A 144,179-nucleotide genomic window follows, 5' to 3' on the forward strand; every position below is an offset into this window, starting at 1 on the left:
CGGTTCTGTTGTACCTTTACAGTGGGTTACAGTTATTGGCAAATCATTCTGGGGGAAAAAAGTTGTTGGTACATTAAACTACTAGAGCACTTCAGTACTACAATGGGTACAGATTACAGTAAGTCAGTATTATAGTAGTAGTGGGTTCAGGCAGGAAAAACGGACTAATCACAGGAGAGATTTACTTGATTAGTTGATGGAAGAGAGAAGGCTTCACTTCTCTTCATGGAAGAAAATGTGTGAGTATATTTACAATCGCATTACTATTTGCAGCGTACACTGCCTGTCCAAAAAAAGAAAAAGGGTCACAAGCTCTAATATTCCATTGGACCGCCTTTAGCTTTAATTACAGTACACATTCGCTGTGGCATAGTTTCAATAAACTTCAGCAATATTGAAAGATTTATTTCCATCCAGTGTTGCAGTATTTTTCACAAGTTGATCTTGTATTGATGATGGAGAGAATGACCACTGCACAAAGCCTTCTCCAGCTCGTCTCCAGCACTGGGGTTCAGATTTTCAGATCTGGAGTAGATTCGTTTCTGCTTCTCTTTAGATGTTTTCTCTGCTTGATGCCAATGATTTGACCCTTTATCTTTTCCATGACCACAGGATTTGTCTTGTATTGTTGAACTTTATCCAAATGTTGAAAATAATGTTCAGTCCTGCTTCTATGTTAACAAGAAGAGCTAAATGTTTCACTGAACAAATAACCTTTATGGAGTTTGACTCAATTCTAACAGGCTCTGTTATTTGTTCTATAATATTCTTTGGTCTTTGTTGTAAAAAGTTAATTTAGGCATTGTTTAAAAATAACACTTTTGAGTTAATGTGTACATTTGTATGCCTCTTTTGTAATATTTGTCTTGTTTAGCAAATACTGCAACTGAGATATATTAATGATTTTAGCGTATTTATTTTTGTATTTTATTTTTACATACAGTTTGGCAATATTACATTGACATTTTGTAAAAGTAAACAGTACACATAATGCACTTCTTAGGGCTCAGTTCTTAAGGAACCAATATGATGTATGATTACTGAGCAGGTTAAAACGTTTATGAACAAATCTGAAACTGGTACATAACACAAGTGCAATGTTTTGCCCCATAAATATATTTTATACAAGGGAGGAGTTATAGTCAGTATGATGACAGTAACAACAAGAAAATACAAATGACAATAATTCAAATCAATAACTATTAGTGTAATGCATTCGGCTTTGTAGGTACATTTGTTTCATAACATAGAATCAATCTGTAAATTAACATTTAGGAACATTTTAAGTGTGACTTGATAGCAGCTCTTACATGAATGTCTTTGTTGACCAGGACAACGCTGAAGGAAAAAACCCACTGATACGGTGTAAAATGTACACCGTACACTGAACCTAAGAGTAAGGGGTGTTTCAAACAGCTTTGTCTTGTGAATGTTGCCAGAGTTCATTAAAGGGTAATAGGGCATTGATGATTAGTTTTATAGTCTCATGTGGACAGATGGGACACCGCTTTGACGTTTCCCAGATACGAAGGATGCTTCAACACTTCAGTTTAGGTTTCTGAATCTTCATGATTGTTTGAAAGTTTTACATGCTCATCATGCCAGACAACTTGGTGAATCTTCTGGTATTAAAAGAATACATCTGATACGTTTATAACCCTATGTCTTGAGATCACCCTGAGGCAGTAGCAGAGAGTGACATAAAATGTTGAAGCTATCTCTGGCGCTTGTCTGAAGTGCCAAAGGAAAATGGTAAACTTGTATCCAACTGGGCATTACGAGGTGGGAGGCTGCACATCACATTTTAAAAAGTGGAAAAATGAGTGTATGAATGTAAATTATTTGATTATTGGAAAGTACTTTGAGACTGTGGAATATGTAGTGCATTTCACTGTTGATTTACAAAAGTTTAGTGTTGTGTCTGGAGGGAAGTGTTGATATGTGTTGATACAGCTAGCATTTTTACTACCGTACTTACCGTACTTTTCGGACTTTAAACCGCTACTTTTCCTCCATGCTTTGAGCCCTGCGGCCGATACAATGGTGCACCTAACTTATAGAATATTACTGGCTAACGGCCACTCTAGCAGGAAGTGCAAGTGTTTGATACACTGTAGAAGAAGATGTCAGTGGAAGCACTGTTCAGGAGACATATTTCTGTGCAAAAATCTCACTCATGTTACAACGTTACACTCACTCGCTAAGTACGAGCTCAGGAGCAGATGAAGCAGATGTGATGACACAGACACAGGTAAATCAGTAATCAAGGACAGAGGGGACTATAGGGACAGCTCAAACCTGTTTTCTGAATGTTAAACTTCAAAATGCTGTGTTTTAATACAATCCAACTCATATTCAATGAGTAATTAGGCCCGCGGGTGGGCCGCGAGCCCCGCTGTTCAAAAGACAACCGGCGTGTCACTATTGTGTGTTATATTTATGTGTAAATATCTAATGTTACAATATGGGCACCTACGGCTTATTTTTCTTGGTAAATTTCGTTGGCGCAGCTTTTAGTCAGGAGCGCTGTAAAGCCCGAAAAGTACGGCAACTTTCTTACATTGCACCTTACTACTGGAAACATGGCAACAACGGTGGCAAAGGCGGTTAGCGCTCTTGCCTCCCAAGAAGGAGATCATGGGTTCGATTCCCGGACCAGACCTACATCATTCTACAACGTTCTCCCCGTGTTACCGTGGGTTCTCTCCGGGTCCTCCGGCTCCTCCCACCGTCCAAAGACATGCATGTGTTAGGTAAAAATTGGTAACTCTAAATTGGCCCGAATGAATGTGAGCGTGAACTGTCTGTAATGTCTATGTCTCTGTGTTGACCCTGCGACAAGTTGGCCACTGTCCAGGGTGTACCCCGCCTAAGGCCCGAAGTCACTGGGATAGGCTCCAGTCACCTGCGACCCCGAAAGGGAACAAGCGGTAGAAAATGGATGGATGGATGAAAAGTTTATTAAAAAGTTTGTCTTTTTGTCTACGGACAAATATCAAATGTTCTCTTTTGAATCTGAATGTAGATTGAAGAGAGAACAAATCTGCAAATATTGATATTGTTTTTTGCATTCACTTTTTACATGTAGTATTTTCAATTCAAATTAGAAACTTTGAAAATATGAAGTAAATTAACTTTGATATTTTGTTTTGAATGTTATAGAATATTTCCACATTTCTACTTCAACTTTAACTTTATTGTCCATTATAGTGGAGGTTTATCTTTGGTTCACCAACACATGACACAATCAATCCATCAAGCATTACAATACATGAATATTATAGAAAAGTAAAGTAAAATGTCTGATGCATTTAAAAGATAAAATGAGATAAATCAGTGCTTATTTAATAAACTGACTTGACTTGTTGTTGTTGTTACTTTTAATGGTGGTTGGCAGCCCATTGAAAAAAGGTGCATTTACCGCCACCTCCTGTAGTTGTACGTCTTCAAAGTATGTGTTTTACGCTATACCGTATTGTATTTTTAAGAGAAAGGAAATGGATGGATGGATGGTAGAGAGAAAGAGAGCGAAAGAGAGAGAAAGAGAGAGAAATTAAGAGAAAGAGAGAGACCAGCTTGCAACCGTTTCCCCTTATCTTTTCTTTCACTTTCCCTCTACACATTATACTACAATACTTTCACATACCCTGATCATTCATGCAGAAATACACAAGGCAAGGCCAGTTTATTTGTAGAGCACAATGCATACACAAAGTAATGGTTGTGTAAGTGCTGTACACAAAGGAAATAATTGCAGTAGAATCACAAAAGCAGAATCGATACATAAAAAAATAGACATTTAGATTTAGCCTTGATTTGAACATTGTCAGAGTCTCACATCTTCAGGAAGACTGTTCCAAATCCCCATGTTTAGCCCTGACTCCGGGCACCAGCAGTAGGTTTTAAAGTCTATGCTCCGAGCCACAGGGAGCCAGTGCAGAGAATACGGAACTAATGTGATCATACTACCTGGTTCTAGTCAGGACCCGAGCAGTAGCGCTCTGGAGGTACTACAGCTTTTTTACACACTCTGACCAACATTCCCGGCCCATCGAGACGCCTATGGAACCGTTTAGTTTGTTTTATGTTGTCTTGAGTTTGGTTATTGGGTTATTTTTCATTGCCTCAGAGCCAGGCAATGACAGGTGCTCCAAAGTCAATCACTCAATCTTGATTTACTGAAAATGGGTCAAACTGATCATCCCAACACTTCCAAATCAAATGGAGATTCAATCAGAGAAGCCAAAAGATTGTACCGTGAGAGAGAACCCACCAAGACAGGCCACCTTGCGTATCCTCGCACACAAAAAGAAACTAGGCTTACAAAAGAACAGCTTTTTACCAAAACCCACTGAACATAACAGACGAATTATCCCAAAATGCTTAAAACTTTGATGAGCCCCCAATTTGTCATGGCCACAATAGATAACTAACCCAACAACATAAAACAAAGATAGACGTAATGATGGGCCAGAACGTCAGCAGAGGTCAGGGTTTGTGTGTTTGCACTAACGCTCCGGGTATAAGACAATATTGTGGTATGATGCATAGTTAGAAACAGAAAAAAAGGAACAAGGGAAATGGTGCACACAGGGTGCCAGCTGGAAACAAACCGAGATAAACGCTTGTACCTCGTTCATGAGCTCTAAAAGGCGCTGGTCAATAAACTCCACCCACGCATAAAAACAATCAAAAGAACACACGGCAACAACATGGGGTTGAGATGGTCAATTTGATTTAATCATTTTGCTCCTGTCGCATTGTTGCATTCAACCAAAATATCAGTTCTGGCTAATGAGTATTGAATTCTTATAAGATGTGGATTTATTCTAAAATATTCAATGACCTGAAATCCACTTGGAACAATATAGTTGTGGTTAATTTAATTGTGTTTGGTGTGTCATTCTTTTTGTGTGAAAATGGGAGGGCTTGTGTTTACTGCAACAATGCACTGAACAGCCACCCTGGTCTCTTTTATAAAGATGAAAGTCAAAGGAAAATATAGTTTGATTGTACGATTCAACATACTATTTAAATGTTGCTTCTTTGAAAAGCGTTTACTGGAAGACTGATACCTTTTTTGTTGAAGATAAACTAAAAAAAACGTTTAGGGTATTTCCATAACTTGTGTAAAGTAAAAACCTAATTTCCTTCGCACACACATTCTTTTTTGTCAGATTAGCCATGGAAAACCAAACACACGTGATGTTGCAGCTCCACTGAACACCATTCTGACTTTTCCTGTTACACCAGTCACTCATTACCATCCCTCGAGACCACTGGATCTGCCGCTTCTGTACTAAACCGTCGAACTTTGACAGGTTTGAACTGCATTACATTGAATACACAACGGAACATACCCAATCTATAAAGCAAATAAAATGTATTTCACTGGACTATTATACTTTTTTTTTTTATTTAAATGGAATAGGTGCATTGTGTAGCACTGTTTGAGAGCAAGCTGCCTCTCTACCTCTTCCCACAAAACATCACTGCTGATAATTGGCCCAATATTTAAAATCAAAAATAGCAATGACGTTGTATTAAGTTGGATCTCTCACCCATTTAAAAAAATAAAACTACATCCTGTATCTGTACAAAATGTAACTATCAATCTCCAACACGTACTCTCATAGTTAATGCCACACAAGTTTGGCACCAGTTTTAGAGTGAATAACAAACGTGGCCAGAATATATTATGATGCACTCTCCCTTTCCAATCCAAACCATAAGCAAGAACTCACCTTTTAAAATTATTTGTGTCTGTTTTGTCTGTACACTCCCCACTTTTTTACTCCTCATTGTGGGGCGTTAGAATACTTAATATTTACTAAGACTACTTCTCTCACAACTGCAGAGGACCATGTGCGCCACAACTCCACCGCTCTCTTCAGTTCTTTTATGTGTGTATCCTCACAACCCTCCTTGAAGACGATAAGGGTTTTTCCTGACATGTGATGCTCCTTTTCAATAGGTACCACTGGACAAAAGTGTAAAGTGCTACCGGACCCATACACACGATGCCCTGTATACACATCAATAGAGGATTCAGCCTCCTGTGCATGTATTTTGTGATGTTTACTTAGCCCAATAGAACACGCAGATGAATCCTTGGGTTACAGAAATGTACCTCCTCATTAGTTATTGCAGAGGCCAGAGTATTTAGCAGAAAAGCTTTGCCTCAGCTCACCTCCTGGTTCCATACGGCTTCTTAACTGACAAATGTGCTTTTCTGGCACAGTCAGCTGTTCCATTACACTACTGTTATTGAGATTAATGTTGCTGTGTTTGTTATTACCTGTGTGATTATACAGAGCAGAGGAGGTTGACGCTGCTTGGCGGGGTTAAATCTGGAGCTGAGCGTCTGACTGGGGTCGTTAGACAAATTGAAGTAAACATCTGTGAAGGGACTGTTTAGTTGTTAACCCAGAGGCACGCCCTGATGCCTGTGCTTTGTGCTGTAACAAACACGTAAAAGTGGATTTCTACACCGCTGCCCAGTGAAAACTCAGCAGATTGGAGAGCGATCTGTTTGATTGGTCCTTTGTGCAGTATTGAGTTGGTAAGTAAAGTCCATTTGGTTTGCTCTGTAATGATTGTCTACCAAAGCCGTGGTATTCCACTTATAGCAAACCGCATCTAAAATTCAACTATTCTATACGTTTTACACAACTGGTATGTGGATGGAGATAAATTCAGGAAACAAGGACATTTAACCGACAGGAAGTTGTGATGCAAATATTCTGGTTACAGAAAGGGGTCTTTGAAAGAAATTATAGGGGACCTCATTATCATTAATAACTGTAACTACTTTCGAAGCGACAGATGTCTTTGCTTCAGCAACTTTAACTCGGAACTTTCTTGTTGAAGTTGCACATGCGGTTGCAAAGATGAGTGGATAAGCCAGAAAGCCAAAGGGTGGAAACGTGTGCCTTAATAGAAAGGTAATGCTATACATAATCCTTTCATTTTGACAGCAAATCTGTTCTTGCATTTCTGTGACATTCACTCAAATCCCTGCCAGAGCGCTATCAAATAGCATGGATGATTCTGTGCGTTGGCTGTCTCCAAAACCCTGACATAGTTCCTCTGGCGGTGGTTTTGCGGGGCGGCACTCTTTCCCTGGGAACAAAAGCCTTGAGTTGGCAGGTTCTCACTACAGAACAATAGGAACATCTTCATAGCCCCCATCTGTAATGCTTGACACAGGTATGAGCGAGAGAGCGAGCGAGACAGATGCTCTGCTTACAGCCAGGCCAGCTCAGAAGTGCACACACAGGGTGAACCAGGACGCAAAAACACAGCTGCTTTTTGTGCTCAATTGAATCACACCAATTAATGTCATTGCCGCCTTCCTTCCTCTGCATGAACGCTTGTCATCGAGGTTCTCCCGGAACAGCTCCACATCTCCAATACATCTGCAGAAGCTCGTTTCCTCTTATTGCCATTCATATGAATTCATTGCTTGAATCCAACAAAGTTTTCATTAATATTTCATTAGCTGTTGGTTTTTGACAAGGCATCGATTTCAATCTGCAAGCACACAAGCTCAAATTAATTGGTTGACAACAAGAAACAGTTTGCATACAGAAGTAGGATACATGAGCAGATAGTCAAAACATTCTACTGGTGGGGAACCTCATTTGTTATGCTTTTTCTGGGTCTATGGAAAAGACGATAATCATGAAAAAAAATATATGTATAATTACTATTCATATTATATATATATTAAAATGATATATCTGTCTGATAAATATGGCAAATAGTAAAAAATATTGTAAAAGACCAACTGGTTCTTCTCAACTTGGATTAACACCTAAATTGGCTCCCAGGGGTTGCCGGCCGGTGAGAGAATAGCATTTTCCTCACCACATGCTCCAATAAACACACTGGCTGTGTGTCCCAATCTGTTACTGAAGAAGTCCGCCAACATTACTCTCGTCTACTCATCAAGTGTATTCAAAACCAGCAGTCATAGCCCCAGTCTTTTAAAACAAAGGGAATAGATGAAATATCTAAATGTTGTGCTGCCCAGTGGTCGAGTGGTTATGGCACATATGCCAGGCTGTGTGTTCAAATCCCGATTCTGACAGTGTGTTGCATGTCCCCCCTGTCTCTCATCCCCCATTTCACACGGTCCTTTCCTGTCTAATAAAGCCTTTGGGCCCAAAAAAATATAAAAACATAAATTAAAAAAATTATCTATCAGTGATGCTAAGGGGTTGTCGCTTGCACGGATTTAATGAGATGTGTGAGAAAGAAAATCCGACCCATATGCTTCCCCTTTTCCTTTTTTTTATGGCGCAAGATCTGGTCCAGCCAGTCTCTGTACAGTAAAGATAGATGCTTCTCTTATAAAAGTATACATTGTTTTTAACTTTAGCGTTCTATTCTCATTCCAGTTCATTCCTTTGTGAGAGGGCAACTCTGGCAAATGTCACAATATCAGTATGTAAGTTTATGTAAAACAGTGTGCTCCACAGCCCACCCGGGTTGAATTAAAATTGCATGACCACGTTCTTGTCCACTGTGGACACATGTTGGCTGTAGTACCATACATAATTAATGACAATTAAGATGCTTGTGGTGTTATTTCACAGGTTTTTCTGACCTCATAATGGACTTTATAAAGCTCTTTCTTGAGATCAGTATTGGGGCTGTGTATTCTCAGTCCCAGTCTGATGGTCAGTGAACAGATGGGGGTTCTATATCCGAGCAGCTTCTCTGCACAGCTGTAGCACACACTATATACTTTTGGTGCTTCACCATTTAACTGGGCTTAGTCACCCAGACTCTCAGTACTGAAATGACAAAATCCACAAGGTATTGAACAACTTTTAATGAGATGTATTCATTCGGTTTCAGCAAAATAATTCCTTCCTGATTTTAAGTTGTATTTTTTTGTGTGAGGACCTTCCCTCATTCAAAAGTTATTATATTTTGAGTTAACGGTGCTTGTACCGTTTTTTTTTTTCGGGGGGTTTTCACGTAAAAAAAACAGAACAGGGTAACTTTCAAGTCTTCATATTGGGCCACAAGTATTGCTCACGTACTTAATGCCTTCAGAGCAAACCAAATATTCTCCACAATTTGTTTATAAGAACTCGTCTCCAAACTGGCACTCTTTGCTACTATTTAACCTCCTTGTGTGGAAGCGTCAGGTCTCGGGCAGATGGTAATTAAACTTCTCCTGCCTCAGACATCTAGATTTTCCTGCCTCTCCTTACAATTCTGGGACTCGTTAGGACAACACTTATAACACTTATCTTTCCCTATCTTTTCACAACAGTAAAGCTAACAACAACAAGCATGCTAACTGCACAGAGAATGAAACATTCTATAACCAGATGCAAAGAGCACACTATGGAATAATTTCTACCTGAACAGATGCGTTTACAATATATCTGTGCTGCGGCAAAACATAGATTACTCTAATAAATTTCAAAAATTGGGTACAGACCCTTTAAATTGCTTAATTGCTATGGTGATGGAGGGAGGACCATTGCCATTAATGCATTGCTATTAGTGTATTCTATTATGCATGCAAAGTTGTCAGTATTTATTACATCGTAGAGTGACAAATTTTGAAATTCAGCCACACAAGGCAAAAGGTTAAAAAAAAATTACTATTTCCAAAGCGATTTCATAATTATGGCCTGGCACTGAAAGCAGGAACAGTTCTGTCTACTAATTTCTACTTTAAAGCGAGACATTACAAGTGAATAGAAAAACGTCTTAAATTTAAAGATATCAATTTGAAACATCTCCTGTAGTTTGTATTCACATACATGTAATTTAAAAAAAAAAATATTACGGGTTTTCATATAGTAATTAGTATTTTATGAGTAAAATTAGCCAAAATTACCTCTATTTGATCCATTTTAATCTGGAGAATTGACAGAGCCAGGTTTCAATTTGTTAGTTTAATTTAGTTGAAATTTGAATAAATCAAGCTCGGAATTAGATATCAACCAATCCTTCTGTACATTACGTCAAAATCTTAAATATGGAAGTTTGGAAGGTTTGGTGTGTTACTTTAAGGGCTGATCTTTATGTCCTTTCAAGAAACAACCTTTGAAGTTACATTGTCCCATGTAAATGTATGGATGTGAGTGGACTAACTGAAATCAGTGTCTATCTGCAAATTGAAGCGCGTCAGTCCAGGACCATCTGAAGCCTCTGCCTTCACTGTGGTTCTTTCTCAGGTTTCTACTTCTTCCTTAAGGGGTTTGTAGTTTTTTCTCGCCAAGAAGAAGAGTCTAAGGATAAAGAACGCTGGGACATGTATCCATTTGCTAATTTCCTGTGACCATTGTTTAATCTGCTTCTCTATTTCACTGTCAATCTTCGAGGCAACAGATTTTGGGCAATACAAAATGAAACTGAAATGAAAGACATTAAGATGTTGCAGCAGATTGGACAATTTCGTTGTTTGCACGTGAAAGCCTATATGTTTTGAGAGCAAACTGACCAGAAAGACAAGAAATCATGATCAAAATCATATTGTCTGAAGCTTTCCCATCCTTTGACACTTCTCACATAATATTTTCCCAAATTGGTTCTCTCCCTGCAGTTCGGACCAAAGGGGCACCAATAAAAGAGAGAACTATTTTGGCCAGTGGATGTTGTTCTCCTGCAGCTGAACATCTGCACTGTACCTGGCAGTAACAACAATCGAAACAGTGCTGTGTAAACTGGTAAGCCTCAAGCCTCCACAGCACTCTGTCAAAGCTTACTGACAGACTGCACACCTTCAGCACAACTCTGAATTCCTGCTAAAACTTCACTGTCTTATGCAGTTAATTATCTCCTGAATACCTGGTTAGCCACTTCAAATCCATCCTTTTCACACATGTTTCTGTGAGATACAATTGATTTTTGTCAGGCGCGTGGCAGTGTACGGCAGACTGAGCAAAAAGACCTGTGTAGTTGTGACCAAAGTGGTAAATAATTCATGTGTATAAGGATAAGGAAAACCCGTCCAATTCCTGGTGTCATTAAGGCCGACCAAATTTTCCGTATGATTTCTAGTGTAAAACAGAATTGCAATTATCGTTATTGCAAAAGAAAGAGTTACACATTTCATAACTGCAATGTCTTATTTTCCCTGTAAGGAGATTGGTGGCGGTCATCTTTGGCTTTTGGGTTGCTTTTCTTTTCCATGTTTAAACTGACACATGCTGCATCTGATTCCACTCCCGACTGCAACACAATTTACATTCACCCAGTTCCATTATACTTATATTTTAGTGGATTGGGGTCATACTTGGATTCTGCTGCTTACAGTAACATCTGTGGCCCAATCTAGGCCAATGTTGGAGGAGGCAAATAAATAAACACAGTAATTTGCATTTGGCTGTGTTTTCTTTAGGTAATTGCTAATTGCGTACCAAATATTACTTGTTTCTTCTTAAAAGCTAAAGTGTTTCAAGGAAAGTAATCCGGCTTATGACTTTCATACCCAGCTGGCAAATAATGTTCAGTCATTCATTTTTGTGGGAAGCTTTTAATTGCAAGTGCATGAATTGAGCTTTGTGGGTCAATTGCTTCATGTTGCTTTTTGTATGTGTCATTAGGCCCGAGCCCCAGCAGGGCGGAGGGCCTATTGCTCCCGCAACGCTGCCGAAGGCAGCGTTGCAACTGTCTGACCAAACATGCGGGCGCAGCCCGCATGTTTGGTGCCCCGTCGCCCCTGGCAAGTACAGTGAACTAGCCCATGCCGAAGGCATGGATCATGCATACTTACTCCTGCTATGACAGAAATAGTCAACAATTAGTGAATGGGCGTAGCCCATTCACTAATTGTTGACAACAGCAGCGCGAAGCGCTGCATTCCTCCAAAAACACTCATGGCATCGTCCCGTACGCGAGAATCCATGCCGCAGGCATGGACCATGCTTGTATCTGCTCAAATCAATGGAAGTCTATGGGGAGTGGGCGGGGCATCCCGACGGAATAGGGAGTGACGAGCGCGTAAGCGCTCGTAATGATGATTCCACCCCATGGCGGCATGGGGAAGGCTTAGAGCTTTCAAACGATGTATAATTTGTTGTTATAGTGGAAACGGCTATATTGTTTTTGCTAAAAATATTATTATTTTTATTTTTATTATTTTTCTTGTTCTTCTGCTTTTTGATCTCTAATTTGACCCCCTGAACATGCTCAAAAACTCACCAAACTTTGCCCAAAATTCAGAATCGGCGAAAAATTAGATTTTTTCTGGGCCATTTTTTTTTTCGTTAAAAAATGGCGCGACAGCGCCACCGACAAAAGTCAAAATACATTGCGCCTATGGGAGACGCCCCGAGGTCAACTTTGGCGTAAAGCTACGAAATTCGGGACACGCATTCCTCTCGTGAGGACGAACAAAAAAAATCATTGTGGCCACGCCCCCAGACTTACCCTATGGCCGCCATCTTCCTTTGAAAATGAAAACACGCTGTGTTAGTCATTTTGTTCACGTCAAACTTTGACGAACTCCTCCTAGGGCGTTTTGCCCACCAACTTCAAAATCGGCGTACGTCCTCTGGACAAGTGGGGCATCTAAAGTTATTCAATTTTTTGAGATACCTTTTACGGTCTGTGTGCGGCGCAGCCGCAAAGTTGGACAACTTATTTTGGAATATTGCAGATCTAAAAATTGCTCCCATTTGATCAAAACCAGTCCGATTAGTACCAAATTTGAATCAGTTGTTAAACTTTCTAGTTTGGACCAGTTTAGGCTGACAAAATTGAAATGGCCGCGATAGCGCCCCCTACAGAGTGACCTTTAAATTAACATTGAAGGTCAAAAATTAGTTTTACCAAAATTTTCTAACCTTTACCCAAAATTCTATTTTGGCGTCCCGATCAAAAAAGCCAATCAGACAAATGCCTTAATTTTTACGGCGTAGTCGTAGCGATGACATAAACCTCCCATGTTATCCCTATGGGAAAACCGCTAAATCTCTTGAATATCCACATTTTTCTGTTTCACACTTTAACGAACTCCTCCTAGTGCGTTTGGCCCACCGATCTCAAAATCGGTGTATCTCCTCTAGACAAGTGGGGCATCTAAATTTATTCAAATTTTATGGATATCATTTACGGTCTCTGTGCAGCTGAGCCCCAAACTTTCCGCAGAATTTGGACTATTTGGCCTTAAGAGTGGCCTATAAACAAGAGTTTTTCCAAATGACATGACATTTTGCACACAATTCTCATTTGCCATCCCCAAAATAAAAGTATGGGAGCCAAAGTCATATTTTGTACAGCGTAGCCATAGCGATGACAGAAACATCCCATGTTATCCCTATGGGGAAACCGCAAAATCTCTAAAATGACCACATTTTTACACTTCACACTTTAACAAACTCCTCCTAGGGCGATTGTCCGATCGAGTTCATATTTGGGGAGACTCATCTACACAAGCGGGGCATCAAAAGTTATCCATATTTTTATTCCAAGTGTCACGGTCTCTGTGCGCTGGAGCTGCACATTTGACCGACATTTGTGTTCATTTGCACTGGTTAAGCACAGCATTGTACATGTCCAATGTGTCGCTGTCTTAGTTCTTAGACAATTGCGTTAGCGCCAACTCTGTAAAATGCAGAGAGCAGAGTCGGAAGGCCGGCGGCCCGCGAGGGCCGTTGGATGCCGCTTGCGGCTTTAATTTCAATTGTAGTTATAGCATGATACTTTCTTATGTTCTGGAGCTTTATGTGTGTGTTAAAAAGAAGCAAACTCTGGTCCGGTTAGAAAGGTCAGTCTCGGTCCGATTGAATCGAACTCTGGTGCGATTCGTCTGAATTGTGAATGCAAACAAACCAGAGAGTGGAACAAAACCTCGCTGTGAGGCACGTGAGGCTCACAATCAAAACAAACTCCTGTGTGAGATCGACAATGGGACAAACGACACGCAGAAAGACATGGAAATAACGTAATTACTGATGAGCTCACAAAATATATCATAGTTTCCAGTGACAATACTTACAAAAATAATAATGTTTTAAAGCTAACTGGAACCAAACATAATGCTTAATCTGGCATTAACATGGGAAAAGTAGCCTATATTCAGCCATTAATAAGATGTATAGGTGAATGTGATAATGTCATACCTTTCAGAGATTTTTTATCACATTTTCTTTACCCTGGTCATTCTGGGCGATCCAGAATATTCCACCCGTCCTGACATGAAAATACATGTCTCGGCATGTGCACATGGGACATGTTGTGCACATGGGGCATGTTGTGCACATGGGGCGCAGTTTGTTGGGTAAATCCACCAAAGCCAAAGAATAAATTCAAACACTGCTAAAGTCAAGTTAGTTGATATTGTTGATATGGATCAGGCAGAGCTCGGCGTCTCTTCCTCACATTTCCTCGTTTCTTTGCCTTATATTGAAAACAGCGCCTCTAGAGGTGAGAGGAAGCTGTGTCTTTCTGCACAGGTGGTTTGATTGACTAAAGTGTATTTTGAACGCGAACCTGACCAGCTCAGAGAAAGAGACAATGTTGCAACTTTGGTCCCTTCAAGTCCACTTCAAGTTGTTTTGTGGATGCAACCTTAAATATGAAAACACAGTGCACGTGTCATTTGTGCGGGGCAATGCAAACAAAAAGCCTGTTGGGGGTTCATGAGAAAATAAAAAGGAGATTTACAAAAAAAGAATGGTGTCAAGAATTATGTCATACAATGACTGACTATCAGGTACAATCATTTTATTAATGTTATTTATCTTCAACATTATTATTTACCATTCTACCATTTAGTTTGTCTTGTCACAGCAGCTCGAAGTTTGCATTGTAGTTTGTTATTTGCAGTTCCTTCTACATTTTGTCACGGCTTGTTTATAATAATTATCAAATAACTAAAAACGCCTAATTAGTCTTTGTTTTGCACAAAATGACCATCAGTCAAGTACTACTGTAGTACTTGCAGTAGGCCTATAAGTCGGTAAATAGTTTGTGAGTTTTCATTTTTATTTGTGTTTATTGTATTTCTAGTTCCAGCCAGCATTCTTATCTTCATGTGGGGGAAGAGTGACAGGCGCAGGTGCAGTGGAGGTGTGAACTCCTGGGACTGCCCTTACTGAGTGCCACACATGGACGTTTACATCCTAGATGCAGGAGTTTTGCTGCGTGGAACAACATCTTTGCAGTTGATGACGACCCAGGACCTGGAGAAGAACAGCCTGAAAACCGCCATAAGCTTACAGCCATTCCAAGCTGCTGTGTTTGGAGAAAAGCTTTAACTTACCCAGACCTGGTGTGACAGTTCACAGGTTTCTTTGATTATAATGAATGAAACATTTTGAATGTCCAAAGTCTTATTAGGCCCGAGCGCCACAAGCTGGCCTATTAATCTCGTAAGGCCGTGCGAAGCGCACGAAATCGAGCGCGAAGCGCTCGCCCACTTCTCACTAACGCACTCCTTCACTCACGCACGCCCCGTGCATACTAATTAGTAGTAGGAAAATGGAACTTTACCGTTGTAAACGGCGAAGCCCGTTCAAAAGTGCGCACTAAACGAGCACTTTACATTGGGATGGGCTTTGCGGTCGTCATCCCCATATAAAGCACTCATTTGCGCTAAGTAGCTCACGAATACGTTCTCCATATCTTGCATGTTCCGTGCCCACTCAAAATTAACGAAAGTACCCGTCAGTGACCAGGGACCCACACCATGAGGTAGGAAAGCGCGAGCGCTTTCCGAAAATGTATAGTTTATGATATTTGAAAAATGGGAAACATTGTTTTCGCATCGGAATATTCTTCTTCTTCTTCTTCTTCTTCTTCTTCTTCTTCTTCTTCTTCTTCTTCTTCTTCTTCTTCTTCTTCTTCTTCTTCTTCTTCTTCTTCTTCTTGGGACCAACCCCCCTATTTTTCACCCAGTGAACATTGACGAAAAGTCACAAAAATTTGCACACCTCTAAAAATCGTGCCTCTCTACATTCTGGCTATGTCCTTTTTCTAAAATAAAAAAAATTGGCGCGTCAGCGCCCCCAAATGTACCAAAAATGCAGTAAGAGATGGGAAATGACCCAAAAAAAATCTGATCGTAGAATCATGAAATTTGGCGCAGAGGTAGATGGTTACAAGAGAAGTAAAAAATATTATTACGGCAACGCCGTCCGCCCAACCAAATGTCGGCCATATTGCTTCAAAAATGGCTAAACATGACTTCGGAGTTTTTCCAAACGTCGTACTTTTACGAACTCCTCCCAGGGCGCTGGCCCTAAAAAGCTGAAATTTTGTGAAAAGGCTACTGAGGAGTGGGACATCAAAAGTTATTCAAATTACATTGATACCTCTCACGGTCTCTGTGCGGCGAAGCCGCAAACTGTAGCAAGAATTTCAGAAATCTCCCAAATTTTACATTTCTGCCGTTTGCGCAGATAAAGTCCGAATTGCGTCAATTTAGAATCAGTTGTTAAACTCTTTGCCCTAAACCTACTTAAAGTGAAATATATTAATTTGGAGCCACAGCGCCCCCTACAGATTTTATATGGAGGTTAAATGTTTAGTTTTGCGAAATAATATGAAATTTGACACACAACTCAATTTTAGCCCCATCAAAAAAGTCAATGAGACCCATGTCATAATTGTTATGGCTTTGCTGTAGCGATGACCGAAACCTCCCATGTTATTCCAATGGGGAAATCGCCAGAACATGTTTACACTTTAGACTTTCACAAACTCCTCCCCCTCAGGGCGTTAGCCCTATTAACCTGAAATTTGGTGAGACTCATCTTCAGGACCATCAAAAGTTATCCACATTTTTATTCAGAGTCACGGTGTCTGTGCGGCAAAGCCGCACATTTTGCCAAGAATTCAAAATAAAATTGCTTTTTGATGGTAAAACAAAGGGGAGAAGATGTGACAGCGTCACAGATTCAGCAGTAGGCGTAATAAAAGGACAATTGGGGCGCGTTAGCGCCCCCTCCTCTTGCGGCGTGGCGGCTGCGTGGCGAGGGCCGATCATTGCCGCTTGCGGCTATATTTTCTTATTACTTTCATAAATGTGTACCCTGTCACTGCAAATTGTATGGCTAAAAGTAATTTCCTGTATTATACACCTCAATAATTTACAAGGCATTGATACATTACAAATACAACAACATATTTTACGAGAACTAGAAAACATATACAATAATAAAAACCTCAAAATATGCATTTAGTCTTCTGTGAGGGGGCCCACTGCTCTCCTTGTCTCGTGCCGTGCCACAAACTCTGCTTTTGGTAGGGCCTCAGTCATTCTTATATTGAAGATAATAATAAACACATTTATTGTTATCCACATATTGTAAATTGTATTGCTCCTCAGTTTCAGCTTGTTGACAGTAATATCAGAATTGATTCACCACATCTTTGTGCCAAGGCATAAGTGGAGATTGACCCTTCACTTTTGCAGCCTGAATGAAAAAAGATTCACCTTTCATTGGGATTATTCTACATCAAATGAGAAGAAAGAACCAAAAGGACAAAAAAGATAGATGGAATAACTTACCTCTCTGAGCTTCCTCCCTAGGTTTTTAGAGACATGCCAAACATCCAACATTTTCCACACACAGGATCTAAAACAAACCCAGAAACACGTTTTCTCTCATTGTAATTTATCACATTGTAAATCCTTGTTCTTTGCCCGGTGTGGATGTTACGTGACATCTGCATTCACAGCTGGGCAGACAAACCGTAAAGGTTTATGAAAAGAAAAAAAAAAGTAAGCAAAGAAGTAACATCCAACAGTAACAATAGGACTATACAGTGCATTCACGTTTACTGTACAAACGACTGCAGCTAACCATTTGTGTAGCTTGTCATCAGATCAATATTGAATTTACCTGTGCAATAACAAAGGTGCTAAAAGATATTCCAATGTGCAGCCATCGCCATCTCTATCTCTTATGTGAAGCCAACTAGAAAAAGCCTGTCCGATGTTTACTCTCGTCTGGATCTAGTGCGATCCTTTCACCTTTTCTCTTCCTTTCCTCCTCCTACATAATCTTAGACTTATTGAATCCTTCGGCCATGACAAACTGCCAAAAATACTAACACTAATAGTAGTTTCACGTGTATAGCTGGTCTGAATGGGCCATTAGGAGGTCGGTTTTTGAGCAGGGACTCCCCGCTAGGAGCAACAGAACGCATCTGAGGTCTTATAATCGCTCCAAGAAACACAAAAACAACTCGATATAACCCACATATTAAGGTGAAAAGTTATGCGGTATAACTTTAACATCCTCAGTACCACACCCAGACTGAAGCCAGTGCACACCAGGCGTTAAACCAATGGATAGTTTACTCTTGCAGTTCCAAGGAGGGAAAGATTATCATAAAAAGTCTACTTTATAGAGCATGCTCCATCTGCTCCATATCTATCCGCCACCTGTCTTATTTTCCATCTGTGCACTACGTCTATATCACTTCATATTTGCATCAAAATCCACAGCTGGTAGTCACTAATGACTTGAGAGAATGATAACTATTTCATTCAGCACACATGCATCTACAAACAATAGTTTCAATGGTGGTAGGACATTGACTAACACGGTTCGTTTTGTTCTTAAGATGAAATAAGGTTTTGGTGATTCATAACCACTTCCCTGTGTTTTCCCCATAATCAGACACAGTGAGCAAACAAACCCTACACAGAGAAGCCTTACATTGATTGAGAATAAAATATGTGGTTACCTTCTGGTAAAGCAAGATATCTAATAATGATGGGTTTCATATATGACACAGCTCTTTAATCTAGGGCCAAAGTGAAGACTGTTTTTATGGATATGAGAAGTTTTATGTGCAGCCTAAATCACTGCAACACATTGGCCACAGAGGTGCTAAACCAGCAAAAACAGAATGATTCATAGATTTATTCACAAAAGGTTGAGTTCACCGTTCATGTTCTAGAATTGAATGATGTCCTATTACCTTATGAAACTCTACTGTTTAACCTTATTATTATCTGTTGGGGACTGGCTCCACAAACATACTAATCGTGGAGTAAATTCCTTTCATCTGACCACAATCACTTGTTTGATGTTGAATTTTGGCACCACTTTCTGAAGCTATTGTGAAAAAGAAATATTCACCTTAGTAGCTCATATTGTGCTGACAGAGTAGACATTATATTTGTCTCAGGTAAAATATATAAAAAAAAATAAACCAGGTCAACATACCTACATTTTTGACAATTAAAAAGCACATACTACATGTTACCTTTTCTGGAGCTCAGTTTTAGACAAAAGGGATTGTTGTGATGTTACATGAACACAACAATAACCATCAAGCACAAGGGGAGAGGCAAAATGTATTTAGAGATATTTTGCGATTACCGAATAACAGGATAATGCTAAATGAGCTGTCAAGCATAGCAATTGCTCGACCAGAACATTTTGTGGCGTGCTTGCTTTGCATTGCATTATTTGATTACTGGACTTTCTATGAGGCGTTTGCATGTTCTTTTTAGGCCCGAGCCCCAGCAGGGCGGAGGGCCTATTGCTCCCGCAACGCTGCCGAAGGCAGCGTTGCAACTGTTCGACCTGTTTGGTACCCCGTCGCCCCTGGCAAGTACAGTGAACTAGCCCATGCCGAAGGCATGGATCATGCATACTTACTCCTGCTATGACAGAAATAGTCAACAATTAGTGAATGGGCGTAGTTAAAAAATGGGCGTAGCCCATTCACTAATTGTTGACAACAGCAGCGCGAAGCGCTGCATTCCTCCAAAAACCCTCCTGGCATCGTCCCGTATGCGAGAATCCATGCCGCAGGCATGGGCCATGCTTGTATCTGCTCAAATCAATGGAAGTCTATGGGGAGTGGGCGGGGCATCCCGACGGAATAGGGAGTGACGAGCGCGTAAGCGCTCGTAATGATGATTCCACCCCATGGCGGCATCGGGAAGGCTTAGAGCTTTCAAACGATGTATCATTTGTTGTTATAGTAAAAACGGCTATATTGTTTTTGCTAAAAATATTATTATTATTAGGCCCGAGCCCCAGCAGGGGGAGGGCCTATTGCTCCCGCAACGCTGCCGAAGGCAGCGTTGCAACTGTCTGACCAAACATGCGGGCGCAGCCCGCATGTTTGGTACCCCGTCGCCCCTGGCAAGTACAGTGAACTAGCCCATGCCGAAGGCATGGATCATGCATACTTACTCCTGCTATGACAGAAATAGTCAACAATTAGTGAATGGGCGTAGCCCATTCACTAATTGTTGACAACAGCAGCGCGAAGCGCTGCATTCCTCCAAAAACCCTCCTGGCATCGTCCCGTATGCGAGAATCCATGCCGCAGGCATGGGCCATGCTTGTATCTGCTCAAATCAATGGAAGTCTATGGGGAGTGGGCGGGGCATCCCGACGGAATAGGGAGTGACGAGCGCGTAAGCGCTCGTAATGATAATTCCACCCCATGGCGGCATCGGGAAGGCTTAGAGCTTTCAAACGATGTATCATTTGTTGTTATAGTAAAAACGGCTATATTGTTTTTGCTAAAAATATTATTATTATTAGGCCCGAGCCCCAGCAGGGGGAGGGCCTATTGCTCCCGCAACGCTGCCGAAGGCAGCGTTGCAACTGTCTGACCAAACATGCGGGCGCAGCCCGCATGTTTGGTACCCCGTCGCCCCTGGCAAGTACAGTGAACTAGCCCATGCCGAAGGCATGGATCATGCATACTTACTCCTGCTATGACAGAAATAGTCAACAATTAGTGAATGGGCGTAGCCCATTCACTAATTGTTGACAACAGCAGCGCGAAGCGCTGCATTCCTCCAAAAACCCTCCTGGCATCGTCCCGTACGCGAGAATCCATGCCGCAGGCATGGGCCATGCTTGTATCTGCTCAAATCAATGGAAGTCTATGGGGAGTGGGCGGGGCATCCCGACGGAATAGGGAGTGACGAGCGCGTAAGCGCTCGTAATGATGATTCCACCCCATGGCGGCATCGGGAAGGCTTAGAGCTTTCAAACGATGTATCATTTGTTGTTATAGTAAAAACGGCTATATTGTTTTTGCTAAAAATATTATTATTATTATTATTATTATTATTTTTCTTGTTCTTCTTCAGCGCTTTGATCTCTAATTTGACCCCCTGAACATGCTCAAAAACTCACCAAACTTTGCCCAAAATTCAGAATCGGTGAAAAATTTTATTTTTTCCGGGCCATTTTTTTTTTCGTTAAAAAATGGCGCGACAGCGCCACCGACAAAAGTCAAAATACATTGCGCCTATGGGAGACGCCCCGAGGTCAACTTTGGCGTAAAGCTACGAAATTCGGGACACGCATTCCTCTCGTGAGGATAAACAAAAAAAATCATTGTGGCCACGCCCCCAAACTTACCCTATGGCCGCCATCTTCCTTTGAAAATGAAAACAAGCTGAGTTAGCCATTTTGTTTACGTCAAACTTTGACGAACTCCTCCTAGGGCGTTTTGCCCACCGACTTCAAAATCGGCGTACGTCCTCTGGACAAGTGGGGCATCTAAAGTTATTCAATTTTTTGAGATACCTTTTACGGTCTGTGTGCGGCGCAGCCGCAAAGTTGGACAACTTATTTTGGAATATTGCAGGTCTAAAAATTGCTCCCATTTGATCAAAACCAGTCCGATTAGGACCAAATTTGAATCAGTTGTTAAACTTTCTAGTTTGGACCAGTTTAGGCTGACAAAATTGAAATGGCAGTGATAGCGCCCCCTACAGAGTGACCTTTAAATTAACATTGAAGGTCAAAAATTAGTTTTACCAAAATTGTCTAAACTTTACCCAAAATTCTATTTTGCCGTCCCGATCACAAAAGCCAATCACAAAAATGCCTAAATTTTTACGCCGTAGTCGTAGCGATGACAGAAACCTCCCATGTTATCCCTATGGGAAAACCACAAAATCTCTCAAATTACCACATTTTTATGTTTTACACTTTAACGAAGTCCTCCTAGTGCGTTTTGCCCACCAACCTCAAAATCGGTGTACGTCCTCTAGACAAGTGGTGTATCTAAAGTTATCCAAATTTTAAGGATAACTTTTACGGTCTTTGTGCGACGGAGCCGCAAACGTTTCCCAGAATTCTGACTATTTGGCCTTCAGAGTGGCCTATAAACAATAGAGTTTTTCCAAATGACATGATATTTTGAACGAAATTCTAATTTGCCATCCTGATCATACAAGTATGAGAGCCAAAGTCATATTTTGTACGGCGTAACCGTAGCGTTGACAGAAACATCCCATGTTATCCTTATGGGAAAATCGTAGAATCGCTCAAATCACCACATTTTTACGCTTCACACTTTAACAAACTCCTCCTAGGGCGATTGTCCGATCAAGTTCATATTTGGAGAATATCATCTACACAAGCGGGGCATCAAAACTTACCCATATTTTGATTCTAAGTGCTACGGTCTCTGTGTGGCGGACCCGCAAATATATGTCAGAAATGGGAAAACAGCGAAATCTCTAAAATCACCACATTTTTACGCTTCACACTTTAACGAACTCCTCCTAGGCCGATTGCCCGATCAAGCTCATATTTGGGGAAAATCATCTACACAAACGGGGCATCAAAAGTTATCCATATTTTGATTTTAAGTGGTACGGTCTCTGTGCCGTGGAGCTGCAAATATACTGTCACAAATGGGAAAAACGCCAAATCCTTGAAATGTTCACATTTACGCTTCACACTTTAACAAACTCCTCCGTGGGCAATAGCTCGATCAAGCTTTACTTTGGGAAAAATTATCTACACAAGCGCGGCATCAAAAGTTATCCATATTTTTATTCCAAGTGCTACGGTCTCTGTGCGGCGGCGCAGCAAATTTGACTGACACTTGTGTTCATTTGCACTGGATTGGCCATGTCCAATGTGTCGCCGTCTGTCAAGTTCTTTTTTTATTCAACACACAATAAGGGCGCCATCTTTATCAAGTCGAAAGCGCAGAGTCGGAAGGCCGGCGGCCCGCGAGGGCCGTTGGATGCCGCTTGCGGCTTTAATTTTTCTTGTTCTTCTTCAGCGCTTTGATCTCTAATTTGACCCCCTGAACATGCTCAAAAACTCACCAAACTTTGCCCAAAATTCAGAATCGGTGAAAAATTTTATTTTTTCTGGGCCATTTTTTTTTTCGTTAAAAAATGGCGCGACAGCGCCACCGACAAAAGTCAAAATACATTGCGCCTATGGGAGACGCCCCGAGGTCAACTTTGGCGTAAAGCTACGAAATTCGGGACACGCATTCCTCTCGTGAGGATAAACAAAAAAAAACATTGTGGCCACGCCCCCAAACTTACCCTATGGCCGCCATCTTCCTTTGAAAATGAAAACAAGCTGAGTTAGCCATTTTGTTTACGTCAAACTTTGACGAACTCCTCCTAGGGCGTTTTGCCCACTGACTTCAAAATCGGCGTACGTCCTCTGGACAAGTGGGGCATCTAAAGTTATTCAATTTTTTGAGATACCTTTTACGGTCTGTGTGCGGCGCAGCCGCAAAGTTGGACAACTTATTTTGGAATATTGCAGGTCTAAAAATTGCTCCCATTTGATCAAAACCAGTCCGATTAGGACCAAATTTGAATCAGTTGTTAAACTTTCTAGTTTGGACCAGTTTAGGCTGACAAAATTGAAATGGCAGTGATAGCGCCCCCTACAGAGTGACCTTTAAATTAACATTGAAGGTCAAAAATTAGTTTTACCAAAATTGTCTAAACTTTACCCAAAATTCTATTTTGCCGTCCCGATCACAAAAGCCAATCACAAAAATGCCTAAATTTTTACGCCGTAGTCGTAGCGATGACAGAAACCTCCCATGTTATCCCTATGGGAAAACCACAAAATCTCTCAAATTACCACATTTTTATGTTTTACACTTTAACGAAGTCCTCCTAGTGCGTTTTGCCCACCAACCTCAAAATCGGTGTACGTCCTCTAGACAAGTGGTGTATCTAAAGTTATCCAAATTTTAAGGATAACTTTTACGGTCTTTGTGCGACGGAGCCGCAAACGTTTCCCAGAATTCTGACTATTTGGCCTTCAGAGTGGCCTATAAACAATAGAGTTTTTCCAAATGACATGATATTTTGAACAAAATTCTAATTTGCCATCCTGATCATAAAAGTATGAGAGCCAAAGTCATATTTTGTACGGCGTAACCGTAGCGTTGACAGAAACATCCCATGTTATCCTTATGGGAAAATCGTAGAATCGCTCAAATCACCACATTTTTACGCTTCATACTTTAATGAACTCCTCCTAGGGCGATTGTCCGATCAAGTTCATATTTGGAGAATATCATCTACACAAGCGGGGCATCAAAACTTACCCATATTTTGATTCTAAGTGCTACGGTCTCTGTGTGGCGGACCCGCAAATATATGTCAGAAATGGGAAAACAGCGAAATCTCTAAAATCACCACATTTTTACGCTTCACACTTTAACGAACTCCTCCTAGGCCGATTGCCCGATCAAGCTCATATTTGGGGAAAATCATCTACACAAACGGGGCATCAAAAGTTATCCATATTTTGATTTTAAGTGGTACGGTCTCTGTGCCGTGGAGCTGCAAATATACTGTCACAAATGGGAAAAACGCCAAATCCTTGAAATGTTCACATTTACGCTTCACACTTTAACAAACTCCTCCGTGGGCAATAGCTCGATCAAGCTTTACTTTGGGAAAAATTATCTACACAAGCGCGGCATCAAAAGTTATCCATATTTTTATTCCAAGTGCTACGGTCTCTGTGCGGCGGCGCAGCAAATTTGACTGACACTTGTGTTCATTTGCACTGGATTGGCCATGTCCAATGTGTCGCCGTCTGTCAAGTTCTTTTTTTATTCAACACACAATAAGGGCGCCATCTTTATCAAGTCGAAAGCGCAGAGTCGGAAGGCCGGCGGCCCGCGAGGGCCGTTGGATGCCGCTTGCGGCTTTAATTATTATTATTATTTTTCTTGTTCTTCTTCAGCGCTTTGATCTCTAATTTGACCCCCTGAACATGCTCAAAAACTCACCAAACTTTGCCCAAAATTCAGAATCGGTGAAAAATTTTATTTTTTCTGGGCCATTTTTTTTTTCGTTAAAAAATGGCGCGACAGCGCCACCGACAAAAGTCAAAATACATTGCGCCTATGGGAGACGCCCCGAGGTCAACTTTGGCGTAAAGCTACGAAATTCGGGACACGCATTCCTCTCGTGAGGATAAACAAAAAAAAAACATTGTGGCCACGCCCCCAAACTTACCCTATGGCCGCCATCTTCCTTTGAAAATGAAAACAAGCTGAGTTAGCCATTTTGTTTACGTCAAACTTTGACGAACTCCTCCTAGGGCGTTTTGCCCACCGACTTCAAAATCGGCGTACGTCCTCTGGACAAGTGGGGCATCTAAAGTTATTCAATTTTTTGAGATACCTTTTACGGTCTGTGTGCGGCGCAGCCGCAAAGTTGGACAACTTATTTTGGAATATTGCAGGTCTAAAAATTGCTCCCATTTGATCAAAACCAGTCCGATTAGGACCAAATTTGAATCAGTTGTTAAACTTTCTAGTTTGGACCAGTTTAGGCTGACAAAATTGAAATGGCAGTGATAGCGCCCCCTACAGAGTGACCTTTAAATTAACATTGAAGGTCAAAAATTAGTTTTACCAAAATTGTCTAAACTTTACCCAAAATTCTATTTTGCCGTCCCGATCACAAAAGCCAATCACAAAAATGCCTAAATTTTTACGCCGTAGTCGTAGCGATGACAGAAACCTCCCATGTTATCCCTATGGGAAAACCACAAAATCTCTCAAATTACCACATTTTTATGTTTTACACTTTAACGAAGTCCTCCTAGTGCGTTTTGCCCACCAACCTCAAAATCGGTGTACGTCCTCTAGACAAGTGGTGTATCTAAAGTTATCCAAATTTTAAGGATAACTTTTACGGTCTTTGTGCGACGGAGCCGCAAACGTTTCCCAGAATTCTGACTATTTGGCCTTCAGAGTGGCCTATAAACAATAGAGTTTTTCCAAATGACATGATATTTTGAACAAAATTCTAATTTGCCATCCTGATCATAAAAGTATGAGAGCCAAAGTCATATTTTGTACGGCGTAACCGTAGCGTTGACAGAAACATCCCATGTTATCCTTATGGGAAAATCGTAGAATCGCTCAAATCACCACATTTTTACGCTTCACACTTTAATGAACTCCTCCTAGGGCGATTGTCCGATCAAGTTCATATTTGGAGAATATCATCTACACAAGCGGGGCATCAAAACTTACCCATATTTTGATTCTAAGTGCTACGGTCTCTGTGTGGCGGACCCGCAAATATATGTCAGAAATGGGAAAACAGCGAAATCTCTAAAATCACCACATTTTTACGCTTCACACTTTAACGAACTCCTCCTAGGCCGATTGCCCGATCAAGCTCATATTTGGGGAAAATCATCTACACAAACGGGGCATCAAAAGTTATCCATATTTTGATTTTAAGTGGTACGGTCTCTGTGCCGTGGAGCTGCAAATATACTGTCACAAATGGGAAAAACGCCAAATCCTTGAAATGTTCACATTTACGCTTCACACTTTAACAAACTCCTCCGTGGGCAATAGCTCGATCAAGCTTTACTTTGGGAAAAATTATCTACACAAGCGCGGCATCAAAAGTTATCCATATTTTTATTCCAAGTGCTACGGTCTCTGTGCGGCGGCGCAGCAAATTTGACTGACACTTGTGTTCATTTGCACTGGATTGGCCATGTCCAATGTGTCGCCGTCTGTCAAGTTCTTTTTTTATTCAACACACAATAAGGGCGCCATCTTTATCAAGTCGAAAGCGCAGAGTCGGAAGGCCGGCGGCCCGCGAGGGCCGTTGGATGCCGCTTGCGGCTTTAATTATTATTATTATTTTTCTTGTTCTTCTTCAGCGCTTTGATCTCTAATTTGACCCCCTGAACATGCTCAAAAACTCACCAAACTTTGCCCAAAATTCAGAATCGGCGAAAAATTTTATTTTTTCTGGGCCATTTTTTTTTTCGTTAAAAAATGGCGCGACAGCGCCACCGACAAAAGTCAAAATACATTGCGCCTATGGGAGACTTCCCGAGGTCAACTTTGGCGTAAAGCTACGAAATTCGGGACACGCATTCCTCTCGTGAGGATAAACAAAAAAAATCATTGTGGCCACGCCCCCAAACTTACCCTATGGCCGCCATCTTCCTTTGAAAATGAAAACAAGCTGAGTTAGCCATTTTGTTTACGTCAAACTTTGACGAACTCCTCCTAGGGCGTTTTGCCCACCGACTTCAAAATCGGCGTACGTCCTCTGGACAAGTGGGGCATCTAAAGTTATTCAATTTTTTGAGATACCTTTTACGGTCTGTGTGCGGCGCAGCCGCAAAGTTGGACAACTTATTTTGGAATATTGCAGGTCTAAAAATTGCTCCCATTTGATCAAAACCAGTCCGATTAGGACCAAATTTGAATCAGTTGTTAAACTTTCTAGTTTGGACCAGTTTAGGCTGACAAAATTGAAATGGCAGTGATAGCGCCCCCTACAGAGTGACCTTTAAATTAACATTGAAGGTCAAAAATTAGTTTTACCAAAATTGTCTAAACTTTACCCAAAATTCTATTTTGCCGTCCCGATCACAAAAGCCAATCACAAAAATGCCTAAATTTTTACGCCGTAGTGGTAGCGATGACAGAAACCTCCCATGTTATCCCTATGGGAAAACCACAAAATCTCTCAAATTACCACATTTTTATGTTTTACACTTTAACGAAGTCCTCCTAGTGCGTTTTGCCCACCAACCTCAAAATCGGTGTACGTCCTCTAGACAAGTGGTGCATCTAAAGTTATCCAAATTTTAAGGATAACTTTTACGGTCTTTGTGCGACGGAGCCGCAAACGTTTCCCAGAATTCTGACTATTTGGCCTTCAGAGTGGCCTATAAACAATAGAGTTTTTCCAAATGACATGATATTTTGAACGAAATTCTAATTTGCCATCCTGATCATAAAAGTATGAGAGCCAAAGTCATATTTTGTACAGCGTAACCGTAGCGTTGACAGAAACATCCCATGTTATCCTTATGGGAAAATCGTAGAATCGCTCAAATCACCACATTTTTACGCTTCACACTTTAATGAACTCCTCCTAGGGCGATTGTCCGATCAAGTTCATATTTGGAGAATATCATCTACACAAGCGGGGCATCAAAACTTACCCATATTTTGATTCTAAGTGCTACGGTCTCTGTGTGGCGGACCCGCAAATATATGTCAGAAATGGGAAAACAGCGAAATCTCTAAAATCACCACATTTTTACGCTTCACACTTTAACGAACTCCTCCTAGGGCGATTGCCCGATCAAGCTCATATTTGGGGAAAATCATCTACACAAACGGGGCATCAAAAGTTATCCATATTTTGATTTTAAGTGGTACGGTCTCTGTGCCGTGGAGCTGCAAATATACTGTCACAAATGGGAAAAACGCCAAATCCTTGAAATGTTCACATTTACGTTTCACACTTTAACAAACTCCTCCGTGGGCAATAGCTCGATCAAGCTTTACTTTGGGAAAAATCATCTACACAAGCGGGGCATCAAAAGGTATCCATATTTTTATTCCAAGTGCTACGGTCTCTGTGCGGCGGCGCAGCAAATTTGACTGACACTTGTGTTCATTTGCACTGGATTGGCCATGTCCAATGTGTCGCCGTCTGTCAAGTTCTTTTTTTATTCAAGACACAATAAGGGCGCCATCTTTATCAAGTTAAAAGCGCAGAGTCGGAAGGCCGGCGGCCCGCGAGGGCCGTTGGATGCCGCTTGCGGCTTTAATTTTTCTTGTTCTTCTTCAGCGCTTTGATCTCTAATTTGACCCCCTGAACATGCTCAAAAACTCACCAAACTTTGCCCAAAATTCAGAATCGGTGAAAAATTTTATTTTTTCTGGGCCATTTTTTTTTTCGTTAAAAAATGGCGCGACAGCGCCACCGACAAAAGTCAAAATACATTGCGCCTATGGGAGACGCCCCGAGGTCAACTTTGGCGTAAAGCTACGAAATTCGGGACACGCATTCCTCTCGTGAGGATAAACAAAAAAAAAACATTGTGGCCACGCCCCCAAACTTACCCTATGGCCGCCATCTTCCTTTGAAAATGAAAACAAGCTGAGTTAGCCATTTTGTTTACGTCAAACTTTGACGAACTCCTCCTAGGGCGTTTTGCCCACCGACTTCAAAATCGGCGTACGTCCTCTGGACAAGTGGGGCATCTAAAGTTATTCAATTTTTTGAGATACCTTTTACGGTCTGTGTGCGGCGCAGCCGCAAAGTTGGACAACTTATTTTGGAATATTGCAGGTCTAAAAATTGCTCCCATTTGATCAAAACCAGTCCGATTAGGACCAAATTTGAATCAGTTGTTAAACTTTCTAGTTTGGACCAGTTTAGGCTGACAAAATTGAAATGGCAGTGATAGCGCCCCCTACAGAGTGACCTTTAAATTAACATTGAAGGTCAAAAATTAGTTTTACCAAAATTGTCTAAACTTTACCCAAAATTCTATTTTGCCGTCCCGATCACAAAAGCCAATCACAAAAATGCCTAAATTTTTACGCCGTAGTCGTAGCGATGACAGAAACCTCCCATGTTATCCCTATGGGAAAACCACAAAATCTCTCAAATTACCACATTTTTATGTTTTACACTTTAACGAAGTCCTCCTAGTGCGTTTTGCCCACCAACCTCAAAATCGGTGTACGTCCTCTAGACAAGTGGTGTATCTAAAGTTATCCAAATTTTAAGGATAACTTTTACGGTCTTTGTGCGACGGAGCCGCAAACGTTTCCCAGAATTCTGACTATTTGGCCTTCAGAGTGGCCTATAAACAATAGAGTTTTTCCAAATGACATGATATTTTGAACAAAATTCTAATTTGCCATCCTGATCATAAAAGTATGAGAGCCAAAGTCATATTTTGTACGGCGTAACCGTAGCGTTGACAGAAACATCCCATGTTATCCTTATGGGAAAATCGTAGAATCGCTCAAATCACCACATTTTTACGCTTCACACTTTAATGAACTCCTCCTAGGGCGATTGTCCGATCAAGTTCATATTTGGAGAATATCATCTACACAAGCGGGGCATCAAAACTTACCCATATTTTGATTCTAAGTGCTACGGTCTCTGTGTGGCGGACCCGCAAATATATGTCAGAAATGGGAAAACAGCGAAATCTCTAAAATCACCACATTTTTACGCTTCACACTTTAACGAACTCCTCCTAGGGCGATTGCCCGATCAAGCTCATATTTGGGGAAAATCATATACACAAACGGGGCATCAAAAGTTATCCATATTTTGATTTTAAGTGGTACGGTCTCTGTGCCGTGGAGCTGCAAATATACTGTCACAAATGGGAAAAACGCCAAATCCTTGAAATGTTCACATTTACGCTTCACACTTTAACAAACTCCTCCGTGGGCAATAGCTCGATCAAGCTTTACTTTGGGAAAAATCATCTACACAAGCGGGGCATCAAAAGGTATCCATATTTTTATTCCAAGTGCTACGGTCTCTGTGCGGCGGCGCAGCAAATTTGACTGACACTTGTGTTCATTTGCACTGGATTGGCCATGTCCAATGTGTCGCCGTCTGTCAAGTTCTTTTTTTATTCAAGACACAATAAGGGCGCCATCTTTATCAAGTCAAAAGCGCAGAGTCGGAAGGCCGGCGGCCCGCGAGGGCCGTTGGATGCCGCTTGCGGCTTTAATTTTTCTTGTTCTTCTTCAGCGCTTTGATCTCTAATTTGACCCCCTGAACATGCTCAAAAACTCACCAAACTTTGCCCAAAATTCAGAATCGGTGAAAAATTGTATTTTTTCTGGGCCATTTTTTTTTTCGTTAAAAAATGGCGCGACAGCGCCACCGACAAAAGTCAAAATACATTGCGCCTATGGGAGACGCCCCGAGGTCAACTTTGGCGTAAAGCTACGAAATTCGGGACACGCATTCCTCTCGTGAGGATAAACAAAAAAAAAACATTGTGGCCACGCCCCCAAACTTACCCTATGGCCGCCATCTTCCTTTGAAAATGAAAACAAGCTGAGTTAGCCATTTTGTTTACGTCAAACTTTGACGAACTCCTCCTAGGGCGTTTTGCCCACCGACTTCAAAATCGGCGTACGTCCTCTGGACAAGTGGGGCATCTAAAGTTATTCAATTTTTTGAGATACCTTTTACGGTCTGTGTGCGGCGCAGCCGCAAAGTTGGACAACTTATTTTGGAATATTGCAGGTCTAAAAATTGCTCCCATTTGATCAAAACCAGTCCGATTAGGACCAAATTTGAATCAGTTGTTAAACTTTCTAGTTTGGACCAGTTTAGGCTGACAAAATTGAAATGGCAGTGATAGCGCCCCCTACAGAGTGACCTTTAAATTAACATTGAAGGTCAAAAATTAGTTTTACCAAAATTGTCTAAACTTTACCCAAAATTCTATTTTGCCGTCCCGATCACAAAAGCCAATCACAAAAATGCCTAAATTTTTACGCCGTAGTCGTAGCGATGACAGAAACCTCCCATGTTATCCCTATGGGAAAACCACAAAATCTCTCAAATTACCACATTTTTATGTTTTACACTTTAACGAAGTCCTCCTAGTGCGTTTTGCCCACCAACCTCAAAATCGGTGTACGTCCTCTAGACAAGTGGTGTATCTAAAGTTATCCAAATTTTAAGGATAACTTTTACGGTCTTTGTGCGACGGAGCCGCAAACGTTTCCCAGAATTCTGACTATTTGGCCTTCAGAGTGGCCTATAAACAATAGAGTTTTTCCAAATGACATGATATTTTGAACAAAATTCTAATTTGCCATCCTGATCATAAAAGTATGAGAGCCAAAGTCATATTTTGTACGGCGTAACCGTAGCGTTGACAGAAACATCCCATGTTATCCTTATGGGAAAATCGTAGAATCGCTCAAATCACCACATTTTTACGCTTCACACTTTAATGAACTCCTCCTAGGGCGATTGTCCGATCAAGTTCATATTTGGAGAATATCATCTACACAAGCGGGGCATCAAAACTTACCCATATTTTGATTCTAAGTGCTACGGTCTCTGTGTGGCGGACCCGCAAATATATGTCAGAAATGGGAAAACAGCGAAATCTCTAAAATCACCACATTTTTACGCTTCACACTTTAACGAACTCCTCCTAGGGCGATTGCCCGATCAAGCTCATATTTGGGGAAAATCATCTACACAAACGGGGCATCAAAAGTTATCCATATTTTGATTTTAAGTGGTACGGTCTCTGTGCCGTGGAGCTGCAAATATACTGTCACAAATGGGAAAAACGCCAAATCCTTGAAATGTTCACATTTACGCTTCACACTTTAACAAACTCCTCCGTGGGCAATAGCTCGATCAAGCTTTACTTTGGGAAAAATCATCTACACAAGCGGGGCATCAAAAGGTATCCATATTTTTATTCCAAGTGCTACGGTCTCTGTGCGGCGGCGCAGCAAATTTGACTGACACTTGTGTTCATTTGCACTGGATTGGCCATGTCCAATGTGTCGCCGTCTGTCAAGTTCTTTTTTTATTCAAGACACAATAAGGGCGCCATCTTTATCAAGTCAAAAGCGCAGAGTCGGAAGGCCGGCGGCCCGCGAGGGCCGTTGGATGCCGCTTGCGGCTTTAATTTTTCTTGTTCTTCTTCAGCGCTTTGATCTCTAATTTGACCCCCTGAACATGCTCAAAAACTCACCAAACTTTGCCCAAAATTCAGAATCGGTGAAAAATTGTATTTTTTCTGGGCCATTTTTTTTTTCGTTAAAAAATGGCGCGACAGCGCCACCGACAAAAGTCAAAATACATTGCGCCTATGGGAGACGCCCCGAGGTCAACTTTGGCGTAAAGCTACGAAATTCGGGACACGCATTCCTCTCGTGAGGATAAACAAAAAAAAACATTGTGGCCACGCCCCCAAACTTACCCTATGGCCGCCATCTTCCTTTGAAAATGAAAACAAGCTGAGTTAGCCATTTTGTTTACGTCAAACTTTGACGAACTCCTCCTAGGGCGTTTTGCCCACCGACTTCAAAATCGGCGTACGTCCTCTGGACAAGTGGGGCATCTAAAGTTATTCAATTTTTTGAGATACCTTTTACGGTCTGTGTGCGGCGCAGCCGCAAAGTTGGACAACTTATTTTGGAATATTGCAGGTCTAAAAATTGCTCCCATTTGATCAAAACCAGTCCGATTAGGACCAAATTTGAATCAGTTGTTAAACTTTCTAGTTTGGACCAGTTTAGGCTGACAAAATTGAAATGGCAGTGATAGCGCCCCCTACAGAGTGACCTTTAAATTAACATTGAAGGTCAAAAATTAGTTTTACCAAAATTGTCTAAACTTTACCCAAAATTCTATTTTGCCGTCCCGATCACAAAAGCCAATCACAAAAATGCCTAAATTTTTACGCCGTAGTCGTAGCGATGACAGAAACCTCCCATGTTATCCCTATGGGAAAACCACAAAATCTCTCAAATTACCACATTTTTATGTTTTACACTTTAACGAAGTCCTCCTAGTGCGTTTTGCCCACCAACCTCAAAATCGGTGTACGTCCTCTAGACAAGTGGTGTATCTAAAGTTATCCAAATTTTAAGGATAACTTTTACGGTCTTTGTGCGACGGAGCCGCAAACGTTTCCCAGAATTCTGACTATTTGGCCTTCAGAGTGGCCTATAAACAATAGAGTTTTTCCAAATGACATGATATTTTGAACAAAATTCTAATTTGCCATCCTGATCATAAAAGTATGAGAGCCAAAGTCATATTTTGTACGGCGTAACCGTAGCGTTGACAGAAACATCCCATGTTATCCTTATGGGAAAATCGTAGAATCGCTCAAATCACCACATTTTTACGCTTCACACTTTAATGAACTCCTCCTAGGGCGATTGTCCGATCAAGTTCATATTTGGAGAATATCATCTACACAAGCGGGGCATCAAAACTTACCCATATTTTGATTCTAAGTGCTACGGTCTCTGTGTGGCGGACCCGCAAATATATGTCAGAAATGGGAAAACAGCGAAATCTCTGAAATGTTCACATTTACACTTCACACGTTAACAAACTCCTCCGTGGGCAATAGCTCGATCAAGCTCATATTTGGGGAAAATCATCTAATCAAGCGGGGCATCAAAAGTTATCCATATTTATATTCCAAGTGCTACGGTCTCTGTGCGGCGGCGCAGCAAATTTGACTGACACTTGTGTTGATTTGCACTGGATTGGCCATGTCCAATGTGTCGCCGTCTGTCAAGTTCTTTTTTTATTCAACACACAATAAGGGCGCCATCTTTATCAAGTCGAAAGCGCAGAGTCGGAAGGCCTGCGGCCCGCGAGGGCCGTTGGATGCCGCTTGCGGCTTTAATTAGGCCCGAGCCCCAGCAGGGGGAGGGCCTATTGCTCCCGCAACGCTGCCGAAGGCAGCGTTGCAACTGTCTGACCAAACATGCGGGCGCAGCCCGCATGTTTGGTACCCCGTCGCCCCTGGCAAGTACAGTGAACTAGCCCATGCCGAAGGCATGGATCATGCATACTTACTCCTGCTATGACAGAAATAGTCAACAATTAGTGAATGGGCGTAGCCCATTCACTAATTGTTGACAACAGCAGCGCGAAGCGCTGCATTCCTCCAAAAACCCTCCTGGCATCGTCCCGTACGCGAGAATCCATGCCGCAGGCATGGGCCATGCTTGTATCTGCTCAAATCAATGGAAGTCTATGGGGAGTGGGCGGGGCATCCCGACGGAATAGGGAGTGACGAGCGCGTAAGCGCTCGTAATGATGATTCCACCCCATGGCGGCATCGGGAAGGCTTAGAGCTTTCAAACGATGTATCATTTGTTGTTATAGTAAAAACGGCTATATTGTTTTTGCTAAAAATATTATTATTATTATTATTATTATTATTTTTCTTGTTCTTCTTCAGCGCTTTGATCTCTAATTTGACCCCCTGAACATGCTCAAAAACTCACCAAACTTTGCCCAAAATTCAGAATCGGCGAAAAATTTTATTTTTTCTGGGCCATTTTTTTTTTTCGTTAAAAAATGGCGCGACAGCGCCACCGACAAAAGTCAAAATACATTGCGCCTATGGGAGACGCCCCGAGGTCAACTTTGGCGTAAAGCTACGAAATTCGGGACACGCATTCCTCTCGTGAGGATAAACAAAAAAAATCATTGTGGCCACGCCCCCAAACTTACCCTATGGCCGCCATCTTTCTTTGAAAATGAAAACAAGCTGAGTTAGCCATTTTGTTTACGTCAAACTTTGACGAACTCCTCCTAGGGCGTTTTGCCCACCGACTTCAAAATCGGCGTACGTCCTCTGGACAAGTGGGGCATCTAAAGTTATTCAATTTTTTGAGATACCTTTTACGGTCTGTGTGCGGCGCAGCCGCAAAGTTGGACAACTTATTTTGGAATATTGCAGGTCTAAAAATTGCTCCCATTTGATCAAAACCAGTCCGATTAGGACCAAATTTGAATCAGTTGTTAAACTTTCTAGTTTGGACCAGTTTAGGCTGACAAAATTGAAATGGCAGTGATAGCGCCCCCTACAGAGTGACCTTTAAATTAACATTGAAGGTCAAAAATTAGTTTTACCAAAATTGTCTAAACTTTACCCAAAATTCTATTTTGCCGTCCCGATCACAAAAGCCAATCACAAAAATGCCTAAATTTTTACGCCGTAGTCGTAGCGATGACAGAAACCTCCCATGTTATCCCTATGGGAAAACCACAAAATCTCTCAAATTACCACATTTTTATGTTTTACACTTTAACGAAGTCCTCCTAGTGCGTTTTGCCCACCAACCTCAAAATTGGTGTACGTCCTCTAGACAAGTGGTGTATCTAAAGTTATCCAAATTTTAAGGATAACTTTTACGGTCTTTGTGCGACGGAGCCGCAAACGTTTCCCAGAATTCTGACTATTTGGCCTTCAGAGTGGCCTATAAACAATAGAGTTTTTCCAAATGACATGATATTTTGAACGAAATTCTAATTTGCCATCCTGATCATAAAAGTATGAGAGCCAAAGTCATATTTTGTACGGCGTAACCGTAGCGTTGACAGAAACATCCCATGTTATCCTTATGGGAAAATCGTAGAATCGCTCAAGTCACCACATTTTTACGCTTCACACTTTAACAAACTCCTCCTAGGGCGATTGTCCGATCAAGTTCATATTTGGAGAATATCATCTACACAAGCGGGGCATCAAAACTTACCCATATTTTGATTCTAAGTGCTACGGTCTCTGTGTGGCGGACCCGCAAATATATGTCAGAAATGGGAAAACAGCGAAATCTCTGAAATGTTCACATTTACGCTTCACACTTTAATGAACTCCTCTGTGGGCAATAGCTCGATCAAGCTCATATTTGGGGAAAATCATCTACACAAGCGGGGCATCAAAAGTTATCCATATTTTTATTCCAAGTGCTACGGTCTCTGTGCGGCGGCGCAGCAAATTTGACTGACACTTGTGTTCATTTGCACTGGATTGGCCATGTCCAATGTGTCGCCGTCTGTCAAGTTATTTTTTTATTCAACACACAATAAGGGCCCCATCTTTATCAAGTCGAAAGCGCAGAGTCGGAAGGCCGGCGGCCCGCGAGGGCCGTTGGATGCCGCTTGCGGCTTTAATTATTATTATTTTTCTTGTTCTTCATCGCTTTGAACTCTAATTTGACCCCCTGAACATGCTCAAAAACTCACCAAACTTTGCCCAAAATTCAGAATCGGCGAAAAATTTTGTTTTTTCTGGGCCATTTTTTTTTTCCTAAAAAAATGGCGCGACAGCGCCACCGACAAAAGTCAAAATACATTGCGCCTATGGGAGACGCCCCGAGGTCAACTTTGTCGTAAAGCTACGAAATTCGGAACACGCATTCCTCTTGTGAGGACAAAAAACAAACATTATTGTGGCCACGCCCCCAGACTTACCCTATGGCCGCCATCTTCCTTTGAAAATGAAAACACGCTGTGTTAGCCATTTTGTTCACGTCAAACTTTGACGAACTCCTCCTAGGGCGTTTTGCCCACCGACTTCAAAATCGGCGGACGTCCTCTGGACAAGTGGGGCATCTAAAGTTATCCAATTTTTTGAGATACCTTTTACGGTCTGTGTGAGGCGCAGCCGCAAAGTTGGACAACTTATTTTGGAATATTGCAGATCTAAAAATTGCTCCCATTTGATCAAAACAAGTCTGATTAGGACCAAATTTGAATCAGTTGTTAAACTTTCTAGTTTGGACCAGTTTAGGCTGACAAAATTGAAATGGCCGCGATAGCGCCCCCTACAGAGTGACCTTTAAATTAACATTGAAGGTCAAAAATTAGTTTTACCAAAATTGTCTAAACTTTACCCAAAATTCTATTTTGCCGTCCCGATCACAAAAGCCAATCAGACAAATGCCTTAATTTTTACGGCGTAGTCGTAGCGATGACAGAAACATCCCATTTTATCCCTATGGGAAAACCACAAAATCTCTCAAATTACCACATTTTTATGTTTTACACTTTAACGAAGTCCTCCTAGTGCGTTTTGCCCACCAACCTCAAAATCGGTGTACGTCCTCTAGACAAGTGGGGCATCTAAAGTTATCCAAATTTTAAGGATAACTTTTACGGTCTCTGTGCGACGGAGCCGCAAACGTTTCCCAGAATTCTGACTATTTGGCCTTCAGAGTAGCCTATAAACAATAGAGTTTTTCCAAATGACATGACATTTTACACAAAATTCTCAATTGCCATCCCCAAAATAAAAGTATGAGAGCCAAAGCCATATTTTGTACAGCGTAGCCGTAGCGATGACAAAAACATCCCATGTTATCCCTATGGGGAAACCGCAAAATCTCTAAAATGACCAAATTTTAACACTTAACACTTTAAGAAACTCCTCCTAGGGCGAAAGCCCGATCAAGTTGATATTTGGGGAGAATCATCTACACAAGCGGGGCATCAAAAGTTATCCATAGTTTGATTTTAAGTACTAGGGTCTCTGTGCGGTAGAGCCGCAAATATATGTCACAAATGGGAAAAACGCCAAATCCTTGAAATGTTCACATTTACGCTTCACACTTTAATGAACTCCTCTGTGGGCAATAGCTCGATCAAGCTCATATTTTGGGAAAATAATCTACACAAGCGGAGCATCAAAAGTTATCCATATTTTTATTCCAAGTGTCACAGTCTCTGTGCGCTGGAGCTGCACATTTGACCGACATTTGTGTTCATTTGCACTGGTTAAGCAAAGCATTGTACATGTACAATGTGTCGCTGTCTTAGTTCTTAGACAATTGCGTTAGCGCCATCTCTGTAAAATGCAGAGAGCAGAGTCGGAAGGCCGGCGGCCCGCGAGGGCCGTTGGATGCCGCTTGCGGCTTTAATTTGATTTTGTGATTTCTTGATGCTGTTACTTTTGTATTATATCAAGGCTAGCTCAAAAAGGTTAGTGTGTACAGCATAGAATTAAGTCAGAATACTATGCCCCCTTTCAACAAATTGCTTGTTTGTGGTGCGCATAACACTCAATTGAAGAGACCTGAGGTGATGTGGATGCAAAACTGCATCTCTCCTCATTTGACTGCGTCAGTTGTAGCTACTGCAGCCCGTCATCTTCAGTGGCCCTGTGCATGATAAGCTCATATCTCCACTGACCTTCATCTGTCATTTTAGTCCACACAACTCGCCCCATAGGAACCTGCATGGCCTTAATTAATAAAGTTTCACCCCATCTGTATGTTCTATCAGTCATTCCAAAAAAAGCCCTTCTCCTGTGCCCACAAACATTGAATTTGCATATCTCTTGATAAAACCAACACCAATTACACATGAGGAGATAGGCAGATTTATTTAGCGTGATGAGTGACGGTTGGTGAAACACAGGGCTGTCAAATGTCTTCCATGCCATTGTCTCATCCATTTTTTATTTCTTTCCTTCACAGTACAATGCTCTTTCAAGGCTTCCCTTAACTTGAAAGCAAATATATAGCAGTATATATCAGTTTTCAACTAAATCTATCTACTTAGAACAAAAAGTGACAGTGGCCCCCCTGATAACATTTTAGTGTCAACATATGCATTTCATATTTTTATTTTTTTTAACAATGTGACAAAATAATAATAAGGCCGTCAGTTAAAATCTATTTTGCATCAGTAGTAGAAAAAGCTTCAGTTGTAGTCATCTGGACTCGATCCAATGCAGTGAAGAAAGTTGTAAAGAACGTTACATAGGTGAGACGAAACAGCCTCTACACAAGAGGCTTTATCAGCACAGAAGAAATACTAGTTCAGGACCTCAGAGCGCCGTGCATCTCCATCTTGAAGCCTCTAATCACTCGTTTGAAGACGGTGAGGTGAAGGTTTTAAGCAGGGAGAAAAGATGGTTTGAAAGAGGAGTCAAGGAAGCTATTTTTGTTAAAAAAGAAAGACCTTCTTTAAACAGAAATGGAGGGCTTAGGTTTCATCTTCCTGTTATTTATAATGGGATTCTGAACCCCTGGAAAGGTAGAGGACCAGGACAAGGACATTCAGATGCTAATCAGGTACTCAGGGTGGTTGAGCCAGGGTCTCACAAAGACAAAGAGGATTCTAATAGCCCATTAAGATTCTGAATAGGCTAGCTCGGTAGATACAAGGGGGAGTTTCTGTTGAAACAAACAACTCTTTCTACTTCAGGAAGGCTCCTCCCAATGGGCGGGTCTTACCACAGAACAGTATTAATATCGGAGTTCTCGACCTAAATTCTGTTATTGACAATGACTCTTGGATGAGAGTCGAAACGTCTATTTTTTCAAACTGAGTCCAGATGACTACAACTGAAGCTTTTTCTACTATGGAACACGCCTGGACGAATGAGGGATTACACCGACATATTTTGCATCAGGTTTCTGTTCTGCAGCAAAGGACACACCAAGACACTCAAACAGTTCTTTGTCATTGCAAATGCAACCTTCAGCCAAGAAAAGTCTGTGTGCCTTTTTAAAAAGGCCATCAGAGCTACTTGTCCTCAAATAGAGGGGGACATCTTTCATTCCAGAGCCTGGTGTGGGCATGACGTACCTAAAGCCATACTAAAGACCTACAGGGTGGCACAGGGAGCTGCTCCTGAGCACCATCTATTGTTTAGGCAAATGTTTAGTTTACTGATGGTATTGAAGCTGCCAATGCGGAATTATTTTTTAAATCTTAAAGTTAAACCTGATGGACAAGGTATAAAGTACAGTGCATCTGGAGAGCATTGAGTGGTGAACCAAGCCAGGAAGTCTACCGTGACTTACAATTGCTGTTGTATACAAAAACATTCTAAATGGTGTTGTCTATTACTTTTACCAGCCCACAGTAAAACATCTTATGTCTCCAAGTACAGAATAATATAGTGGTTTCAAAACTCTTCTATGTTGGTGATAGTTCGGCTGGAAAAGAATATTGTGCACTAACATAAATTACATTATTTTCCAGCAGAGAGAGAGCGCGCGCGAGAGAGAGAGAGAGAGAGAGAGAGAGATTATTTAAAGCACTGCCTTGTAACCTAACCTACAAATGCAACACGTTTCCTGCAAAACATGTTTTTCTCACAGTGATTTTTATTTCCCATTTGAGGTTTATTTGAGATTTACTTCAAGAACAGTATGGAAAAAAAGATTCAGCAAAGTAGTCTCGATACTCTTTTCTCAGAACATTTGCCAAAAGCCTCAGAACCACACTGCACAACACAACAAAAGCACAGACAACACCTCAATAAGAACACCCTCCCGTGAGTCTACCGCTGCCCATTTCATGCTGTTTGTGTTTTTTTTTTTTTTTTTTTTTTACCGAAATAGACCCTAAACCTTCTCTGAATATTTCCTCTGTGGCTCTGAATGGCCGGGTGAACAGTGTAGTGAGTGTGCGGCGCGTCGGCAGGTGCTCATAGGCTGGTGGCGCATTACACAGTGCGCTCACGCGTCAGCAGCGGCCGCCTCTGCCGCGTCGCTCCGCTCTCTCTCATTCCGCAGCGCACAAAGCGAGCACCGCCGCCGGAGAGGGATGCACGCTATGTGACTCTCCTCTCTCTCCCGCTCGTCTCCCACATCCCCTCCTTATCTTTCTTCTGCATCGCTCGTTGGAGTGTACAAAAGGGACGAGGTCGTGGTGGAGGATCGCCGTCTCCCGCCTGCTGCGCGATCGTGGGATTTATTCACCGAGCGTTTCTTATTTCTTTACTCCGGCCCGACTCTGCCAAAGATTCACGGAGAAAAACAGTGAGCATTTAGTGAAGAAAGAAGTGGATCACGCTAACCTTTCCCTCGTGGCACTGGCCATGGTTTCTGGACATTAGGTGCAGCGGCAACACGTCTCATACATAGTCGGATTATACTCAAGGCAGTTTCATGAAGAGGAAAAAACTGAATAAAACAAGTAAGTGTCCTAAAACCAACTATACTTTTGATACATTCATCCCAGTCTTTATGTACAGCCACACTTTCGTTTCACCCACGGGGGCATATTTATTAATTACACTGCACCCATAACCTTGTCCCTTTTATCTGATAATAATTCACTAAATTGCGGGAACAGCCTTTGCGCTGCCCCATGCGGAGATCGCAACTGCGTGTGCACATTTCATTAATATAACCCATGAAATAGGAGCAAGTCCATCTTAATTACCATTGGTTTTGTGGCTCAATCTGTTTCTTTTGTACCAACCAAAATTGCGCAAAGTTCCTCGTTCATTTGCGCGGTGCCTAATTGTGCGCCGGCCTGTGCAGAGGATGCGCGTATTTTGTCCATGGCCCTTGTTGAAAAGATCATGGAGCTCACACGCAGTCTTGCCAGCTACTGATGCCGCTGCTGCGACTGATGACTGCGATTCCACAAAAGCTTTAGATATGGTCTTGTGGGATTTCTCCTGTTGGGGCTCATTTCCCTCTCATCTGGGTCTAACTCCATATGGTGCCGATCTGCGCAATGGAACAGAGGGAGAAAGATAGAGAAAAGAAGTTTGCAAAGTTTAGTCTAATTAAATTCTGAAGCCAGCTAAATTAGTATTTGCATATTTATCCTAGACTCTTTAGAGACATTGAACAAATAAAAAATAAAAAAAATGCACCATCTTCAAAGCAGCACCAGGCAGTCAGTTGGGATTGTCTCTATCTCTTCTTCTCATGTTTATTTATAGGCTCCTTTCACATATTTGAAGGAAACAAGCGGTGGCCAAATGAGAGGTGAGGTGTCTTTGAAGTGGGGAGGAACGTTATAAAACAGGCACTGGATGAGCTTGGATGAGTCTGCGTGTTGCCTTGAATCATTGTGGCAATTATTGTGTGTATAGGTATTTGCCCTCGCTGGAGAAATGGACTGAATAGTGTGAAAAGTGTCTGACCTCCAAGCGTGCGTCTGGGATGTTGGCGTCTCTAGATGTTGGAGACTCTCTGCCCCCTATTCCTTTAAGTGCACTTATTCTTTTGCCCGTATTAGGGATGCAGAGATGCACAGGAGTGTTTTTTTTTTTCTAGGCCTTTGCTCTGATGATTGGTGGAAAAAAGCACGGATCAGATGCGGCAGGGAATTATCCGCTATTATCCCTGCCTGAAGCTACACTCTTTATTCAATGTATTGTGTAAGGGAAGCAAGATAATCTGATATACTTATACTAATACATATACATTGTCCTTAACCTGGGAAAACATAATCTCCTCAAAAATGTTGTGATTAATAATATTTGTGTACAATAAAGTAAAAGTCATGTATTGATAAGCTACCCACATTTTAGTAGTGACGGTTTATATATTTTTGATGTCATTACAGTGAAAAAATTAATAAAGACTGGACAATGACAAATACGATTATTTCAAACCCACAGACCGTGTTATTGGAGGTGAGAGCAATAAAATATGTCAGTTTAATCACCGTCTCCTGCCTCTCCTGGGCACACACATGATGAAGACTGCCTTTTGTGATATCAGCTGCTCGAATGAAAAGCTGTTGAAATTGATCATATCATGCTGCAGCCTGCTGTTCATCATATTTTCCACATACAACATCTATTCAGTCTTATCCGTATAACATGACATGCCACTCATTCCTGCGAAGTGGAGGTTTTTATTATTCTTTCACTGATATTGAAAAATGAAAGACTCCTAGGAGAAAATGTGACATTTGAGCTGCTATTTCATGAACCCAACACCTGTACACAAGTGGTGTGCAATGTGGCAATTACAGAACACATTTTGATCACACACTAACACATTATATTTATTTGCTTGAAATTGACATCTAAGAATTACCTCTTCACTTTCCATATATTATTACTGCCTAATCACACAGCAATCGAAAATATCTGAAGACATTAAATAATAATAAAAGCTTGGCTGGAGCATGAAAATAAAGCAGAATAATTAAATCAAGCACAAACACTTCCCATGTTAGAGCTTTATCAAAAACATATTTGTGTGCAGTGTCAGACTTTGGAATATTGCCAGTACCTCCATTACAATATGAAGCGTCTCCACGCTGTGCCCATGAGTGTAAATGGAGTAAATTGCACATGAATATCCACTTTGGATGGATTGCATTGTATTGAATTAATGAAAGTCATGTACTAAATATTCAGTGCACCAAGCTTAATACTAACTAATCCCAAAGGTGCTCTGTAACTTTTCGGGCTGAATGGCACCCAACTCCATGGAGATGTTATTACTTTGCCTGAAATGATTCATGATATCTATTTACTATATATTTCCATGGAGACAAGCAGATGATGCCTCTAGGCCAATTTATAGGTCAGATCTGTGGAGAAGTGACATACAAATTAATGTTTTTCAAGCCCCAAAAACCCCACACCTGTTATTGAATAATTGCAAACCATCCATGGGTTTGAGAAAGATGACAAATTAGGACTGGTGCCATAGAGTTTAACCCTTTAAACAAAATGTTATTTCTTTTGAATGGAAAAAAGTCCTTTATTTTGTTTAGCACGACTCAAGCTGTAGAGCCAGCAGAACAGTACTGACTCCTGACTAGAAGAGGCCCTGATTTGTTACTATAAGATATTAATACTGGCAATACGTTCATGCTCCTTTTGTCAGAAACAGACCACAGTTACAGATGATCAACAAGTTTTGCATAGTTAATACATTTGCTGGCACTGAGCATCTGCACATTCAGATTTAGTTATTCCTTAGTGGCCAAGTGTCTGTCTCTTCGCCTCTCACAGACACACGAGCAGATAGCTGCCATAAAGACAATAACACAGTAGAATTGACCGTGACCCGCGCCTCTGAATGCATAATCATTGTGCTACCGCTGTCCCGTTTCGATAACATTCTCCCATCTGCAGAAAGAGCATGTGCGGACACCCATGTGATTCCACCTGGCTTTCCTGTCCATGCTTGTATTAGATTTTGCAATTACTGTGCCCTCAGAGGGGAAATGGATGCATTTAACCACATCTCCAATCAATTATATGCCAAACAACGCATGGTGCTAACCAAGAAGCTATCTCATTTAGCATGGGGCACATTTAGCTGCCGACTCCCATTAGCCACGGTGGAGGTGAGAGCGTGATGCCTCATTACATTTGGCACAGCAAATTCTCGCTGGTCGTCTCGCCAGGAAAAAGAAGCCCGGAAGGAAACTATGGCATATAAAAGTACATCCCTGAAGCATATGAAACAGTGAAACTATTATTTTTCTACTATAATGTTGTGTGTTAGCCAGGGATCTGCAGCCCAGCGTGATAGCTCTTCAACTTTTAAATGTGTTTTGGGTACTAAGAAAGTGTGGAATTGAGTTGTTGCCCCCAAAAAAGCTCCAACTTCCTACCCCACCACCAATATTAAAGAATGCGTGCAATGTCCAACTTTTGAAATATTTGAAATTATGTCACTAAATGGGATGGGTTTTTCACAGGGAGTAAAAAAGAGGTGATATAATTGTGCGCCTACTATTCTTTTTTTTTAATAATGTAAGGATGTCATGATTATTAGGTTAATCAATAAACATGATTATTTAAGTTACAATATAATATTAAGAAACAAAAAATAATCATTGTGACAATTTTAGAAGCAAAATTACCGATAATTCTTTTTTAGTTCAATCGCTCATAAAAAAAATAGACCTAAATGTTAAGAGCTTTATTTTATCTGACAGTTTTTTTGTCAAATTTTACTCACTTATTTAGTTAAGCCAGTGACAAATTTGAAGAGAAGTAATTTATCAGACCATGTGAATGAATTTATTTTTAAAGATTTCATTATTGTTGAATCACAGTCTCAATAATCGCGAATCATCGAAACACTTGATATTGTGACGTCCCTAGACATAAGTGCTCATGTTTTTGACTTAATACATGAATACACAAATAAAATAACTGCATGACGGCTTCTAATTGTATTACATTTTATCATTTACAAACCGGAAAATAAAGTGTCCTCTGCGTTACTACTTTACTCTGAGAAAACTGCTCTAAAACGTTGCACCCGCCCTTATGTGAATACTTGGGTTTGTGAGTACTTGAATATTACTCCTTTCATGGTTTGAAAACTCCCCAGCGTTAAATAAATTAGACATGACATTTTTTCTACTATCAAGAGGCCTAAATATTTGAATCGTTAATAAATAAAATCTGAGCTAGTTCTGGGTACACTCTATACAACTAGGAGTCCAAGTTGGGCTGGGAAGCACTGATATAGTTTACAGTGCTAATGCGTACTGACTGGAGTGATTTGTTCTGCCTTACACAATAACATTCAGATTCGTTTCAGCGTCCCGATGCCACTGCCTCCCACGTACTGTCAAGAATTCCTCCTGTGCGTGTATTTAGCTCTGTTTTAAGAATGCCAAAGATAGCCGTGGGTTAATCCGCACAACAGGGTGGAATTGTGGGATGAAGGGGCCGGGTTGAAGACTTAATCCTGAGCGTTGTATCAGTTTCCTCTCATAGTGATGTAGGTCAGAGCCCGTTCACTACCACAGCAATTAGTTATGATAAACTTTTAATGGATTTTTCAAAGGTTTGCTTTGAGCGTCTGAAGCATTTGAAGAACATCAAATTGCATGTTTGTTTTATAAATTCAGTAAATACACGGTATACCGATGTAGTTATACTTTGTACCTGTGTAATGTATGTGTTTGTGTTTTTAATATTCTATGACAGGTCAGAAGAACAATGCTTGAAAATAGGGCTATTTTCAAAATATCTATATGGTTTGGTATATTGTGACAGAGTTCGTGGCAATTATAATCATAATACAGAGATGCATATTGTGATACTTTTAAATAACACACATTACAGAGTTATACTCTTAACTGCATTAAGGCTGAAAAGGTCATCTAAATAATATTCTCACGTTAAAGGCAATTGTGAAGAGGAAATTAGTCTACATAAACATCATTTTAGTAAACTTTGAACACCGGTTTTAAGATATTTCCATGCATTAGGGCGAGGTCATCCCTGTGACAATCTGCTATTTTGGTCAAATCATTATTGTGATTCACCAGTTTTCTTTTCAATTTAATCTTTTTAATGCATCTGTTCAAAGACAGACACGTTTTCTCACCCACTCCTCATATTTGTTTGCCTTTGTCACTTTCTGAGTGAATGACAGCTGGATTAAACCAATCACAGTCAAGTGTGAACTTTCTGAAGCAGCAGATGATTTGATTTACCTCTTAAAAGCAATAGGGCGTACAAACAGCGTAAAAAGAAGGAAAAAAAGCTTGTCTCTGGACTATACTTAGCTTCAAGTCGGTCTATCCTCCAGACGCACTGGTGATGATGAGGAGATTGAGAGGGTGAATTAGCTAAAGTTCTGCTGCAGTGGGGATAGGGTGAACGTAAGACGACTGAGAGAGACAGTGTTATAAATGGATAAAGCTGAGAGGAGACTGATTGTGAGAAAGCTGAGATTCATGGACAGAAACAGGCCGGCTTAAAAGCAAGAAATGTTGTTTTCCTGACTGAATACGAGCTGTCTTATGCATTCATGTTTTACAAAGTTATATTTTTGAAAATCATTACAATAAAATTTACAGAGGACACAACTTTCGACATATCTAACGTGATGGTGCAAAGCATTGTCTTGTTTCAGTTTCTAGTTTTTTGCAGAGCAGACATTACAATCCCTCATACTTATATGTGAAAAGCTCTTTTGTTTGCATTTTATATTGCTTATCTTATGGACATTTGCTTTTGAGTTTTTTAAATTCCATCCCGAGCGCTATAAATGACATATAGAGCATGTTTTACCATTCAAAGGGTTGTATATCCAGTTTTTATCCATTTTATAATGGATGTACATCAGATATGGAATTGTGATTGGGATACAGCAACTTTCAAAAAAAAAAAAAAAAAAACAGAAACCATTCTCCCAATTGTTCTCACATGCTTTTGAATAAATCCCTGCATAAAACCACACCAAGAGCTGGTTCCTCTGAAAACTGTGTGGGAGAAAGTCACATTTCTATCCACAGTGATGAAAAATAAATGTAACAATGGGATGTACATTTCTGGCTAGTCCGTGACACCTCATCCCCAGCATACTGAACATAAAATCTATGATATAAAATCTACGGATGTGTCCGCACTCCCACTGTAGCAGACAAAAGAGTACCTTCGGAGCTCCACCACTGTGTTCTATAGTTTCCTTCTCAGCTGCATATTTGAGCTTGTTAGTGCGCTAGACAAACAGACGCACTGGTTTTACAGCTGTTCCTTCTCCTGTTCCACCTGAAAATATCCCTGTTCCCTGAATTGTATCCCCAGGTTTTCAGCACGTCTGTTCCATCCACTTCTCAGTTTCCACTCAACTCTTGCTTCATTTATAGTAGCCTCCCAAATAATAGCATCCAATTATGTCCACCTGGCACCCTAATCACGTTTTCTGTCGTCAAATTATTGTCGTTTTTGGATCAAAATGTCATATTTTAATTACTTTCCATTTAGATTGAATTCGAGGGAGAGACTTCCATTCGCACGCAGTCGGAGGAGAGTCCATGAGCCCTTGGCAACTAAAGATGATGTTACCATGGAAACAAATTGTTCTGCTATCAATCACCGGATGCCTTGCAGGTAAGAAATCTGATTCCAATTTAGTGTTCAGTGTTAACACAATTCCTCCTAATACATAGTGAATGCTGATATGGATATTGACATGCATGAATTGCCTAATGCTGTTATGCATATACAAAGTAGTCGGCGTGGATGTGCACCCTCTGGTGTAAGACTACACTTTTTATCATTGACAGAGAGATCAGCTGCACAATATGGATTTTACCATCACACTTTACTACATAGGAAGTCCTGCTATAATTATTAGGAAGCTTGCACAGATAATGTTTAAATAATTTTCAATTTTATTTTTACTCACATGGGCAATATAGACAATTGATATTCAGACGATAATTTCACAGTGCATCAGGAATGTGCTAAAATGTCCCTGTAATGTCTTGGTTGAAGTTTGAGTATTGCACAAAATGACACACCCAATTACAAAAAGATCCCGTAATACTTTTGTTTGGGAGATTACACTAGATGTTTCTTGTCTCTGAGCTCATTTTAATAGTCAATATTCCAATTTTGCATATCTTTAAAACAACAATAGTGATATTCTCCCACCTCGAGTATCAATATTTTAAACATCCCAACAGACAAAATCAGACCTGCCCTGAACAGTTTTACAACAAGGTTTACACTTTTTTTCAATTGCTTTGGCACATTTTCTGAAATGTTTCCTAAATCTGGCAAAACTATAGCACACTTTGCAAAACTATTCACTTCAGTGGTAAAACAGTTCAGAATGTTTGAAGAATCTAACTTTGCAAACAAAACTCTTGTTAAAATGTGAACAAAATAATCTGATTTATAAACTTCTCACCAGCATCAAGACACAGCCTGGTAAATGCTTTTAGACGTGTGTGAGACAGAGTTAGAGCCCTGAAGGACCATCACACTGTTTCTGTTTGAGAGTGTGGTTTATGTTGCAAATAGAATATATTACACACATCATCTATGTAACAATACATTTTAGCATCTGATATCACTGTTTTAGACTTGGACAATTGAGTCTTGATCTAAACCTGGTTCAGACACTGTTTTCGCTAAAAAAGTGTTTGCATTGTGCTTTTTAATCCGTCTTTTGTCTGACTATAAAATGTCTTCATACTGTGTGTTCTGTGTCTTTTGTCCATGGACCTGGATCAGAATGTGCAATTTTTAGGTGAACAGACTGTGATACATACAAATTACAATGATGATACATTTGCAAAAAGTTACTGTTGTGCAAAACTCTATATTGTCTTATAGTTCTGAGGTTAGAGGTTGAAAACAGTGTTGGTAGCTGTGTATATAATTATAGTCGGTGCGGGATTTGCCTCAAAATGAAATCTGCGCATGCCCAGAAGCCAAACGTTCTCTGTGACAAAGTGTAATTGGACAAACAACATTTAACATGCTATATATATATTTATTTTATATTTAAACATGTTCTGTATATTTTAAGTTAAATATGAGCCCAGCATTTGAGAAAACAGAACATGGAACTGCTACTAAACCTGAACAGGTTGAACAAGAGGCCACTGAGTTTGTTGACTATAGCAGAGCCGATATTTTATGTGTCAAAAATAAACGTTATAAAACGTTTTCTTTTCATTTTTTACAAATTCTATTTAACTTAAATGAGTGGTGAACTAAGGCTTCAACTGACATAACATTTTTAACTGTTTCTGGAATTTTAAATACATTTTAAATAATAAAAATATAGGTCAAAATAGATCAAATCGGGGTTAAATAGCATTTAGCATTTTGTAAAAGATATTTAAGTCAACACAATCAGACAAACTAAATGTCTTTGGCTACAACCTCCAAAAAATGAGTTGCTGAATGTTTTTTTTTTTTATTATTCTGTGCAAATGAATAGATTAATATTGGTTGGTTTGCTAAGGACATTAACATTTCTCTGTGATGAAATAAGAAACACTCTTGCTGTTAACGTACCGTAGGTTAGAGATTAATAATAGAATCTCATTCACAGTAAGCCTGCCACAAAATCCAGAGTCTACATCTTCACGACTAAATCAGAGCAGCAGTGAATAACCTCATCCTCGGCCGTGTTGACCACAAAGGTTGCACTGATTGTGTCTCTGTCCTCCTGAGAGCTCTCCTCCCCTTACATATTCAGTCATGGCTGTCAGGGACGGCTGCTAGTCCCACCCTATCCCATCGTATATCCCGCTCTGATCCTTATCTGAGTGTGGAATAGCTCATATTTTAACACCGTTTCCTTGCCACTTTACTTCGCCTGCCCTTGTTGTGCCTGCTCCGTGATTGGACCAGGAACTAACGTAGACTATTCAAACAATTGCCAAGCCTCGTTCAAATGGCATCGTAAATCTCCCAATTGTTATTCAAAGTGACTCATGAGTAATTTACATCCCTGTACTGAGTGGAACGCCATCCAAGCAGGTTCACCTTCCACACGGACAAGCAAATTGTTGGAAGGGCGGCTTGTTTTACAGACAAATGACGGACTACTATTTGCAGCATTGCGGTTGTACCCTTCAAAACACTTGACAATAACAGAAGAGAGCAATCATGAGAAGATGAGAGATGTGGGAGGTTAAGATGGTTGGCAATTGCATCATTGTCAAAAACCAACATAAGAAGTCAAGTCAAATATACTATACTATTTATTTTTACTACTAAATTTAAGCTATGCGTTTGTGATAGTGCATTATGGATGCACAAGTCATAGAAATGCACTCTTTACTGCATTCATTAAACTGTTTATGATGGAGACAAAGGGGGTAAGGGGTATTGAGACTGGAAAGGGGGCGGGGTTATTAACTATTCCACTTGGTGAGCCAATGAAAGGATCCTGGCAGTCAGGAAATATGGTTCGTTTATATCACGCTTTTTGATTTATTGACCTGTCTTTAACCAGGAAAGTCCCATTGATATTTACAATCTGTAGACGCTTATGCACATTTAAATCTCAAAGGTTGGAGCAAAAACTCAATAGAAGTTTTTCTCCCTCTACACCAGGCAGGAGCCTCACATTTCACACAGAGTTGTTTTAATTTGCCTCGCCGACTCACAGGAGCATGTTTTTCGAATGAGCTGAGGGCGCAAGAGCAGAGAACATAGCTCGGCCCGCACTGAGGGCGCGTCAGCACCATTGACGGGGAGTTGCACGTTTGACATACAACAAAGCCCGGCTGCCCATTAAATACCGCTCGCGGCTTTAATTCTCTTTCCATCTTGTTAAACGGATGAGTGTGTTCTTATGTTCCATGTCACAATGTTTCAAATGGATAGAAGAAAAAAGGACTGAATTCCATATAAATGTGCAACATTTTCAGCTACATAGTAGAACAGCTTATGTCATTTTTCATTTGGTCCAAATTATAGTTTCTGTCTCTGCTCTCCAAACCCTACTGCCTCTAAAGGTATTACAAGGCTCCATCCTCGGCCAATCAGTAAGATGTTTACAGGCAAATAGCACTTGTCTGTAACTCATCTCTGTGAAAAGTGTGAACAGTTTCTTTTCCCCCAAAAACCTTTAAAAATGCCTCATCCGTTATGCTATGAGGCCAACAATAAACTAATAGTTACAGATGAGGCATGCTCAAATTAATGTCAATGGGAGAGCAGTTCTTAGATTAGATGAGATTAGCCTTTTTAGTCCTCTGCATTTGACCCATCCTTCAATGCCACTGAGGCATTTCCTCATGAGGCGAGTGTGTTTATCAGAACTATTCTTTCATATAGCCTTTGCATCTCAGGCTATAGGAAAACATAGTTACGATAAGATACTACATATTAAATCCCAGGTTTGTGTTTGTTCTACTCTATTTCTTTTATATTATTTTCCTTTTTCTGTGAGTAGAATACATTTGAATGGTTGCCGTTCTTGTAGAGATTGTGATCCTCCTCCTTGCACAAATATCTGAGACTAATTAAGGTCCTTGGCTGTCTGAGGTCAATCAATATTTGAGATACATGTGTAAAATTATATCAGCCCATTTGCAAAGGAATATAGCAATATCATGTTTTCAGCATTTTCATTTTTCAGCATCGTTGCACTGGGCCATTTGAGTGAATATTAATCTTGCATAATATGATGATATAGCATGAAGTTAAATTGACAGGTCAAGCATTACACTTGCGTGGAAGGCTGAAATAACCATGCTTAAGTGCCACCGCGGTCAGTGTTGTGTTTCCCTCACTGTTTCAAGTGTCTCCTGAAAATGCAGCCGTGCACAGTAAACGTGCCTATAATAATGGACCTTTCAAAGTAAGAGTCACTCACATTATGACGATAGAAAATAAACCAGCATTTGAGGAGTGCCACTCTCCTTTTAATGCTTTTAAATTCAATTATTTTAAACACATTTGTTTATATGCTTGTTGGCTAGGCCAGTCCCAATAATACGTTTTCACATGCATTGTTGAAATTGTAAATATTGCATTTAACAATAAAACCTAAAACCACATGTTGCTGATACTGTAACTCTAAAGCAAGATCATGCCACCAAATTAAAATACAAGATAAAATAACTAAATAGCAAAATAAAACACAATTTATATTCACTTTAAAATGTACAGAACATGATTATTTTTAAGATTTTACAACAACAAAAAATTGCCTATTTTTTCCCAATTTGACAGTTTTGGTGAAGTTTATAGTTTTACTTCCTGGTTGGACATGAGCAGCAAATGTGACATGTAGAAGTAATTCCACAACTGTTACCTAGCAACCATATTGTGAACGAGGGCCTAAATCCATAGAAATTAGACAATAGTTATGATTTGAAAAATAGTAATACCTGATAACACTTTTATTTTGTTAAATCATTGTTTCAACTGTCAGAAAAATGTATCAGCTGCATGTAAATAATCTCCACATTTTCAATTAAATACCGCTTATTTTATGCAAAGACAGAGAGATTATGCTTTAGATCTCAGCACTACTGTCCATCATTTTCAACTTAAATTTGAAATGTTTTCTTCACAAACTGCAGCTTGACAGATGTAACACTATGATGAATATTTATCACAGGTTCAGCCCCCACCACATAAATAATTACAAAAACATGAAAACCTAGTCATATGCACTTTAAGTTAAAAAAAAAAAAAAAAAAAAAAAAGGAGGAGAATCAACTTAAATAAAATGGCATACATACAATGAGTAATCTATTTATTGTGTTATCTTGGTATTTACTGAGTGACAAGCCAATATAGTTATAATTGTGAAACCCGTATTACTATTACTAGATTAATCAACTTGTAATCCACTCATTATCAACCAATAATTCAGCAAGACGCATTTCAAGAAGGATTTCATATATTATACACATGTTATTCTATTTTTGCACTTCCATTCTGTACTGTGCTGAACATCTTTCTGGACAAAGTCACAGAGACACAGAGTGAGAATAAAATAGATGCGTGTGTGTTTCTGGTGTAGAAGCAGCCGGCTCTGAAGACAGCCTCTATATACTTGTGGAAAAACTAATATCAACCGAGTGCCAGAAAGATGCCACTGTTGAGTAAGATAAAGTGCTGGTCCATTTGTTGCTGGGGCTGTTGTTACATCGCTCCAGTATTTCCCCCTTTGGGTCAAAGAGACACATTTGTCCGCCTTGTTCTACTATAGACATTTCTTCCTCTTCTCTTCCAGCCTGTGCAGAGGACGTCATCTTTCAGGGGCCGAGATGGACGACCGAGCCGAGCGACCTCATTTTACCAATCAACTCGCCGAACCGCCAGGCCACAGTCACATGTCAGGCGGAAGGCAGCCCTCCTCCGCAATACAGGTAAATCGCCATCATCAAAGCGCAGAACTCTTTTCACGCTTCATTGAGCCGTCCACAATGGTCCCACGTCTGCCGCGGCGTAATTCCCATGCGAATCCCCCATTGTTGTCACCGTGGAAATCAAAGTGTTTTCCAATAGAGCTGATGGCCATTGATTTGCCAAAGTTTTCTGGACATACCTAAGTGAGCAATCAGGCGTTATCCAACCAAACGCTTGGCTTCAAAGAGCTAGTGCCTAATTGAGGATCCATTTCTAATTGAAAACGCTTATCTGTGTTCGCCATTAGATATGAGGTATAGAGAGTCAGCAGGCCAAACGCCGCCACCACCACCGCTGTGCTTGATGAATATGACAATTCACTCCGATGTGAGCGGGGGGTTAGCTTATTAATGATGAGATTCGAGCCAGTGTGCTGCTAAAGCTGGTGATTTATAATATGCTGCATGGATTAAGAAATCATTAGGAGCGAGGGGAAGATTGGAGTGGCTCATTTGCAGTGCAGAGATCCTTTGATATCTTCTTGTTATTCCCTGAGTGGGGCAAGACTGAAAATGGCAGTGTGCTTGGTGGATTGTGTTTCGAAGCTAGGTCAGCACCATGGTTAGGCAAGGAGAGGAAGGCAGGCTGTAACCTTGACAGTTAAGAAAATGTATGGAAAGGTAAAGTCTCACCAAGGTTTAATCTGAATCTGAATCTTAATAATATAGGGTTTGATTTGCACTCTTCTCTTTTATGTCTTAAACGTTTTTTTCCTGTTGTGTGAAGCACTTTGAATTGCCTTCTGTACGAATTGGGCTCTACAAACAAACTTGCCTTGAGTTGCCTGAGCTCATATTTCACTATTTAGATGAAACAATCAAATGGCTATAAAGATGAAATCACATGCATAATTGAAGCACATTACATCACAAATTTTGTTGACATTTTTAATAAACCTGAACAATTTAGTTAAAAAGAAGCAATAATTGTAGTCGTAGTTTGATTATTGTGAAAGTAACTGGACTACATAGACTCTAAAACAAATAAATAATTACATTTTCAATACAGTTGCATTATTAATCAAAATGTAAAAAAAATTCAGTCATTAATAATACATTTTATTTAAAACTATTCTCTCTCCAGACGCTTTCAGTCACCACATTTTCACTGTCTGAATTTACAATAGAAATAGAATTCTTTTCATTCCTTTTTTTCTGGTTAAGACAGGTTAATTTGTAGTTTGCACTAAATGCAGCTTTTACAATTTGATAATTCCCATGATTCAAACAGAAATTTAGATTTGATTGTGATTGATTGTGTGGCCTCTGTTGTAAACCTTTTTTAATCACTGTTTTGTGTATCAGAAAATAACAGTGCGGTCGTATTCCATGATAGATAGTGTTCCGGATCTGGCTCAGCAGTCGGGTTTAGTTGATGCACAGCCAGCAGAGGCGGGCAGACGTAACCTTGTGAGTGGCATTCCTTTAAAAGCTTACATTTCCTTTAACGTGCACTGAGACATGCTCCGACCGCTGCAGTGGGCGATCTGTGCTCTGGTGTGCACACGTGAGGCGCCCCATCAGCCTCCTCAGAGCAGCTGCTCCTGAGCGCTCGCATGTTGGTGCTGTGGAGGGGAGAACATCTGTGACTGGAGATGCTGTTGTTGTCAGAACAGTGAACGGAGCAGGCCACAGCTGAGCGAGCCCCGGTGTTATGAAACGGCACAGGAGCATGCTCTCATTATCTAATCAAGTGAGACGCATTATATCACAACAGTGGTACTTGATTCAGTGAGTGAGTGGACTGTTAGGATTGAGTTTGTTGACTTTACTGCTTCATCTACACAAATCCTTTATATTGGACAGGACAGTCAAGCCTTTTTCTCATAGTTTATATTGATGTGACTTACTTTGGGTTTATGCTTTGTTTGAGAACCATGGCTATAATTAAAACGTGTTGAAATGTTCTTAGTTACTTGGCAACAATAGGTTTTTAATGTGTTTACAATCTCAAAGTGTCAATCTAATCCTTTTCTCTTTAAAAACTATTTCAATAGGCAGTGCGTCATTATGATGTTGAATACAGCCAGTGGTGGAAATAGCTTTCAAAATTTGTACTCAAATAAAAGTACAGATACACACAATTTACCCAATTACAAGTACTGCTGTCCAAAATTGTACATTGTTTAACTAAAAACGATTGCATGAAAAATACTACTCAAACAAAATAGTTACTAATTACTTTTTAATGGTATTTACATTTTGGATCAACAGTGCAGGCGATGCAGTGCTGTTATGTGTTTGCAGAAAGGCATTCATGAAATTCAATTACATGGATTGCATTTTACTCAATTACAATTACAAGTAGACTTAATGTAAAAAAAAAAAAAAATACAATTACCAAAAAAAGATAAGACAAGATAAGCCTTTATTTGCAACACAAAGTAGGTACAGAAGTATAATAATAAAAACAGACTTAACTTAACTCTTGTAGAATAAAAACCTTAATTACAGTAACATGTGTATTTGTAGTGAGTTCAATTCTGCCCCTGCATATTGCACATTGAATAACACTAGGATGATAATACAATCAAAATTGTATTTGTTTTTATCCAGTATTTCCAGAAAAGAATATGGCAAGGTGCACACAGAAGTCATAATTATGTTGCTGTGACAACACATCATTTCCTTTGTCAAACAGACCATGAGTGTACCAGCTTGTTCTGGCACAAAACTATTTCGACAGAGCAAAATGGCTGGGTGTGGAATTAGAGGCTCATACACTCACTCACTTTGTTGGCTCTGTTTGGCTCATTACGTGTCACAGTCCCTCAGATCCATTGTGTTTGATCGTCCTTCATTATAAAGTCAACTTAAGATATAGTCCAAAGGTCTACATTTTCAAACAGGGTATATAAATGTGGGACGGTAACACACTTCATCGTGTGTACAGCTTTTGTGTTGTCCAGATATTACCTGTGCCTTTCTGCATCTTACCAAAGAATCTCAGAGGACTACAATGATATCACTTTGATTCATTTTCACAGCTCTGCAGACGCACAAGCCCACATTAGCATTTCCCAGTGCGCTTTAGTTTTGCGGGCTCTTAAAGAGTATCGTTCTGCCTCTTTCCTGAGCACTTGGCAGCTGTAATGAACCTGCATCCTCCCTTGGTGACAGCTCTGAACATCCATCTCACCTTATTGTGGCGCACTAGGCCCAAATCCTTAATAACAAAGGCAAAATAATCACTTCAAACTAAATAAAAGAACGCGTTGGCTTTCCTCTTTTCCTTTTTAAGTTGAGATTGGTCCGGAGATGAAAACTACAGATGAACTAGAGAAAATGTAGATATTCTCTCTCTTAATATTGCATGACTAATCCTCTTTTTGTCTTCTTGAATACATCTGGAGTTTACAGACGTACTCCAGGCCAGAGAGCACCAGAACAGTTTAACCTTGTAAAGCAGGGAATAAAACTACATTTACATTTAAATATGTAATTACACATTAAACATTTCAAACTGTGACACGTTTAACTTTCAAAACATCTCTGGAGGTTTATTTTAGGCATTGCATTTTGAGGACTCGCTTCATTATGTCTGTACGAAAAAGTGTATTTGATAGAGAGCTGTATATGAGTCTGAGGGCCGACCTTGTCAGCCCCTGTACACACAACTCACGTCATTGAAGAGAGATGTAACAAAGCAATAAACACATCCAAAATGAAATTAAATGATCCCAACCCGCTTTAAATGACAGAATGGGTGATTGTTTGAAGGCATCTCACAGCTTTCCTATTGTACACCCCAATCATGAACACAATTGAAACTGAATGTGATGTACTTTGAATAAAAGCTTGTTTTTTTTGTGTTGCATCTCGTTGACTTTCTCATGGGCAACGAGAGAAGAAAACATTTGTGAAATTAGCCGTAAATGGAGCTCTCTCTGAATATCTCAGTCTTTCGTTGCAGTGTGCAGGCTCAGGTTTGTGTAATTAGACATGCCAGGCTAGAGCCAATTACATTCTGGTTGCTATGATTAATTCTGTCTTTGGTGTAGCTGTAAGAAAAAGAAAGGAATCTATTTGCATTAATATGAGTGGAAAATTTGGACCCCACAGTATTTAATTTGGCCATGAAATCACAAATATTTAGCCATGAAATCGCAAACATTTAGAACTCTAACAACCGGAGTCGAATACAGTTTCATTTTCTTGTCCCTCCAGGAGTTTTATCTCGATATCAATATGTATGTGTGTTAAAATGTGCCTGTAACGGTCTTGGTTGATGTTAAAGTATTGCACAAAGCATAAAAGGATCATAAAATTAACCCCAAAAGTACAGAAATATCATTTGGCCGGGGATTCGCAGACTTCACGATCTGATGATACAAACATGGAACAATATATTACACATGATATTCTATGATACATCACTGTTTTTAAGAACCAAAATATATTTAAACAGCAGTATTTCTTTGTTAAACCATAAACTGCAGAACATTTTATATGAAATGTAAAATGTTACGGTGTGTAAGGGCCAGCCAAAAAAATAAGATAAATGCGGGGCACTATGAGAATAAATTAATGAATTAATGAGATTATTCTCGTTAAATAACAAGATTATTCTTGTTATTTGAATAACTTTGAATAGGAACATTGACACCGGACCCTAACCTACGACTTTGTTCTCGTTAATTTCTGAGTTCATTCTTGTTAATTAAAGGCGCAATGGACGATTTTTCGGCGATTTGAGAACGCAGGTGGAAGTGCGCATGCGCACTCCCCCGTGCGGACTGATACAACACACACGTGCGTTTGTTTATTAGCGCAACGGAGCGCTAGCGTCAGCTCGAACAGTCTTTCTCCGTCTTCATTTTGCCCCGTACACTGAGGGAACTATATTATGATAGATCCATGCCCTTAGGCACGCGGAAACGTGGGGACGAGCCTGACGCGGCTGCAGGTGAGCGATAGGTGCGTTTTATGATTGATACGTGGCAGGACAAATGATTTATCCACGCCACGAGGAAATATGATAATTTAATTCAGACTCGTTATTTTTTTTACTTTAATCTCATAAGATTATGACTGTAATGTCAAAATTCTATGACTTTATTCTTGAAGTGGCCCGCTTTTTTTTTTTTTCGGGTTGGCGTTATACGCCGTTGTAAGTTTATTTTCTTTAAACAAAACACTAAATTGTAGCGCTGTCACAACAAAATAAATTCTACCAAATTATTAATACTGTATAATTAATGCAACTTATTTAAATGTAGATATTTTTAGCATGTATCCCCTTGTTAGGGAGATTATTCTAGAGGTTTGTGTTTCTTTTTGAGCTCATTCTAAAGTTGTAATTATGGATGATACACTCCATATTGTAATTCTACTTTTCTCCAAAACAAAATTGCGATATTATAAATTTTTGATGTATCACCTAGCCCTAAATATACATGCACTGTACATTGCTGGTGAATTTGTAGATCGAATTTCCATCTAAATTCAACCCTATTATTTACTGTACACCAGCACAAAGAGCACAGTGAGGCACAATCAGGCACTTTTGGACAAATCGAGCTAAATAAAGACACTAATATTGTTCTTTACCACTCTAAAGCTGCACATATATACACAGTCTAATGAGCTTTACTGTCGGTCTATACTCATACACTCTCTATACCCATGATCCGCCTGTTTGTTGGTAAAGTAGCCGTTCATCTCGCTACTCCATGTGCTATTTTTAAGTACGGTGACCCTGAAATGCAACGCTACATGTACGATACTGATTGTCTACATACAAAGACTTAATGCGGCTCTTGTTTAAGTTACAGGCATTTGTATTCACCATTATAAATACTTGTTTGCACACACATTGCAAAATAAAGACAAAATGAATCACTGGTTTTGGTCTTGTTGAGTCTTTAAATTAACTGTTTCGTTGTTTGATTTTCTAACTTTCTGTTAATTAGATTGACAATTTGGTGAAGCCATTTGAGGCAATACTATTATAATTATTTTTTTGGGCTATTAAAAATTATAATAATAAAAAATGAATTGACTACCCCCCAACTTGACATTTTTCTGTCTCTCCTTGAAAGGCCAAAATTCAATTACTTAAATGATCTTTAATTGCATACGTGCTCGTGATTAGACATTTACATGACTCTAAGGCACAAACCATACATTTGCTTGTAATTGAACCTTGTGCATTATTATTAAGGATTGTGAATTGCTCGCCCTCATCTGTCAGTACATGGGCCCGGTCAGTGCGTTCCCTCTGACACAGCAAATACAGTAGCCGCCATAACAGTTGTTGGCTTGACAAATAGTCTGGTGTGGCAGCGGAGTGCACCACGGGGCTGCGAGCTCTGTTTTATGAATACACCTGTCAGCGTGTTTACTATGAATCAGCTGTAACCCAGGATCAAGGGCACAGCCGTGATTGGGAAGAGAGGGAATAAAAAGCACATGGGGTCGCCTCTCCAATCCCATAATGGGGTTCCGGGCAGATGTATGGCCCCGCATAGGCATTAAGTAAAATGTGCAGAAGAACAAGGGAGAAGTGGATGGTTTTAATTGCTATCCCAGATGTAAAGAAATCAAACACAAACACTTACAATTGGCTCTGTGCACAACGGTACACAGCTCACAGTTATCGTCACTACTATATCTCTTTGATCACCAACTTGCACAAAAATGAATATATATCACTCACCAAACTGTGAATGGATGTCATTGATAACGTGTTAAAGACTTTACAAACTTCTACAAACCAGAAGTCTTTAACACAAGGACAATGAAAGTGAGGTAGTCGGGTGTCCTTGTGCAATTACTGTATTACTCATTAACTTCATTCATACACAGGGTTTAATCCCGGAAGCATATGCACAGAACTAGGATCAAACCAGTAACCTTTGTGTTTAGAGATGCAATGATTATGTTTACTTATTGATTCACAAGAGGATTCATTTTCAGGTTAATCACTGTGACGATGAAGGTCATTGAGGTTTTTTCATCCAAGAAGAAGCTGTTGCTGTGTGGGATTTGTTCTGTAGGCAAGGCAAGTTTATTTGTACAGCACAATTCATAGGCAATTCAAAGTGTTTCACACAACAGGGAAAAAATGCATTAAAATCACACAGACATGACAGAAATCACAAAACAGTTTAAGACTTAAAAGAGTTGAAAAGATTCCAAAGAAAATCATTTCAGTCATATTCACAGCTAAACAAAACTTTTTTTTTAGCTTAGATTTGAACATTGTCAGAGTAGAAGCCTGTCTCACATCTTCAGGAAGAATGTTCCAGATTTTAGCTGCATAAAACTGAAACGCAGATTCCCCATGTTTTGTCCTGATTCTGGGCACCAGCAGGAGGCCGGTCCCTGAGGTCCTCAGAGTCTGAGATGGTTCATATGGCACTAACATGCCCAAGATGTACTTTGGTGCTAGGCCATGGAGAGACTTGTACACAAGCAGAGCTGCTTTAAAGTCTCTTCTCTGAGCCACAGGAGCCAGTGCAGAGACCTGAGAACAGGACTAATGTGATTGTACTTCCTGGTTCTGGTCAGGACCCGAGCAGCAGCGTTCTGGATGTACTGCAGCTGTTTTACAGCTCATTTGGAGAGGCCAGTGAGCAGGCCGTTACAGTAGTCTAATCTACTGGAGACAAACGCATGGATAAGTCTCTCTAAATCTGGTTTTGACATTATAGTTTTGATTTTGGCAATGTTTTTTTAGAAGGCTGCGAATGTTATTGATTTGATGTGGCTGTTAAAATTCAAGTCTGAGTCCATTATTACCCCAGATTTCTATCTTGATTTGTTTGCGTGGGATAAAGACGATTATTTCAGTCTTGTCTGAGTTCAGCTGGAGAAAGTTGTTTTGCATCCACAAACTGATCTGTTGGATGCAGTGACAGAGTGAATCTACTGGTCCATAGTCATCTGCCGATAGTGAAACATAGATCTGAGTGTCGTCTGCATAATTGTGATAGGACACATTTTCACTGCGTATCAACTGACCTGACGGCAGCATGTAGAGGTTGAACAGAAGGGGACCCAGGACTGACACTTGGGTCACCCCACAGGTCAGGGGCAAGTGGTCTGAGACACAATTTCAACAAAGTGTCTTCCAGATAGGACCTTAACCAATTTAGGGCTTTGCCAGTGATGCCCACCCAGTCCTCTAGTCTCTGTAAGAGGATCCCATGTTCGAGTGTCAAAAGCAGCACTCAGATCTAACAGAATTAAGACTGAGGCTTTGCCCGTGTCAGTGTTGAGGCGGATGTCATTTGTCTCCTTGACAGGAGCAGTCTCAGTGCTGTGATGAGGTCTAAAACCTGACTGAAAAACATCAAGTGAGTTGTTTATTAAGAGGAAATCAGTGAGCTGCTGGTAGTTCTTTCTGCCCTATTTGGTTTTGTATGTTATCATTATACCACTTAGCAGCTGAGCTAAATTAATCCTCCCATTAAAATATGTAATCTAATATGCAATTTGTTTAAATAATTACTATAATTTTGATCTGTAGACAATTTCAGTTTTGGCATTACAAAGCACGTCAAAAGTTTCTCTGTTACCCTGCTCCAGTTCTTGTCCCTCTGCATCACAGAAACTCACTCTTGTCAGAACGGAGACAATTTCCCTGTTCTTTTCTGCTCTCTTCCTATTAATAGCTTGGACTTATTTATGTGGATGTGGCTCTTGGTGTATTTGCCCTGAGCTGGTAATATTTTCACTAATGCTCTGGGATTGTGAAAATCCACTCACACCTAAACTGGCAGTGAGGGAGCAGCAGCTTTGAGCCTCATTTATGTCAAATCCAAATGAGCAGCTATTTATTAAAAAGCAGTATGGCACTAAACATAACTGGCGAGAACTCTCAGGTCAGCAGTATAAATCCCATTATCTAATTGTGCAATAACAGACTTTAAATGGACAGTTTCGTCAGTGTAAAGCTGCGCTATGAAACTTTTCTGGGGTTGGTGCGTCTCCACTCAGGTGCTCTTGCTTTGTCTAGAAGTATGGCATTAAACTTATCTATATCCATGAGACAACGTAACTTCACCAGGCCAAGCTACTGGTGAGATCTGTATTGAGGCAACTTTGCTCACACTAAGAATACATGTTTTTTTCTTTTTTTACAGCTTTATTTGACAGGACATGCAATACCTTTTTCAGAGCCGGATTCAAACTCACAACACTGCCTCCATATGGCAGGCATATGTGCTATCCACTCGTCCACGAGCGGCACCTCATGACACGCAGAGAGAAAGAGAGAGAGAACATGTCCAGCCTATAAGTCCCATTTCGTCCCGAGTCTGTCAAAAAGGTCCATTTTCAAATTAAGTCTGACTTAAATTATGATATGAGTCCAGCCCTTGATTGGAGGTTCAGTTTGTGTCTTCCATTTGTTTGTTATGGCCTTCTTACCTGCAGCCAGAACTATGATCCAAATGTATCTTTTTTTTGTGTCCATGGTTGAAGTTTTGAGGCCCAGATACATAGTTCTGAAGTTTCCAGTGGAATGGTGTTGTCTAAAACTGTCTGCAGTAATTTAATAAACTACAATATTTATGAACAAAAGGACAGATAATGGCTGCTAGTATTTCCCTGTGATTAGTGTGACTAATCATTTGACACTTGACAAATCACAAAAATTGATACAGTTCTTCACAAACGTATGTGAAATATGATTTTGTGGTCCTCCATTGAGCTATATATATGTTGGCATTCTTCATCACAATTTCCTTTCCAATGTATTTTGAACAGATATTAGAAAGGATTATATGTAACATATAACATATATGTAACATATAACATTTAGCGGACCCCCTGCCTTTAATTAGAGACGTCATGTGACAATAACATTTTGCATGACATCGTTTCCTGACATAACACTTTTGTTATCTATTTTACATAATTATTGTAAAATGAAATGACCAGCAGGGATGTCCCAGTTCTGTAGGTCAGTGTGAACATCCATTGTTAATCTGGCCTGAGTGGACATTGCCATCCCTGCCCATGTCTGGCCTTAAGCAGAAGCCAGGTGAGCTACTGCGGCAGTACAATCCCCAGTCCATTTGATGAGGAAAGCTCATGCAAAATTAATGGGAACCTCAAGGTCAGTGCAAGTTCAGTGCTCGGCTCACGCCCGAAGCAAACCGCACGCTTGCCGACTGCGCTTGATTTTACAGTAAGTCCCAGTCGGCCTCAGAAATGTCGGGACGCCACTGAAGAGGCTGGAATCATGGTTTCACTTTTACACCCTTTGAGTAGCTATATGAGTTGTCATTTGTCATGTTTACATATCAGATGGAGGCTAGGGGAAACAGAGAAATGGAAAATACACTAATGAAGTCAAACACTGCTGAGATGCGTTTGTTTGTGTGTTTGTTTGTTTGTTTGTTTGTTTGTTTGTTTGTTTGTGTGTGTTTGTCTGTCTTGTCATGTCAATGCGGTGCCTTTGCTTTATAAAAAAAACACTCGGCGTACTGTGACCTGACACCCCACAACCTACTTATGCCGGGAGCTTCTATCATTTGACCCCTATGGCCAAGTTTAACACACTTAAAACCAGATTAAGACCAGATTAAGACCAGATTAATGTTAAAACCAGATTAATATGACATGTACTTTTTTGTTTTACATTTTCTGTTGAGTCCCTGAAAGAAGGAGCCACATTTTAGTATTTCAGAACAGCCTTGTGTATTTGGTGGTACATGTAGGAGGAAGAGGTTAATGAAAGCATGCTTGGGTTTTTTAATTGGCGTACCACAATGTTATGTCTCATTAACCCAGGTTTGTCACGTTGACATTCTGTTTTAATTATTTTTCTTCAAACGAGTCAAAATGTTGTAATGTTTGGGAGTTCAGCCGTTCATCTTTTTCTTAAATTGTGTCGTGTGTGGTTATTGACTGCTACGACTACAGGTCACAGCTTTGTACTCTGTTACCAGCATCATATTAGTGGTTGTTGTTGTTGTTTTTTTCTCTGCAGAAAGGTGGACATTGATTTTATTTTTATATTTTAGGTTTGCCTTTTCACAAGCTTGTCGCAAAGGAAACTTGCACATGCTGTTACTATTGAAATCCACTTTTACCTTTATTTTCCCCTTCTTGAATCAAATATCTGAATAGACTGAATGCTACACACAGTGTATTGACCAAGGACAATATAACAACATATTTTACAATAACAGGTGGAAGAAACATGGTATTTCCGTAATATATACATTTTTATCTTTTTTTCTTTTAGTCTGTTGCATCAAAGTAATCCTCTAACCGAGTATATCAGAAATCGAACCACGGCACTGAAATAAATAACAGTTCACAGTTATGATTGGAAAGTGATTAATAGCTGTCCAGCCGCATGAGCTTATGCAATGCCTTGTCTCGGTCTTGTGACCTTTTGTCACAGCAAGCAAAGCACAATCTGCAGCTGTCACACGACAATAAGTCACAAACACACAGGCAACCACCAAACAGCACTCAGAGAGATGGGAGCTACAAAGGGCATGCACTCTACTCTTTAATTATTTGAATAATAGGAACTGGTTGAACAGTTTCCATCTGCATCTAGGTCAGGACATTTAATGCACCACTATGCAAATTATTTGTATGTATTTTCTCCTGTAATAATAACATGAGAGGCATTCAACTAAGAAGAGATATTAGCCATGTAATGACGGCAGATGCAATACACAGGCAGCTTGCAAAATAATGAACAAGTGGAGAGAACGTGCATTTAAAGCTAGAATACTACGTTTGGCCGACAGCAACATAAAGTCACAGGCAAATGATTGTGGTACGAAATAGAGGCTATTGGTCAGCAGTTGTGGGTTACTGTAAACCGTCTTGCATTCATAATGGAAGCAACATTTTGTGGTTCACTGGTCAAAGGTGATCATTATTGCAGAATAACATGGAGAACAAACTAAGTGAAGTAATAATGGCAAAAAAACTAGCATTTGACCTGATATTTTTATAGAAATAAATAGTTATTCTGTTGTTGTGATCTGGACACTGTTTTTTAAAAACAAGACATTTCAACGTAACAATCCAGAAGTCATTCTTAATCTAGTCTCAATCTCGTCTATCACTCTAGTCCTACTCTGGGCTGCGTACGCCCTGCTGCTCCTATTAGCCTGTCCTGTTAATCTTTTTTTTTTAACGTCTCAAACCAATCTTCTTTGTTAACAGTGTTGTAAGGGGGCATAGAAATCCTAGTGTTTGCTTAATGCCGCGCCCTCATCACTGATGTGTACCTGGTTAGCATCTGACTGGCCTGAGCTGATCCCGCCCAATGGCTTCAAAATACTGCCGTACACGACTGGTAAACTGAATATTAGGCTGTGTGAAGAGAGGAAAGATGGAGGTTTGAGCATGTTATAGTGAGTTTAATTAGAGACTGGAAAATTCCTGCACAGAGAAAAGCAGGAGAGGAGCAGGTGTTTTTCTCTGCCTCCTCTGCAGTTCTCGTACCTCTCCTCCAGGTTTACAGCGCTGACGATCACAGAGCAGATGTCTGTCTGTGCTCACCGCAGATGTGAAGAAAGCATTTGTTTTCACATGCGTCCTAATTCAACAACTTCCTATAGGGCTGCATGGTCGAGCCTGGAGTGTGCACGCTTGTACAAAATAGTGGAGGCACCTATTTTGCCGCGCTGCAGAGCATCCCTGTGTTAGCTGTGCATATGACTGAAATGATTTTCTTTGCACTCTTCTCTTAGGTCTGTTTTGTGATTTCTGTCATGTGTGTGTGATTTTAACGATTTTTTTCCTGTTGTGTGAAGCACTTTGAATTGCCTTGTGTATGAATTGTTCTCTACAAATAAACTTGCCATCTCGGTGTGTGTTAGCCGGTATAAGGTGATATTTCAGCACTTTTGTGATTGGTTCGATAATCAAAAATCAACTAATATGTTTGGACATATTTCTGTTGGATTAACACAGCCTTATCGGTATACTCCCAAAAATATGGAGATAATAATTTAGAGAATATCTTATTTACAGTGTACACCATTTTGTGAAAAAAGTGCCATCTTAGTTTTACTCCGACAATGCTTAAAAAATGTAACTATTTTGATGAAAAAAGAGAACCAAGAAAAAATCAATACCCTCCGCTGAATTTCTTGTGTGAATTTGGCCAAACTCATCAAAGATTTCACGCACACAAGTGAACAAGAAAGCGAAAGCTGTTGGTCTGTTAGTAACCTCGAACGCTGCTCTGTTCCTCTCTCCTCTCTGCGTGATGTGGGTGGACTGTTCAAATCGATGGTCTGATAAACAGTGTGTGTGTGTGTGTGTGTCTGTGTGTGTCTGTGTGTCTGTGTGTCTGTGTGTCTGTGTGTCTGTGTGTGCGTTTCCACGGAGGCTGAGCCACTGATTGTGTTTGCGTTTCTCCAGATGGTCACTAAACGGAACGCTCATCGATCTGGGGAATGACTACCGGCGTCACATGTCTGGGGGTAACCTGATCATTAGCAACCTGGACAGAGACCAAGACACGGGGATATACCAGTGCACCGCTTACAACACGTGGGGCACCATCGTCAGCCGCAGAGCCAGCCTGCAGTTTGCATGTAAGTTCTTTATGAAGATTGTTTACTATGCTTTACTGTTTTAAGGTGCTTTCCCAATTGAATTCTCACACTGCAAATTCACAATCATTGCGTTAATGTTGTGTCTTCCTCTCACATTGTTGTATTCAGTGGTTGGTATTTAAACCTTACTTGTCCCGTATGTTCACAAACCTTTTATGTGTTTAACCATTCATTCTCAGGATTGTAAGGTTTTACTACAGCTTTTTCAGGTTGGGAAGTGAAACTGGGGCGGACCACCCAAGCGCAGCCAATCAGAGCACTGCTTTTGGCTTTTACTTCCTGGTTGACAAGAAATAAAACACAGTCCTGCTTCTATGATATATTCTTTGGGGGAAAACACACAATTTAGATCAGGCACCCCAGCTTTAAGTAATTGAGTAAATCAATTGCCTATGAAGATTATCTGGGTCTTATGTTAGTGTGCGTCTTTCAATGTTACCCTTGTATATGTGCCACTATGTTTACACCAAATAGATGTATTGTCCCCGTTTCCCAACTCGAGAATATCAGAAAACAGAAAAGGCAGAAATAAGTATACATTTAAAGCCCTAGTATGTAACCTTTTGCCAGAAAATAAACCAAAATAAAAGCATGTTTTTTCATTTTGGTTGTTTTTATTGCACTGAAAAGCGTTGGATTCCATGCGTCCTAGGGTGGCTGTAAGCGGGTTTGTATTACCACAAACCTGAACGTTTCCATGGAAATGTTGTTCTTTTGGCAATACTTTGTCCCACAGTATTGCAAAAAACTTAACTATCTCCATGGAGAATATTCTGGAAAATGGTTTTAACTTTCTATTTCCATGGAATCATGCAGCTTTCCACCTCCAGAAAGTTGCATACTGTTAACTTGCATTACATTTTTCCACATTCCACACTTTCTTGATTTTAATGGCTGGTCTGTTTGTCTGATTGAGATGTAAAATGTAAAGGGACAAAGAAGATTGGCAGAAACTCCATTTATTTTTATAAAAGCCTCAAACGACAGCGTTGTCCAAACTTACACTTCCGAACCACTACACCATTCTCTATGAATGATTAGTGAATGATCAGCACTCCTAAAGTTTATAAGGTGGAGCAGACTGAACAGGCATGAGCAATAAGCCAGAGGCAGACTCCTGCTACAATGTCAGCCTAGTGCTTACAAGACAAAAACATGTTGGAATGCAGTGCTCGGTGCGGCCTACCTTGCACCGGCAGATAGTGAAGAGCCACCTATCTATCCTTGATCAAGCAGGCTGACTGTATTGATCTTGCCCTGAGGATAGAGAGCCTTTCCACTTCCTCTCAGGAGATGGACTGTCATTATCCCCACAGCCCAGTAATGAATCTCACTTGTGGGGGACAGGCGGAGGAGCAGTGCCTCTTGACATTTATGGTCTAGTCTAATGCACAGTGAGGCAGGGAGGTGGACGAGATGACCGTGGTTGATAAGTTGTGCTTCCATGTAATGAGGCTCACAGGCAAATGTACCGCCCGCTATCTGGAGCTGCCCATCTTCCAAATGTCACAACCTGTAGAAACAGGCTTCCACTGCTCACATGCAGTGTCTGGTAACTAGCTGTCATGCAGGGTACAGGAACGTGTTTTTGGTTTACATGGTATATGTAATGTTGGCTTAGAAAGGGCAAGTTGACTATATATTGCGTGGGCCAATTTCATTTAATTTGTTGTTTGTTTGTTGTTTGTCGGACCTATTCAAGACTTTGCTTGCACAGCTAGATGTCGTCAATTCTAACTAAAGAAGTACCAATCTAGATACATTCCGGTATTGTTATTGCTACTTTGACTTTAAGTATCTGCTGACAGACAATATCAAGAACAGCAAAACAGCTATTTTACTGTATGTGCAAATGGTCATTCATTATGAGACGTTCTGAGCCAAGGACAACCTGTAAATGGTCTAATTACGTCATTCAGCATTTTTATTCCTGGAAGCTGAAACCTGATACAAGTATCTGTGCATCCCTAATTTTGACAGTATCCATAGATGCAAAATTCTCCACTTGGTTAGACAATGCTAGAAAACCGTTTCATCATATATATGTAATTTATCTGGTCTCCTCACCAGTAAAATGTTAAAGAAGTTGATTTGTGCTCACTAGATTCTTACTAGTTCAGAAATCTCAATTTAAATGTTGTTAGATAAAATATAATGAAATATCAAAAGGTTTACACACTCAACAATGACTTTAAACAAGGCTTTGATCCCACCTAAATGTGGTCAATGGGTTGGTACCAGACCACACACCCTATATTATTCATAATTTGCATTTTTGCGGGCTAATACTGCCAGCTACAAGAAAGAAATATGAAGTAGTCAAGATTTAAAGGGCAGTAGTCACAGCCCTTTAAATCTCATTCCACTAGCTAAGTTGCTAAAGTGATTGGTACAGAGCAGCAAACACTGCATCTACTCATTTAAACGTCTATAGTTTTATACATGAACATTGCTGAAATAGGAATAATCTGACTGTTTCCAAGACACATTTGTACAGATACGCAGTAAAATTGTCATTGCTCTGACCAATTGTAGAGTTTCTTAAAACTGCCTCTCTGTAATCTCTGGCTGAGCTAGCTCAACAGAGGCTGTGCTTATGCAGGAATGGCCGCTGCTATATTGAGCTTTGCCCCGAGCTGTCCACGTTACAATGTATGGTCAGCTCACGCCAATGAAACCCATTACTCTTCTTCTCTCAAGGATTCAGAGAAGAAGATGGTACGGTCTCTTGCACTGAGCTATAGCCCCAGGATTGGCCCAAAATGAATCACATTTGTATTGCAATGAAAACTAAGAGAGTAGACTGCAATATTATTGATGAATATGGTAGCTAAAGATGTGGTATAACCGGGGGGAACATTTCAAGGCAAAAACATGAAACAGTACGTAAATAACAGTTGGGAACACTGGAGTGGCTATTTTGAGAACCTTCTATGTGTGTACGGAAATAATAATGGTCGAAAAACACAAACTGTGGGAATTGCGACTATAGCAAAAACAGTGTGCTTTGGTTTATTTATTTGAATCCATTAGCTGTAACCAAGGGCTGGATAATATTCTTGGGGTCTTTTTAAAAAATACACACACACACACACGCAGACACACACACACACACACACACACGCACACACACACACACACACACACACAGACACACAGACACACACACAGACACACACACAGACAGACACACACACGCACACACACAGACAGACACACACACACACACACATTTACACTTACACTTACACTTATATCTTGTATCTTATACTTGAAGAAAAGGTAATGATGTGATCAAACTGCTTTCAGAAGTATTTTGTATTAAACATTTAATAATACAACTTTATAATTCATTCATCATTCATCTGATGAAAGGGTTTCCCCGTGAGCAAATGTGGCTTTTTCACAAAAAAGCTCTTTTTCTGCTTGGCCTTTTACAATCAGAAGGACATCTCTGTCTTTAATTCATGTATATGTCGTCTCCTCCGGTGGCCCTCTGCTGTGTCCCGCCCTGACATGGCGGGTTCGACTCCATTGCGGTCACAAGAATCCCTCTCATTAATCTTAGCAACACTGTCCCACATTCTTCATAATCTCTCTCCTCCTAATTTCCCTTATCGGTCACAGCGACTTTCTTGTGTTGGTGTTTGGAGGGCTTTCTCCCGGCTGTTAGCCAGAGGGTGCAGACAGAGTGGCGAGGAGACTGCGGCATCCGTCACACAGACCGGGGGCCACTTTATCATCCCAGGTTTAGCTTTTGTCTGCCAGCGACTCTCATTCATTTGCAATGGATAAATTGTGCTGAGGGTATTGATGGGGAGGCTAATGCTTTTAAGTGCAAGATTACAGCACATTTAATAATGATGTCAGTTATTGCTGCTGGCACTGCAAACTGTCATTTGTCATGCACACTTTCCCCAGTTTGGGATGTAGAAATTCCTCTCTAGTTTTATTTTAGTTTAATCTCCTCCTTTTGCAAAGGAGGAAAGGAGGAAAAAACGCATTAATCTATTTCATCAGCAACCTTTTGAAACCAAACGGATGCAGTCAGGATGTGTCCCAGGGCGATCAATGATGACCTATTAAAGTCTCAACACTCCAAATGTAACTTCAAAAGCCTGTCTCTGTAAATCGTAGAAGGAAAATGTCCCATAGATCTAAATGCATCACCTCTTTTTAGTTCAATTTATTGGTTGAATGTGCACTGGAAACTCGACTGAAGTATACTAATGCAATGTGTAAAATGTAATACTTTATTTTCAGCGTTTCAGTTCATGAAAAGACACTTGAAACATTGCAGGGCAAAGCTTTGGGTCGGCTCTTCTAGTGAAAGTGCCTTTACTGAGCCTTTTTTGAGTATCACAGTAACCATTTTTAGATGATATTATGTAAATCCAACAGAAAACATGTCTTTAAACATATTAGTTCAATTGTCAGACAAATGTGAAATATTTGTGAAATTAATCAAATGCCGAAATATCAAATTATACCCTTATTTGAAAGTTTACAACAGAACCTTTATTTTTGTTCTACTACAGCTCTTTTTGTTGCATTTTTAAATATAAACTATACACTCAATGTCAACATTTTGCATATCTTCAAAACTACAATCATGATATAATGATTTGCTTTTGGTAGTAGAACCTGTCCTTACTTCTTTCTCCTCGTGTCCTCTCCAGACCTTGATACTTTCAAAACACAGATGGTGCGGAGTGCAGTGAATGTGCGTGAAGGCCAGGGCGTGGTTTTGCTTTGTGGACCACCTGCACACTCTGGTGGTAAGTTGATTACTTTATAAATAGTAAATGACTATGTATTCATGTTTGCGTGCTACATTTCTGTTTCCAAGTCAACATTGGATTGTGGATTATGGCCCTCTCCTGACCTAATCTGCTTGTGTTTCTCTTTGTGTCTTTAAAGGTGCCATAACATGCTTTTTTTTCCACGTTTCGTAGTCTATCCTAAGTGTATAATTGATAATAATAAGGGGGTTGTGCAACACCCTTAACATAATAGTTGAGTTGAGGGTGAGGGGGGATGGTGACGCGTGCTTGCCCTTATGACGCGGTCTTGCCCCACCGCCCGTTAGTTTGGAGATTCGAGGAAAGGAGATAGTCTGTACTATAGCTAAAAACTGCGGGAATCAATCAAAAAAACACTCTGGGTACATATATGAAGCACAAATAGCAATGTAAGAAGGTTAAAAGCTCTGAAAAGTCGATTTTGCATGTTATGGGACCTTTAATACACTTTTCACAGAACATATTCCTTGCTGTACAAAAACCTCTTTCACAGCGGTTTCTCTATATCCTGACTGAAGCTGATCGTTCCTTAAGTTGGTGAGCTTTAATAACAAACATGCCTCCACCCAAGCAAAACTGATGCTTTGATTGCTCATTGAAGAGGAAATAAAGATGTAGTGTCGGATTTAGCGCTCACAACGTGCACAGTCCAGACTGCTGTGTGTGTCTCACTGCTGTGCATGCTGGGACAACCAATTTAACTCACAAGAGAAAGGTTTGCTTTGTACAGCTGGTCTGTGGACTAATGGGTCAGAGCTGGGTGTGAAATGTAGTTTGACAGCGCTCCCCTTTTATACACTGCGTGTATTGTGATTGACCGTATTTTCAGAGGTGATAGAAAGTATAAGATGTCAGGTTGAATTTGCCCCATCTATATCCCCTCCCTCAATCTGATCTCGAGTGTATTTTGCAAGAACTCAGAGACAGTGTCCATGCCAAGGCTAATAACAATCATAGAAAAGGAAACCGAACTGTTTTGAAACCAATACTTTAAGGATTTCACATTGTGACAAAAGAAATACTGACAAAAACAGACAAAGGCTCCACTTTTGATAAAAATGTATTTTTATCTAATCACAACCGAGATTTGAAATCCAAATGATGTTGGATGTGACTTATGATTTGAAATCCAAAGCAATGTGTATCGATTTAAAAAAAAACATAGTCAGAACAGTGCAATGAACAAGCCTGAGACTCCAAAGCTAAACTCTAAAGTGCATCTACATAGTCAAATAATAGTATGATCACTTTTGCACAATTGCCTTGTTTAGTCTTTAAAAGTGAAAGAGTGTTTACGTGCCATTGTTACAGGTGTGCAGGTGTCATGATGCATGTCTGCGCCCTGTTACAGCAGCTTGTGCTTTGGAACAATGAGTTTCAGTCACAACAGAACAGTTTGGACTCACAGATGTGCCTGTCTGGGAGGAACTGTCTCCGCACTTGTACTTGGCTTAATTAGTTTGGAGATCTCACGATGACATTAGCTTATGCATTCAGGAAATAAACTAAACCGAAAGAGGATGTGAACAACATTTAGATTTACATCCACTTCGGTCTTTAATATGATCAGATTACTTAAAATGTATTGTTTTCTTTTTTTGCTTTGTTGCTTTGATATTTGGACTTAGTAGACAGTTCACTTTCACTTCTTTAGGTCAGTGAAACAGAGAAGGAGAAAATGTTACTGGGTGCGTTCTTGTAAAGGTTTAATGCCTCGTACCACAAATCTTTTACACTAATGGCATATCTCTGGGCTCCATTTTAGGCCCAGTTTTATTCTCAATTTAAATAAATAATCTTTGTGTTTATCCAGCTGATGATACGGTACTTTACTGTTGCTTCATCCTCACTTGGACGGGCCATTGAGTCGTCATAGTCTGCTCTCTCCATAGTGCCTCATCTCGATTGCAGTCTCTGAAGTTAGTGTTGAATTCAGACAAAATCAAAGCCATGTACATGTACTACCAGGTGATAGCCCTGATCACGACTTATAGGGTAACCCTATGGAGTTTATTTTTTAATTTTAAGTACGTTGGCTTTTACTACACAAAGAGCTCTCTTTTAAGGTTCACTTGCAAAAGATTTGTAACAGGTTGCGGTAAACCCATCACTGTGAATTGTACACCAGGGTGAGGCCCTCTTTTAGTCCTCGGAGGTTCACTCACTGGATGACTTTAGTTTATAAGACTATTTGTGGTTGTGCACCTTGTGCAAAGAGCTGAAGGTCATCATGCCCATCGCTCACGTGACTCATTGTTTGCTTGTCGGTTCCTCCAGGACAGACCGACTGGAGGAAGCAAGCTTTCGCCTGCAGCTTGGAACTCTTTTCAATAGACATTGGGGTTGTGTGAGCTGGTCTCACTAAGGGGTTTTTGCTTGATTAAAAAACAGCAAAAATAAGGAGAGAAACATCTGTGCTTTGATTACATTTTGCATTTAAAATGTCTCTTTTAAATGTGTTAACGCTTACATGATGTGTGTGCTGCTACTTTTCTTTTTCACCTTGCACCCTTGAAAAAGAAGTTTTGATCTCAATTTGTTTTTAAGTTAATATTATAAAACATTATGTGGCAATGAATTCAGTTGCCTGAGAAATTCTTGCCTGCCACATGCCAAAACAGCAAAATAGTTAACAAAATGTCACCCCTCAATATTCTCACCCCTTGCCAGGTTTTGCATTGCCAGAGCATCACATTTAGCAAAAACCTGTCTCTTCTGGTGCCAGTTGCTTTTGCATCTTCTGACAGGAATCGGTGTGTCGCTTCTCCAAAATTAAGGATATTGACTGTAGATTCATGATTATTATGTCCTAACCCATAGCACTGTGCAGAGGAGGTGTCATTTGACACCTGAGCATGAAGCGTGACCACTGACAACACAGAAAAGGTGTCAGTCGTCCAGATGGTGCATGTTCCAAATTAAAACACTATAATTAATGAACAACGTGTAGATTGTAAGCCAAATTATATCCACATTTAATTGATATCCACAATTAATTTATATCCACATTTAATTTATATCCACATTTAATTTATATTCACAAATTATATCCACATTTAATGTTCTTTCTTAAGTTTAATTCATTTGTCGTCTTTAAATGATAGCCTGTATTGTGTAATTTGTCCATGCTTTTTTTTTAGAACATACACACTTCAACAACATTTATTTTGGTGTGTGTGGTATGATCCCAGTGCTCCCAGGAACATCAACGAGGATGTGCCCAAGTCCATGATTTATACCTAGAGGTTTTTGTTACAACTGTATGCATCTTGTTATACATAATTATCTTAATTACTGCATGTGTTTTTGTTTTATTTGTTGTTTTTCATTTTTAAATGAAAAACATTAAATTCCAATCTATAATGTGCTGTCATACGTTCTTGTTCTCTACTTGGTCCAGCTCATTTCAGCTGCATAACTGACATGCTGACTGTGAACTCTGCTTTTTGCTTGGCTAATCAGAAGAGACTGTGCATCTGCTTAGCTGCACCGGGACCAAGGCCAAGGCCGTGGATCTGATGTCTGTCACTGCGTGCACCTTTTCACTTTTAGACCCTCGAGAAGTCTGTACCTTTAGCCTTAAGCAAAACAGCTGTGTGGCATTGCAGTTCTTAGCATCACATGGACTTACAAAACAGCACAGGATTTTTATGAGACTATTTAATGCCACAATAATAATAATACTAAACTTTCATCATAAATAGTTTTACTTTCTACAGCTTTGCCCTCTTGGATCCTCACAGTGGCACAGTGTGCCAAAATAAACAAATACAATGGAATAAATGACTTACTTGCTTATTGATGAGATATGTAACAGTCTTGTTTACTTTGATAATTCAGTTTAGCCTTATTAAGAAGTCTATCTCATTCAATTCAATGCTAGCATTATCTAATATTTAGGCTTGTTCTGAGAGTTCTAATGTTGTATACCTTCTTGGTTTATATAACCTCAATAACACTTATAACTGGCCAGCACTAAAGCAGCATAATTCCTATTTACTCCAATGTGTTATTATTATTTTGTGTGTTGAAATAGTCATATGATGTTGGTGAGCTTGGGGAGTTCAGAACGGCAGTGTCAGGGGAGGACCATGGACGCCCTTGAATGCATTTGTTTCGCTCTCTTTCCTGAAGTGAAGCGGATTCTTCTGCACTGATAGCTGTTTTGTGTGAATCTCTCAGTCCAAAGGAATCACCAATAAGTAAAGGAATATCGCAAGATATGCTAAAATATTAATACCACAGTGGGATCTGTTCTTTTCAGTTCATCTGGTACAGCCATCTATGCCTGATGTATCAAGTGTGCAAAAGTTGGGACTCAGCATGTATCAGTCCTCTCAATCTCTCTCATTTCACTTCTAGAGCTGACATTTGCTTGGATCTTCAACGAATACCCCTACTTTGTACAACAAGACAGTCGGCGCTTCATCTCCCAGGAGACGGGCAGCCTGTATATTGCCAAAGTGGAGCCGTCGGATGTGGGTAACTACACGTGTGTGGTGAACAACACAGTGACGAGGGAGAAGATGCTCAGCTCGCCAACACCGCTGGTCCTCAGAAGTGATGGTAGTTACTCTTCTTCTTCTAATCATGTCAACATTCATGTGGTGATGTGGGTTTTCAGTGTTTAAGGTAACATACTTGAAACAATACACAAGTTGTACCTAAATATTCACTCAAAAGACACCAATACATCACTAATATTCTGGTCATTTGCTTAGAATCATTGTCATCATGGTGGTGCAAGAGTACATCGACACTAAAACATGATTAGGGTTACTTTAAAACCTGTTTCCAACCACCAGGGCGCCGAGGCTCCAGTAGTCTATTATATCTATTCATGAGTTTTAGGCAAATTAGTTTTTCCTTATTTGAGTGATTTTGTGATTTTGCGCTATTGCTGTGACAATGTAGGACCATTGCGAGACCAAATGCTTCAAATCAGGAAGGAATCCATATGTCTGAAACCCATGAATATATACATAGGGCCTTACAAGTTACTAAGTGCTACCATGGCATGCTATATACCACGTTTTCCCCATAAAACACCTCTTCCAGCCATTGTACACCCAAAATGTAATAACTAATCATTCTGTGCGGTAGTGGAGGTCCAAAACAGGGTAAATCCTGGCATAGTTGGTCTCATTTTTGTCTAGACAAATCCACAATGTACACTTTAGGTCAAATAATGTCATTTTTTATTGTCAAAATGCTAATTTTAAAGGTCAGCCAAAAATAGACTTTCCTGTAAACTGTTTTCATTTATTATTATTTTTTGTTTTTGTTTTTACCTTTTACATTACACAAGTATTTTGGTCAAAGTATTCTATTTTAATCCCGGTAGATGTTTTAATTTGGCTCAATTACAAGAAAATAACACTAAAAATTATTGAGTAGTGTGTAACTATTTGTATTTGTATGCTGGGTGCAATTTGCTAACCCAGTGCTGCCACTTCCATTACGCACATAACGCTCAGTGCAGCAGCTGCACTTAAACGTGAGCCTACAGTAGACATAGTCTGTCTTTAGAGCTTTATCAATACAAACTATGACTCAAGTGTTGCCTCGCTGTTTACACGCAGTGAAAAAATCCTTTCAAAACTATTCTAACTTGAATATCTGTTTATCATATACACGCTGATCGGGATATCCCCATCGAAAGAAACACTCATTTGTGTTCTGCGCATGTTCTATACACAAGTCCTTTGAGTAGAGGACCTGTGACCATGGCGATACCCAAACACTTCACAGCACTACACTTTCGGAGCGAGAAGGAAACTAATCACTTCATGAGTGGACTGCGCACCTTCATCCAAAGTGCCCGGGGGGCTCTGGTGGATACGGGAAGCATGAATATGGATGACACAACTCCGGCTCCATTTTTAATTTCTGCATGTTCTCGCCTTCCATTAATGAATAACATAAGATACAGACTGTGCAGGACTGTTCAGTATCCACCGTGCTGCTGCTGCTGGTGCTGGTGCTGGTGCTGCTGCTGCTGCTGCTGCTGCTGCTGCTGCTGCTGCTGCTACTGCTCCTGCTGCTGCTCCTGCTGCTGCTGCCGCTGCCGCCGCTGCCGCCGCCGCCGCTGCTGCCGCTGCTGCTGCTGCTGCCGCTGCTGCTGCTCCTGCTGCTGCTCCTGCTGCTGCTGCTGCTGCTGCTGCTGCTGCTGCTGCTGCTCCTGCTACTGCTCCTGCTACTGCTCCTGCTGCTGCTGCTGCTCCTGCTGCTGCTGCCGCTGCTGCCGCTGCCGCCGCTGCTGCTGCTGCCGCTGCTACTGCTCCTGCTGCTGCTCCTGCTGCTGCTGCTGCTGCTGCTGCTGCTGCTGCTGCTCCTGCTGCTGCTCCTGCTGCTGCTGCTGCTGCTGCTCCTGCTGCTGCTGCCGCTGCTGCCGCTGCCGCCGCTGCTGCTGCTGCCGCTGCTACTGCTCCTGCTGCTGCTCCTGCTGCTGCTGCTGCTGCTGCTGCTGCTGCTACTGCTCCTGCTGCTGCTGCTGCTGCCGCTGCTGCTGCTCCTGCTGCTGCTGCTGCTGCTGCTGCTGCTACTGCTCCTGCTGCTGCTCCTGCTGCTGCTGCTGCTGCTGCTGCCGCTGCTGCTGCTGCTGCTGCTGCTGCTACTGCTCCTGCTGCTGCTCCTGCTGCTGCTGCTGCTGCTGCTGCTGCTGCCGCTGCTACTGCTCCTGCTGCTGCTGCTGCTACTGCTCCTGCTGCTGCTCCTGCTGCTGCTGCTGCTGCTGCTGCCGCTGCTACTGCTCCTGCTGCTGCTGCTGCTGCTGCTGCTGCTGCTGCTGCTGCTGCTGCTACTGCTCCTGCTGCTGCTCCTGCTGCTGCTGCTGCTGCTGCTGCTGCTGCTACTGCTCCTGCTGCTGCTCCTGCTGCTGCTGCCGCTGCTGCCGCTGCCGCCGCCGCCGCTGCTACTGCTCCTGCTGCTGCTCCTGCTGCTGCTGCTGCTGCTGCTGCTGCTCCTGCTACTGCTCCTGCTACTGCTCCTGCTGCTGCTGCTGCTCCTGCTGCTGCTGCCGCTGCTGCCGCTGCCGCCGCTGCCGCCGCTGCTGCTGCTGCTGCTGCTGCCGCTGCTACTGCTCCTGCTGCTGCTCCTGCTGCTGCTGCTGCTGCTGCTGCTGCTCCTGCTACTGCTCCTGCTACTGCTCCTGCTGCTGCTGCTGCTGCTGCTGCCGCTGCTGCCGCTGCCGCCGCCGCCGCCGCTGCTGCTGCCGCTGCTGCTGCTGCCGCTCCTGCTGCTGCTGCTGCTGCTGCTGCTGCTGCTGCTGCTGCTGCTGCTGCTGCTGCTGCTGCTGCTGCTGCTCCTGCTGCTGCTGCTCCTGCTGCTGTTGTTGTTGTTGTGTTTGGATACAGGAAGTAAAAGCAAAATATACACGTATTTGCGTCATGACGTTCTCTGTGAGTTGAAACGTTTTCCGTGCATCAAGGTTTGGGTCGGGATATCCCATACCATGTACACAGGAGTAACTGTGTAAACACATGTAAACGTGTTATTCTGAATGTGACCTTAACCCGAATAGTGACGGCATATCAGTGTCTTCTCCAGGCCGCCAGAGAATTAACCTGTGGCTGCCAGTGACATTTTTTATAACTAGGCTCACACTAGATTGATATGTGTCCATCCATCCATTTTTTTTAGAATCCGCCTGATATTCACGAAAAAGTAATCCAATCAGGATCTGAATTTGGATGCTCTGAAATTCATAGACACGTTTAGCGCATTTGAGATGCTGCATTTGACACCTTTATAAATAATGTCACGACCCCAGGAGGTGCCGTGTTTATTTAATTGTGTGGTGAATGTGGGTATGTGGAGTTATTTTCTTTTGTTGTCCACTACACCTCACCTTACAATACTCCCACATACCCTGCTCATGCATTTACACAAACATTCTGCCTCCTCCTGACATCAGTTTGTGTTTTATGTTGGGCTCAGAGCAGGGTAGCATATGGCTTGAAAGACTTTTGAGACACTTTTTCTTTTGAGAAATAGTGCAGTTTAAAAAGTATTTTTTGTGCAGATCAAAAGAGATCAAGCTTGCCAATAAACACTATTCAGAAAATTGAAAACCGAATGGTTCACCTTAATTTCCTTAGTCACCTCTTTTAAAATGGTTGGCAAAAAGAAATTCAAAATAACATGTCCTTGAGATGGAATCGGCTCACCACACATCATGGTGCTCTTTTAATTTATTTTTCTAATCCTTTTCGTCGGGTTAAGTATTTGTGTAGGAGCAGTAATAACTTTCTACAGGAAGTCCTTTGACAAAAGTTCAAAAAAAAGTTCAAAAACGTAACATAATTATTTCAGATGATTCCGTCCAATTGTTTAATCTCCTAAAAAATGTCTTGTATCTACTGTAAATATACCTTTCCAAACCCTTCCATAAACCAACACAAACTTTTAATTAGGGGTGCAAAAGCTCCTTCAGCTGCAAAACTCTCCCGTGTAGGTGATGAATATAAATAAAGTCATAAATGAAGTCAGATGGCACAGGTAATAAATCTGCTCCGAGCAATCCCTCTTGATGAGCTGCCTGAATCTTTTATAAGCTCTCTTTGATTTCTTGTCTCCAGCCGTGTCCCTGCAGTGGTCACAGATGCTGAGTGCTCATAAAGACTTGACCTCTTTGGAGCCGTGCTACCGGGCCGCTTTGATCCAGTGTGGCGCTCTGTGTGCTGTTAATCATTCATGTCCAATCCTTGTCGTCGCCCCTCTGTCTTTTGTAGGCGTAATGGGAGAGTACGAACCCAAAATTGAGGTCCATTTTCCCGACTCGGTTCCTGCTGCGAAGGAGTCTGTGGTCAAACTGGAATGTTTTGCCTTGGGAAAGTAAGTCTGCGTTCATGTTATTTGTTTGTCACTATAGACACGTTGAATGGGTGTTTCAGGCCACATTCGGACATTTATACTTTGAATTAAATATGTATTATGTAGGTTTTTCTGGTGTCTTCATGAAGATGTTATAGTTTTGCCTGGAATGTTCCATAGTTTGCATTTAACATAGCGGGGGAAAGTGACAAAGTACAGTAATTAAGTAAGTGACATTTAGGTATCTGTACTTTACTCAAGTCATTTTACTGTAGATCATTTTGACTTCTAACTCACTGCAATTGAGGGTATGTGTGCTTTCTACTCCTCTACTTTCTTTACTGGTCTAAGTACTTTTTAATGGTTTGAGCAGTTATTTTTAGCATGTTCCTGGTGATATTCTGCATAAATAGTTCAAGAGAATACAAATAATTGAAAAAAACAGCACAACTCTGTTTAAAATCTCTAATCTGACTCTTTTACCAAAATCTGTGTGAAATTCTACTGACATACATGTAAGGGCTCATGCATGTTCAATATCATTCTGATGGGGGAGGAGAACAGGAGCATGAAAAATCAAAGTACGGGTACTCTGAAACGACTGTGATCACAGCCTGTCTCGCCCCAGAACACCAGAACAATACCTGAACAACCGTCTGACTGTAGCTCCTCCTGCTGTGTTTAATCGCACTTTGATGACTAGTGACAGGTGCCATCATGGGATGTTTTTCTTTTTTTGTTTCACAGCCCTGTTCCAGAAATCAGCTGGAGGAGAACCAGCGGAGTTCCGTTCCCCAGCAAAGTCAAAATGAAAAACTCACACGGAGTCCTTGAAATACCAAATTTTCAACAGGAAGATGCAGGAACCTATGAATGTGTTGCAGAGAACCGACGGGGGAAGAATGCAGCAAGGGGTCGGCTCTCATTTCATGGTGGGTGAAACCAATTCCAACAGAATTAGGTTAGGTTAACATAATATGAAAAATAATAATAATAACATTCATGTTTTTATTTGGTTTGATCAAGGTTTTTAAAAGTCTACATGAAAAACTAAAGTGAAGGACAGTCAGTAGGGGTTAATAATTAATCAAATTACTATTAACTGCATGTTTTGAGCATAACATATAGTTTTATATATACCAAGGTACCTTGTTATTCGACATGTATTGGACATTTGAATTGGACATTTAAAAGCAGGTGATAGAGTAGTTCTGTTTCTTCTACGTATCATCACAAAAATATAATACTCACCAAACTAACTGGGTTGGACAGTAACTTTAGGGACAAAACATTTACCAAAATCCTTCTTTTTGAAGTCAAACTTAGATATTTGCTTGTCTTCGGGAGCTGTGATAAGGCTGCACTAATCCAGTCAGGCTGGAATTAAAAACACATGTTTGAAAAAGGTAATCCTCTCATTTGCGTTCAGCTAAACCTCACTGGCTGCAGACCATAGACGACACAGCTCTGTCCATCGAGCAGAACCTGTTCTGGGAGTGTAAGGCCACCGGGAAGCCCAAACCCTCCTACAGCTGGCTCAGGGACGGGCAGCCACTTTCAACAGAGGTATTATTGTGTTTCATTTGGTCGTCCCTTTCAGTTACGTATGCGCTGCTATTAAATCCTATCCACTGCATCATCTTCACTCCGTCTAACTTTATGTCCTCCACTCCTTTGTTTTTCCTTTACTACAGCCAATACTGTCTTTTGTATTTTTTACATTTGAAATTGTATCCATTCTTACCTGAGATGATCTAGATTCTACCTAAATACAGCCCTGCCTCAGCTTTCCTTCTCATCTACCTTATAAAAGAGGCATGTTTCAATTTCTCACTTCTCACATTAGCATAAGCACAATTGAAATATATATATGAAGTTGTTTTTTCCTCACGTTTACCACATTTGAATAGCAGAGTTGTTCTAAATTAAACCTTGATGAAGCTAACACAGCCAGTTAAAGCTTTTAATTTCATAAAGGCTGTCAAAAATTAAGTGAATTAAAAGCCTTTAAAAACAGAATTTCACATCCTTACTAAATATTATCAGTACATATGCACTGGGAAAAGGGATTTAGAAGAAGAAAAAAATCACATTCATATATTTTAAATAAGTCTAAATGGAGAATGGCAAAGAAAGAAGTGCATGATTTTTTGTAATCTTTTGTTTGAAAAATGTAGTCCTTTCATTCCTTGTAGTTCTAGTGTCTATTGTTTTATATCAGAACTCATGTCATTTCAACAGGCAACAAATGAACTGCTGCAACGAACAACGGGATATTAATGAGTGTGAAGAGACAAGCAGGATATGTTGCTGCAGCTTCATTTTGTTCCTTTTAATTGTTCAATTTACAATTTGATTGTCACTGTATGCTTAGTTTTGTGCTAAAAATCTCTCGCCCTTGAGCTCCCATCATTGATAAAGTTCAAAAGAACTATTAAAATATAGAATTACTGTTGGTAAAGTGCTTCTCACATAATTAATTATGTTTTAACACTGAATTAATACTTTTGCGTAAAATCTTTAAATTAAGTTTAGTGGACAGTGAGACATCTTTTTCCCAATTTGGTCAAGTAATAATAGTTCTAGTAATTAGTCTCCATTTGGATCAGTGGATTAGTATTTTAGAGCTCTTTATTGTTGCAATTTTAAAATGAAATGCCACATAAATTAAGTAAGTTCTTAATTTAATTACTTTTTAAAATATAAATAGATAAAATGGCCGATTCCATTTTAAAGTTTTTTTAATTTGATGAAAATTGAATAGAGAAATGAATGTTCCTGACAATTTCCATGTGTACAAAGTCATGGCTTACATTCAAAGGAGTAGCTTTACGTGGGACTGGTGCAGACATGTCCCCACCAATGTTGAGCTGACAGGAGACAGTCCCCCCCACATTTACTATGTCCCCTGCAGAGGCGCCTCGTGTCCAAACAGCAGGATTGCTTTTATTTTCTCCAGTGTGTGCGATTGATAAATGATACACGTGTTGATAAGCAGAGCAGGTGCTTGTAAAAAGGGCCGTCCATCAATTGCGCATCTCCAGCAGCGGTACTTTCATTTGTGTTAAATTACCTTATAAAATGCCCCTAGTGGATTAATTCAATGGAGTGAGTCTACGCAGGTACGCTGTATAATCAATAGAAGTGCGGCTGGATTTGCGACCATGCGCTGATCACTGATGCTTAACAATTACACCCACGGGACCTTTGTGCTTTTATTCATTTAGAAACCTGCACAAACTTTACATCACTCCTTTCCCTGCAGTCACCTCTCTGAGCGCTTTGTTGAGGTGTCACTTGTCCTTTTTCTTTTTCCATTTTTTGGCGCAGACAGCGAGCAGTAGACTGGGTTCAGGAGCAGACTCGAAAAAAAATGATGCGCCAGCGAATCAGGGCAACTGGGAACAAATAACACCCATTCAGCCTGGTTCTACAGGCGCTACGCTACAAATTGTTTATTTCATACAGTATTCACTGAAAAAGGGGGAAAAAGGTGAATGAATTAAACTAGATGGGAGTGAGCTGGAACACAAGGAGTGAGTAGGTGCTGGTACAAGGGGAGTGAGCAGGGGCTGGTACAAGGGGAGTGAGCAGGGGCTGGTACAAGGGGAGTGAGCTGGGGCTGGTACAAGGGGAGTGAGCAGGGGCTGGTACAAGGGGAGTGAGCAGGGGCTGGGACAAGGGGAGTGAGCTGGGGCTGGTACAAGGGTAGTGAGCTGGAATAAGGGGAGTGAACAGGTGCTGGTACAAGGAAAGTGAGCAGGGGCTGGTACAAGGGGAGTGAGCAGGGGCTGGTACAAGGGGAGTGAGCAGGGGCTGGTACAAGGGGAGTGAGCAGGGGCTGGTACAAGGGGAGTGAGCAGGGGCTGGTACAAGGGGAGTGAGCAGGGGCTGGTACAAGGGGAGTGAGCAGGGGCTGGTACAAGGGGAGTGAGCTGGAATAAGGGGAGTGAACAGGTGCTGGTACAAGGAAAGTGAGCAGGGGCTGGTACAAGGGGAGTGAGCAGGGGCTGGTACAAGGGGAGTGAGCAGGGGCTGGTACAAGGGGAGTGAGCTGGAATAAGGGGAGTGAACAGGTGCTGGTACAAGGGGAGTGAGCAGGGGCTGGTACAAGGGGAGTGAGCAGGGGCTGGTACAAGGGGAGTGAGCTGGTACAAGGGGAGTGAGCAGGGGCTGGTACAAGGGGAGTGAGCAGGGGCTGGTACAGTGACCTGTTAAAATATACATTTAAATATAAAACTGGAAATCACATCTGATTTTGTCAAAATTTTCTCCGAGACCACCCACCTGACCCCAAAACAAAAATGTCCCCACCAACTCTGAATACAAAGTCACGCCCTTGCATACATTGACTCATCAAATTATTGCTTTACAAGTTCTAACCACACGGGAAAGTTGATAGCAGGGTTCAGAATAAGCGGTATCGCATCGCAAAATGCGACGTAATTTCTCTCAAATGCGATGCATTCGTCATAAAAAAGTGCTTTTGTATCGCAGCTTTTGCGATATTTACATGTGTGTTCAATTGTATCACCAAAGCGCCTAAAAGTACTGATCACACGTCAATCGATCGTCAATAATGGCCTGACACATGTAGGACGCTGTGTTGTCATGACAAGTCCCGCTGCTGTCACAGATCGCGAGTCTGAAAGTGGGAGGAGCCACGTGCTGTAAAGTTAGCGTCACAGATTCAGACTTCCGAGGTCAATAGCTCCTAAATGCAAACGACTTTGCAGATCATTCACAGCCAAAATATTCATATTTACACTGCCAAGTGACACAACCTCGTTTTTAACAATCAGCTGCGTATTTTGGGCGCAGCGAATTACACTGATCTGAATGTGCAGCCAGAGCAGAGACGAGAGTACTTAGGGACCGTCATCAAGTAGAAAAACGAAAAATGGAATGGAACGTCAAATAGAGCGGTACAATTTGAATAACATAAAATACACCACGACGGACGCCACAGCAACCTTTATTTTTCCATCAGAAGCTTAATACATGTTTTTTGTGAGTGTAATGACAATTAATATGTAAATGAGACTCCTGCAAATAGTCATCTGATTGATGATGATATGGAAGAAAGTTGTAAATAAGGCCATCTGACTTTGTGTTGATTAATTTGTTCAACGATTAATTTTATTTGCAAGTTTTATTTAAAGAAAAAATGTTTAAAAAGTTAATTTGTTAAGAGTTTTCTTTAACAGAATGTTTAATAAAATGATCGTGTTATATCAATGGAAAATATTGATTGTTAGTCACTTTCGTGTTTTTTTTTCGAATTTCGAAAAATTAACGGATTGTTTAGCAGCACCGCTATACAAGTGAAAATCCTTAATCTGAGCCCTGGATAGATGTTGGTATATGAAAAAATAGGTTAATTTAAGTTAATTTAAGTTTAAGTGATCTCTGGGCAAACATTTCTCCTGCAGTTTCTCTGCAGGAGAAATGTGTTTGTCAAAGTGAGAATCACAGCAAGTTCTCATCTGTTCTGTCATTGTGCCTTTTCAACACGACAACCAAACAAAACAAACATATTTTTCATTCACTCCTGCTGTTGTCAGTTTTGTTTTTCTTCTGTGCATGTGCAATACCAGTTACCAATTTCAACCACTTTCTCCTCACAAAATTTATTAGAACGAAGCTCTCCAATTTGCAGTTTTTTTTCCCTTTTCCCCCTTTCAATTTCACATTCCTCTCCCGCTGCTGTCCTCCCTTCATGGTGCACCAGTAATTGCTGCTGTGCCTTTGGACATAATAGACTGGCCTTGCCATGGATATACCATATGTTTGTCTCTCCTCAACAGGGTCAGTTGCAAATCGAAAACGGAGCACTTTCCATTACTGCGCTCAACCTGTCAGACTCTGGGATGTATCAATGTGTGGCTGAAAACAAGCACGGCATTATCTATTCCAGCGCACAGCTAATGGTGCTAGGTAAGACCTTCATACCTTATATACCGAATGTTTTAAGTGCAAAAGGGGACATGGGTGGTGTTTGAAAATATGCATTTAATTATTACTTTAATTGAAATATGGAATATGGTTTTCATATATAAAAATACTAAGCTCCCAATCCCCATGTAGTTAGAGGAACCATCCAGTCTCCTATGCTTGCGTTCACACAATGACAGTGGCTCAATGTGGGTCTAACTGGCTTTAAATATGTATTTTAACATAGCATTTCTATGTATCAAATGGGGACTGGAACAAAAAAAATACCAGGAACTGAAAAAAGCTCCTGGACTGAAAACCCCTTAAATGACAAATTTAATTTAAGCGTAAAATATGCTTTGACACTGGAATGTGATGATAGATGTGACCAATTCAGCAATGAGAAGTCTTGTATAATAACACTCCTGCTGGCTAGTTTGTATGTGGTTATTTAAATTCTCAGCACACAAAGAAACCTGGAGTTGTCCCAGACTAAGATCGCACAGTAATTGGAATGTAATCAAGTACTCCGTGTTCCCTTGTTGCTTTCATTTTATGTTCCAAAAATTAGTCACAGGATTATCTCAATTTCCATGTGCCGTTTTGCAAGCCAATCCCAATTTCTGTTTTGCTAATGTAATAGGCCACATGTAAAGTATGCACAACTAAACTAGTAGTCATGTTAGTCAAATAAATGTATTCATGGCTAAATTAATGTATTGGTCATTGTGAGAGGCGACATGTGATCACAGTCATATGAATGGAATCACTGACACTAATGAACGCTGAAGGAGGGCTAATATTGCTATGTATTGCTCAATCGTTATACATTATGCCTTTAACACTTGTCTTTTCTCTCCCGCTGCGCAGCGTCACCACCCAGTTTCTCCAAAAGTCCATTGAAGGCCCTTTTAAAAGCCCGCTCAGGCAGTACAGTCACTCTGGAATGCAAGCCCCAGGCTGCGCCCCCAGCAATTAGTCTGTGGAAGAAAGGCAGCGAGATTCTGCAGCGCAGCGAGAGGTGGGATGTGTGGCAGGGTGGATATTACACTCAAATTTCATTCCCGATTGTTGCAACAGAACTGTTTGAATAGCACATTTGACATTTGTGCTCATGCATAAAGAGAAAGACTAATGAACATATTAAGAAACACAAGACAGCACCCACTGAGAAAGTGGCACATTACTAATGCACAAAACTGTGAGGAAAACAGCTAGCTGTAAATTCAGATTGTAGAGAACCATGCAATTTTTCATGTTTTGACACTTACATTTTGATTTTCTTATATTCTGCTAAGTGCTCTTTGAGGCATGGAAAAATGTAAAAGAAATATACATTAAATTAACAACAACAAAAGTAGCTACACATTTTCATTTTCAGTAATAATTGCAAATAGCCTTGTATAATGTGGAGAAAGATACAATAATTAATTTTATTAATTATTATTATTTATAAAATATGTGTTATTGTTCCACTCTATTTTTTCACTCTTCTTTTTTTCTGAGGATTTTGAGGAGCGCGTAGGCTTTATTCTACAAGACAGTGTAGCGTGAAATAGGAATCAGACTAAGGAATGATTTGCAACAAATTGTCAAGATCACACGTTTTGTAAATCCACAAAAATTCAAAAGCTTGATTAAAAGGAACATGTTTTAAGATTTGATTTAAAATTAAGAGAAAACTCCTGCACACTGTCTTGTTTCAAGGTGAAATGTTTATTCAGCGTATGCTTTTGAACATGATGTGCGCAGCACCATCGCCACGATAGCAATGACCCACTCAACTATGCATGTGATATCTAAAATATTTACGAAAAAGAAAGATGAGTGTTTGTACAATATCCAGAATGTCTGCATGCAGAATGAAGAAGAAATGTTTTTTTCCAGCAGCTGCTATAAGAAGTGTACTTTATTGTGAAATAAAATAGAGCATGATTCATCCAATCACTGGCGCCGGCCACCACAAAGTAGTCTCAGATACTTGAAAGAGCCGAGACTTAATTGAGGACACAAACAATGAGCAAACTGACTAAATGTAGTGTTTCATTTACATTTTTCATGTATTTTTTCTCTGATTTGAGTGATTTTTACTATGGCTGATGCTATTTTAGAGCGTAGCAACGGCATTACTTTATTTACTAAGATATACCGTAGTCACACCGGACATAGTGTTTGTGTTGCAGCAAAGTCATGCAGATGGAGCAGATTTAATTTAGCTAGACCTCAGCCATCAGTCCTTGAGATTGCCTTCCACAATGTTGTTATCAAGGCACTTTGTTTACACACTGTACATAAGTTGGAGTATAAATTGACGATGATACATGTAAAAACAATAACGCTGAATTGCAATTTAAATTTACATACACAGTGTGAAAGATGCACAGGACATGAATATACAAAGCCACACTGGTCCAAAATGTTTATTCCATCATTTATTTTACAAATCTAGTCATGAAAAAGTAGTACCACTGCAAACAAAACTCCTTACATCTCTGAAGCTCTGATCACCTGACTGGAGTTCACATTCTACTGCTGTATGCCATGTGTCTGCCCTTCACTAATGTGTTGGTCTTTTAGTAAACATTTAGTGAGTGCACTGTGTTCTCACCATCACGGCTTCTTTCTGACCTCAACAACGCTAAGACGCTGTTTGTGAAATGTTCACTAAAATGTCCCTTGCTTATCCCCTCTAATGCAAGGTCAGCCTCTTTGCTCTCAAGCCACATGTTTTCGTTTTACTTTTATATTGCACACATCTGTCTGCACAAACAAAAGACCACTGTATTGGAAAAGCCTTTTAGAATCTGACAATCAATGTGAGGTAATAGAAGGTTCTATACAGTAATAATAGTCCAGGTTGGTTTATTTAGAATTACTGGTAGGTGGTAGATCACTTCTCCCTGCACCCAGAAAATGTGTTTTCACAAATAAGAGGATATTATCCTCCACTATTGATTTTTTTATGGTACGTTGACAATGTTATTGTCAACGTACCATAAGTTCCAGTTTGTGCCCTTGTTTAAACTTTAGCCATTTTTTGTTCTTTTAGAATCACAGTGCTGCCCAATGGAACATTACAGATTGCCAATTTGACCAAGCAAGATGCAGGAAGCTACACGTGTGTCGCCAAGAACCAGTTTGGAATGGCCACCACTACAGGAAAGCTAATTATAACAGGTGAGTCATTCAAATGTCTCGCTCACACAAATATATTATTGGTTTGATTCCAATCTCTTGGACCAGCTTGGACCTTTTTAAGCAAATGAAGTAATTAAGGGCATTCAACAGTAGCTTTAGTTTTTTGAGTGGATTGACAAGGAGGCTAGTTAAAATAAATGCAATATTATTATTAATATAAGCAACTGCATTTAGGGATATTTCACTTGGGTATTTATTCTTTCTAGTATTGCTGTATATTGATACCCATTTCAGTTGCATGTCAGCTTTAATAAAATAAAGCAACATTCTCTGTTATGTATTATTCAGACTGCTCTCTGTGGACAGGTGACAGCGCTTTTTAATAAAAACACCTGTAATGTAAGAAATACAAAATAGAGAAGGTTAATGCTGTACTATGGAATATTCTAGGCTTTTCCACCAGAAAAATGACATTGTACACCTTTAAGTTGGTAATTGAAAATACTGAATTAGAACCTCCTCATTAATAGCTGGGAGACGGATTAAGTTGAAGTGGGTTGTTAGTCGGAGAGGTCAGCTCCGAGCTTAAGGTTCCTGTGGTGTGAGTGTATTAAGATGCAAACTGTTCTGTCTCGTCTGTTCCAGAGCCCACCAGAATCACCATGAGGCCCACTAACACAGAGATTATCGTTGGCGAGAGCATCGTGTTGCCGTGCCAGATCGCCTGTGATCCTGCCCTGGATGTCACCTTCTCATGGGCATTCAATGGACAGCTCATCGACTTCCAACACGACAGTGACCATTTTGAGCGCGTCGGTGGGGTGAGTCATCTCCAACCATTACATTGTGCAACTTTGGGTAATATTCTGGTATTATTTGTTTAATGCAAAGTTCTATAATGAGGATAGCAACCTAAGACTTCAGACTTTAAAAGTGCAAAATCAGAATAATAAAGTTAACAATGACATTTCTGGTGTTATGTACTATGTAACTTTTCTGGTGGAGGGTCTGCCACATGCTGGTTATTGTTTCACCTAGAATGTTCCTCAGTATGCAATTAATAATGAAAGACTATCAGAATACCACTCCGCATGTATGTTTTGGAGGATTTTCAGTTTTCTCGCTGGGCTGAGGTTGAAGGATGGCGGTGGTATTAAGATCACCGTGCGAGCGCCGTAGGTGACGCAAGCAAAAAGTACTACGCCGCTCGCACGGTGATCTTAATATCATTATCATCTTGAACTTTTGGGCATGGCGGTGACAAGCCGATGCATGACGGCCCACCATGCTAAAACCCCTCAGCGAGAGTTTTTACTGAAACATACGCAAAACAGTGGACCATTTCAGGCAAAGCAATAACATCCCATGTGGACAAGCAGGTGGCATAAGCCCCACCAGAAAAGTTTCATAGTGAACTTCACCCAGCTTTGAATGGACAACTGTACATTTCAAGATCACTCTCCTTTCTTGTTAATAAAGTAATATTATCTTTTTCAACTGTTTATTCTGACACCTGTAATGAAATGTACATATTTTTAGAATACCATTCAAAAATCATGCACAGAAAAGTATTTAGTTGGCTGGCATGCACCAAGGGCACCGTGAAACGTCCTTTAGAATTTGAAGCGGCTGCTTTGAAATACTAATACGTGATGAGTCTTTGTTGAATATTTGTAGTCAATTGTTGAAAACCAAAAAAGAGAATAATTGCCAGTCATTTTACATATTAAACAGACTTCTGACTTCATTAATGAAATGACTAATGGCATTGAAATGTGAATATAATGAATAAGAATGCTATAGTTTCAGTCTGTTAATGCTGTCCGGGGAGATTATCTAGCCCTTACCCCACAGCAGTTTATGAATTGATTAACATAATTAAAGCAAAACCACCTCATCACTTCCCGTGTGCCAAGGCAGGTTGGCATCTTATAATGGTGTGCGCTCAGACATGCCAGGTGGTGTCTGCTAGTGTGACACTGGCCACGTTGTGTGCTAAAATTGGAGGGGACATAAAACCAGAAGCAGGGAGCATTTGTTGCATGCTGTAAGGCTTTGGTTAGGTGGTATTTGTTCAGGCTGTGAGGGCTCAGGTGTTTGGAACACGTCCACAGGTAGAGCACAGCCGGGTGAGGCTATGATCACTGTCTTCTGATGCGATCTGCTCTGACTGCGGCAGCTCCAGGTCACTCTTTAGCTCTTCACAAGCTTGTCAGCTTGCGACAGAAGGCTCGGCTGGTTTCAACCTAAAGAGCAAATGTATCTGTAGGTTAGGAAATCATGTGCTCCAAATGGCAGTTTTCAATGGGTGTTATTTATTCTGATTTGAATGTGCAATTTTAATTGGAAAAACTATACTTGTATACTTGAATTATTTTTAGTTGTGGCAGAGTGATTATAGTACAATCTTGTTGAGTAAGGATATGCTGAATCAATTGCAGAAGTGACCATCAAAACAAAACAAAAAAAAGCCAACTGTTTCTCACGTGCATTTCAAATACAACAAATTAGAAACACAAAGTGCAAGTTCTTTACATGCAGTTCATCTTGTTGATCTTTGTATATGTAAGTGTAGAAAGTTATCTGTGGTCAATAATGCCGAACTCCATGAAAAATTCACTGAAATTCTCAACACTGCAAAAAATTTAACAATCACTATGTCAGTATTTAATTTCCATCTAAGTGAGTTTAAAACATTCTCTGTTCTTTGGAGAAGATTAGTAAAGCAATCTTGTGTTCTCTGCAAAAATGTGCTGCAGAATTCTCATCTTAATTGGATCTTGTTAGCAATCGGACCCCATCTGCTGTCACTCTCCCTCAGATGATGAGTATGATCCAGTGTATTTTGTGTCAATATTTTCTGCCATGGTGTGGTTTCCATTCTGTAAGTAAGGAGATCATATCACTTTTTTGTTGCAGAAAAGTACAAAATGAATATGCCCACATACAGTACAATCTTAGTACATAATGCAAATGTTTGGCTCTTTGAACAATGAAAAATAACATGTGGGCATATAGATCAAAGTACAGAAGGACATCGGCAAAGATACCAGAGGAGCCAAACGCCAACTCCTGGTTGACAGAACAATCGCTCAAGACTGCAAAACCCGACGCACCAACCTGTGTACTGCCTGAATTGACTAGAAGAAAGCATATGACACAATGCCTCATACATGGCTCACTGAATGCTTGGAGATGTACACCAATAGGAACGCCAAGAGCCTTCATAGCAAACTCAATGCGGCTGTGGAAAACCACCATTGAGGCCAATGGTTAACCACTTGCACAAGTGTCTTTCAAATGTGGCATGAACCAAGGTGATGCGCTGTCCCCACTGCTGTTCTGCATAGGTCTGAACCCGCTCAGCCAAATAATCAACAAGACTGGCTTTGGATACTGATTCAGGAATGGGGCTACCATCAGTCACCTCCTCTACATGGATGACATCAAGCTGTATGCTAAGTGCGAGCTAGACATCAACTCACTGATCCACATGGCAAATAAAACAGCTACACCCTGCCAGTGATCAGATACCCTGCAGGAATGATAAGGTGGCCAAAGAGACCACAGACGCGAAAGCTCCTCACCATGCATGGAGGGTTCCAGCACCCTGAGACTGTATACTAGCCATAAGGAAGGAGGCTGTGGAATGATGATTATGAGACCCACAATCCAGGATGAAATATCCAAGATCAACATGTCACATCAACACATCAAGGACAAGGCACCAAAACAGATTATGTGCTCAGTGAACGTCTCAGTAATGAGAACAGAAGATGATGAGGTGCTGGAAGAGGGACCATCATGGAAGGACAAGCCCTTACAAGGGATGTACCTTCAGAATTTATCTGATGTGGCTGATATCAAGAAATCATACCAATGGCTAGAGTAGACTGGACAGAAGGACAGCACAGAGGCCTGTTCCTGTGGCTACACAGGCTCCTGAGACAATCACGCACATAACTGCAGGGTACAAGATGCTGGCAGGGACAGCATACATGGAGCGCACTGTATGACTGGCATAGTGTACAGAAACATCTGTGCGGAGTACGGGCTGGAGACCCCAAAGACAAAGTGGGAAACACCTCCAAAGGTGGTAAATAAAGACCAAGGCCAAGGACTTCCAGATACAGACTGACATAATGGTGATGGCAAAACAACCAGGCATTGTAGTGGTGGATAAACAGAGCAGTTGTTTCATGTTCACCTTATCAACGAAGAAAGTTCCTTGTTTCCCCTTGTTTTTATTCACTGACAATGGCAATCAGTTAAAAACTAAGCCTTCCACCGCAGTTTATCACTGTATGTGCATATATTAATAATATTTGTTTTAAAAGGCAAAGCGCTGAGGATTAGCCTTAAAATTCAATTTATCCTACTAAAATAAACATATTTAAACAGATTAGTACAAACCCAGTGTTTTTGCTTGGGCTGTTGCCTTCCTCATGGCCATCTCGCTCATGCTGCTTATGTAAAATCATATTTGCACTTTTCACCCACGGTTCTGCTCCTGTCTTGCCAGAGCTTATGTTGTATCTGAATAATTATGTGGGTGCTGCCAATTAGAAGCAGACTGTTGTGCGGGGCTGGTGGCTGTTTGTTGGTGGTGGGTTGCGCTTGCGCCGGAGGGACGGCCAACTGCAGTATCTGTCGAAGTACATCTGCCACGTCTGCTGCTGTCTTTGTAAAGAGGAACAGATCAGTGGCCTGGAGACACTGCCATTGTGCCGAGTGTTAGAATACACACGTCGCTGTAGCTTAGAGACACAAAAAGACTAGACTGGAAGAAACCTATTAAATTATTTATACGTTTTGTCATTGGAATCATCACACTCTTGGTTTTTGTTTAAACTGAGCAATCAACAAATTATTTGTTCCATTTTATCCATCTTCCATCATCCATAAAAGTGAACTGTCAAGCTGCTTGATATGTTGCACATAAACGTGTAACCCACTTATTTCCAGTCAAATCATTCATTCTGGGAAGCATCAGTGTCAGTTTGTACTCCAAACACACAATAAAAAAATACCAGAGAATAAAATAAATAATGAATAAGACTTTTATATGGATTCTGCCTGGATTTTTGCTTAATTTCAAGTCCCTAAAACTCATTTTCAGTTGTTTAACCTCAGCTTTTAAAAGAAAATTGTCAAAACCCAACAGATGCTCATTTTACTGTCAATCAGCCGATCCCTCCAGAAACCAGCTTTACTCATTCCTATATTTAACAAAGAAATCTAGGCGGGATTTAAAATCTGAATCGCTCTGTGCAGAGCTTGTTTCTACTTATGATTAGAGTAAAATAGACATCAGAGTCCAAAACTACAGAGTCTCATCTTCTAAAATCGTTTCATCTTCTCGCTTTATCTTCAAGCAAAAGGGGTTAAACCTAAATATAGATAAACAGAAGGGAACAAGATCCCAGCAATGAAACACTTGGAATTTAATGTATTCCTTGTAGAGGGTCCATGCAGTAACATATGATCATAAATATGTCAAATACATCAATCAGAATTGTTGCTGTTCAAAACTTTTGGAGCCAGCACTGTTTATACAACGGTATTTAGTGGAAGGTTTGTTGGTACAACATCATTACATTTATATGTGTTTACTTATATTGATAGTCAAGTACAGAAACATCCACATCACTGGAGCAGCAAGAGACAAAAGGAACAGTCTTTGCAGGTCGACTTACTGCCGTCCTGATCTTCTTTCAGAGCATATCTGGAGACCTGATGATACGGAACATCCAGCTAAAACACGGGGGGAAATACGTCTGCCTCATTGACACAGACGTCGACAGCCTGTCCACCTCTGCCATTCTGGTTGTCAAAGGTAGGAGCACTGTTTGATTTTATGCACACGTGCTGTTTCGGTCGTATGAATAAAACAGAGAGGGGTAAGTGCCATACTCTCCAAGTGAAGATACTCAGATTTACCGAGAATGCTCCTACAGTCTTCCTGCAGCGAAAGTGGAGTATGACTCTTCCATCAGCTCAGGTTTATATTATGGAAGGTAAGAGCTAGCGCACTGATGTTTCATAGTGTGGTTGAGAAGGGCGTCGTGCAGAGCCCAGTTGATTGACATTTGTATTCATGCCTTTATCAAAGTGAAATAGCTGTCCCAGGTGCTGCACCAAGGCAATGTTTATCACAGAAATTCACATAATTGGCTCATTTACACATAGGCAAAATATCACAGAAAACATTTGAATAATAGTGCAGCAGACCAGACAACAATGCCAACACGGAGGAGACTCATTTCTTTCTTGAATTTGTTCTTTCCTTGCCTGGTAAATGATCTCAACTCACATTGGAAAAGAGAATAAAATCATTCACACATCACGGACAAGGCTTTGCAAATTGTGTTGCATATCAACAACAGTGTATTTTTGTGCCTCCCGTAGGTCCTCCTGGCCCTCCCGATAAAGTATCAGTGGAGGAGATCACTGACAGCACAGCTCAACTGTCCTGGACTGCAGGCAGAGACAATGGCAGTCCCATTACCGGCTACTCCATCCAGGCTCGCACCCCTTTTACTGTGGGGTGGCAGGCTGTCGATACAGGTACTACACCAAATCAAACTAACTTTAAAGATTTTACTGAAACTTTTGTCTCTTTACTGCCATTGTGCATTGTGTTCAATAGATAAACAAATAACAAATGCATCACCAACAAAGTAGATTACTCTTAGCCACACACCCAGTTGTGAAGCAAACAGGGGAAGGCTGTTGGTCACTAAGCAGAAAGTTGTCTGTACTTAGAGCAGAAGTGCCAAGTAAATGTGTTTTCAGTCGTGGTGTCACATTCAAATTCAACAAGTTCAAATTGTTGCCCAGGACATGGAAAGTAATGGAGGCAGCTTTTTTTCTGCTGTGCATCAAATCGTCTTGGTGTGCGTTGGCCTTAAACCAGTTGTTGGCCTTGTACAGTTATCTGAAACTTGTGGCCACACAGATTTCTTAGGAAATATCCATGTGCAGAGGTGTCCCAATCTTCACAACTCGAGACTTACTTGATACTTAACTAATGAATTGGAATGACTTGGGTTTTACAGGCTAATTATATTTCTAAAGAACTATAATGCACGTAAATGCGGCACATTTGTGTTTATATGAGCCATGTGCTCCTCAAACTATGTGGAGGGCCACTTGCTTCTGTAACCGGAGCATGTGTGAGAGAGAGTGATTTACCTAAGAGAGAGGGCATGTGACAAACATTCAGGTGCTTTGCAAGAGGCAGCAAGAAACATGTATACTGTAAAAATATAGTAGGCTACATTATTGCATGATTTAAAGGCAGGTTCATTTCTGTATCATTCCATAGAGGGAGTGTGTCGCCCTCTCTCTCACGTGAACACACACAGCACCAGAAGTCCAATGCATCAAGCAATTAATGCAAACCATGGCACTGCACCGCATGGGCCAAGTCAACTTTGTTCACTGAAAACTGCAACAGAAAACATATGTTCACAGGGAAACCCTAACCCTCAGTACATCAGAGAGGGGTCAGTGAAGCCGCAGTGGCAGAGAAAATGAATGCTCAACATTTATGGTCATTAAAATGTAGCGAATTCAAATGAGTATGAGCTCATAATATGAGTTCAGGTATGAGCTCCGTGCTTGTATCCTTCCTTACGGTTTTATAGGTACGATATTGTAGTTGTCATGTATTGTGATGTGTCTGTCGAGCAGACATCCTTTTGCGCTGATTCCACGCCCAGTTTTACACAGCACCACTGCTGTTGTACTGGAAATGTACTCAGGGCTGAGTGGGGTCACGAGCACAGAGCCAGCTGAGTAGAGCCGTGCTGGGACTAATGGAAAAAGGGCATTACTTGACTCCGTGATCAGGTGACTCGGACTTACTTGTGACTTGGACATAGGTGACTTACTCCCACCTTTGCCCATATTTCTAGATTTAAATTATAGACAGCTGGGCACTTTTTGTTTAGATTTATAACTTAATTAAATTAGGCCTATATAACTTTCTAAAGAAAATGATCATGCCTCAAATCATGCGATTGTTAAAAATTCAGTGGTTTCAACATAGAACATAAAATGAACCATTGTCATAGTTCCCTTCTTCTAAGTCATAAGTTGTGTCATGACAGGTATGACTTATTCATTGTCCTGTGGTGCAGTAGCATGTGTGACTCACTGTGCTGTTCCTATCCCAGTGCCAGAGATAATCAATGGGAACATGCTGACAGCTACAGTAGTGGACCTGAACGCCTGGGTGGAGTATGAGTTCAGAGTGGTGGCCCGCAACACTGTCGGACTGGGAGAGCCCAGCCCCCCCTCAGTCAAAACCAGGACAGAGGATGCAAGTATGTCATCATTTTTGTGTTTACATTCTATTCAGTTATGAAATTGTAGTTGCATTTTAGGGTTTTACAAAAATAATTAAACTGTTCATGCAATTTTCTAAAGCAGTGTATTAAGTTATATCTGCATACAATGTTGGGCTGTGGGTACGTTTTGTGGTTATTATCTTCTCTTACAGTGTGTTTAATCTCCAAATACACCATAGAAATACATAAGCATTGGTAGTATACCCAAAGACAAGTTTTCAAAACTATCTGCTACAAAATATATTCAGAATTCCATTCATGGACCCTTAATTAATGGGAGGCGCCATCAGAAATCTGGCCTAGGGAGCCAAAAGAGCAGTTAAGCTGTCACTATTCGTCCAGGGGCCAAGGATGTACAATGCATTAGACTACAGTATATTATTAGACCTGCTTATATATATTTTCAGATTTTTAAAAAGCATAACTATAAAAAAATCCTCTTGAAATTGCAAATAATTTTCACTCCACTGATTGAAATTTAGCTTGGTTCAAATAGTGATAGTCCTAATGATAATAAGTCTGACAGTAATTCATATTCTGAATTCAAATTATTTTAGAATTTTAACATCCTCATTGCTATTATTTAAACCGACTAACAGTGAACTAATCCTGGAGCAGAATCACGTTCCACGCGGCTATGATGGAATGCTTGTACCTAGTTGACTATTAGAATAATTGCAATTGACTCAATAATCTACTTTTATTCGTAAATGCTCAGACACCATATTTAACCTGTTTTTCGGTTATTGTATTTAACTAATCTAAATCTACAATTCAAATTATAGTTCCGTGGAAAAAATACTCACTGACTAGTCGAGTAATAGTAAATAAGTAAGTTGAGTAATAGTAAATAACCATTAGTTGCAGCTACAAACTATTACAATGCTTGTTTATGCACGTCACATCAATCTGTGTGGTGAGGTAGCAGTGTGTATCAAAGCCGCTGTGATGGGGTGAGCGGTGTAAACTGCTTTGTAATTGCTCCCTTCTGGGCTCTGCCTCTCAGTTCCAGATACAGCTCCCACTGATGTCGGAGGTGGAGGCGGCACCAAGTCGGAATTAGTGATAACATGGGAGGTAAGTCATCTGTCACATTTTACTGCTGTCTCTATCGCCCAGTAATGGTTTTGTTTAATTGTGCAGAATTGAGTGGAGCAATTTTATGACCCACATTAGGGTGAGATACCGCTCTTTGCCTCGGCTCAGCAACATACTGCCATTTTTCAGGCCAAGTGCAGGGACAGAGAGCACTTTTTCTCACAGTTCAGCAGCCAGAGATACACGCCGCACACAAACCCATCACAGTTAATGTGCACTTCATAGAGCCATAATCTGGTATGCTCCTGGAATCCTCCAATACAAACATTTACATATATACCAATAAGTCAGTGCAAACCATCTGTTCCATGTACGCCTTACTATTTGTTATTTTTTACTAATTGTCAGTTCTTGCTTGCACTGCAATTTCAGTGACAATATTTCACATACAGTATATAGGGTTTAATGCAGCACAAAGATTCATGATTATGCTCCTGGTGAGGGATTAATACTAACCGTATTAAGTACATTCATTCATGCAGGATCATACATGGACAGTTCACAGTACATTACAAATTGATGCAATTCTGACATAGTTCTATGATTAGTATGTATATTTAAATTGCCTATTTGTATTTAACCTTTCAACTCTTCAGAAAACAAATCATTTAGACCATTTGTGTTCATTAAAGTATCTTCAAACTAATCAAAGTGGCAAATTACCTGGTACTTTGAAAAATAGCCGTTTAATACCTGAAGGAAACTTGAGCAAAGACAAATTTAGAAGTAACTCAGCAGTTGCTTGTTGCTGTTGTGTCCACTTCTCATATAATGCCAGTTTAAGTGTGATTGGTGCTATTCAGAGCAACTCTTGGCTGTCACATCTCTGTCAACCCATAAACTCAAGCAATACAGTTTTGCACCAAGAAAATGGGCAAATAATCTGGCTCTCAGATTCATTGCAACAATAAATATTTTATTCTTGTGCTTTATATATGAGAATCCTGCTCAGACGGGCCTGTTTGTTTCTGCGTCTGTATGCCTTTTAATATCACTATAGTTGTGTGTTTCACTCCCAGCCCGTACCAGAGGAGCTGCAGAATGGTGAAGGGTTTGGCTACATCATTGCCTTCCGGCAGAAAGGCACAGTCATGTGGACGCGAGCAGTTCAATCCACACCTGGAATCTCCCGTTACACCTTCCGCAATGACACCCTGCCCGCCTTCTTCCCGTTTGACGTCAAGGTGGCACCTTTCAACAACCGCGGAGAGGGCCCATTCAGCACCATTGTGACAGTGTTCTCAGCAGAAGAGGGTATGGACCACGTCATGATTCATTTATGTGTCTAGATATAAAAAATATTGTTACACGCAGGGTTGAGATGTACATTGAAACATTTACGGAGATATGCCACATTGGAATAACAAGTATTGCTTGTCAAAAAACTGGGGTTCGAAACTCACTCTTGCATATTACGTTTTTTTTTTTTTTTTTGCATGCAAATATTTGTATTTCTCTGCATGCTAAATTATTTTTTTCATGTATATTTCCATCCACCTGAGAACAACAACAAATATATCTTGAACCGATTATGTAGGAGCCAACTCAAATCAAGATAATTGTTGAATTCCATTACTTCGAGCAATGCAGCTATTTCGTTTTTACAGTGTGGCCAAGTGCTTAAATACTCTTTAATCTTCATCCTTGATACTCTGACCTTAGATAACAAGAACAAAATCAATGCGTCTTCCACTTCTTCCCCTCTCAAGCTCGGAATGTCAAACGAATATTAGTTATCATGCTGCTAGATTACTGGAAATCCTAGCAGACACTTACCACACAGAGCGCTGTCAGGGAGGTATCCGGTTAATTGAATTTGCCGGGCAGATAGTCTTCCCCTATGTCACTCAATGATTCCATTAAAAGCAGGAACTGGGGAAATAGCTTTGCAGTGGAACTACGGGTGTATTTTTTGCCACACTTGGTTATTGCTATTGCTACATTGGGTTTTCACTGCTGTTCTATTCCTGCAGTCCCCCGTGTGGCTCCTAAGAGGGTCGTGGCTCGGAGTGTGTCGGCCGTACAAATTGAAGTGGTCTGGGAAGCTCTGCGTGCCATCTCCGAAAGAGTGCTTGGATATGAGGTATGCATCACCCCAAACACTTTCTCCTCTCTGAATAATAGCATCTTTCTCGGTTTATGGCCTTTCAGTTAATTATACAACTATGTGCTTCCTTCTTAAAGACAGTCCCCGTTTTATTGCTTTATTCAAGTTCATATAGCGCAGTATTTCTACCTGCGTTGCATCAATGGAATTTCCCCATGTGGGACAATAAAGGATTATCTTATCTTATCTTATCTTATTGTATTCATGGATCAGAATTTTGTTGTCTGATTCCCCGTGGTGAGCATCTGTGTGTTTTCATCAAACTAGATCCTCTTTTGAGATTTGTTGTTGTTGATTGCTAATTCCATTGCCTTAACTGCCATCTCATTTTATAATTCCTTAGAGAGGAGTTATTGAGTCTGAAAAGGCCTTAAAATTACAAACAAGAACTTGCCAACTTGACAGCTTCATTGTGGAGTTAATAGTGCCAAACAGCTTACGTCTCAGTAGGATAGAATGCGTTAAGGATGTTTGATGAGCTCCTGGAACTGCATTATATCTATCTATCTGTGTAAACTGAAAATTCTATACTCAATTTGCATGTGCAATGACTGTTTAAGCGCTGCCGTAAGTCAAAAATATTGTCCAGGTCTATTGTCCATGTAAAACGTAGTCATGTTAGAATAGACCAAATGAAAGTTCTGAATTTCAGTGATAAATCCTCGTATCCAAAGCCATCCACGCTCTGTGGAGCTTCTATTTGAGTACGAGAGAGAGAAGGGGCAGGCATGTAAAATATAGCTGCCCTGGACGTTCTTAAACCTAAAATAGACATAATGTACCAGAAAATGTATTAGAGGAGTACCTTTTTTAATCAACCACCAGACGACGCCCCCTTATATGACATGTTGCAGACTATCAGGTTGATCTTTTTCAAAATCCCACCATTATGCATTACTTCTAAATGCCACTGTCCCCTTAGCCCTAGTTCAAGTATATTTTTATAAATGCTCTTACATCACCAGTGACCTCCACCACCGCTAATGCACAACAGAATAATCCTTTGTGGAGCTCTTTGGTGCGCTCTCCCCTGGTGCTCTTTCAGTCGCTGTCACCTCTGGCCCTGCGCTCACGGCTCACACTTTCCAAAGTACTTACATAGTATTGCCTGGATCTGCAGCTTTAATTAACACCATTTCAAATCTGTATATAGAGCATTTACACTTAAGCATTTGAATATTACCTTACACTTTAGTCATTATGAGTCTTATTTTACAGACTTCTAATCGAAAAACATACTAAGATCCTGGGAATCGGAAAAGCAGATTATCCCCTGAGGCGATGTTTTGATGTGATTATTTATCTACTTTGATATCGTGTTATACCAGCTAGACAGTTCCAAATGTGTATATAGGCAGATTCTACTCTACTATGTATACGTAAACTCATAATGTCTTGGATTCAGAGTATGTGAGAGTTTTTGGTGTGTGTAGCTGTTAATTAGGATAACTATGACTTGAAATTATTCAGCCAAACATTGATCAAACAATTGTAGATCATGTTGTAATCTAAAGCCCTAAAAGAGAAGGCGATATCAGAAAGAGTAGCAGACAAATGGTCCCCGTGATCGGTGGCGGACATAAAGGCAGCTGTGCACTAAGGCAAGAAATGCTCCTGGTTCATTTCTAGCTTTTTTGAACACCAATTTCTCTAACCATTTCACTAACTTTCCTTAAAACTGATTAAATATTTAAACAGCTAGTTTTATTTATTACTCGGTTTCAGATGACATATCATATTTAATACAGAAGCAGTAACTAAAGACATCTATCATTATTATTCAATAAATGCAATATTACATGTGAAAACACAATGCCACTAAAACATTGCTGAATCAGTTTTGATGAACTTTTGAAAACACAAGCATAAGCTGAGATGTTTTTTTTTCTGCGGTAAGCCTAGCCAATAATAATAAAGATGTGTTTCCTCCTTTCTTGGTTAGTAACCTAATGCTCTATTGATAGATTGTCCTTTCAGTTGAAGGGCGTCATAATCCACTGGTGAAAAGTACTGTTATTGCTTCATTCTATTTCCGTGAACAGTGTACTTTAAATTTCATCATGTACACAATTCATTCTGCTTTATGTGCTGGAATTAATGTCATACAAACCCATGTATCCACTTTTGTGATTCTTATGTTATGCGAAATGTTGTGCATGTAATTGACGATTGAAATGACAAGAATGGTAACAGTTGAACTAGCATTGATGAATTGGGTATACCTGTATTATTCATTCTTGTAAAGCTTCCCTGAGGCATATAAATGAAGAGCTGTCCTTCATTGACCACCATTAATCACACATAAGAGCGAAGTGTCTTGTTGATGGACACACGTGGAGTATGCCACACTGGGAGTCTTAAAGCCCTGAGTGCTGAGCCACTGCTGGGCCAACAGTGTGCTACTTATTAACTGCAATATGAGCTAAATATGGCGTGCATCAGGTCTTTACTCAATGTCATGTGATTTACTTGTTTTTAAATAAGACTTGTGTGTTTTATTTTCCGTAAAGGTCGCTCCCAAATATAAGCCGCACCAGCAACATTTTCAAATAATTAAAACAATATATAAATATATCTATAATACCTATAGGCCGCTCCTGTCTATAAGCCGCATTTGTCCACGTTGTAACATGAGATGTTTACACAGAAAGATGGTACACAGTAGTGATGCGACCGGGTTACCCATAAAATGCTGACTGCCATATATATTGCAGGTCGTTCTCCAGGTTTATCTTTGCGTTTAGCTCCGTCTTCTTCCACATCTGGCTCTGCTTCTGTGCTTCCACTAAAGTCTTCTTCTACAGTGTGTTAAACTCTTGTGCTTCTTGCTTTAGTGCCCCAAGTTAGCCCGTAAAAATAGATAAATTAGCTGCAGGCATCACATAAAGTGTGTGAAAAAAGTTGCGGTTTATAGCATGAATTGAAGCATGATACATAGATCATTATTTTATATTTTATTCATTGTAAACCACAGTATTCGTTCAAAATTACTTAGTACCAGCTACGGGTCCATTGATTTTCTGTTCAAATCCGTAAAACTGATTCTCTGCTGCTGGTCCCATTTCATAACCAACAGATTTTCATTAGCAGGGTTTTTGTTTTTGAAAAGAATCAAATAATCAAATCATTCAACGAATCACAAGTATCTACAGAGCAGGTTGATTTAGTCTAACTTTCACCATCAGGTCATGTACTGGGAAGATGACACCAAACCGGATACTATCGGAAAAGTGCGTTTGACAGGAAACTACACCTCCACCAACCTGACGGGCCTGAGAGCAGACACTGCCTACTACCTCTCTGTGGCAGCCTTCAACACAGCTGGCCCGGGCCCCCAGACGGCACCCATCAACAGCACCACCAAAAAGCCTCGTGAGTGTGTCCCCAGAGGCACACACACACACACACACACACACAAATATATGTACATCCGCTGTCTCACACAGTGTTGTTCTGTTTTAGGAAGCTAGCTGCTTGTTCAATTAAAATGACACGAAGCTTTTCATTTGATTCAAAAAGAAACAGCAAGTGCTTGTTACTTGTGATGTTATATAGTCACAATATAATATAATATGCAAGTGATTTCCAGCATATCATATTCAGAGTGCTTGGATCATTGGGAACAACTCTAGTGGCTGCACTGTGCTTAATAGAAGGTTATTGGGAATATGGATTCTTTACCTCAATGGAAAAGTGCAGTTTGTAATAATTGTGTACTGCAGTCTTTGCTTCCCTTTGAAATTGAGAATGAATGTATTGAACATAAAAAAAATATATATTTCATCTTTCCAAAGCATACATCCTTATGTTAGAATCTGTGAGGTGAGGTCAGCGGAGGCAGTGATCTAGGGAAGATAAAAACATCTTAGTGTTAATGAATGCATGCTGCCCAATGAGCCGAGTGCAGAGTTCATTCAGAGCATTCTCTCACTGCTTCTCCATGAAATTGTTAGGACCAAAACTTTTGCGGTTGGGCACTTGGGGCGGGTTCATCTGGCGTTGGATCCTCTGTCTCTGCACAAGGCATGTCTGTGCTTTGGTTAACTTTATTTCCAACATTAAAAAACATAACAAAACATGTACATGAAGTATCTACAAGAAAATAGATCGAAAAGGAGTGGATAGATGTGCAACCTTATGTAGAACCACCCCCTTTCAGTACAGCGTTTACACTGGTGGCACTGATAATTGGTGCGTGATAATTTAGTCATCACAAGCAGCTTAGAAATGCCAAATGAGTTCACCTTTCAAAGAACTATATAATACTATTTTTCAACACAATTTCTGGTAATGATTTATGGATTCAACCACACAATGTCAAATGTCACTGCACAGTTTACCTGAGCCTTGTTACAACTAATGAAATAATTGCAAATAAACATGTTGTTACTGTATCTCTAGGCCTACAGCATTGAGTTCGTATTTGCAAATTAAATATGATAACTTAAAGATGAACTCATGTGTGAAAGTTGCCAAATTGTGGTCCGGTATAGTAATTGAAATGGTCTTTTATCTCTTACATTTTGCTAAATAATTACTTCAAAATACGTGATTTGTTTGCTTTTTCAAACAAACATACTTCTTATGCTTATAAAGAAAATATGTGGGCAACTAGTACAGTGGAAGTAAGTGGCCATCAACAAGATGAACCTGCTGCACTTTGCCTCACCAGATGCAAATTCCTCTGCACATCACTGGTTTGATTTAGCAATCCAAATGAGTCACTACAAATCAGTGAACGGATGATATTTCACTTGATTTATTCACTATTACAATCACACAAACATCATTAGCATGTCAACATTTGAACCATTTATGAACAAGATGTGGCCTGCAATTTTACATTTCCCTTTTAAACTCTGTACGTCCGGCTTTAGATAATTAGTTACATCCACAAATAGTTTGACTAGACTAATTATTTATTTAAGATGTGGTTGAGAGTCTGTTTTGCATGCATGCCAACACTCCCGAGAAATACTAAAATGACAGACAGGATATTTTAGAACTGCTTTTTCTGTCAATCAACATGTTTTTTGCGTAATATAAATGACTTGTGAGTATCCTGTAACATCACGAAAAAAGCAGAATCAATTACTTGTGAGCTTATTGATTCTGCTATTTTTTTTCCATGACGTTACAGGATATTCGGTTTGGTTACATAAAAAGATGATGTTACAGTTAGTTATTTAATTTTGATCCAGTCTACACTTTGAGCTTTTAAGACTGCAAAACAAAGTTCAAAGTAAATTGTATTGTTTATTTTACTGTATATCTTAAAATACTTGATTCTCTTAAATATCTCAAGTATTTTTTCTCCCTGCTCTAATGTCCATCCAGCCCCAGACCGGCCCCCGCTTAATATTCAGTGGACTATGGTTGGCTCCACGCTGTCACTACACTGGGACCCGGTTGTTGCCACAGAGACTGAGTCAAAGGTCACGGGATACTTGGTGAGTTTAACATTAGGTCTCTCACATTTAATCGCATCGGCAATTACAAGTCTTTGCACCTCCTACAACGGCATTCATTAAAAAAGAAATCATGACTGAAATTAGCTGAGGTAGCTTTGCATATATATTATTTTTTCAATGTGAATTATAAATATTACAGGTCTGAACGCAGTTGGAAAAATGTCCATCTAATAGGATTTACATGACTAATAGTGCCAGCTCTTTCTTCAAATTCAGAATTACGTTTATTCATCCCCAAGGGGAAATTATTTTTTTCTCCTTGAAGATCATTGAAAAGCATTTTGCTTTTTTGATCCACTGATGTAATTTGTCACATTTTCTCATAGTTTTTCATTCAAATAGCTTTTCTCAAGTTGAAAATATCTGTTAAAAAAATGTATAAAAAAACATTCACACAAGCCACATTAAAATTGGGACATTACTTGAACTAAAACCAGACAAGGACAAAATCCGGACTAAAACAAGACCCAACTGAGTCTACATCATGAATTGTTATATGAATTGTTCCATGAATGTGATGTGCTTCCCCTTTCACCCACCCAGTAGTTTTCTCTGTTATGACTCTATGAACTTAACTTCAGGTGCTGTTGAAAAGACACCGCTACAATGACATGACCACCATCCTGACAACCAAAACCAGCATGGAGTTAAGCCTGTCCACCTCTGACAACTATCTAATCCAGATCAAAGCCATGAGTGAAGGCGGAGAAGGTGCGGGCAGCGAACCAATCCACATTCACAAATTAAGTGAGTTGGCTGTTCTCTCCGTTTGCATATCACCAGCCCTTGATGAATCCTAAGTGAGAATTCAATAACTCCGCAAAAGAGCATTTCATTTGGCTGGGGTGCATCCCTCTGCAGCCATGTGTAATAGACTTACCTCAGAGGAAAGCAACCTTTTTAGAAATGCATGCGCGGTGTCATCCATCTCTGCCATTGGGTTATTATTCCTTGTTGACTGGCTGCACAGCGCCACAGCATATAAAGCAGTTCTGTGCTCCCATCCAGCTGCCGGGCTAAACTGTGAGGCGGCTCAGTGCACACACTACCATCTGATACAAATTTTATCTCCTCCACAAGCTTAAATGGCCTCTCCTGTTCAAGCCAGCATTAATGTAGGACTAAAAGGATTTTTTGTAACTTCAGGAATACTTTTGATGCAAGCGATTTTAGTGCTTGTAAGTGTGGCTACAGTACTGTGCAGGGCTTTTATTGGCAATGGCATTTATATTTCACATGACCAATTAAATTAAATCAACTGATACTCTGCAAAGCTTAATATATTTGGTGCATAGCTACTCAAGTTACGTATTGTTTCTTATGACATTTGTATTATATAGTAAAGCATTGGACCGAACACGCACCATGGGATAACTGTAATTATATCCTAACATAGTCCCCTAGCATCTAGTTAGTTGTAGCCTTTGGCCTTTTGTGTAGCGTAAAAGCTTTAGTGGAACAGTTGAATATTGATCGGTTGAAGCACACCACACATACCAGAGGTCTCTTTATTTCTGTATTTCAAACTTAAAATGATTGTGCAGTGGTTCTAAAATGTTTCACACAATCTACCACCTAAGAAAATATTTGACCTTCCAAGTACCACCATATCTACCAGGTCTAAACTATGCCGTTTGGTGGCACTTGGCACGCTTGTTGATCGATGTCTTCTCTTTTTTTTGATGGATAGCCTACCTTTAAATTTCTTTAAATTAAAAGGTATTTCTTTAGAGAAACTCTTTACGATTCTAAAACTACTATTCAGACACAATTACAATTGAACATGTTAAAAAAAAAATCCGCTCGACACAATAGCCCATTGTGCCAGTGTCCAACAGGTGCAGGTGTCTGGGGAGAGGGTTAGAACACACGCTGGTTAGATTGTCAGTTGGCACTAAGGCCACTGCAAAGTCCAGGAAGAGCACCTTTCCACTGATCAAGAGTGAGTTTTCACACTAAAAACTTTGGTTGAGTTTTGTCTGGAATTAGTTTAGTGAAAGCTAAATCTAGGGAGGGGCAGAGGAGACTGGGTCCGTCGTTACAGATACAAAAGCTCCATACATAAGGTGGAGGCGTCGACGAGAGAGTCATTGTAAAAGATACATACGCTCAGCACAGACGTGTACAGAGGCAGATAGCGCGCTGTCGTCTAGGGACGGTCAAACATGGAAAAGAATCAATCTAAAAGAGATGTGCCCATCCCAGAGACACCTGCTACGCTGGAAATGTCAAATAAGCATGGAAAAGAGCCAGTGTCTGCCAGTGTGGTCTAATAGATTAGGTTTTCCATCTGGCGGATCACTAAGCACGGACAAAATGAATGATTCATGTCAGCAATTCGTGAAATTTAATGAATAGAAATTAAAATTTTGTGATTTCTGTCATGTCTTTGTGATTTTAATGCATTTTTTTCCTGTTGTGAAGCACTTTGAATTGCTTTGTGTACGAACTGCTCTACAAATAAACTTGCCTTGCCTTTTTGCGCGTTGCAGGTATGGGCGCGCGGGGCTCCGGGTCGACCCGCCCTGACTTGTGCTACCCCGGCCTATTCCTCATCAGTGCACTGCTCTGCTCCCACTGGTGATGTCCAATCAGTCCCCTTCAGTCCCCTTCAAGCCTCTGTTCTTCAGACTGTGTTCTTCTCACTGGACTGAAATGAGACCCGCACTGGGAAATTATAAAGGACCAGGCTGCATCAGACAAGCACCGACAGGACCAGAACTCACATCAAACTAGCATCAAATCAAGTCCGGATGATTTTAGTGTATGATTGTATATATATATATATATATTTCTTTTTCATTCACGTGGCCCACAATGCTTTACTCTTGACTTACACCTGACCATGACAGTACGTCCTATCCATTGTAGATCTCTACCAAAGTAGTAATAATGGCTGCTGCTTCATGCTTTTGGCCTTTAGGCATACACACTTTGCAAAAAACATCACTTTAGTTTCCTTTAAGTTTGATTGCTTTGTTCTTGGTGTTTCAGATGTGGTTGCGTGAGAGGCAAATTCAGGGAATGAAACAACCTGGCTCCAAGAACCAATTCTTTGAAGCAAATGTTAAGAGTCATAGCCTGGTTATTTTTCATAATTAACAAAATAACACTAAAGATGATTTATTGCTAAAATATGTTGTTAAAAATAATCTAAATTATAATATTAGTGCTGTTTGAGAGCCTTAAGAGCTAATTCTTCATGGGTGCCAATTCAGAAAAATCACTTGCACACACGTATCACTATAGATAACGGATGTAAAAAGACATTGGAGCTTGCATCAGAAAAACCGAGGGAAAAGTAGACATCTTGCATGAGAAACTATTGATTCTTTAGTGCACAATAACCCCTGTGCACTGTAAGTAATACGGCATTATGGTGTATATGACTCCCATTCAAACAAAGGCTTCAAGACATCTCCACACGCACTTCTGAAAAACTATTAATACCACACACCCACTTTCATCTCAATTTGTGCAGATTTTTTGCCAAGAGAAGCACCTCTAGCATGCAGACAGTTTCACGGATTTGTCGAGTACATTAAGTCGGCATCTCAAATTGATCAACGGTGCCTCAAAGTCACTTATCTCTGCACATTGAAAAATATGAACCCTCAGCTGCTGAAGGCTCCTCCACAGTATCTTGAAAGATCTTGGCATTTGGCTCTCTATCTCACTCCTCTAAATAATAAATGACTATCACAGCCTGTTTGCAAAAAAAAAATAATCAGATTGAAGAGAATAGAGATGTGTTACTGTGTCGAGCAAGTCCCAGGTGTAATGCTCCCTGACTACATTTAGACGACCCCTGTTCAAGATGCGCAGGTCATATAACAGTGTGTGCTCTCGTGACCAGGTGGATTACATGATATTAGTGCCTTCATCACTGCTTGGTTTTAAGTTTTAAAGTGGAAGTTATGTTGTTTCTTTTTGCAGTGTTATCATGCAAACAATCATTTTTTTTAATATATATATATTTTTTTATTTATAGAAGTTTCTGTCACACTGCTTCTGCGATTTTGGTTGTTTGCAAGTTGTTCAAAACGGCACACCCACCTTCCAAAATGTTCCATATTAAGAAATAGTTCACTTCTCACCATATATTTTACCAAGGAGAAAAGAGTCATAAAGGTGCACTAAGTAACTTACGCGGAGGGCTGCCAGCTGCTTGTCTCCATGGAGATCATTCTCTGCTCTGCCTGGAATGTTCCACAGTCTAACGTTAAGCAGTTCTATCATGCATTCATTCAACTACAGGTGTTTTTATTGCTAAAAATGTATTGAAAGTGTGCATTCTCACTGTGAGCGGGGTCACCTTTCCACAGAGCTGATCTTTAGCTCGAGCTATTTGTATTACCTGTGTGTTTCCGTGGAGATAGATATGCTTAATGCCACACTGTGAGACATTTCAGTATTAATTACATTTTACATTTTTTCATAGAGACTGGCAGCTGCATACCCTACACTTCCTTCACCTTTAATCGACAATGCTCGTATTTTGAATAACTTGGGCAATGCTACTTTCCTTGGTAGTTTTGTCATGGTCTCAGTTCGTTATATGACAAATTCAAAGAAAATCAGTCTTCGTCACAGACTGCATGTGACAAATTAGTAAGAGAGAGGACTGTTGAAATGAACCCTGCTGTGACCAAAGTGTGCTGGGGCAGAACAGCAACATAATTAGCATACAAACAAATTCATGTTATGAATTGTGCTTAGTTTGTCCCAGTTTCGTCACTCTGTTTTGGTAATAGTATTAGTAGTAGCTCTAGTAGTAGTATTACTAGTAGGTGGGATAAGACTTACTTAATAGCTGATACGTCAGACACTGTATTTCACAAATTTGAGGGGAAGAGAGTTGACATAATTGTCCAAAGAGCTGTACAAGGTGAGCTGTGCCGACTTGATACCCCTAATTGCACAGTATGACAGATGCTTAAGCGAAAAAGAAGCACTTTTGAATTCGTGCCAGAATTTACGGTGTCGTTATTAATGTATGACTCAAGCCGCAGCATAATTTATGAGCTATTAAGGCATCAGAATAATTGATGCCAAGTGCTTTTACTAGAAATGAAGGGAAAGGTATGGCTTTCGTTTTGAAGCCTAACGCACACTACAAAACTTTTGAGAATGAATTGTGGATGAAGCTTTCGAATCTTAAGAGAGGACGGTAGATGGATACAGGCCACCCAAAACACTGCTTCACATACTGTGCCTTTTGCTGAATACAAGGCTGCAGACCCTCATTTGCTTGGAGGCTGGCCTGGACTGTATTTTGCATTCCTTACCCCGCCCCGAAGTCAAGCAAAAGCACAAGAAACTGCTGCAAGCTGAATGAACAGGTGTGTGGACTATGGAGGCCTGGTAAAAAAAAAAAAAATTGACCCACATTAGGGGGATTTCTGCTGCTGCCGCCTGACTGATGATTACGCTGCTGCAGACAAGTCAATGGCATATTGATCCCGGTGCTCCATTATTCAGCCTGTCCTGCTTCAGTTGTGTGATTGACTGACGGCAGGCTCCGACTCCTCTTGTGTTGAAGTAAATGACATTTTTGATGTTCTCAGCAACTTCACTCTGTACAAGGCAAGACAGCTGGCTCCAAAGGCTTACAACCCTTTAGTTTTATAGGTGTTTTTGTTGTTTATTACGATGGATTGTGTGCATTGTAAATTTGAGGTGGTTCTGAAACTAAGAGGGTGGATAATTTCAGTTTGTGAGTAGTTATAATCTTTCTTGATATAGTTCTGTGCCTGTGCTTACGCTCATGCAAAGAGCGAGAGGGGAGTGTGGTCATTCAAACATATCTCCACTTGGATAATTTTGTGCTGTGTGCTGGTGAGGAGTGATTCTGCTGAGTTGTAAATAGCTTGCTTATATTTTTGAAAGATTGCCATCAACAATGATCTTTTTGCTATAGTGTGTCCTTTGACCTTAATACTGCTGTATTAATCACTGATCTCTGTGAGATACTGACTTGTAGAATGGCGTTTTCATATTGAAAAGTAACAGTGTGGCTTGTATACTAAAATTGTGCATGTTAATCATTGTTTGTGGATTTGTGTTGACCTTTTCTAAAACTATATCTTAATAAAAATGTTTATTCCATTCTTCTTGATGTTCTCCTCTTCTCTTTTCATTTTGTAAAGCTACTGGAGTAGATTGAAATTTGGCTTTTCACAGCATTTTTATAATAGAAACTCAAAATGTATAGTTTTAAGAAGAAAAACATAAAATAGCGAGAATACATGATGAATACAGACTCCAATTCAAAGTTTCTCTTCATCAACCTCACAGCATATTAGTATAATTAGCTTTGATTCAAATGCTGTACATCTACATTGATACTTACTTTTCAGCCAGCAACTAAACATAGCTTTTAGGCTAGACATATAAAACTAGACGAGAGACTAAATTGGGCAAAATTTGGGTTTGATGAGCCCAGACTGTATGATTTCAACTGCAGATTATGTGTAAGTGGTTTCTGGAGGCACTATGTTCACAAGTAAAATCAAGGTTTATGCAGTATGACATGGGAAACTGCACCATGAGTGGGTTTTCACAGCTTAAAAGGCATAGAAGAATTTCAGCACATCAGCCATAACAAAATTCAAATGTGAGTGAGTCCACCCACCAATTATTCATAAAGGCTATCTAGTATTGCCGGTGGTGAATAGTGGCCGAGGCAGGTTGATGTGACACATGTAAAAACTAAATGATGTACTGCAAAGTTTAAAGTAGCTTTGATCCAATACAATAGGCTGATGAATAATTCAGAAGTCACCTATGTGCTTTTGCATGTGGCAGATGACAGCAGATGTGATAATGAAGTGTGTGATAACTAACTTACAGCTGGAGAAGTGTGACCAAACTCAGACGCTCCATGACAGGTAACGCTTGTTTGAAACTGACACATTTATCAGTGGCTAATTCATGTTATGGAATGGTAGGGAGAAATCTATAGTTTCTGGTAATCATCTTTCTTTTCTTTTCTTTTTTTCAGATTTTATTTTGTTTTTTTCCGATTTTTTGGTCTGTAGGCTTTATTCAACAGCGTAAAATTGGAATGAGAATGGGAAATGACATACAGCAAATTGCCGAGCGCCGTACTCAAACTCATGTTGCATGTGTGCTATCCGCTTGACCACGGATGGCACTTTTTTGGTATTTTAATTCAAAATACAAGCAGATTTATTCATGGTAATGATGAGCCAGCACAGACCATGCTGGTGTTCATGCTTCACAAGCCGAGTATTCATTTATTCTTATTATTATTATCAGAATATCCTCATGAAATTCATATATTAAAGTCGTTTATTTTTTTGAGAACCCCGCAAATGGTTTCATTTGTGGTAAAAGAGGCACCAGGACAGTAGAGCTTACATTAAAACAAAGAGTGGAAAAAAAGAAAAAAAGAAGAAAGACTGCTCTTAGTCACAATTTTCAGTTTCTGCTACAAGGTACATTCTCTGCAGATTTGTAAGAATATAAACAACTAAATCCATCTCAAAAATAGATATTGTGATGCTCAGTTCTTGTTTGTACAAAACTACAGCCGTACTTGAATGTTCAATTTATTTTTGTAATGCCAAAAAATCACAGCAGCAGTTGACTCGAAGGTGCGAAACATTTTTGACAAGAAATTAGCAAATTAATGAACATCCCGTCCTTAGACCAGGGGTGTCAAACATGCGTCTCGCTAGAACTACAAGTCCACAATTCTTTGCAGTAGTCCCCCCTCCCCCGCACTGCTCAGAAGTCTGAGCGGGGAAAGAGACGTGGCTTTGGGAAACACGTGGAAGAAAGAAAGGAGACTCATGGTGCTAATGTGGAGCTAACAACAAGAAAACAATCTTATGTGACAGCTCTGTGAGGAAAACATCCAAACCAGTGCAAACCTGGACAGATCAGGAGCCTCAGGTAAAAACACAGTGTAATAAAGTATGAACATGACTGTGTCCCCATTAATGTGACTGTGAATACAAACACAAAGCACTCATTTGATTCACTACATGAATAATGTGTCACTAAGATAAGCTTAAACTGTAAAATAGTGAGCTCATATTGAGTGTGTGCAGCAACAGCCAACAGGTCTGTGATATCAACATTTAAAAAGGTGTGTAAAAAAGTGTTTGTTTGGATGATATGGTACTATAGCATCTTTGATGTAGGATCTGTCATGTCAGGAGGAGAATTTAAACTCGACAGGGAGCCAGTGAAGAGACTCGAGCACCAGCAATGAGCTCTCTTCTTTTAGTTCCTGTTAAAAATCTTGCTGCTGCATTTTGAACCAGTTGAAAGCTTTGTATGGAGCTTTTAGGACACGCTGCGAGCAGGAGTTACAGTAGTCTAATCTAGATCTAGTAACAATTGCAAGAAAACGTTTTTTATGAACTACTTTTTATTTATTTTAGATTTAAGGCTGTTTTACAGATTTGATTTATATGCACTTTGAACAAGGGCTCTTCATCAAATAAGGTTTCTTAAAGTAGAACTGGGGGCTACACTGACATTGTTCAGTGTGACTCTGCTCAGATAAAGCGTCTCATAGACATTTAGGGCCTCGTACAATGACCTAGTTTTTTTCAGGGTTAAAAAGCAGATAATTAAGTGTCATCCAGAATTTTATATCTTTCACATGATCGGTCTGATCGGGTTTCATTGATAAATACAGCTGAGTGTCTTCTGCATAGCAGTGGAAGTTAATGCCATGTTTCTGATAATGTTACCTGACGGCAGCATGTAAAGAGTAAACAGAATTGGACCGAGTACTTAACCCAAGGTGAGGAGCTCTGGTTTACATTAACAAACTAGTACCTATCTGATAAATAGGATTCAAACCAGCTGAGGACTGTCCCTCCGACACTTACATCACATTCTAACCTCTGCAGTAGAATGTTGAGGTCCAACAGAACCAGGATTGAGACCAGTCCATTGGCAGCAGCTAATAACCAATAATGTGTGACTTTAACTAATGCAGTTTCAGTGCTGTGGTGGGTTCTGATCCCTGACTGGAAAACTTCCAATAAATGATTGTTCTGTAGGTGGCAATAAAGATGTTTAACTACAACTCTTTCGACAATGTTGGAGATAGGGTAGATTTGAAATAGGTCTATAGTTTACCGACCGGGCAGAATCAACATAAGAACTATTGAAATAGACATTCAGAAATAGGTGTTTAATGTTAAAATAATTCTACACTGAATCTATCTTGACACACACACACACACACACACACAAATATTTGGGTCAAGGCAGGTTAGGCGTCACAACAACAGTATTCACCTGTGGGAGCTGGGACTGAACCACTAACTTTGGGACCAGTGGATCTGACTGCTCTAACAACGATGATTATGCCGAGAGTGTGATTTGAACCGCTAATTTGATGAGCTGGACGAGTTGGAGGAAGCAAAGGTGAAGATTTTCAAGCTGTCCATATTATCCTTAACATTTTTGAAGTAAAGTTTGGTACATTCAGAATGCAGAGCAGCACTGGACTTTGCATTAATAATACCCGTGTTAGAGGAGGCTGTGTGCCGCATGGAGGGACAGTACATCTGGGCTCTTCACAATGGAACCTTTGAGGGGAGGATTAATGTGCATGGGGGTCTGCTGATGCTTGCTCCTGCGTCTCCGGGTCTCCATAATTCACATTGTCAGCTGAAGAGCGGGTACTGAGCACAGACCCGGAGCTGTCTCTCATCATCACACACAGTCAAGGGGATGTCAGAACACATGAATCTACCGGCCCGACGCTGTCTCGGAGCATCCAGCTGTAATTCACATTCTCCAGCTCGGACAGCCTCACTAAATCCACGCCCTGCCACAGAGAGCTTGCATCTGATCCATAAAGTCCAGTGCTCAAACCACAGGAGAACCATAAGATTAGTAATGATCACCTTGCCTTGAGTCACTACCATGTTATTGGCAGCAGTTGCTTTGTCCCCTTATTTTTAGCACTATGGCTGCATGCATAAATTCACCCTGTAAAAATGAACAATTTGCATTTCCCTGAAAGTGTACTGTGGTGGGTATTGTTGGTGATCTTCTTGAAAGATAGTGTCCCCTGATAAAAAAACATTAACTGGACAAAGAAAATGAGAAAGCAGTTTTCCAAGTTATTTGGTGGTTGGCAATGAACCATCAATTGATCTATTTAACTTCTCAAACAATAAACATAATAATTCTACTGTACTCATTGGACTAAAGGAGAGAGGGGAACAAAGATATTTTCAATAAACTGGCACACTTACATTATTTTATTTTTTTCTATAAAAAATATCCATTTTCTTTCTCACAACCTTGCAGCATAAAACCTCCTGTATGTGTACTAAAGCAGGACTCATCCAGCTTATGAAGCACAAAGCTTCTGTGCCCCCATGTGCCTTTCCCAGCCAAAATCCAGGGAGTATATTTAATCAGAAAGCCTGCCCATCAGCATACAGTCCACATCTGTGTTTGAGCGGCTTAATTAATCTGTAATGAGGAAGCGCCGATGCTACTGGGATTTCTGGTGCCCCATGTCAGACCTCATTTATAGCACTGGGATCTATGATTACCGCGGTGGTCTCCTAAACCTTTCAAGCAGTGCACCGCATAAACGCATGCTGCAAATTCAATTTCTTTAAGCTACAACAAGAGAGATAAAGCTATTATGTAAAATTGTGCAAAGTGTAAGATATTTATTATCTTATGACATATTGTTTCTAAGTGCAAGCACATGAGTTGATTAAAGATAACACTTCTGTAATATTAATAACCATGCGACTGCTGTCACATATGTATATTTTGCATAATTATAATCAATTTTCATTTTGCCGCAGGCTTGTATATTGGAGAACACATTGTAGTGCATAAAGAAAACGAACATGTTAACACATGTCATCTGTCAGGCTACGATTGTACGCTAGCTGCTCAATTAAACGTGTTGTGGGATTTGCTCTGCTCACGCCTGTCACAGCAGACTGTTTACATGACTTCCTCTGACACAGCTGCAATATATGTGCTAGCTACGTCAGCTGCTTCATTGAACAGTTCGACTGGCAAACAGCATTATAAGGCTAAATGAGTAGGCATATGCACATTTTGAATATATTTTATAATTCCTGGTGGCACTACATTTAACAAGGTTATAACATTGTTATAAAAGCATAGGGAAAAAACATAATACACAGCAAGGTGCATTTCTGTTCCAGTTAAGTAGCAATTAAGTCGACTTGTGTCATAGTCACAAATACAAATCCAATTCATATATTTTTAATTGATTAATTTAGGCTTGTAATTAAATCTATTAAAATATTGTTATCATTTAAAATCCTTTAATTATATATAATCTAACTTGATTGCTCACAGCAGAATATTAATATTATCCATACCTTAGTACCTTTGTTGGTTCAGTGCATTTACATTTGTATCTTTTAGTTGTGGTGATGAACACAAATCTATCCATGGGTTGTAGGGGGATAAAAACCTAACAACGCCACCATAGCAATGATCAATTTATAATGAAATATTATATTTTTGAATGGGAAAAGTCCACAAGAGATAACCCATTATCTTATCTTATCTTATTAAGAAGTGTGAGGCATGGCATGAATGCGCAGTCAGTTCAGATAAGATTGGATATTGACAACCAAACCAACCAAAACCAAAATAATGGAATGTATTTTATGCAGTTATTTAACAGGATGTAAAGGAGCTGTGATAGGGAAACTTTAAAGTAAAGAGTAAAGCAGTAAGGGCACTGAGCATTCTTCTGCAAAGTATGGAAGTATCAGGTCCATCTGTAATTCAGTTGCAAACACTTATTACCCAGTTCCAAGGGAAGATTTATTGGTATTATGGGTTTATCATTTGAGCATAATAATTTGTGGTTGTCCAAGGAGAAAATCCGTTGTGGTGTATTGCAGAAAAATGATAATGTCTGTGGAGGCCCATCTATCACTGTCTCATGAACAGGTCACACGGCGTGATATGTGATTGGTTGAACAGAGCCAGCCTCCCTAAATATTAATGTAGTACCATTTTCATTTGCACTGTCCATACAGAGGATGATAGCATTGGGTAGGTATTGTCTGTCCTTTTTAAATAAATTGAGCTATATATATAGATCTAGATGGCAACCATTTGTCCTTTTCTTGTTGTGTAGTTTGATGAATGGAGCGCTCCGTCTCATACAGTGCTGTGGCCACTAAAGGCACACACCCGGTCGTTAATAACACAGTGATTAATTTGCAACGCTCTCTCTTGAGTCCTATTCCTTGTTGTGAGCAGAAAGAGTCACCATTCTAATTAGTGAGTCGTGACATGCCCCAAGCAAGCCGTTGGTTGTAGGTGAATGATATTCCAAAAATAATGACATAGTTTTCTTGGAGCCAGATCACAATATTATCTTTATGCATTATTTATTGGACACATATTACACATTATTTCAATGGTATGGGCTTTAAACATGCTCTTGAGTATAGTTTGGCATCTCATGTTCTAGAACAAAAAAAAAAAAAATGAAAATAATAATAATAGGTTTAAAAACAACAAACAACTCATGTTAATGAACTCTCAGGGTACTTGAGTGTCTGCGTAATGACTCACTATTATGTGTGCTATTACTTTTGACATTTTAACGACTTGTACTTTTTGCAGTATTTTCAAAAGTATTAGTACTTTTTCCCCATTTAAATGAATGGGGCATTATTGAGTGTCTGCGTAATTATTTAGACTTTGTTCTTTAGGCTTTGTTCTTTAGACTTTATTCTTTAAGTTTTATTCTTTGGCCGTGGCTGCAGAGCCGCGGTGCGGTCAAATAGCCCAGCAGTTTCACCGAGCAAGCTCCCTGAAGGCCACAGCAAACATTCACCGTTACGCAAGAACGCAAACACTCTAGCAATGGCTTCAGCCATTGCAAATTCATTTAAATCTAGCGCCCCTGCACAGGTGTTAAAGGTTACACAATATAATATGAAACACAACAACAGTACAACAGATATCACAAAAAACATTAGGTCCACACACAATGACTCCACATCGGGAAAGTGATCCGAAGACTGAGCACATTACAGAGAAGGACAGGAGGGATTCACTAGCACAAACTAAGGAGTGGTCAGACTCATAACACATTCATTTAGGTATACAAGAGTATATCATTTATAAAGTGCTAAAATGGAAGCCAATCAATGCTGCATACTATTGTATGTGCGCATACCCTAAATAGTTGTCTTTATTGCACATACCCAAAAATGACTTCCAACGTCGAGGCACTGAGCCGTGGGCTTCAACCGCTGGCAGACGAGAGAATTACATCTATTTACATAAAGATAAAAAAATATTTGAGGTACACCACAGGCCATTGTAGCCAAACAGTTGTAATGATTGGGATTTGATGGCAGAAATGTTCAGAATGTGTCTTATAGTTAGTTTATGCTCTTTAAACAGCAGAGAGGATTATCAGACTGATCACAGATCAGTCACAGATCGAGAAAACGTCACACATCAGGGAAATTGTGTTTTAATGTTTGGAAGGGATATTTTCTAACTAAGATTCATTGAATTAGCATGAATGAAGCCATTCCAGGTATGTTTTTGATCAGGGAACAATGTTAGAACAAGCTTAAAAAAGTATGTGACGTGTATGTTAAATCTACTTGTCACTCAGGTGGCAGGAGAATGAAGAAGGCTGATAAAAAGGAGAAGTAAGTGGGATACTAGGTACAGATACTAACATGTTAAAGATGTATCAGGTTGTACATTGATTCAACATTTATATTGTGTTAAGTGTTTTGGTTGAATCAACATTGATGACAAAACTTTGAATTGCTTGTTTATTTGATTAGGGACAGTGTACATTAACAAACAATACTATAAATGTACAAGAATCTAAAGGTTAAACAGAATAAATTAATTCAGCTTTAATAACTGTTTAAGCATTATACACTAAATGTGCTCATTTACCTGTCTTGTACACCACATGTGTATATACTGTAACTTAACAAGGATAGTCTTATAGGGTTTTATTATAAATGTTATTGTTATCATCCTCATACTGTCCTCTCCATTTGAACCATTGACCATTTGAACACATCGGCAAATAGTGGGTGATCTTTACAATCAGCCCAATTGTTTTATGTTGACACAGAAACCCAGTGCACCTAGAGAAAAACCCACCCACTCCCATTGGGTCGCCAAATGAAACTATATACATCTTTTTTTCTTGTCTTTGCAGTGACACAAACAGACTAAAACTGTAACACAAAATTAATTTGGGAACACTAATAGGTGTCAGCTCCATAATTCATTTACCCTCATATCTGTATGGAAAAACAGCTCAGGAGTACAACATCTTCCCTATACACTACTGAAGAAAAAGAGAGCAAGGAAATAACAATGATGTGATTCTGACCATCCACCGAAGCCTAACTTGAGGCCCTGCTGGAGGAGATATGATAATTGAGCCATTGGAGAGAAAGACAAATCCTGTTGCTCGCCGGCCACTAATCCTCCCTTTGGATGATAAACGCATCAGTAAGCTTAGAGAGGCACCACCCAGGCTGAACCACTGTACTGTCTCCACAGACAATAGAATGTGAGTGTATGTTCTCATCTCATGCCTTTGCCAAGTTCACATGCCCACATATACAAACAGCAGAGCCAAGTCCCTGCGCCTCCCAGCTTCAAAAGCATCCACCGCCGCATCCACCATTGAACGACATATTTATCCGCCTCAAGACACTGGGAGAAAGAAAGATAACAGAAAGAAATCTGTTGCAAAGTAACCTGGCCTCTCACATAGAACAGTATTTCTCAATCTAAGATGCTGACTATATATATGACCGTGTTTCCATCACTACAGTCTGTATGAAAATAGCTTGGGACTAGATCTTAAGTATCTCAAATCAACCATCGCTCTAATTATTCTCTCTGGCGGATCTATTTTATTTGCGTTTGTATTTTTAAGAAAAGAATGAGAGCATACTTGAGGAGAAAAACACTTCCTGGAGTGGAAGGGGTTTCAAGAGATTGTGAAAGACAGAGGCTATGGCCTAAGAAACATAGTGCCACATAATATAGGATGAACTGAAGGAAAAAAAAATGATACTAAGACAAAAAGATAGAAAAAGATTCCAGACATTTGTGAGGTTTTAAAACATGGTAGATTGTTAGAACAAACTAATTTTCTGTTATGATCCCAGTGGCAAAAACCCAATAGCAGTCCAAATCAAGGCAACTTAGAATTTATTAACAAAAGTTCAAAATCCAAAGGCAGGCACAAAGTCTCAAAATGTCCAAAAGTCCAAAAAAACACAAAACATACAAAATTCCACAAAGGCAGGTAAACAAGGCAGGAACAGGGCAGGAGTACAAGCAGGACAGACATGAAGTGACGAACGGACCCAGAACAAAGGGGAGACAGAACTTAATTACACAGAGAAGCAGGTGATTGGTGGGAAACAAACAAGTGGCAGGAGAAACTAATTAAGGTAACGAGAAGACTGATAGCATGTGAGGGGCGGAGACACAGAAACAACAATGGGAGCACATGACAAACACAAGGGGCACGTGGGAAATGTAGTCTCTGCAGCGCGGGTACTAACATTTTCTACATGTGTTCATCTAGTGTTTTGAATGTTCTGGACACCATTGCCCCTATGAAGGTTAAAATTGTAAAAAAATATATATGCAGAAGGTGCCATGGAGAAATGATGATTCAGGGTTCAAAAAGAAACTTACAAAGAAAAAAATTGCACATACAACCTAATTTTATGAAGTACTAAAGAAGATATTGTTCGGAAGCAGTTGGAAGCTGCAAAAACAACTTTAATGTCCTGTTTGCCACCGTAAACAGATTAACAAACCCTCCAGCTCAGCTGCTGTTAGAACTAATGTCCACATCGAAGTGTAATGAGTTTGCATTATTCTTTAATGACAAAGTTCAGGACATTAAAAATGCTATAAATTCTGCAACGCAAGTAATAATCCTAAAACCACCTAGACACTTAGAGCTGACTCACTTTGCACCTGTAACTGACAAAACTGTCCAGGAGATCATCACCAGTCTGAGTTCATTTACATGCTGCCTCGATGTGTTACCCACCAGATTTCTAAATATATGTGCTCAACAGTTTGTTAGCACCACTCACTCACATAGTTAACATGTTGCTTCAATGTGGAACATTCTGAATGTCTTTGAAAACTATGGTCATAAAACCGCTTCTAAAGAAGTCTTGATGCTTCAGTACTGAGTAATTAACGGCCCATCTCTAATCTGCCAATTTGAGATCCTTGAGTCCTAGAATAGGTTGTTTACCAACAGCTCACTTATTTCCTCTTAATATTATATATAATTTCAGTCAGGTTTTAGACCTCATCACAGCACTGAGACTGCTCTTGTCAAGGTGACAAATGACATCCGCCTCAACACTGACACGGGCAAAGCCTCAGTCTTAATTCTGTTAGATCTGAGTGCTGCTTTTGACACTGTCGATCATGGGATCCTCTTACAGAGACTAGAGGACTGGGTGGGCATCACTGGCAAAGCCCTTTATTGGTTAAGGTCCTTTCTGGAAGACAAGATGTACTTTGTTGAAATTGGTAACTGTGTCCAAGATGTGTTCTATCACGATTATGCAGACGACACTCAGATCTATGTTTCACTGTCGGCAGGTGAATATGGACCAGACAAGACTGAAATCATCGTCTTTGCCCCACAGAAACAAAAAGAAAGTGTTAGCAGTCACCTCCAGAGTCTCACCCTAAAACCTACAAATCAAGTTTGAAATCTGGAGTAATAATGGACTCAGTCATACATTTTAACAGCCACATCAAATCAATAACATCAGCAGCTTTTTACCATCTAAAAAACATTGCCAAAATCTAAAGTTTAGTGTCTAAACCAGACTTATCCATGCGTTTGTCTCCAGTAGATTAGACTAGTGTAACGGCCTGCTCACTGGCCTCTCCAAACAAGCAGTAAAACAGCTGCAGTACATCCAGAACGCTGTTGTTGTGTAGGAATTGTGCTCTACAAATAAACTTGCCTCGTTTTTGGGACCCGTTTTTCCACTGCAACTTCCTCATTTGTCTCATGCACAGGACCTTGTAATTCATGTGATGCATATGTTCTGAATTCTCTGACATTCATGCGCATATAATGTAGAAGCTAATAGCTTCGGCATTGCAAATACTGGGAACCCATCTAACCAGCCTATCCTGTTGCACATATGCTGTCAGATAATCTCATTACTTAGAAAGAGCAGTCTCCACTATTGGCATGTTGTCTGAGGTTAACGCACCCACCCACTCACTCACAACCACAGTGCGTTGCTCTTTTTCACTCACTCTGTTTGGTATGTGTCGGCAGCGAGTGAATATTGCCATTGATTTTTGCATTCCTGGCAGGCTGTGTTTTACAAGTATCCGACCGGAATGTTTCTGAATCCAAATGTATATGGTTTCACTAATGAGTCCATTTGCAAAACCTTTCCTGGCTGACTGGAATCATTTAGTATAGACAGCTTTGATCTGTTTTCTATAATGGGATGAAAGATGAAGTGATGAAAGCGTTAATGAAGAGGCGAATCCCCTTTATATGGAAATTTTAGTTTGGACTAAGGCCTAATAGCATTGGTGTCTTCTTGTTTCACCTGTTTTGTAAAGCCAATGCACAGACGTCCTAAACTTACATGAAGCAAATCAGCAAGTCAAATCGCAGAAATGTCCAAGGGCAGAACAAACTAGTTGAGATATGAAATAAAATAGCACATTTCAATTAGTGTTTAATGATTTCTTTTCAGCTCAGATATCCATTGTAGCTGGGCATTTTAAATATGGTAGATAGAGTTTTGAGGCTGAATGACTCAGTGTTCGTCTGTACACACAATCTACAATTTGTTCTTTGCAAACATTAATCATTACCAATCACCTTGGATCCCAACTTATGCCGTATGTTTTAGGGCGATTTTAGAATGTAAATATGCCAACATTTAAAAACAGACTTACACAAAGCATATTGGCACTAATCCCCATTGTAGCTTGAAATGTTTTTTGTTTTGCGCTGTATAACTTTGTATCCCTATTGTCTCACTGTTATTCTAAACTTTATTTGATGAACATTGTTATGACACCTTTGGGGAAAGATTTTGCTCACAGCTCTAGATTGAATTGAGCCAAACTCACTGCATTAGACAATATTCCGTATATTGGCAAATTAGATTACCCTCACAAGCAAATTATCAGAATTTTTTAATATCCAGATGTGATTTAGGAGGACCTTTGCTGCATCCATAAGTATTCACCATAAGGGTCCAGGAGGTTGGGCTGCAGAGGTGATGCAGAGTGTGTTCGCCTAATGACCTTATTCCGCCCACTTTTCCCTCTTTTCCCACGTGATTGCCACTTCCGTTGAATGCGCACTTCCAGTCCAGCGGGAACGCCGTTGGTTTAAATGGAGAACAAGGGAAAATTCTCGTTGCTAAAACATGCTATAAAGTAGATTGATCTGTGTAAAATATCCAATGTTTATATGACCAACCAGCTAACAATGCACTGATTCCCAAAAACAGCTTTTTAGTCTATAGTAGAAAAAGCTTCAGTTGTAGTCATCTGGACTTAGTTAGAAAAAATAGACGTTTCGACTCTCATCCAAGAGTCATTGTCAATAACAGAATTTAGGTCAAGAACTCCAATATTTATACTCTTCTGTGGTAAGTCCAGCCCATTGGGCGGAGCCTTCCTGAAGTAGAAAGAGTTGTTTGTTTCAACAGAAACTCCCCCATTGTATCCCATTAAAATTCTGAATAGGCTAGCTCGGTAGATACAAGGGGGGAGTTTCTGTTGAAACAAACAACTCCTTCTACTTCAGGAAGGACCCGCCCAATGGGCTGGACTTACCACAGAAGAGTATAAATATCGGAGTTCTCGACCTAAATTCTGTTATTGACAATGACTCTTGGATGAGAGTCGAAACGTCTATTTTTCCTAACTGAGTCCAGATGACTACAACTGAAGCTTTTTCTACTATGGAACACGCCTGGACGAATGAGGGATTACACCGACAGCTTTTTAGTCTGTTTAGAAGTTACTTTCTCTCGAGGTCGGCAGCCCTATGTTAACTAACACAACCCGAAGAAGGATTACGCCCAGGCTTCCGGAGTAAGGTGAATAACCAAGATGCAGCAGCACTGGCAGGGTTCATTCCCGAGGGCATTATCTGATTTGTGCAGTATTCACACAGAAGCCACTGGCCCAAAGACGTAAGTCAGCTAAATTATTTACAATGTGGACAGAAAAATGGGCGTACAAGGAATACAAAGTACACATCTGGCTGGTGAAATTCTGGGTTGTGATGGAAAATAAAACTGAACATTATGGGGCTTTTTCTGTCACTATTCATATCATTTACCTTTGGTAGAAATAATAATTTTATGTTTCATTCACAAAGCTGCTGTGCCTGTTTGCAGTGGTCCAATAAGTATGTCTCACATCTTTCAGAGGCCATGTCAGTGCCAGGTAAGTAAGAGTAAGAACCCGCCAGATCATGCCATGATTGTGCTCGGGTGCACGTTCACCCCTAGATCCTTGTATCAGCGCAACTTAAAGAAACAAATTGAAACTTAACTAAATCCATCATTAACAACCATATGAGCGCAACTGTTGGGTGGTGTGCCTCCGCCTGCTTCTTTCCAGCACAATCAGGACCTGGCTGTGCAGCGGCCCATGCACTGGAGATCCGCTGTGATGTGTCTGGTTGTGCATAAAATACAGCTGGCCCACCATCACACACCATCACCCAAGCAAATGAGTAGTTAGACCCCGGATTGTTGGCTAGCTATGGGGGAAATTTGCCAATTGGGCTATTATTGATTATTACAGACAGACATGACAGAATAACAAACATAGTTTTAATACGTGTCGGTGTAATCCCTAATTCGTCCAGGAGTGTTCCATTGTAGACAATGATTCAGTTGTAGACATCTGGACTATGTTTTTTGAAAAAACGATACATCCAAGAGTCATTCTCAGTCTGCGAATCAAGGCCGGGAACTCAGATATTTATCCTACTCTGGGTAGGCCCTGCCCACCGGGCGGGACCTCCTGATGATCATAGTTGGACCTCCTGATGATCATAGTTGGATGAGTGAAATTACTTATAAAAGCTTATAAATGACAATAAGGAGAAGGGTCTAAGGACAGGGGACCCTGGGACATCGCCCCTCGTCTCTATAGACATTGTTTAATCAGTTTTTCACTGTCGTACCCAGAGACAACCGCTGTTGTGATTTTGGGCGTTACAAAAAAAAAATGAATTGAATAAAAAAATGTGCTTCTTTTCAGAAAAGTTTTATAATATCTATTCATAAATATCACTATATATAAACAAAATAAACGTAATAATGCTTATAAATGCTCTCGATCAATTCTTGAGCTAAGCGTACAAAGTGGAGTTCTGGGACAGAAAGGGTACTGAAAGGTGAAGTTTGAGTGTCACATCACTATAACTACAAGCCTGCTAACGGCACACCAGTATTATGTCCTGGTTTGAGGCCAATAAAAATACTTCATAATTTGATACAGAAAGCACACAGTGGTCTTATGTTGAACCTATATCTGGGGCAAGACACAGAACATGAAATTAAAAAATAGACTTAGGAGCAAATACAGCAATCTGCAGATGTGGTATACATTATGCAGATACTTTTGGAAACTTGAAAAAGAAAAGCACTTTTTAGTGGTCCCACTGTCTCATTTCTGCTCAGAATCAGCATCAGAAAGGGTTTATTGCCTTTGTCAATGAACAAAATTCACAAACATAGGAACTTGTCTTGATGATTTGGTGCAACATAAAACAATGAACAATGAATAAGTCAAAAAGAGAAACAGTTTAAATCTGCTATGGGATAAAAATAACAATAAGCTATAAGGTAAAAATAAGAATAAGAATAAAAATGGAAAAATAGGCTTAATATGTACACAAATGTACAGTTGAGTTTGCATGTATAGTGCAAAAGTGAACAGTGCAGTTCACTAATCAGAGTGATTCAATTATGGTTAAAGTTACAGTGTTTAGGAAGTGTTCATGAGTCCTACGGCAGAGGGAAAGAAACTGTTCTTGTGGCCGTAGCCTCCTGCCTGAGGGGAGTGGCTACCTGAGGGAAGTCTCTGTTTGTCCCTGGCTGTGGCTCCAGCGTACCACACGGTGATGGAGGCACTATCTGCACCATCATCTCCACTGGCAGCTTGGCTTTCCTCTCCTCAGCTGCCACAGGAAGTATATCCTCTGCTGGGCCTTCTTGATGAGGGAGCTGATGGTGGGCTCCCACTTGAGGAAGTCCACAGTGGAGATGGGGGACTCTGTGATAGTGAGGGGGGGCTGGAGGGCTGGGGGCTGGGGGCTGTGACTTTCCTGAAGTCCACGATCATCTCCACTGTCTTCTGGGCATTGAACTCCAGGTTGTTACCGCTGCACCAGGACACCAACTGGTCCACCTCCCTCCTGTAGACTCATCCCCGTCTGAGATAATAAGCCAGATGAGGGTGGTGTCGTCCGCAAACTTGCTCAGTTTTACGGAGTCGTGGCTGGAGGTTCAGCAGTTTGTGTACAGAGGGAAGAGCAGAGAGAGCCCAAGATAGTCCGAGTGTCTGAGACACTCGGACTCAGGAAGTCAGTGATCCACCTGCAGGTGGAGTCAGTCACGTTGAGCTGGGAGAGCTTGTCCTGGAGAAGAGCAGGGAGGATGGTGCTGTGCTAAAATCCTAAGATATCATCTTTAAAAAAATCAATGATCAACTATTCATTTATTTTTAACACTAATTCAATGGCTGACTGGCCTGTTCTAATAAACACAGCTTAGTCCATATTTTATTAGTTAGCACTTTTGCTTCACAAAATGTTGTAGAATCTATAAATGCTCAACTTTAAAGCAGTTAAATGTTTTCATCTTTCCCCTTTAATCAGTTCGTTCTAGCTATATGGAAATGTCTATACACATTCTCTCTCACACACAGTTTCTCTCTCACCAGCCTTTCACTGCCAAAGTATTTCATCCAGAAGCTTTCCCTACTGCTCATTTCACCTCTCATCCTGGCATACTCAGCTCTGAGATGAAGACTTTGGCAAACAGGACTGTTCTTCAGCCTCTCCCAAATCACTGTTTGTCTGGTCATGACCTTTCCACATTGGCAAACAATGGCACTGTCGTACACACGTCCTCAGGCGCCCAGAACTCTGAAAGTGCTCACAAACGCACCATCAGCACATTTCCTCCAAAGAAAGAGAGCCAGTCCCCCATGCCCCAACCCTCGCTCGCCTATCTCATCCAAGAGTGTTCTCTAATAGCATGCCACTTGATGTGTGAGGAGCGCAGCTTGAGGTCGACCACAAAGCACTGAATCATTGTTTGCTAATAAAACACCCTGCAGTGAAGTCCCAGCGAGTCCATCTGCAGACTGGCAGGTATGACTGCAAATGAGACGGTAGATTCTGGTAGATTTTGTGACTGACTATTTGAATGGCAACCTGTCTATAGCTCAAATTCACCCTTTTCCCATGGTTTACGGAGTGGTGAAAAATAAAAAAAGTTGCCATAGCAAATAACAATTTAGAACTAAATATTTTGATTTCCTTACAACAACGCTCACATTAGGAAAAGTGACTAAAACCCATAAATATGGCAATGAAGCCTGCGTAAGTTCACCTGGAAGACCTAACCTAAATCTGCGTCGGCCTCCATGGAAGGACCCCTCTCCCCAGCGCCATCATCACACTCAAGCGGGCGTCCGCCTGTCCGTCTGTGAGAGTCAGATCCCTCACTTCACCATGGACTCTTCCAGGTTTCTGCGCTTATCCCAAAGAGGTTATGCAGTTTTTCCCGGCCAAGAAGGATTGGTAAAAGGACAGGGGACGTCCGCGTCATGGCCCCTACACCTGCTCCTCATCCCCAATCAACGCTCTCAGTCACTCCTCCCCGCTCCAATCAACGCACAGGCAGCAGCATTTAAGCGCTCAGGTTGATGGCTCAGTCGCTTCAAACCGTATCTGCGACCCACCACCTCCCCTGCTCCTCCTCTGCATCTATTATTCTCTCCACATCTACCACCACCAGTCTCCAGGCTCCGGGGGGAAGGTATCTAATTCAATCAAATCATGGAGTGCCCATGATCGCTACGCCTTCCACCGGGGTCTGAGCGCCAAATAAACTTTGCAATAAAGTCCGCTAAAACATCTTTTCTGCTTTTGTGTCTGAGTCTCTCCAGGGTGAACTAAATTTATATTCAAAAACCAAATTATTAGTATTCCCACTCAAATATGTTCAATTGTGTCCGTCTGTGTTGCTATGTTTAACCAAAGCACATTGCTGCCTTGTGATTGGTCCACTCTATGAACTGGTGGCCAGACACATTTTATCTGGGTTTTGCTTACAGTAACAGATTTTGCCCATATGCCATGCTTGGCTCTTAAAATCAAGAATCAAAATTAAAGGTCCCATAACATGCAAAATCGACTTTTCAGAGCTTTTAACCTTCTTACATTGCTATTTGTGCTTCATATATGTACCCAGAGTGTTTTTTTGATTGATTCCCGCAGTGTTTAGCTACAGAACAGACTATCTCCTTTCCTCGAATCTCCAAACTGACGGGCGGTGGGAGCAAGACCGCGTCATAAGGGCAAGCATGCGTCATCATCCCCCCATCATCGTTTGTCACTCACTCGCGCGGAGCGGCGCACCGCGGAGCAGACAGCTGTGGGGCACACACTACGTCACGGGTGGGCGGGGCACACACGCGCTCTGAGACTATGTCACGGGTTGGGCGGGGGAGCCAGATCGCTCTTCGCAAGGGTGGGGGCGAATATCAAACCAAGCCGTCTGCATTTCCGGGTTGGTGAGGGGGTCCAAGGTCTGGGTGATATTTCTTTACTATTATGTTAAGGGTGTTGCACAACCCTTATTATTATCAATTATACATTTAGGATAGACTACGAAACGTGAAAAAAAGCATGTTATGGCACCTTTAAGTGATCCATGCACAACAGAAAGATTTTAGCGTAAACATTTTGTATCCATGATGAGATGCTACATCTCAGTAGGAGTTTCTTGATTACCGTGTTTCCGCACTATAAGGCGGACTTAAAAGCCTTTCCTCAAAAACCGTCGGTGATCTTTTTAATCCGGTGCGCATAATATCTGGATTATTTCTGGTTGTGCTTACTGACCTCGAAGCGATTTTGTGTGATACACGGTGTATACAGAAGATTCGGGACACGAGAGACTCAGATGCACGTCTAGAAGCACGTTTACAGTACTCCGGAACCGGACGTCCCAACAACATGTATGCAAAGCATCGTAGGAACAGTAGTCTACCGCTACACACGGCGCTCGCAGCGCTCTGTCAAAATGTAAACTACATTATTCGCGAGGAACAACTGTTGTATTTTCCCTGTTTCTAAGTGAGCTTGTCTGAGAATTGATGTGAATATGCCAACAGTCTTTTAGCAGTAGTAGAGTGTGTTTTGATGTTGAACAATGTTGATCTGAATGAGCTGACTGACTTATCTGTCTGTTTTGTTTAGCTTAATACGTTTTTTTTGTCCGGTGCACTAAATTTATGAGCAAGTATCCATAGTAGACCATTTATTGATGGTGCGCTTTATAATCCGATGCGCCTTTTCGTGTGCAAAATACGGTAAATAAAGGTAAATAATTGAACATCCTCTTATAAGATAAGATAAGATAAGATAAGATATTCCTTTATTGTCCCACATGGGGAAATTTCATTGGTGCAACGCAGGTAGATACAGAGATAGATACAGAAGAACAGATCACTTATAGGAAGTCTGAAAAACACTTTCAGTAGAAGATCTCCTATAAATAAATAAACACACACACACACACACACACAATCAGTATTTCACTAGAGTGATGGGGACATATTTGCACTGTAATGCAATAGGGTTAAGTCAGCAGTGGCAGAGGATATCAGCAAATAGGATTGAGGAAGATTTGAGTCTAAACGGATAATGCTATAACGTGTTATAGCATTAAGAGTTATTGCACTCTTTTCAGCACTCTAAAAGTGCCTTCACAAATGTCCATCCTGGTTGGATATATTTTACTACCTTATCTACTTTGGGAGAAAATGGACTCAAAATGGACTCAAAAGAGTCCAGAATAAATCTGATCAATCAAATGCTGAGTCTAAATCACGGTCCATGGCAGAAAAATGTCGGAATCAGTTCAGGTTCACAACTTTTATTCATCCCCAAATATTAGATTGTACATTACAGTAATGCAACTGGCCAACAGGGGATTTTTTGTTTGTTTGTCTGTTTTTTAAATCAAATTTCAGTATCACAGCAAAAAAAAAAAAAAAAAAAATATATATATATATATATATAGACAATGTGTTTACAATCAACTAATTTGCAGTGAAAATAAACTTGATAACATTATTAACATTATAACTGAATTAATAAAGTACTCTCATTTAAATATGTGCAATTCTACAATAGTGAGATGAACTAAAAAGGCTATTGTAAAAGGACTGTCTGTCAGTAGAGCAGCGAGGCAGTAAGGGATCATCTCAAAATTGGTTGAAGCTGAAAAGACGTAATTTTTTTCATCTCTCTCTGGGCCCCCTCCCCCCCTCAAAAGACGAAAGACTGGCTTCACATAAAATGTTAACGCGTTGATAAAACGATAGTAGCTTGATAGACCCTGCTCACCTCTAGTGAGCCAGCGCGGGGAGCGGGGCGGGTGCTCCCTCGCACAGGCCACTGCGCACGGGTCGCGCACGGGCCACTGCGCGCCGTGATCACAACGCACCGTGTGCACGGGCCGTGCGCGGTCCGCGGTGGGCCGTGCTCCCCCGTACGCACTCCCCGTGCTCCGCGCCTCACCCACCGCCTAATGTTGGCCTAATGCTCGTTGTTGAGAGAGTTTTTTAGCATTTCAAAACAATTACTGACACAACGATGTATTGAAGCTTCAAAGCAACAAAAAGACGAAATGTAGGTTCAGCCCCCCTAAGACAAAAAATATTACGTCTTTTCAGCTTCAACCCATTTTGAGATGATGCCTAACAGTCAATTGCTGAACGAGCCCTTGCAGCAGACCAGCACAATGTGGAGCAGTGAGGAAGGAATCATTCTCTCCAACACTAAAGTCAGAGAGTACAGCTCTTCTCTCACAATTGGCCTTCTTAATAATCTTATTAATTGAGGATCAAATATTAACTTTTGTTGCAGTGCAGTGTTTGAACATGCCCCCAAATTCTATTTACAGCAGACAATGGAAAAGTAATTATGCATGTTATCATCAAAGCTAGGGCTGCCTCTACAGGGACTTGACCCTTACTTTATTGTGATTCATTTTTACTGCAATGACAGCTGTGACACAGGATGTGTGGTAAATTGATTGTATGTGTTTGCTGGTGGAGACACTTCTCTTTTGTGAGCTGCTCTTCAGGCTGGACCATCAGAATCAGATTGTATTTTACTGCTCAGTGTGGTTGAATTACCCCTCGTGGACAAATAACATGATTTTGATTTAATGATTGATTGAGCACCAAAAGTCAAAGAGCACACCTTACATATATTATAAATACTGGCGCCTGTTAAATTGTTTGTAAAGTTAGTTGCCAATTCTCCAGACTATGTTATGTTTTTATTATTATATTTTATATTACTCAAAAAGCAAACAGTAAACTAAATCATACTATAGTGATTAACCACACAAAACTTGCTGACATGATCTAGAGTACTGGGAGCAGTCGATGCTATAAGCTGTTGGCTAAATACTTTCCAGACAATGTTTGAAATTGACATTGCAATGTACCGAGGGACTCTGGCTGTATTTATTGAATCACTGTTGCCGTCTTATTTCAAATCAATACTTGGATTTATGAGTGCGAGAAGCATACTTTCACTGTCACCTCTTTGTTTTAATTGGTGGATCTATTCCTCTGATTAGACATAATTGACTTGACTAATGCTTAATTCACTTGTAATTAAAGAGCTGACTAAGGAGAAGGGGTAAATATAAATGAAAAAGTGTAACAGGAGCTATCATGTATTTGTATTTTTAAAAATTCCACCCCAGATTGCACAAACACAAGATTAAACAAGCTTTGTACTCAATAAGATCAATTGCATAACCAGAAAATGCTGCTCATATTTACTGACCCAAAGCTTGTGTTTCCATCAGCAAGGATAAAAAAGGGATAAAAAACATTTTTGTGGATTTATAATTATAATCTTGTGAACATTGTGAACACATTAAGTAGAATTTTCCTAAAAGCCAATCAGACCACTCATTATGACCCTTATGTTTAAAATAGCACCGTTACGACTCAAATATACGACCTAATATACAAAAGTGATTGTCCTTCAAAAAATTTAAGAGGCCCTTTCTGTGAGTTCTGTTGCTCTGCCATGTTTATGCATTGCTTTCTCAAGGTAATGGAGAACTACCCGTATTTGGAAAACTCAAAGGGATATTCACGTTTGTAGAGACAATTTTATTTTCAATATCTTCTAGCAAACATACAAAATGATAACATACAAACAATATGCAAACAGGGTCTTCTGGAGGTTGAAACTCATGCAATGTGCACATATGAAACAGTGAAAAAATCAATTAAAGGTTACTTATAGTCTATCTTGTGCCTATATGACAAGATTTCTATCCATAAAAATGACTGCCAGCTATGCACATAAAAATACCTTGAAACATTATTTTGTACCATTTTTTGGTTTTCATGCCATTGGAACAGATTCAGGTGTCTTGTTATGGCTGCTGTTTTGTTTGTTTGTTTGTTTGTTTGTTTGTTTGTTTTTAACCTGTGAGCTTAAGTGGTTCTAGCAACTTTATGCTCTAATAAAGTAAAATAGCACGTAGACGCAGAGTGGAGAATGTGGGTGAAATGGCTCCCCTGAGACACAAAGGGACAATCAGTGGCTCAGATATAATATGTTTTATGTGTGTCTGTTTGCTGAACTGGAAGAAGATTGTATGGCCTGATTTAATAAATATCTGATCTGCTATTTAAAGTCCATATTTGAGAAAAGTATCTTAAAATATTTCAAATCAACTAATTCAATAACAAATGCAATATAATCCATTTTATCTTCGGCCATAATGACAGAAATCACCTGCAAACATAATACTACTAATACAATGACCATTATTATATTGCAGTTTGTTTTTCAAAAACAGTTATCAAATTAATCAGGACCAAAAGTGTCATATTGAGGTAGAAGGTAATGGTTAAAAAAGACTGCCCTGTTAATGTCTGTAGTAATATGTAATTGATGACACTGCCCGCTTGATCAGGCCTTATCTCCCTTCGGCCCGTGGAACACCTGAGGGAGCAGTGTTTCTAAACACATTTTGTCATGCATGATTGCCACTGCCAATCTGGAAACACTCCGCAACAAAAGCCAACCAGGATCCAGGAGTAAAATTGGGGTAATACACAACAACGTCTGACACATTGATAAAATCATTCATATCAGCCTAAAAGGTGGACCACAACAGCAACAAAACATTATTAAGAAAATAGAATATCTTCCATGTTCTGGCAGCCCATTGGCTGACTACAATAGCGCAGCTGTTCATAGGGAAATGAGGCCACATCCCTCCGCACGTCCAGAGAAGAGCAGAAACTACCACACTTTAAACGGCTTTATTTATGCTTTTAATGCTGCAAATACTGTTATCTGATACATCGAATGGCTGGTCCATAACTTCAACTAGCACATTCTGCAAAAAAACAAAAATCACACGTTTGAAAAAAAAAACTATTTTGGGTGTTATCTCAGTTTCACTGACGCCAACTTGTGTCTATCACATATTTGCAGAAAGCATAAAACACATTTAGTTAGTTCCCCCTGTAAAGAGAAGAAAACAATATTAATTTCATTGTTTAATGATGAATAATAATTGTGTTGGCCCTGCGACGAGTTGGCCACTGTCCAGGATGTACCCCGCCTAAGGCCTGAAGTCACTGGGATAGGCTCCAGTCACTTGCGACCCCGAAAGGGAACAAGCGGTAGAAAATGGATGGATGATGAATAATGAAGTTGTGTGTTACTCACATGTGATGGGTCGAATGGTAAGTGACTGCATTGCTACGCCTTCAGAAACTGAGCGATGTGCCCTTCCAGAGCAAACCTGTTCAAAGAAAGACTGAAAATGGTTCAGGCATATTGCATATTTATCACTATGATAAAATAAACTACAATATTGGACTGTCAACCAAAAAAGAGACACTGTTTAATAATACCACTGTTCGTAAAATTTAAACAGGATAAATTCATTAGTTGTGTTTCCCATTGAATTACCAGTGTTTTACCCAAATATGTGTGATAAAATGTGAATATATGATTATATTTCTGTGATGTATTTTATCTGCATAATAGTGATATATTATCTGCATCATTAGTCTAAGAGAAGAACGGGTGTGTGACAAACTGCATTTGTGAAGGGGTCGTAAAGATGGGCCAAAGGATGTTTACACGGGGGGGGGTGACAGCCCAGAGGAGTTTGGGTAATGTTTACCCAAGGCTTGATCTCTACGGAAATAAACAAGTGCCTTGATGTGAAGTTGACCAATGAGAAATGGGACCCGCCTATTCCAGAATTTCTAATAAAACCAACCAGCATGGGAAAAAACGGGGTGAGACGCAGGAGGATCACGCAGGCTGCTTACAACAGCTTGCGTGATCAGTCCCCCGCGTTTTCTCCCAAGCTTGCCACACAAATGTCTGATATTTCTGTGTCGTTTCATATTCTAAGTTGAATTGTGTTCTCGATGTGTTACGGAATAGCATCGGTGTTTGTCTGATTCCATGACATTTTCTGGTCCTATCGAGCCGGACGACCAGCTGCCCTTCGCGGAGATTGACGGGTGAATCGGTGAAAGTCTGTGTGCACAGCAGAAAGAAGTCCACTTTTCCCCGTGGCCGCCCATCGCACCTCATTCTCCGCGAGGAGAGCGCGTCGTTTCGAAGCAGCAGGAGAACACAGGCGACGAAGAAGGTCAGACAAAACTTTGTGTGTGAAAAAGAGTTAGCCATAAAACGTTTTATGCATTAGTTTAATATTTCTGAAAAATATTGGTTAGCTTTCAAGCATTAGTTTTTAATATTTCTGAAAAATATTGGTTAGCTTTCGAGCATTAGTTTTGATATTTCTGAAAAATATTGTTAGCTTTCGAGCATTAGTTTTTAATATTTCTGAAAAATATTGGTTGGCGTTAAGCAATTAGTTTAATATTTCTGAAAAATATTGGATTGGCTTTGTGTAGATAAGTTCTCACATAAAGGAGGTAAATTGCTCACCACGAGTTAAGTTTCTCACCGAAAGAAAGTTATGCCTTATGCCGAGTTGTTACTGACAAAAAGATGAGTGAATGTAAGCGCTGTGCACGAGCGAAGTAAGTAAGAGAGAAGTGTGAATGTGTGAATGAGGATTAATAAGTGATTAACTAACAAGTGTGAATCACAATTAATCATACAAGGGTCACAAGGCGTTATTCTGAAAGATCTAAAATTTGCATTCACGGGTGAATCTTAAACACCACGTTTATGTCCGGAGGAATCTAATATGGAATTTTCTCTAGAAGCTTGACATTGACTGTGACTGTAAAGCAAGTAGCATTTCTCTCAGACGACCGAGACCACATAATGCCAAAATTATCACCCTAATGCCAAAATTATCACCCCAAACTGTAAAAAGACAAAGGAAAAGTCATAAGAGGATTTTGGAAGGAGACTTCCAGTATGCTCAGATGACGTGGCAGAGAGGGGGAGATAAGGGGGGTCAACAAGGCAGGAGAATGGGGAGAAAGCACTCAGAGGACGCTCTGAGTGAATTAATAAGTAAAGCTAAACTCAGCTGGTTTTAAATTTTAGTATTTTAACAAATTTAAGGGTTTTTGTTTGGATTGACAACAATCAATTGTAAAGATTGTATTAAACTTGATAAGAGATAAAGATGAATTCAGATTTTCATAGATGGCCAATATTTTGGTGAATGTGATCACAAGACAGGACACTTCCTGTCCCCAACATAGAAGACAAAAGTTGTGTTTTTACGGTATCGTGTTTTTTGAGTGCACAGAACAAACCTACGTTTTGTTTTGTTTTGTTTTATTTTTGGACTTGACGAAAATTATCTTTTTGGACTTATTATGTAACCATAATGCATGACTAGATGAAAGTGCAGGACGAAAAGACAGAAGTGTTTTTAAATTTAGGATAAAATGCAGGCACAGGCCTGGAAGTGATAATATGGGTAAATTTGTGACTACTGATGTTTTTGGACATAGGAGTAGAATGGGCAGTAAGTAAAGTGATAGTAAAAGTTATATCAGTAACTTATTTATTTGTATTATCATGAGGAAACCTCATATTGCATGTTGTAGACGTAAGTGAGGGAATAAGTTAAATAGTGACGTCCAATGCCCTCCCAGGAAAGACATGAATGGGTCATTAACTAGGGCAATTGACGCAGAAGTGGGGAAACATGGGACATACATGTGTTTATTAACTAACAGGGTGACATCAGGACACCAAGTCATAAAAGATAGTCAGAGATAAGGGGCTATTGACTGGCAAAGAATCTGGAGGACTCAGGATGGAGCAGATGTTATCTTTACGGATCACAGGGACACCAACAGCAACACCTCAGGGGGGGTTGACTGATGAGTAATAGGAAAAGTTAACATTAACAGGGAAATAATTTTACATTCTAAAGGAATTACCTGAAGGATTGTGGAGATTCAATCAAGAATTGAATAGATTTAAATTAGACAATATCATCTAAATTTAGACGCTATAGAAGTTATGAAAACCAGTGATAACAGGACTTAGACATTATAGGACTCAGGACGGAGGCAAGAGATGGTTGGACTAAAAGAAAGAGAGAAAGTAAAAGCAGGTTACAAGTGAGGGTAAAGAGTAAGTGGAAAGAGAGAAAGAAAGAGCAGGTTTAGAAATTTGGAAATGGGTGTTTCCTCCGTTACGAGAGGAAGACAGAGAGAGACAGAGGGGAAGACAGAGAGGAAGATGTGATGAGAGACAGAGAAAAGACAAGAAAGTAGGCAACAAGGGGAAAACGGGTTGGTAAAAGAGATGTGCCTTATGTACAAGGGGAAGGTTTAGAATCATTTTGATTTTGAATACGCATATAGACTTGCTAGAACAAACTAATACACAATGTTTGTAAAGCACCACATGAGCAGGTGTGAGAGATTGAGTTTGAAACTCACCTGAAGCACATATAGAAGATTAGCACATATTACATTAGATGTGTGACCTTATGCAGGCCACACCCACAGAGGAGATGTGAAATGTCATGTTAATTATATGAAGAATTCTCTAAGTTGTGAACTGACCCTTATGGCCAGCTCAATGGGGGAATTATTGAAATAATTATTATTGTTTGATGTATTTGTATTGCACACACACACACACACATACACACACACACACATACACACACACACACACATACGCGCGCACACGTGGAGACCAAACATTTAGAGTTTGAAACACGTAGAGTTTGAAACTTTTAGAGTTTGAAACATTTAGAGATTGAAACATTTAGAGTTTGAAACATTTAGAGTTTGAAACTTTTAGAGTTTGAAACATTTAGAGATTGAAACATTTAGAGTTTGAAACATTTAGAGTTTGAAACAAATGGTGGTAAAACAGATAGGTTTGGGAAGTGTAGGTTTACACATAGAGTGATTGACCCACACAGGGTGGGAGCCCAGCGCCGTGGAAGGAGGGGCTCAGCCAGGGATGTGACCACTGAACTGTGAAAGGTCAAGAGGTGACATTGCGGAGTTGGAGTGACAGATGCAATTCCATCTCTTCCTTGATTACATCCTGGATTAGTGAATGTTGTAAACTATCTGGATTATTGAATTTTTTTTAAATATAGAATTGTGTAGTAGTTTGAGAAATGGGCAAAGCCATATCTCAAAAAGGAGGGATGTACGTGTAAACAAATATTCCGAATCAATAATTACTAACAAAAAAAATGTAAACAAGAAAACTGTTTGAAATACATTGAATTGTCGAAAAAGACTTTGTTTATCACCGCAGCAAAACGTGTTGGAGATGTGGTGTTTACAGAGACGAGCCAAGTGGACGAGCCAAGTGGACGGAGCCACACCGTGTCGTCCTCATCAGGGGAGGACGAGATCATGGGTGCAGCAGACAACACACCGGCAGATCCATAACATCGCAGATGCAGGACTTTGTTTGTATGAGTTTTGTCCAGAGTCTACGGTAGAGTACGATACTTTGCTACAATGGATGTGGAGACAGATTCTACAGTGTGCAAAGTACTATACTCTGCTACGATGAACGAGAGCCAGAGGCTACGGTGCGCAGAGTACCATACTCTGTGGAAAAAGAATCAACGAGTTATCATCATCACAATTGATGACGGTACTATGGGTGCTGAACACCTGTATTATGCACGGGACAATCGATCAACATACACAGAAAGGGAGAATAGAGGGAAGGAAAATAAGTGATCAACATGAAAGGTTATGAAATGTGTAATGTGAAATGTACAATGTACAATTGACATGACAGTAGCTGAAGAAACACAATGGCATATTATACAGCCAATGTTGTTTGCACTAACTAAGAGTGCCTTTTTTATCTGCTACAACATAACTACATGCAATGTTAATGACATTATGAATTGAGATGGGAAATGTACCAGTTCATATGTGTCATAGGTGTGACCGAAGCGAGCAGCGGAAGAAGGTCTCTTAAGAAACCAAGCGAGGACGTATGGTGGTGTGGGGACACTTGTGGGACGTTGTGCCTATGTATCCCTTTTGTGGCCAGCCATGGTCATAACAAAGACCAGCATCACCCAGAACCATACCGCAGGGTCAAGGTCGAGAGGTTGGTGGACAATCTGGTTCCAGTAGCACCTGACACTACGTATTTGATTCTATTTGGGTGTCCAGAGAGGTCCCTGACGAGTCAAACTGACCAGAGAGCAGCGGGTTTAAGGGCTTTCCGCTTGTACTTCTATATTTCCCATCACACCGCAAAATTATAGACAAGATAAATTGTCTGTTTGTCAAATTACAGAGATTGACCAATCTGACTCAAAATTTAGGACAGCAATACTGTAGACATGTTGTGGGCCAAGAGAAAAGAAGTGTGTTCAATGTTTGAGAACTGTGCTTAACTTTTTGAGTGTAAAAGTGTCATTTTAACACCAATATTAAAGACATGTTGAAAACTGAAAAGAATAATGTGTTTGGCATATGAGACAGTAGACTAATGCTTTGATAAACAGGAGGGAAATGTGATAAAATGTGAATATATGGTTATATTTCTGTGATGTATTTTATCTGCATAATAGTGATATATTATCTGCATCATTAGTCTAAGAGAAGAACGGGTGTGTGACAAACTGCATTTGTGAAGGGGTCGTAAAGATGGGCCAAAGGATGTTTACCCGAGGGGGGTGACAGCCCAGAGGAGTTTGGGTAATGTTTACCCAAGGCTTGATCTCTACAGAAATAAACAAGTGCCTTGATGTGAAGTTGACCAATGAGAAATGTGACCCGCCTATTCCAGAATATCTAATAAAACCAACCAGCATGGGAAAAAACGGGGTGAGACGCAGGAGGATCACGCAGGCTGCTTACAACAGCTTGCGTGATCAGTCCCCGCGTTTTCTCCCAAGCTTGCCATACAAATGTCTGATATTTCTGTGTCGTTTCATATTCTAAGTTGAATTGTGTTCTCGATGTGTTACGGAATAGCATCGGTGTTTGTCTGATTCCATGACAATATGACACTCTGCTGGCAGTATCTTGTGACCATATAATGATGTAGTGGAGTGACTTACTGGGACACAAGGGCCGGGGTTGCACAGATTGAGTTTGCAGTGGAGGTAGATCGTCCTGTACTGACCCTGAGGCACAAAGAAGAGAGCAGAGAAACGAGCTCGAAGAGAAGTCCCACTCTCAACCACTGACACCTGCTGCGGGTCAGACGGGATAAAAATTACAATGTAGTTTCATTTGGAACTAGTATTCAACATTACGTCAACGCAAACTCAAGTGTAAGTAAAGAACACAATTCAAAGTATTAAAAGGTCCTGTTAATTGTCCTGAATGCATATAGTTGTATATAAATAGGACATCTGACTCTGGATCAGAGGCTGTTTCATTGGGTCATTTGAGTTGGAGGTGTATGTTGCGTAGCAGTCGTCCAGAACAGTCACAAGATTTATATCAATCTCCTCTGCATAGACACCGACGTACAGCGGCTGGCCCTCCAGCGAACTCACACTGCCGGACGGACAAGTGCTGGAGAAGCTCGAGTCCCGGTACAGAGACATTAATGCTTTTGGGGCTCCGCCGATGAAACAATGCCACCGGTTGGTCTGAAGAGATAAAAAAAAAAAACACATATATTGATTGAATTATACCAATAAGGTATGCTGATTGTGATTTTTGTGAGCGTCCACAGACTTACGCTAAGGGTCTGAGAGCAGCATTGAGCCTGGCGTCTATTTCCAGGGGATACACACATGAGAAAGGGAGACTTGCAGGGACATGGAAAGAGTTGTTGAATAAGTAAGATATTCAGTTAACAGTTTCCTTTTACTATCACAAACATTTGAAGTTCAAATTCAAACATTACCTGCACAGTAAGCAAGGTAACACACATCTGGTCTCACAAGTTTGTAGACATAGTATTGTCCATAGCAGTGCTTGACGTGGATGCTTGGGGGGTCAAAGTTGCAGCATCTGGAGTTCCAGGATGCACAAATATGACTTTCGATGTAATTGGACTGAGTGGGATGAGGCTCTGTTATGTACAAAGGTGCATGGGTACCACACATAGACGGCTCTATACAGCTCTCTGGTATTTGAGCACTGGAACCATTCAAAAATAAGCGATACCAGCCCTGCCAGTTAACATCGCGGTCACATTTAGCTTGCCCTGCGTAATGGTTATCTGTTGCTCGCCAGGGGTCATCCAGAGCAGAGTAGTTCTCACAGGGATCAGCACAGCGGGACGTCCCATTGTGAGTAATGCAGTCCATGCCATGCGGACATGTAATGTTACCACACCCAAACTGCACAGCTTGTACAAACAGGCTTGCGGGTCTTGTGCGAAAACCGCAACTTTTGACACATTCGAACGATCCTTCCTCCACAGGGAGATTGCGTGAGAGAGCACTCATCTACATCCACGCAACCCTGTTTTGGAGACCATTTAAAGCCTTCGAGTCAGCGCCACATTCTTTATCTTTGTAACAATTGATCCCATCGCCAAAAAATCCATCTTTGCACAAACAGGACAGTGTTGTGGCTGTGCTTGAGGTGTCTCCACTCTCCACCAGCGTCAGGCAGGTGACTTCAGAGTGGCATGCATCACAGCTGGTCACATGCACATCTACCAAAACAAAACTGTTAACGCAATAGTAAACTCTGGATATACATAGCCTGCTTTGTGTTTTTAGAGTCACTTATCGCATGAAGATTTGTAATGATAAACTTGGGGGAAACTGCAGTCTACATCAGTAAAATAAGAACAACCATTGTCTATTTACAACTGTTTCCCCCTGATATTGAAGCTACTATGCTTGGTCTACACATCTTAAAATTGACATTGACAACTAATACTAATACTTTCTTTCTTCTTTCCGTTTACCTTAAAAAATAAAAATAAAAAAAATCAAGGTGAAGCACATCCTTTACTAATCTGCAACACTAAAAACAGAAACAAGACTCCAAACTTCCCCATTTCATCTTTATCCAGTTTCCTGCAAAACAAGAAAAAAATTAGTTGCACTAAACATGAATCCGCAAATAACACAAATGTGGTTATTACTTAGACTTCAACTCCTCAACTCTCTGTTCCCTCAGACTGAAAGAATGGTGTATTTATAAGGCTGAGTTGTTGTTATCAGTGCCCATTGTTGGAAAAACACGTAAGCATCATAAGAGTGATTAATTTGACGAGACTCAAGTT

The 144,179-nt window shown here is 40.3% G+C and overlaps 1 protein-coding gene across 1 annotated transcript; it reads left to right on the plus strand.

Annotated features, from left to right (window-relative positions):
- The first annotated feature begins 41,281 nt into the window (after positions 1–41,281).
- cntn3b (contactin 3b) lies at positions 41,282–109,999 on the plus strand. The gene is made up of 23 exons (XM_072451893.1): positions 41,282–41,461; positions 47,988–48,113; positions 53,722–53,857; positions 67,247–67,422; positions 72,123–72,221; positions 76,608–76,811; positions 80,978–81,080; positions 81,807–81,991; positions 82,489–82,625; positions 86,867–86,996; positions 87,864–88,014; positions 90,043–90,170; positions 90,777–90,952; positions 95,850–95,967; positions 96,540–96,698; positions 98,312–98,461; positions 99,492–99,562; positions 100,603–100,837; positions 101,557–101,666; positions 104,876–105,062; positions 107,028–107,140; positions 107,743–107,908; positions 109,654–109,999. Exons 2-23 carry the CDS (start codon positions 48,038–48,040, stop codon positions 109,743–109,745), a joined length of 3,102 nt encoding a protein of 1,033 aa, XP_072307994.1. The 5' UTR covers positions 41,282–41,461; positions 47,988–48,037; the 3' UTR covers positions 109,746–109,999.
- Positions 110,000–144,179: the final 34,180 nt, after the last annotated feature.

This window comes from Eucyclogobius newberryi, unplaced genomic scaffold (assembly GCF_026437365.1).
Source record: "Eucyclogobius newberryi isolate DKJ021-1_F unplaced genomic scaffold, fEucNew1.0.hap1 SCAF_19, whole genome shotgun sequence".
Lineage (NCBI taxonomy): Eukaryota > Metazoa > Chordata > Actinopteri > Gobiiformes > Gobiidae > Eucyclogobius > Eucyclogobius newberryi.

Excerpts from the sequence above, each read along its gene's own strand:
- cntn3b (XM_072451893.1), top strand. The coding sequence starts at position 48,038 with ATGAGCCCTTGGCAACTAAAGATGATGTTACCATGGAAACAAATTGTT. Across the intron at positions 96,699-98,311 it reads GTGGCAGGCTGTCGATACAG|TGCCAGAGATAATCAATGGG; the intron begins GTACTACACCAA and ends TTCCTATCCCAG. Across the intron at positions 105,063-107,027 it reads CAGCACCACCAAAAAGCCTC|CCCCAGACCGGCCCCCGCTT; the intron begins GTGAGTGTGTCC and ends ATGTCCATCCAG.